Source organism: Euprymna scolopes, chromosome 2 (assembly GCF_053919585.1).
Source record: "Euprymna scolopes isolate OS-2025 chromosome 2, ASM5391958v1, whole genome shotgun sequence".
NCBI classification, from domain to species: Eukaryota; Metazoa; Mollusca; class Cephalopoda; order Sepiida; family Sepiolidae; genus Euprymna; species Euprymna scolopes.
The window spans coordinates 88356560-88500738 of NC_136483.1; the positions used below are offsets into that span (position 1 = coordinate 88356560).

At 34.0% G+C, this 144179-nt stretch overlaps 2 protein-coding genes across 2 annotated transcripts in view; one reads left to right on the top strand and one right to left on the bottom strand.

Moving 5' to 3' along the window:
• The first annotated feature begins 44722 nt into the window (after positions 1-44722).
• Positions 44723-119633, top strand: LOC145293259 (uncharacterized). The gene is made up of 12 exons (XM_080139857.1): positions 44723-44859; positions 51980-52175; positions 52715-52926; positions 69090-69182; positions 74242-74457; positions 76854-77110; positions 92403-92459; positions 98274-98892; positions 103170-103614; positions 113172-113302; positions 115326-115436; positions 119463-119633. Exons 2-12 carry the CDS (start codon positions 52100-52102, stop codon positions 119508-119510), a joined length of 2265 nt encoding a protein of 754 aa, XP_079995983.1. The 5' UTR covers positions 44723-44859; positions 51980-52099; the 3' UTR covers positions 119511-119633.
• A 1962-nt stretch (positions 119634-121595) lies between these two features.
• The window catches only part of LOC145293267 (GPI-anchor transamidase component PIGT-like), a 120118-nt gene continuing 97534 nt past the window's right edge, over positions 121596-144179 (bottom strand). Inside the window, exons 6-10 of the mRNA XM_080139865.1 lie at positions 141851-141945; positions 137098-137305; positions 135227-135379; positions 132036-132282; positions 121596-121916 (exon numbers count right to left, since the gene is read on the bottom strand). Coding sequence (XP_079995991.1) covers positions 121646-121916; positions 132036-132282; positions 135227-135379; positions 137098-137305; positions 141851-141945 — 974 coding nt within the window. The 3' untranslated portion in view covers positions 121596-121645. The remainder of the gene's footprint in view (positions 121917-132035; positions 132283-135226; positions 135380-137097; positions 137306-141850; positions 141946-144179) is intronic.

Below are 144179 nucleotides of genomic sequence, written 5' to 3' on the forward strand. Positions count from 1 at the left end.
TTCGCCTGTTTTTCTTATGTTTGAAATAGCATTTTTTGGTCAGCCACGGTTTAGATGAAAAGAGCATTTTTGTCGGTCAATCTTGCTTACCAGTGTGATAAATAACAATTTCGTCGATCGGTTCATGCTCAGGTTTAAAATATGTATGCACATATGTAGCCATCAATGTTTGTATAAATAAATTTAATATGTGTGTGTGTGTGTGTGTGTGTGTGTGTGTGTGTGTGTGTGTGTGTGTGTGTGTGTGTGTGTGTGTTCTTGGAATCTATTTTAACCTTAAAAACTATGTAATGTTCTTAAATCTAAGTTTTAGTCCTTCGTCGGGAAATTATTTTGTTAGTAAGTCATTTAATCTCCTGGGATCACTGGATCAACTTGTTTTATCGAACTCACAAGAGTCCCAAAATTTTCATCAGTTGTTTACCATGAAACTATTTCGGGGATTGAAAAACAAAACAGTATATTAAATCATGGCTCCCCAGTAGTGTTGACCAAACATCACCCTCCTTGAACACACACACACACACACACACACACACACACACACATATATATATATATATATATATATATATATATATATATATATATATATATATATACATATATATATATAATTATTTACTATAATAACTATTAAATATATATATATATATATATTTAATAATTATATATATGTATAAAGATATATATATATATATATATATATATATATATAATCAAATTAAAAATCATAATATCGTACGGATTTATTAAAATATATTTTTAATTCATATTCATATGTACGTAGACATCATATTTACTATGGAAAACTACTCTTGCAGAATAGAAGCTGGACATTACGTTTACTTTTGACATTCTTATAACTCTCATTCACTTTTAATTTTAGTGCCCTAATTTCTCTCTACCTGTGTGCAATAGTTTTGTCGATATTAACACCAACTTATTAATTACAGTTATCTAATAATAAAAGCGCTTCTTAAAAATATTTTGAGTAACTTTCAAGGGTGGTAATCGAAAATACAAGTATTTCTGGTAATTATCTTTGATGAGAGCAAAATCAACACAAGAATACGCACACAATAATGATGAAGTCTAGAAAAGGAAAAATTTCAATTGATTTCTAATTGTAAATTGAAAATTTGCCGACTAATAGACAAATTATAATTATTTTTTTTTTAATTAATTTATTTTCAGCGCTCTAAATAATCTTTAAAGGGCCGTTATTCTATGCGATTATTTGATTCGTAATTTAAAAATTACATTGGAATGTTAGATATATCAAGTAAATAAAGAATATTTATGAAGATTGAACTAAATATCGATGTCTTTTTAAAGAGATATATGGTATAATTATATTTATGATTCCCTCTTTTACTCTGTTATATTCCTATTGTTGCGGTTATCATCGGTGTTGCATTAACAAGAATAACAAAATTTTGGTAACTTTATTTTACTGTAAACATTTTGTCGACATTTCGTTGAACGGGAATGCTTTTTCTTTAACTGACTACCAGCTAGCAATTCTTGGAAAGAGAGCTTGAGGCGGAGAAATGGAAAGCAAGAGAGAGAAAAAGAGAAAGAGAGAGAGAGAGAGCTAAACAAAGCTAATGTAAAGCTAGCAGTTTTAATTTGAATACGAAACTGTTTAAGCGTTGCCTTAAGGAGAAGTGCTTTCCAACACCCTGGAAAACCTCGTCAGTATGCCCTGTATTTAAGAACTCAAGTGATAAGTCATCTCCCTCTCAGTACAGATCAATAAGTCTCCTGTGAGTCATGAGTAAGTTGCTAGAATCTATATTATGTTTTTCAGGGGCTGTTTTTCAGCTGACTACAACATTACCGTTTTCAAGTCCAATATAAACAAATTATAGTTGGGTCCTCCTCTTAATCAAATTTTACTCAATTTCCAACACTACCGATCATTACTGTGTTGTCTCGATGACCATTTGGATCTGAAGATTACAAACCCTTATGCCCGAGTGGCTTTCATGACTTGATAAGTCGTGATTCCCTTGTAAAACAAAATAAAAAAAAAAACGAAGACTAGCAACGTCCGTTTTATGCTCCCATACTTACGAAACTGTTGAAGCGCTGCCTCAAGGAGAAGTGCTTTTCGACTCCCTGGAAGACCTCATCAGTTTGCCCTGTATTTAAGAATTCAGGTGATAAGTCATCTCCCTCTCAGTACAGACCAATAAGTCTCCTGTGAGTCATGAGTAAGTTGCTGGAATCCATATTAAATAGAGAAATAGTCAACCTCAGCAAAAATAACCTTCTTAGTGACACGCAATATGGTTTCCGTTCTGCAAGATCTACCGCAGATGTGCTAACGGTTATATCTCATAGAATTAATGAATCTCTTGACAAAGGTTTCCTTTCTAGGGAAATTGCTCTTGACATATCAAAGGCCTTCGACAAGGTATGGCATAACGGCCTACTTCACAAGATTTCTACCTACGGTATAACTGGAAATATTCTCTTTATAATTAAATCGTTTCTCTCTGATAGGCTCATAAGAATAGTGGTTGATGGACAAAAATAAGAGGCCTGCAGTATTAATGCTGGAGTCCCTCAAGGGTCCATCCTGGGCCCAACTCTCTTCCTGATCTGCATCAAGGATCCTAAACACATACTTAAATCATTCGTTGACATCTATGCTGATGACACGACCATCTACGGTAACACATCAAAGGCTGTAAATGACAAAGCTCTCTCTGATTCTCTCTCCTCTGATCTCGAACGAGTGGTTCAGTGGGGGAAGACGTGGCTGGTTACCTTTAATGCATCTAAAACCAAACTCCTATCTTTACATCATCAACGCTCTGATCCCCATCTGGCATCAATTGAAATGGATGGCTCTCGTCTAGGAGAAACCCCATGTTTTGACAAGCTTCTGGGCTTGACCTTCACTCCTGATCTGAAATGGAACACGCACATCAAGTCTGTTGCCAAGATCGCTGGAAAGATGGTGGAATCCTTCTATCGCTCAAGAAGATATCCCACTACTGATGCAATTCTTTATCTATATAAAAGCCAAGTACGTCCAATGATGGAATACTGTTGCCATATCTGAGCAGGAGCTGCTAAAAACAGCCTATTCTGCCTCGACGGAGTACAAAATAGACTTCGTGGCTTAGTGGGGGATGCCTCTTTTCTCTTCCTTGCCACCTCTCTTCCACAAAAGAGACGTTGCAAGCTTATCCTTGTTTTATCGTTATTTCCATGACAGGTGCTCGTCTGGACTCCAATCTCTGGTCCCCCTCGCCAATCTTTTACGAAAAACACCCGTCTAGCCGAATCCACTGTCAAAAACTTTCCCCACTCTTTATCTATGCTTAAATCAAAACGTAGATTCCATGAACAAAGCTTCTTTCTTAGAACTGCACGCCTGTGGAACTCTGTTCCGTCTGCCTGCTTCAACCTGGACTACAACCTGGATATCTTCAAGTCCAACGTAAACAAATTCCTGATGAACCGCCCCCTTAAGTAGACACTTTATTAAATCTTCACACTAACGTACTGTACTTACAATAACCCTTATCCCTGAGTGGCTTCCGGGCCTTGATAAGTGGTGACCACCCTGTAAAAAAAAAACAATACGAAAACATCTTTACGTAATTTTAAATCGTAAATATGGTTCCATATTTGGACTTTTTGTGACTATTACACTATCTTCCTTCATTGATTTTAGGGTGTTGTTTTTTGTTTGATTTTTATTTTTGTTTTTTTAGTTTTTTGTTTGATTTTTATTTTTGTTTTTTTAGTTTTTTGTTTTCTTTTCTTTTTTTCTTTTTTTTTTTAACAATGAGAAAAAATACAAAGTTCTCTCATAAAGAGAGTCGGTATTAAATTAAATCTGTATCAATATTTTTTAGCACATCTTAAACAGCAATGTTTGGTTTCGTTGTTTGGTTTTACGGCATATCAACACTTTTGGGGGTTATTTAATGTCTAATGCAGTAGTTTTGGTGAAAATGTTTTCATGCTTCAAGTATTTTATATTTTCAAATAATTATTCATGGTTTGTTTTGCAGAGAAAAATTGTTATTGTTTTGGTATTTGCAAAACATGATTAAGTTTTGCAAAAGGAAACGCAAAAATAATAACATCAATGTCTGTTGAATTTAATTCAGGAAGATATTTTCAGACAGCCAGATCTGAAAACACCAAGAAAATTGCAAGTTAATTTTGAAATTACAAATTAAATTAATCGTATAGAATGTCAGCTTTCTGAACATAGAATTTGGGATGCTTAAAACGTACACTACATAAGAAAATATCCCTAAAAAGACTAAACCGAAGATGCCGAGGTGGTGTTACCAGAACTTGGATCTGAATCTGAATAAGTATCCAAAAACTAAACATTTTTTTTTTTCATTTTAGAAGGACGTCTTCACTTACAGCGGACCAGATACTACATTTGTTCTAAAAAAATTTTATATATATTTTCATTGAGTTAAAACTATACGGTTTGGATTTAATTTTAAACGCTTTTGCCATCTTTCAGCTTAGTTTTACTTTTTCAATCATATTTCTTTGCCCCTAAATTACCTAGCAATCTTTTTTAAGTCCACAACAGGGGGAAAAAATTTTTAGTTTTCGTCTTCAGGGTAGAATGATAAAATTGTCGCCCTAAAGAAAACAACACTACAGCTTTATTTTAAAAACTTTTAATAAAAAAAATCAATTCAAGTAAATTGATTATTATGTCGTAGAGCTGACATCTATTCAATGTAGCTGCCTTCAGCCTCAATCACCAAGTTCATAACTGGGAGCATGCCTTTTTCACAAGCGCTGGCGGAAGCTCGACGAATACTCGGTGGATGGCGGCGATCAGGCTGGCTTTGGTGCTGTGGGAGGTCATGTTGGTGATGTTCTCGACGTATGATCAAACGAGGTAGTTCAGCGGGTTCAGGTCGGGAGAGGATGAGAGAAAGGTACAAAGTCGTAGCACTCCTTCTGGAGCCAAGCTTGGGTCTCTTTGGGCTTGTAGGTAAGCGCCGAGTCCTTCTGTCACATCCGGGGTCTGTCAGTGGCCACCTGATTGCACCAGGGGATCACCACACCCTTTAGCACATCCAGGTATACTTTGGTATTGAATTTCAAGCCGACTTCGCAGATGTGAGGTGGCGTGATGTGGCCCTCACTTGAAACCATACCCAAGCATAACCGTAGCCGGAAACTTTCTTTTCGTTACTCTGGGCACGCCCTTGCGCGTTGAACCGTCCGAATTTGCATTTTGAGGCCGCTGGCAATGGTCCTTTTGTCATAACTTAAATCGGCAGAGAGTATGAGTTGTAAAGTGGCGCATCTCCGATCTCGCTCATTGAACATTGTGTCACTTTCAGACATGATAGAAGGCTCCTATCGATCTTGGGATTTGTACACAACTGGCACACTAGTAAATGGTCTGTAACAAACAAAAAAAGAAAAATGGTTTTCATCAAACGGAAATGAAATCATATCGTCTTCTCTAGGGCGACAATTCATCGTTCCATCCTGCAAAATACGTCCACTTCAAAAAAAGATAGGCTCCCTCTACTGGGCTAGAAAAGTTCTCGCGAGTTTGTTTGTTTGTTTGTTTGTTTGTTTGTTTGTTGTTGTTGTTTTTTTACAGACTTAGGGGAAATTTTCTTTAGAAATACGAGTTAAATGTAAAAAGAAAAAAAGTTACCTTAAGTTAAAAGAAAAAAATGGTGTTTACTTTTATACAATCGTATTTTATATAGTGTTTTTGTTTGTTTGTTTTAATAGTAAATGTTTACAAAAAACCAAAATGACAATCACGAGGCGTACCCTTCTAAAATTTATTTTCTTTCTGAAGAGGTTTATTGCTAGTTGCCTGACACGCCTCTGCCGAGAAATGCGGACGGTGTTGCCCAAGTATTTTTGCAGGCCAGAATGCACTGCACGTAGTACGCTGGAACTTTTTTCTCTTTTTACATATAACTCATATTTTATTTCTAAAAAAAAACTTGTTTATTTTTTAACAAATATTTTTAATTAAAATAAGAAACATCATGCCAGTCCATCTCAATTGAAATCGACTGCTTCTTGTTCTTAACATCCTAGAAAACTACTGTAAATTACAAAATATGATTCTGATTTAATTTTAATGAAACACTGAGAAGTGGAGTGATGTGGTCGATATATGGGCGGAAAGTGGGCTCGAGGCCCCGGGTTCAAGTTTTGTCTTGGTTAATGGGTCACATTTTTTTTTTTTTATAGTTTTGGTTCACCCAAAATAAGGGACATTGTCACCGAGTTGTAAGTGGCTACTGTGAATTAAGATCTATACCTACTGAGACATACTAAGTGGAAAGTTGTGCGGCGAGGTGTTTGTTAACATTACATTTAAATTTCTCCATTTTTATTAATAAGATTGAAAATGGTATAAATCCATATATCCTCCCTTCAGCTATGGATTAAATAGCAGGATATATTAGGCTGTTGGATGTGCAGCTAGTCTAGGGGAAGCAAAATTCTGAAGTAACACAAATATTTCGATGTTTCTCATGAGATTGTTTCCATTTGTCCTGGATTCTTCCTTGTCAATGGACTCAAGCAATGTCAATTCAGGGGTGTGGTTGGTGATTACGCAAACTTTGCTTGTCGTGCATACAATTTTATATGAGTTGTGATACTATGGATTATTCTCTCTACACACGTATCCAGGACTGTCGAGAAATAATGGGGAAGTGAAATAAGTTGAACGCGATAAAGAGACCGGCGAATCTATTGAACGAGGTGGTGCCCTGATAGTTGGTTGTTATTTTCTGCGTGGCCGGATAGCTATAAGCTGAGAAAAATAAAACGAACTCGGCTAATTCGGTATTCCACTGTGATGAAAAAAGAAGGCCGTACATTTAGTTGGTTGGTTGGTTGGTTTTGTTTTACGGCATATCAACCCTTTTCGGGTTATTTAATGCCGAGTACATTTAGTATTTCTTGTCAAGAATAAATATTTAAAGGAATGGCTATCGAGAGGAGTTCAATTCGAGGATAACGTTGAGAGAGTTCTAGAGTCAACAACTTGGCGCCGGACACAGAAGATTGTCAGAGGGGCAAAAACAACCGGAAAATAATCCACAGACATGTTTGAAGTCCTTAGCCACAACGATCTCACATACACACCACTGAGCAGGACTAATTTGTTTTTACCGTAGCGCGACAATTGAGACTATCATTGGGATAAAAAGTATATATATATCAAATATCTTTTTGCTTGGAAGTTCACCTTTTTTTTATTATCGCATCAATAGTTTTACAAGGTAGTTCACCACTTATTAAGGCATGGAGGTCAAGAACTTGTTTACATTGGACTTGAAAACAACTATGTTGCAATCAGCTGGAAAGAAGGTCGGTGGTATAGAGTTCCAGAGGCAGACAGCTCTAAAAAAGAAACTTTGTTCATGGAATTTGCGTTTAGATTTAGGCATAGATAGAGAATGGGGAAATTGTTGGCGGTGGTTGTAGCTAGACGAGTGTTTGTTTTGATGAGGGCATAGATTGAAGCGCAGTCGAGCATTTGTCATGAAAATAACGATACAACAGAGATAGACTGGTAACATTTTTTGTGTAAGAAAGAGGCTGTAAGGCGAAGCAAAGGACATTATTTTTTAGGTTTCGAGGCCGAGTTTTAATGTCAAGCTGGAAAGAGTGGCCTGTCCAGCTCCTTCCCAGATGTGGCACCAGTATTTCCATTTGGCTCTCATTAAGATAGTAGATTGCGTTGAGAGTTAGATAACTACCGAAGCGGTAGAATGATCCAACCATCTTTCCAGCGACCTTGGCAACAGATTTTTTTCCATTTCAGGTTGGGGGTGGATTTTAATTCTTTAAGAAAATAGTTGCACAGTATTTGAATACACTTATTTTGAATATAAATTTGAAAATTTTGAAAACTTTAAGTGTCAAGAAAATGATGAAATCATTTTAATGTCCTTTTGTTAATGTTACTAAAAATAGCCTCATTAGTCAGTCCGTAGTTTTTTGGGTTTTTTGTATTTTTTTTTTTCTTCATTTTGTTGTTATAGAGGAAGTCCTGGAGGAGAAATTTAAAAGTAAGAGCTGTACATTTTTGACGTGTGCGTTCGCCCCAGTTTCGAGCAGGAATATGAAATAAGAAAATAGTTGCAGACTATTTGAAGACACTTATTTTGAATATAAATTTGAAAATTTTGAAAACTTTAAGTGTCAGTAAAATGCTAAAATCATTTTAATTTCCTTTTGTTGATGTTGTAAGTCCGATATTTCGCTTAAAATGGCCTCATCAGGGTAGTTAGTCAGTCCGTAGGTTTTTTTTTTTTTTTTTTTTTTTTTTTTTTTTTTTGTTGTTATAGAGAGAGTTTCCTGCTCGAAACTGGGGCGAACGCACACGTCAAAAATGTACAGCTCGTACTTTTAAATTTCTTCTCCAGGACTTACCTCCTCTATAACAACAAAATGAAGAGAGAAAAAAAAAAGGAAAAATAGACTACGGACTGACTAACTGCCCTTATGAGGTTATTTTTAGCGAAATATCGGACTTACAACATCAACAAAAAGACATTAAAATGATTTTATCATTTTCCTGACACTTAAAGTTTTCACATTTTTCAAATTTCTATTTAATTCTTTAGTTTTTACTATATTAAACTTATAAAAGAGTATTAGTTTTAAAACAGAATTTTCACAATGCCCATAACAACATTGCTTGAAATAAATATTATTATCGATTATTCGTTCATCACTCGGTCCTTTTCTCTACAGGAATTTTCTCTTTCAGCTTTTTGTTTTACCATTCATTCAATCTGTTAGAAGTACCGAGTTGTAAATGGGTAGGCACGACAACTGCTGTAAGAGCTTAATTGTTGTTTGGCTTAGTCTACGACTTTTTTACGACTATTAATTAGCATATCAACATCGAGAATCGAAACCGCAACGAACATATTTCCTTTGCGTCAGTCTATCGGCTATTTGATATCAGGAAAACGTCGTTAAGCATTTTTTTTTTCTTTATATTCTATGTTAATAGTGATGTGGAGATCCTTACCAGAGCGCTCATTGTGTTACATTCGTAAGTCTATATATTTTCGTGTTATTTCTACAGCAGTTACATGGCATATCTATTACTTTTGTATATACATGCAAAATCTTGCGTGGTTCGGTTGGTTAAAGCAGGCAAATTCAAACTCGCGTATTCATACAAGAGCGATTAGCATATCGCTGCACATTCATATTTCTCAGCATTTTCCTATTTTTTGTCCGGAAACTTTGGCGCCAAATATAATCAGTTCTCGAATGAAATATCGTGAAGATAAGATATACTCTCGTTCTTTGCCAGAAAACGGCAAGATGAGATGGAACTCCAATAACTTAACATTTTGTCTTTATCCTAAGCCTGCCTGCCGAACAAACTTGCCTTGCGTGCTTATTTTTTTTTTTACATAGGCATCCACTTATCAAGGCCAGAGGCCACTCGAGGATAAGGGTAAAAGAGTGTACAGTAGTCAATTGGACAATATAGTAATCGTTAGTAGTAGAAATTCGGTAAATTTGTTAGCTTAAGAGGAACGGCTCATCAAGAAGTTGTTTACGTTGGACTTGAAGACAACTATATTGTAGTCAGCTGGAAAGCAGGAAAACGGAAGACAGTTCCACAGGCGTGCAGTTCTAAGAAAAAAGCTTTGATCATGCAATGTACGTTTAGGTTTAGGCACAGATAAAGAGTGGGTGGGGAATTATTGATAGTGTTTTCAGATAGACGAGTATTTCTTGTGAAATTTTGGCGAGGGGGGGGCATAGATTGCAGCTCAGTCGAGCAGTTGCCATGTTTCAGTTTTAATGAAACGTTAAATAAAGTTGATTGTATAATAGTGAAGATGTTAGTTTTATATGGAACATGGCGACCCTTTTGTGTTTTCATTAAAATATTTATACATGAATAGAAAAGGGGACTAAAGATAGCTGAGAGTTTTTAGTGTCTATATTTGGAGAGAAAGAGATAAGACACGAGAGAGACTAGTATTCTCTTAACTAATTAATTAACTATGTTATTAAGGATAAATGGGTAAATACAGCGAACAGGGGTTTCGCTATTAATGATTATCAAAGTTTTCCTTTCAGCAATTAAAGCATGATTGGCGTTCTGTCTCGATACACGTGACGTCATGTGTCATGTCCCTGGCGTATTTTTTGCTTTGCTATATTTTGACCTCTTTAACATCATATGACATTTCTTCTTGTTTATCTTCTGTGAGAACTCGTTTATTTTCCAAACATCGTGTCACTTCGATCTGAACTTGGTTCGACACTTTTCAAGATCAATACTAGCTGATGTATTCGCTATCCGGCATAGGGTCATCGATTATATAACATTTTTCTGCTTCAATTCAAACCATCTTAACCAGAGCATTATAAACACGGTTGACTCAACGAATTGGCGATCTCTCTTCTCCAACAAGAACCATGGCACACCATCCATCCACAATAGTTCGATTTACAAACATAATTCACGCACTAGAATTTACTTGTTCAGATTTAGGAAATCCAGTGTTTTGTGATACATGATGCAGCCAATGTATACCATCTGTTAAAATGTTTTTGATTGTCAGTGAGGGTATGACCCCAATGATTCCGACGATTTTACTTATAACTTACGGTTAGGACATTCAACCAATCAGAAGCTTCAAACGTTATTATAAAAAAAATATCGAATTTTGGATTCAATTCAGTTCACTGTCAACCTCTGTCTCGAAACGACTGAATCGTGACTGCATTGATTCTTCGCCGTCATCTTTTTTACCAAGAGATACTCAACACTCGAAATCGTGACTGCTGATTCTTCGCCGCCATCTTTGTTACTAAGAATTACGCAACACTCGAGATCGTGACGGCATTGATTCTTCGCCGATTTGATTTATTGCCGCCATTTTTGTTCATCATGATGTCTCAACACCTAACACGATCGTTTTCGATCTTAAGCAAGATACACAGCATCCCTCCAGTTTCTTCTCGTTGCAATCAAATCTCTCTTAATTGTCGGTTTCCAGTTCAAATTTGGTCTTCCTCCCCTTTTTGTTCAATCAGGAGTCCATTGGGGCATTTGGTTGGCAATTCTTTCTGAAGCCAATCTTAGAATATGTCCAAGCGAGCCTAGACATCGTTCACATATTAATGGCAATACTAGACATCGTTCACATATTAATGGCAATACTAGACATCGTTCACATATTAATGGCAATACTAGACATCGTTCACATATTAATGGCAATACTAGACATCGTTCACATATTAATGGCAATACTACCTGCTGGTTATTCCCGAGTTCTCTCTGGCTTCTTGGTTGATAATTTGATCGCGTCATTTGATACTTAGAATCCTATGTCGTTCGAAATCAAACGCATGTAATTTCTGTTGTACGAGCCTTTTTCAAGTCTCACACAAAACACACATTCATATTCCAAGCTGTCATATACATACGCGCACACAAACATACGCGCCCACGTCCACACATGTACACTTATTCACGTTCGCGTACATACACTCACATTCACGTATATATACACACACACTTACGTATACACATGTACTCACACACGCGAACACGAACACAGCACATGGACGACGTCACTTCCGCTTTCTAAGGAAATACACATGCGCAAAATACACTCTGGAAACGAGTATAAAAACAAGGCGATAAGCTGTTTCTAGTCCTCTTTAGAACAAACTCTCAACGAGAGAGGTTGGGCTAACAAGCCGCCGCCGCCGTTTCGGCGCGCGCGCACGCGTACCTCACGCCCACTTCCTACTATGTATGGGGCACGAGCTAAAGACAGTATGTATACATTCTCACTCTCTCTCTCTACATCTACTACTGGCCACTAAGAACACCTTCGCGTCGCTGACTACTAACTGATGACAACTCTAATATCCTCTCCTTTGTCTACACGCTGGACTACCATTCTCAATTTTCCTACAACATTTATTTCTCTTCCCACGCGCGAACAAACAATAGTGAACCGAACTTGAGATGAAAACATATTTCCTATTCTTGCTACAACACCAGTCCTGTAACGAACATGGGTTACATATGCGCGGACATGTTATAACTAAAATGTTCATTTCCTTCTACAGCAAATAAACGACATTTATCTTATCCATTAATTGAGTCTTTGTTTCCTTCAATTCCCATTCGTTTCATTATTCTTTTGTAACGGGATTGGGGTATTTATATATCCTAGTCCCCTACACTGTTATTATTTGGATTCATCGGACTACTCTTGTCATCATGAGTGTCATTTTCACAACATTTCGGTCGATTTAACCTCCGACCTTCTTCAGATTATCTTGTCGAACTCTGGAATGTTTCTGTTGAACTCGGGAATTTGAATGAAATTTTGAACGGAACCTTTTATCTACTTCACGTGTGGTATAACATGTTCTTGTTCCGTCAGCCATAACTGGATATAGGTCCTAAGTAATTCACAATTGTATTTTTCGGTAGCATTGAGAGTTTTTAATGCTTATATTTTGAGAGAAAGAGATCACACACTAAAAATACAATTGCGAATTACTTATGACCTATATCCAGTCATGGCTGATGGAACAAGAGCATGCTACCCCCCCATGAAGTAAATAAAGTGTTCCGTTCGAAATTCCGTCCAAATTCCCAAGTTCGACAGGAACATTCCCGAGTTCGACAAGATGTACATGAAGAAGATCTGAGGTTACATCGATCAAAACGTTGTGAAAATGACACTCAAGATGAAAACAGTAGTCCAATAAATCCAAATAATACGAATAACAAATCCGCATCTCAAGAATTCAGAAACCTAAATTCTCTTGGATGATTTTGAGATGCCAAGTTTCGCTTCTATGTTGCAGTGTTTCTGTTATAAAATCTTAATTTAGATCTGAATTTTTTTTTCTTCCAGGTTTTGCCGACCTGATTAAATGCTGATAATGCCTTATTTATCTTACACTGCAACCCATAGTCCATACTGCCTTCCTTGTCTATGGAGTTTCCTAAGTAGGTAAAGTTGTCAACTATAGCTATTAGCCTTGTATTTCTAGACGGTCATAAGACCTACATAAATTTAAACAAAGTATTTCAGCGTAGTTTATTCCCGGACAGCGTCGAGTATATCGGCTAGTTAATAAATAAACATAATACATAGCAATGTAAATATAATATAATTTTTAAGATTGCACTTTTAATCTTTCATTCGGCGTAGACGAGTACTTCCGCTATTGAAGTATGAATCAACACGTTGAGAAAGCGAGAGATATTTGTGCACTCGAAAGCAGGAGACAATTTTCCTCGTGATAATGATATTTCCTAATTTGTAAAAAAAAAAATATTTGAAAAAAAAAAATAGAAATATTTAGGCACAGATAATTTCAATTTTGTTCGTTTATCATGTTTTTTATTGTTTTTATTGTTTGTTTTTTTTTTTTTTCGTTCGATTCTGCATATCACGTGACAGACATGGTGAACAAAATTATGTTTTAGTTTTGTTTCCGATCTGCATGTCATGTGACAAATATGGCGGACAAAATTCTTTTTTGGTGATTTTCTGTTTATTTTTCGGTTTTCCTAGTTCATTGTAGTCTTGTCAACGGCAATCATGTGAAGCTGGAATAATCATTTGGCGTTATTTTTTGTTTTGGTTTTTTTTTGGGGGGGAGGGGCATTCTTTTATAATCGTTTGCGTATTTTTTTCTTTGCTTTTTTTTTTTTGGAGGGGGGGGGGCTTGTCCAATATTTCTTTTTTTTATTTTTTGTTTTTTTTATCTTTTCTCTTTTTCATTTCTTCACTTTCATATTCTTTTCCTAATTTTTCTTTTCTCTTTCTCCCATCTGTGTTATTTCTTTATATTTTTATAAGGATTACTTCAGCTTTGATGTCTTCTTCGTCCTTTTCTTTTTCTCCATATTATTCTGACCTTTCTATTTATTTTCTTTTAGTTTTTTTTTTTATTTATTTATTTACTCTTTGAATTTGTGATTCTTTGTTTTATGTCGTTCTTCCAGTTCTTTTTCCTCTTCCGCCATCTCCTTCTGCTTGTGATTTATTTTCCATTCATTTTTCATCTCTCTTTTCCTTTTCTTTTCTTCTTTCTTTTGTGTCTTCTTGTTTTGTGTCTTCTTATTTTCCTTTCTTCTCCTCTTTCTCTTCCATTTTCTCCTCTTCTGCATTTTTCGCCCCCATCCTATTCTCATCTTTCTTCCCTTTTTCCTCCTCCGCTTCCTTTTTCCCCCTCTTACTCTTTTGCTTCATCGTTTTCTTTTTTTCTCCTCCTCTCCTCTTTCTTTTTTCTCCTCCTTTTTATCATCGTATTTTATTCCTTCACCGTTTTCTCCTACTCTATTTCCGCTCCCTTTTTCTTTCCTTTTCTTTTACTCTTCCTTTCTTTTCTTCTTTTTTTTCTATTTTCTCCTCCTCCTCCTCTTCCTTTTTATCATATTACTTCATTATTTCTTCATCATGCTATTTCTCCTCCTCCTCCTCCTCCTCCTCCTCCTCCTCTTTTGTGACTTCCTTTTTTTCCTTCCCTTCTTTTTCTCCTCCTCCTCTTCTTTCTCCTCGTTCTGGTTCTCATTTTCTTCAATTACCCTGCATTGCTTCTCATTCAATAATTTTTCTTTTATAACTTTTTGAACTTTTTTTGTTTGTTTGTTTGTTTGTTTTGTTTTTGTTTTTTGTCTTTTTTCTCACCATTTTTTGTTTTCAATCTCTATTTTTTTTTCTTATTCTTCTGCAAAATGTTTTGGTCACTAATTAATTTTTTTTTATTTTTCTTTCATTTATTTTTTTTTTAATTTATTTGCCCCCGGGGTATAACTTGATAATGATCAATAAAATGACCAAAAAATAGATTGAAATTTATTTTTAAAAAAGTACTTTGCCGGTATAACTTTTTTGCCCGAAATCCGTTTTATTTTTTAATCATTTATCTTTTTTTTTTTTTTAGTTTAACGATTGGACAAAATCGCCATTTTCTTTTCCTTCTCTCATGTCATCATTATTATCTGCTTTTTTTTTTTTTTTCAGCCCCAATTCACTCGGCTTCTTCATTTGCGCCAAACGTTGCTTGTATGGTTTTGAGATTTGCAATTTTTTTTTTTTTAATAATAAACTATTACCACCACTATCGATGCAATTGCTACCACAACGTCATCGAAGAATCTTGAATTTTAATCAGAATTTTATTATATAACTAAATCTAAATAACCAGCGTTGTTCGGGAGTCGTGTTACAATATTTATGTAGAATATGAACCGTGCTACTTTTTAGATAGGTTTTCCAAGTTAAATTCAATTTTTATTGTATATTTTAATTATTAAATTATTAAGTAAAGTAGGAAATAATTTAGCTTTTGAAAGCTCATTGCTTCCTCATTTTAAGAACGGGTTTTTAAATAATAACGCTATTATTTCGGCACGGTCCGTATTCTACATACTTGCCCTTTTTACTTTCATTTTTGTTTCGCATTTTTTTAACTATGCAATATTTTTTTTTGTTTTTATATTCTAGCAAATTATTTTTAAATAGGATTTTGAAAGTTAAATATAATTATTAAGTTATTATTTTTATTTTGAAAAGCAAATACAATTATTACGTCATTATTTATTTATTTATTTATTTATTTATTTGATAGTTAAATACGATGGTCATTAAATTATTAATTAAATCAAATTCTGACAAAACTAAGTTTTTAGCGTGTTGCGGTTTTATAGATTTATAAAATCTTCAAAACCTTCAATTATTATGGGGATTTTTTTGCTAAAAAATTTTTACCCTAGAAATGACTTTCCATCGAACACTTTAAAATTTCTTTCACATTTCCAAGGATAACGAAATAATTCAAATTTTTTTTTTTTTTTTTAAGTATTAGCTAAAGCTAAAAGTAGTTTCCTTGTTTTCAAAGAAACGAAAGGCATTCTGGTGGATTTCATTTAGCAATAAGTTTTTTGATACTATTTTTAAAATTCGTCTTATTTTATGTTACTGCATTTTAGATTTTAAATATTCGAATTATAATAATTGAGAAAGTAGAAATGTGTAAGTCTCTCGATTCTTGACAAGGTTCAAAAGAGAGTCGCAAATCTGATAGGCCCTGAACTGGCATCTAAGCTTCAGCCTCTGTCCCATCGACGAAACGTTGCATCCCTCTGCCTGTTCTACAAGTATTTTAGTGGTGAATGCTCTGACGAACTGCAATCATTTGTGCCCTCACGACGTGAGCACCCTAGACAAACCTGACAGGCTGCTAAATCCCACCCCCACACTGTAGAGATCCCTAGATGTAAAAGATCTTTCTACTCCAATAGTTTCTTCCCCAGAACCGCTAGACTTTGGAATTCCATTCCAGGTCCCTGCTTCCCCAACAGTACTGACGTGCAGAAGTTCAAGTGTAACGTGAACCGACATCTTGCTGCCCAAATCCCTACATAGTACCCCAGTAGTTGTTGCCCCTTATAGTAGCCCCCGACACCAAAGTGGCAATTTGCCTTGTTTGGGGTGAAAATGTAATTTTTAAAAAAAGTCACTTAGAGTTGCGAAATACAGACTTAGACTCACAAGGCGTCGTTGTCTTATGGCACATCAAAATTTTTCTCGGGTTATTTAATGCATAATCCGGTCATTTTGGTAAAAGCTTATATGCTTCGATTTCTTTATATCTTCAAATATTTATCCATGGTATTTGAGTTGTTTGTTTTGTTGCTTTGTAGATTTATTTATGGTATTTAGTTTGGTTGCTTTGTTTATTTTTCGTTTGTTTGTTTTTGTTTTTGTTTTTGTTTTTACTTTTTTGCTTTACAGAACATGATTGAGTTTTGCAAAACATAGAGGAAAATAATAACATCAATGTTTGGTGCACTTTAAGTCAGGAAGCCGATATCTTCAGACAGCCTGATCTGGTAGCACCATCAGACACACAAGCAGTGATCATGCAATTACGTTAATATAGAGATAGTGTTTGTTGTCTTAGGTGCCTAGAATCGGAACTATGGGTTATAATGTGAAATATTTAAAAAGTAATAATAACTTTTCTTTAGATAATTATATAATTTCAATGAAATGCCTAGTGTTTATTCACTAATTTGCTGTAATGTTGTAAATCTGTCAACCAATCAGAGCTCGAAACTTTTTCAGCAGCAGAAGCCGAACTGGCCGTATATTAACGCACTAGAAGGCCATACTCACAGCTTTGTTTCCTGTTCATGGTGTTTTTGCAACTGGAATCTCTGCCCATCGATTCAGCGTCATTTTCACATGATTGCAAAGACCAACTAATCCTTGTCTACAGCGTTTCCTTTTCTGTTTTCGGGTTCATCATTTTGTACGGTTTGTCTTCTGCCCACCATAGTAACGGTCGAGGCAATAGTGGCAGCAGCGACATTCAACAATTCTCAGCGAAAGACGAGAGGACATTTCGACTAGGATAACCATCATCCTACGGTAACGATTTGTAGCAACCGCTACAAACAGGCAGACTACATCTCACAACTTCAAGATTTTGAAATTCATTTTCTCCTGGCTTGTCCAATCACAAGCCAGCTCTCTATCACGTGACAGAGTATATAAAAGGCGAAACCTGAAACCATTAACCCTTCTTTCTAGCTGGAGGTGGGGGACTTTGCCCCCCCCCTCCCAGGCCGATTGTGAGTACAAAACAAGCTTCTCTTCTAACTACTACTTGCTTCCCCTGAAACGAACCTTCTTTGTCATGCTAAAGAACTGTCCTCGTTGATACGTCTCACACACACTCATGACAACACGGCAACACGTTGAAGCCTTTGCCCTTTCTTTCTTTTAACCGGCTTCCTTTGTACCGACGGCTACTAGCTATAAACACGCCGGCGATATATTAATTCTATCTTTAAATACATGGAACGCTTTTCTCTCTATCAACGAACTCTTCGCGACTACTATTATAACACAAGCGCGCATGAACAATGACCTCATCATACTAACACGTTTTTCTCTTTTACTACTCATCTAACAAAGCCACGAAAGTAACAAATAAAGTTTATTAATATAGAATGAAACGTTCAGCTCGTCGTCCCCTCATTTCTATAGATTCATTAAATGGCGAACTCTTTTTTAAGTGACGCCTACTTGTTGTGTGGCCATTTCCGCTACAGATTTATGTTGATGTTTGCTGATCATTGCTTATTAACAATCACTGTTAAATCAATATCTCGTTTTGAATTGTTTAAAACGGACTACTGTTCTCATCTTGGGTGTTATCTTCACAACGTTTCAATAAGTATACTCTCCGACCTTCTTCAGGTGTATATTGTCGAACTCGGGAATCTTTATGCCGAACTCGGGAATCTGAACGGAAGTTCAGGAAATTGACTTTTGACGGCCTTGTAACTCTCGTTTCCCTTACCCCCCTCCTGTAGTCATCATATTCCATGAGCAACGTTTCTGTAAAAGGGGAAAGAATTGCTGTTTTCTGGGTTGGAATATATCTGTCTAACTATTATTGTTGGCTAGTTTTAGTCTGAATGAGAAACCCAGACTCATCAAACCCCATACCGCTACCTTCCAATAAAAGGATGCGCAGAGCGATTTTTTTTGTGGGTCGAAAAGCGGGAATTGCCAGTTAAGTTTGAGAGCCGGAACTGTTCACTTCACCCGCGCCACGTACTCCCGTTCACTGGCCATCGATAAAAAGAGAAGAGACAGTCGGTTGACGAAAAAAAAAAAGATCCCGTTGAGTTACTGTTGAAGCAGACTGTTTCTTGAAAGAAAAAGACATCGCATGTATGTTTTTAATTTTTTCTCCTGACTGTAACTGTAAAAATAACCTTTTTTCTTGTATTCAGAATCTATTTAATGATTAAATCCTTACAAAAGAAAATACAAGATTACGTCTGGAGTCAATTATTTCTCGCGTACAGAATTCACGATTATCTCGCAAATGGATGATACCAAATTGAAGTAATTTATTTCAGCAAACAGCAAGCAGGAAAAAGGTTGGCTAACCTAGCAGCTGTAAATATGGTCCGTAACGCGTGTACTCCCTGTAGACTCTAAGTTGTGTACTTTGTTTTTGCTTCTTGTTTTTTGGTGGGAATTTTTTTTTTGTTGTTGTTCTTTACCTACAAGCCACTATTAAGGCAGGAAAGACAGGAGTTCTGCATCAACCTTGTCATCGTAGAACCGACCAATACAACGCCATTGAACTTCCTTGGGTGTTACAAATTAGGAACCACTTAGGACTGCACTTGTATGAACACTAGGGTCTTCATCCGTGTTTTATTTGTTGCTGTGACAAGGAGTCACCCTGCGTTGAGAACGTTATGAACTTTGGTCACCACCACCGTCACGCAGGATTTCGTCCTGCTGCATTCTTTAGACAATCACGAACATTTGGTAAGCCTTGGGGGCCGTCACACAGAATTTTGATTCGATTGCATCTACTGAAGTACACCAGTTTGAACCTATTATATTATATACCTCTGGAGATTGTGTCAAGTTACGCGCATGGGTGAGTTAATGTTTTTCTCTGGTCATCGGTGAGGACCCTTGAAGGCGAATTGTGTTTTAAAGTAAAGAATAGTTAACGCTTTGTTAAGCGATCGGTTGATATGAATTGTGTTTTAAGGTGAAGAATGTTTGATGCCTCTAAATTGCTGAATGATTTCAGTCGTATATTAAAGAAATAAAATTGGTGTTTGTAGTTGCAATTTTTAAACTCGAGTCGTGTTAAAAAAAGGTAAGAAATTGAAGGAGGCTGAATTACAGAGGAGAATGAGTGATTAATTGGAAAGAGATGCTGTCGGTTTACGCGAATCGTATTTTAAAGTGGAGAATAGTTAACGTCTTGTTAAACTACCGATTGGTGAGTTGCATTGTGGTTGGTGATTAACATTTCTTTTATTTATTATTGTTTTACACAAGTGAATAGTTGGAATTTAAAGGTAATATTTTCTCCTTTCGTTGTTGTTGCTGTTGTTGTTGTTGTTGTTGCTGCTGCTGCTGCTGCTGCTACTGCTGCTGCTGTTGTTATTGCTTTGTTGTGATTAAATACGAAGAGAAAGAAAGTAAGAAATTTAAGGAAGCTGAATTTAATGAGTAATGTCTGTTGTTAATCAGTAATTGAAGAAATTGGGAAAGTGCTCAAGCAGAAACAGAGGTTGTTGATGAAGATCCGAGAGAGGAGGTCAGTGAAAGACAGATTGTTTTGGGGGTGTATGCAACGGCGGACGGAATAGTGTCGCGATTTATCGAGTGGAAACTTAGAGAATCTTCGATTTTCCTGAGGCAACTGCGGTTATCACTAGTAAAAGAATTCCCTAGTGAGAGGACCGATTTGGAAGTCGTGAGGGAGGGGGCTGTTAGAAGGTATGGGTGTTATGGAGTCAAGGGTCAGCTTCCGTAAGATAACAGTGGTATGAAGTTGTTTATGCATGATAACGAAGTTATGCATAACCCCGGTTCTAATTGCGATGCGGGTAGCGGCGATGTGATGCATGAGAAAGCGAGTGAGAAGGCTTGACAGTAAGAAACACCTCAAGGTGGCCTGCATCGATGACGAAGGTAGCTCTCTTCAAAGCTCACCTGAAGTCGAGATGACCCCAACCAGAGCAGATGTAGACTGATGACACCCAAGTGGAAGCAAGCACCAAGATACAGGAGATTAACTAATGAAACTGATATAATGGAATAACCTAACATTCCTTTATAGATTAAATGAACTATAGATATATTGATCCTTTCACGTGACTGAGACAGAAGGAAAAAAGCCAAGAACATAAGAAAATATGTCGAGTAACTCTTATGTCACATGCATTCGCTTGTAAATAAACCCTTTGTCTTTCATCCATAACCCCGTGTTTCTTTCAGTATTCTTATTTAAAGTGAGGATATAACAAATGGCGACAGGATTCGAATTCACAAAAAGGAAACTTTAAGCCAAAAAGATTTTGGAAAACGAAGAAATAAACTGCACGGAAAAATTCAACTACTGAAAAAAATAAAAGCTGACACACACAAAAAGTAAGTTATATTTTTTTAATTCAGTCTGTTACGGTCCTACTGGGAAAAAAAGAGAAATTGACATTTCACGAAGCATTGAAAAGAACAATTTTTCTCGGAAGGAAGAAAGTTGTCCATTTCAAATTTCTTTTGTTCCATAAGAAGAAAAATACGGCGGTAAGGAACGCTTGTATGCTGTTGGTTCGGTGTTAATTTCGTGAGTAAACCCCCTCTAAAACCTCGTCCACAAAAAATGTTTCTTTTTGTGGTTAAAAGAAAACTATTCAGCGAATTTATTTAATGCTTTGTGCAAGTACTGTTAACCTTTTGTTTTATTACTGTGTTTAAAAAGATAAAAATTCTTCAACATGGAACAATTAGCCGAGTTTACAAAAACTATACAATTAGCACTGGCGGCCCAACAAAGCCAGATGGAATTTTTACAAAAAGAACAGTTAAAACAAAATGAAGTATTAAAATCAATATTAATGAAGCAAGAAGAAAAAATGGATTGTCGATTCACTCCAGAAGGAATTGCAAATTCGCTGACAAAATTTTTATATGAACTAACTAATGGCTTAACGTTTCCAGCATACTGTGGTAGATACGAAAATATTTTTTCTAAACGATGTCAGGCCTGGTCGGATGAAGAAAAAATTATTTTACAGTTGTAAAAACTGGATTTCCATGAAAATACCAAGTATACCAATTTTATACTCCCAAAGAAACCCGAAGATATTTCTTTTAAAGAAACTATAGAAATTTTATCGAACATTTTCGGGAAGCGGGATAGCTTATTTTATACTCATTATAGGCGTTTAAATATTTTGAAACAAGATAATGAAGACTTTATCGCCTATGCTGTATGAGAGTAAATGCCCAATGCGAGTTATTTATGTTGAAAGACCTAAAAGAGGACATGTCTAAATGGTTGATATTTGTGCAAGGGTTTACATCCTCGAAGGAAAAAGAGATTCGTTCTAGGATATTATCCATTATGAACCATGACATAGAAATAACCTTACAGAAAGTTACTGAGGAATTCCAGAAACTGTTCAATTTAAAACAGGATAATACTAGTATCGAAGAGAAAAATGTTGACAAAATACAAAGGGTAAAGCAAGGTGACCACTATGTAAAAAAATAATGTAAGACGTGTGGAGGAAAGAATCACTTCACAAAAGAGTGCTATTTCAAAAGCAAAATATGCTATAAGTGTGGCGTAAGGGACACAAGTCAACAGTATGCAAAAAGGAGAAATACTGCAAGACCATTAATTCTAAAAAAGAGTCCATGTATGGTAAAAAAAGGAAATATATTGAAGCTAGAATTAATGGCCTGAAGTAAACTGTCTTTTGGATACTGTAGCTGGAAATCTTGTGAAGTATACCCTTATGCCATACCTTGTTGAAGGCCTTTGATATGTCAAGAGCAATTGCCCTAGAAAGGAAGCCTTTCTCAAGAGATTCATTAATCCTGTGAGATATAACCGTCAGCACATCTGCGGCAGAGCGGAAATCATATTGTGTGTCACTAAGAAGGTTGTTTCTGCTGAGGTGGTTGACTATTTCTCTATTTAATATGGATTCCAGCAACTTACTCATAACACACAGGAGACTTATTGGTCTGTACTGAGAGGGAGATGACTTATCACCTGAATTCTTAAATACAGGGCAAACTGATGAGATCTTCCAGGGAGTCGGAAAGCACTTCTCCTTTAGGCAGCGCTTAAATAGTTTCGTAAGTATGGGAGCGAGTTCTGGTTGAAGCTTTTTTAACACTATAATTGGGATGCCATCAGGGCCAGTTGCTTTACTGAAATCAAGGTTCGATTCCATCACCTGATAGCTGGATAGAGCTCGTTGAGCAACTCCTGCCCAGATGTAGTTACAGTACTCAATTTTATGGCGTACCTGGCTCTTATACAGATAGAGGATTGCATCGGTAGTAAGGTACCTGCTGGAGCGCTAGAGTGATCCAACCATTTCTCCAGCGATTTTAGCCACATATTTGATGTATGTCTTCGATTTCAGATCAGGAGTGAAGGCTCACACATTTGAGGTGATCAGTATTGACTATTACATATGCATATATACATTATATTACATATACATATACACAAGAAACAACTTTCGTATATACACAATTAAAAACTTCATGATTCGTATAAGTAATTTATACTTGTAATTTGTTTACTTAAAAGAAACAACATGGAAGAAAATTGGTTCTCCAAAGCTTCAAAATACAAAGAAAATTGCCATAGTTATGTCTGGAAATAGATTAAAATTTAAGGATGAATTTTATACTAATGTAACCCTGAATGAAAATACTGTAAAAACTAAAATGTATGTGATACCCGGAAAAATTCTAATCTATTCGGTATAGATTTGATGATACGTTTCAATTTATGGGAGAAACCAATAAACTCATTTTACAAAAGAGTAAATTTGACAGGATCAGAAAGTCCCAAACTGCCAGGAAGATTTATTGGAGATTCGATGAAGGATTTTATAAATATATTTTCTAAAGGCCTGGGTTGCTGCACTAAAACGAAAGTGAAATTTGAACTGAAAGATGAAGCGAAACCGGTGTTTAAACCCAAAAGGAAGGCTCCATATTCGGCATTAGAAACAAACGATAAAAAATTAAATAGACTCAAAGAAATCGGAGTAATAAAAAAGTGGACTACTCTGAATGGGCATTGCCTACGGTTTATGTGAAAAAAGAAAAAGAAAAAAATCAGGGTATGTGGGAATTTTTCGACGGGATTGCGTAAAGGATCATAACTATCCACTCCCTACCCCTGAGGAAATATTTTCTAAGTTAAATGGAGGGAAAATTTTCACAAAAATTGACTTATCAGAAGCATATTTGCAGGTCAAAGTCCACTAAGATTGTTCTAAATACCTGACAATGAATACTCATAAAGGATTATTTTCCCTAAAAGGATTGCCGTTTGGGTTGAATGTAGCACCAAATTTATTCCAACAAATTATGGATACCATACTAGCAGGTTTGGATTTTGCAATGGCTTATTTAGACGACATTTTGATAAGAAGCAAAAATGTTGAAGAACAAAAAAACATATTCGTAAGATATTCGAGAAAATATAAAACTACGGATTTAAAGTGGCTCTCGAAAAATGTAATTTTGGTATGGACAAGATTGAATATTTGGGACAAATAATGGATTGGAAAGGTAGAAGACCTAACCCAAATAGGACAGAAACAATTAGAGACATGCCTAGACCAGACGATGTAGTGAAGTTACAGTCATTCTTGGGTCTATAAAACTACTATAATTCTTATATCCCAAATATGCACGAATTAAGAGCACCATTAAATGAATTATTGAAGAAGAATAAAAAATGGCTCTGGACAAAAGAATGTGAGGAAGCATTCCAAAAAGTTAAATGATGTTTGTTATCGGATCTAGCATTACGAGTCGAAAAAGTATTTAATTGTAGCGGCAGTTGCGAGCGAATGCGGTTTAGGAGCAGTGCTTCTTCTCACGCCTTGAGGGTTTTATTACCCGCTGAAAGAAAGTACAGTCAGATCGAAAAAGAGGGTCTGGCGATTGTATGCCATGAGAAAGTTTCAAAGATTCATTCATGGAAGATCTTTCGTCTTTGAAACGGACCATAAACCATTACTATCGATTTTTGGTGCGAAAAAAGGGATTCCTACTCATACGACAAATACATTACAGAGATGGAGTATTATTTTGCTCAATTACGATTTCAAAATGAAACACCTAGCATCTAGTAAAATTGCACATGCAGATGGTTTGTCAAGATTGATCCCCAGTAAAACTGAATTTGGAGAAACTGTTATAGCAGCACTAAAATAAGAAGATGAACTAGCAGTTATATTAATAAATACTGTTAGGGAACTTCCTGTTATACTTGAGGAAATAAAGAAAGCAGCGAAAACAGATAAATATATTAACAAGATAAAAAAAACAAGTGGGACAAGACGAAAAGAATAGAAAAGGATTAAAAGTGTTTCCATTTTCTATGTGTGATGAAACTCTGATGTACGCAGACAGAGTGGTAATACCGTAAGTATTACAAAAGAAAATCCTAAAAGAATTCCACATGGGACATCCTGGAATCTCCAGAATGAAGGCCCTAATGAGAGGATTCACATACTAGCCTGGAATTGATCAGGACATTGAGAAAATGGTGAAATTATGTAAAGGTTTTCCAACTAGCCGCGAGATCTCCCCCCACACGGACGCAACCTTGGTCTAAAACAGATGTATCCTGGACACGTATCCATATCGATTACGCAGGACCTCTTAAGGGATATTATTACCTAGTAATCGTAGATAGTATGTCAAAATGGCCAGAAATTTTTAAATACAAACACCCTACAGCGGCAAACAATAAAAGCGCTGGATGAGGTATTTAGTCGGTTCGGAGTTCCGAAAACAATTGTTAGTGATAATGGCACTATGTTTACAGGTCATGAATTCAGGCACTACTCTGAGGCACTGGCCATTAAACACATACAACACCAACTTTTAACCCTCGATCAAATGGACAAGCGGAAAGATTTGTCGATACTTTTAAACGAGCTTTAAAAAAGAATAATAACATTGACACGGAAGAAAAAAAAGCATTCAAAAATTCTTAGCAATATATAGGATAACACCAAATACAAATACAAATGCTAAATTATCCCCAGCTGAAATTATGTTTGTCAGGAAGGTACGTTCGGTGTTCGACCGGTTAATTCCAAGAGATAATTGAAAAAAAAGTATCAAGGATAATGTAAGGTACAAGACTTACAATGACGGGGATAAAGTTTTCTTCAAAAATTATCGGGCATGGAAGAGTTTATGGGAAAAAGGCATAATCTCAAGAAGAATTGGGAGAATGGTTTACATTATAAAAGGCAGACTTTTTCCACAAAAAACATATTAACCAACTGAGACGCCGATACATAGAAACAGTCAGAAACCAGGAGTTACCAATGGAAGTGCTATATGACACAACTTCCAAACAAGGAAGTACCAGTAACTCAGAAATCTAGTCACTCTCCAAAAGTAAAAAATCGACAAATACAAATGGTGAGAAGAAGTGAAAGGAGAAGGAAAAGGAGCGAATTTTTTGGGACAAAGTTTAAAAAGGAAAAAATGGCAGAAGCAAAATGTTATGGAAGAATTTAGCTTGGGAGAAAGGTGATGTAATGGAATAACCTAATATCCTTTCATAGATGAAATAAAGTATAGATATATTAACCCTCTCACGTGACTGAGACAGAAGGAAAAAAGCCGGAAGAGAATAAGAAAATATGTCGAGTAACTCTTATGTCACATGTATTCCCTTGTAACTAATCCCCTTTGTCTTTCACCCATAACCCCGTGTTTCTTGCTGTATTCTTATTTAAAGTAAGGATATAACAGAAACAAATAAAATTGACTGTAATTTTCTTTATTATTTTTTTTATAGAAGAATGAACCGAGATTGTCCTATATGAACTTTAACCCCAGATAAGACCATGGGCCAAGGTGAGATAATTGAAATAAAAGAATAATAGGATTATAAACGGCGAATGGTTGTCTTTAGATAGGTTAATTGCATGCGTGTTTTTTTGTACCGGAAAAATAAAATGGTAGAACGACCTTAGGAAAAAAGAGAAGAACAAAAAAACGTTAACCCCAGAAGAAACCACGGTCGAAGGGGAGGTAATTGAGAAAATAAGAATATATATAAACTGTTGCATTTTTTTTCTTTTTTTTTTTTTTTTGCAGGGACCTTAACTGAACAACTGTATTCTAAGAACTTTTTGACGATCTATTATTGAACTAAACGTTTAACCCCAGATCAAATGGTCCAAGGGATAATATGAAAAAAAAAACTAAGTAGAAGGCGAGTAATCGCCCTTGATTAGAGCTGAACTCTTGCTTTCATAATGAACTATACAAGGACATATATAACCCTTTCTTGCATGGATATATAACTTTTGAATGATTAGTGCATGATGCATGAACTTTGATTCTTTTGCAGATGGACTGATAGTCGAAGAAATAGCCTGTATAAACCAACTATCGTTGCTAAGCGATGAGTTATCTGCCAGTGATTAAATAAGCTACGAGACTGGTTGTTCAGTGACGGGTGGGAAACATGTAGACGGATAAGACTCACCCATTTCCTTTGGAAGCTGTGTGAGCTAAAGAGGCGAATGTGACCAACCACCTGTGATGTTCAAAATTACATCAGTAACGAGTGAATTAGAGCTGAGCCTTTTATTATGTAAACAATCCCAGGCAAGATTCGGCTGCCTTGCCGGTCAAATTGTTAGTTGGAGACTTAACGACAGGAAAAAAAATGAGAAGTCTGATAATAATAACCTTAATAATAATATTGTTTTGTGGCGGAAACTGTTGTATTATGAATTGTAATGTTTTGTCTTCGGTATGATCTTGAGGTCAAGGCTTTCAGTTTTTGCCTGTATGGGAAAACTGGTAATGGAAAATTTAATTTCTATTGGGATAATAACTTGATTAATATGCACAAGTGATTTGTCCAATTAATCAATCAGGGTATCTCAGAGTATGACGTAATGAGGAGGGGTTAGCTCCATACCGCTACCTTCCACTAAAAAGATGCGCAGAGCAATTTTCGTGAGTTGAAAAGCAGTTAAGTTTGAGAGTCGGGACTGTCTACTTCACCCGTGTTGCAGCCCTCGTTCACTAACTGTCTGATAAAGAGAGAAGAGACAATCGGTTGACAAAAAAAAGGATTCCATTGAGTTACTGTCGAAAGACAGGAGTCTCGCATCGACCCTGTCATCGTGGAACCGACCAATACCACGCCATTGAATTTGGGGGGGTGTTCCGAATTAGGAACCACCTAGGACTACACTTGCATACTAATCAACTCTACGGTCTTCATCCGTGTTATACCTTGAGACGGTAATATAAAATTTGTTCAAATCAATAATGTTTTTTTTCAAGGGCCCATACTCGGTTTATTCGGTGTTTAACAGTTTCTAATTCATTATCAGTTGATGAGAGTTTGGATCCAAGTTATAAAATAATTTCTATTTGTTTATTTTAGCGTTAAATGGCCCAAGTAGGTTATGTAAAATTTCAGTTAAAAACGAATTTAGAATGGAAATATTAATAGGTGGATTTAAAATCCTATCTCTGTGAATACTGTAATATACTAAGACAAAATAATGTACTAAGATAAAATAATGTAATAATATGAAATAATGTACTAAGACAAAATAATGTACTGATAAAATAATATACTAAGATAAAATAATGTACTGAGACAAAATAATGTACTAAGACAAAATATATATAGTACATGATTAAGACAAAATAATGTACTAGAAAAACATTGTACTGAGAAAAATAATATACTAAGACACAATAATGTACTAAAACAAAATAATGTACTGAGAAAAATAATTTACTAAGACAAAATAATATGCTAAGACAAAATAATATACTAAAACAAAATAGATCTGAGACAAAATAATATACTAAGACAAAATAATGTACTAAGAAAAAATAATGTACTGAGACAAAATAATGTACTGAGAAAAAAAGTGTACTGAGAAAAATAATATATTAAGACACAGTAATGTACTAAAACAAAATAATATACTAAAACAAAATAATGTACTGGGAAAAAATGATTTACTAAGACAAAGTAATATGCTAAGACAAAATAGTACTGAGACAAAATAATGTACTTAGAAAAAATAATGTACTAAGACAAAATAATATACTAGGACAAAATAATGTACTAAGACAAAATAATGTACCAAGACAAAATAATGTACTAAGACAAAATAATATACTAGGACAAAATAATGTACTAAGACAAAATAATATACTAGGACAAAATAATGTACTGAGACAAAATAATGTACTAAGACAAAATAGTACTAAGACCAAATAATATACTAGGACAAAATAATATTGTGTCATCGTAAACATTTTCACAAAGTGCTAACATCTGACGCCAACAAATACGATAAATGCACATAACGAAATTATTAGTCGTTTTGGATTCTCGAAAACTTTAGTCATCGACAATGGAATCCAGTCCACTGGAAAATAATTTAAGGAAAACTGCAAATCATTGTCAGTTAAGCACGTGACAATGCCATCCAAGATTTAACGAAATAGCAGAAAATCTGTGGACACATTCAGCTCTGGGGTAGAATCAAGCCGTGGACACAGATGAAAGAAGTATTCAGAAAGATTTTACAGTTTACGGAATCACACCAACCCCGAATACGACATCACGTTTTATCACCAGCAGAGTTCATGTTCGATAGAAAAATACGTGTATTTAATAGGCTGTGTCGTATTCTGGTGAAGAAACCATCAATTAAAAAAAAAAACAGATTACTAAAGTTATAGACCAGGAGGAAAAATATTCTTCAAAATCTTTAGGGCTGAAAGAATGTTTTGGGAAGAGTGAATAGTAGCCAAAGGAATTGAGCAGGTCATATATGGCATAAAAGGAAACAAATTTTCACGCAAAAGACATTGAACTCGGTTGAGACCCAGTCATACTACAGATGACACGGAAAGTACCAAAAAGATGCCAATAGAAATATTATATGACTCATTTGAAATTCCTGCCATGATACGTCAGAATTCTCCAATGGAGGTATCCTCGAACTAAACGCCAGAAATACCAGTGGGTCAAAGGTCACCACAGCAAGGTTTGAGTAAAAAAAGACTCAGAAAAAAAGTAAATAGATCATGTTCACACCTTAAGAAGAGAATATATTAAAGCTAATTTTCACGGAAAACTTTTGCTCAAGGGCGGGGTAATGAATATAAGTACATCCGGGTCTTTCTTTCTGCAATATTGTGATTCGCTGACGAAATAATCGAAACGACCTCGCAAGGTGAAGAAAAAACTAACGAAGAATGTTATAAGGCTTTATCATTACAGAAAGTTTTTATTTTCTCTCCATTTTTTTTGTTTCTGTTTTTGTTTTTGTTAACTTATCGAGAAATGTAAAAAGACGTTTATTAAATTCTTACAGAAAGTAAGAACTTACCTTCTTTTTCTTGTGCGTAGAAAAGGTATCGTTTATGCAAATTGAAATAATATTTTTTGTCTCATAGATACTTCAAGTAAAAAACTGGAACAGATCGCAGAATTAACGAAAGTGCTTCAGGCCACTTTACGACAGCCATTTTAAGAATTCCAACACCAAAAACAATTCCAACGTCAACAGCCAGAAAGGTTTAAAAAAAAGTTATTCGAACAACAAGGTAAAGAAAATAAGTCACTTTTGGAAGAGGTGCCAGATTCATTACTGGAACTGAAGCAAGACCACTTATTACTTCAAACGATATGTAGCCCTTGCCCTGAATCATCTGTAAAAAAAAAAATTTTTTTTTTAAAAAACCTTTTACACCCTGTTCCAGCCTATTTCTTATTTTATTCCCATTTTCCCTTGGAATTAAAAAGGACTAACATCCTGCTTGCCATGGCCTAGTCGTAAAAGTCGCTTAAATACAATATTTTAATTAATGCTGATTTTGTATTTATTAATATATTATATTATACTGAGCCCAATATGAAATAATTTTCCTTACCTCAATTCTGGGGGGTGTTAGGATTATATATTTTCTTTGTAGAAGGGGTAATTAGCACATGTAAATGAAAGGAGGAGTAGAGATTGTATATATATATATATATATAGATCAGTTGGAACCGGTAGACGGTGGAACAGGTCGGTAATCCTGGCTCATGGACACAATTTACGAATTATGTTACGACCCTCTATTTCCTGTTTTCCTCTGGCCAACCTAATATGTTAACATTTTCTTTTGATGTGACTAACGTCGGAATTTAATTTTGGGAAGGCCAGAAGTAACAATGTGTCTCTTATTTTTTCGGTTCCCTATCTATTACCTGCTACCCTTTGGCCAACCTAATATGTTAAAATTTTCTTTTGATGTGACTAACGTCGAAATTCAAATTTTGGGAAGGCCAAAGACACTATTTTTTCTCCAATTAACAAAGAGTTACCAGGCACAACGAGCCGCGACGCTAATACAGCAACGTCGCAACATTGAAGAGCAGGTAAGAGAACTAACGTTATTTATTATTTTTTCTTCCTGTTTGTTGCTTTGTTGACTGGCGTTTGCAACGGTTCAGTTTTTTTTTTTTTTGTCTGTAGTGATAATTCGAGCCCTAGCCGCTTTAAAGTTCCCATCATTTAGCCACATCTTTTCTAACAATATACAGTAATGATTTAAAAGTTGTTTTTTTTTTTAATTACTCATTCGCCACCACAGAAAATAGAAACCAAAATGTTTAGCTTACGATTTACTTTTTCCTTTGGCGTTAATACCTGAGCTATGAAGATATGTGTGCTGCAAGACTAAAAATTAAAACATGAACCAATAGCTATTACGTTACGCATGCATATTCGTAATGTCGTCATTCGACCTTTATCTGGCAAATTCCATTTGCTTTTTAGTTTTCACACTTTTACAACGATTTTCTCCGCCTAAAGGTTTTGCGTGGGTTCGAATACCCTATATATTAAGTTTCATGTCTGTAGATCAAAAACTGACTGAGGAGTTTGGTAGGCAACACTTTTTAAGCAAATATATATACGCATACGTAAATATATATAGAAAGAGGTTTCTGTTTACTATAACCTTTTTATGCAAATATTACGCAAATATAAATCATGTAGAATATCTGCATGGATATAATTACACGTAATAGTTAACTAAAGATGATCGTCCCATAAGAAAACCGAAAAAACTTATATGGAATTAATTAAAATGAATGTTTAAATGAATATGCAAATTAGCTAGATCTGTCGCAGATGAATGCAATTCCACGACCCATATATAACAAAGTTGTATTTTCTTCTCTATATAAATAAAACAGTACATGTGTGTGTGTAAATATCTAACAGGTAAACTCTTAAACTACTGGTCACATAGCACTGAAATTCTCAGAAAATGATATTCATGCACCAAGGATTGTTTATAGCGAGTAAATTCTTTGTTTACATGCATGAATAACGCGTACAGACATCAGCAAATTAACATGCAAATTGTTCATGCAAACTAGCCGACATGTTTATATTTGTGCGCATGTGCAAATTCAATCATTCAAGTATTTTAATATTAAGCCTTTGTATTTGTGTAGTAATCGGGGAAACCTGCAAGTCATTCAGACGTGATTTCTCTTTATATTATGGTGTGAGTGGTGGAGGACGTGAGATTATCATCGCATACATTGCCAGAAGTTATGATAAAACAATATCTCTTCCTGTTTATTCGAATAGGGAGAGGGGTGATAGGTAGGGGGTGGTAACTTCCGGTGATTACATCATTCCTTTACAAATTATGGTGGGAGACAACTTGAGATTATCCTCACGTGGATTAGTGAGTGTTTAAATGAAACAATCCTCCCAGACATTATCTCCTCCTGTTTATTCGAGTAGCAGGACGTAACTTCTTGTGATGACGTCATTCCTCCTCAAATTATGGTGTTGTAGGGGACAACTTAAGATAATCATCATATGGCAACTGTTTAAATAATACAATCTTCTCAGACATCATCTACTCCCATTTAAAGTAGGGCGGTGATAGGTGGGGTGGTAACTTCCGGTGATGATGTCATTCTTCTTCAAATTATGATATGTGTGTGGGGGGGGGGGGTAACTTGAGATTATCATGACATGGATTGGCGACTATTTTAATTAGACTATCCCCCAGAGATTATCTCCCCTGTTTATTCGTGTAGGGGGTGATAGATGGGATGGTAACTTTCGATGATGATGTAATTCCTCTTCAAACTATGGTGACATGTGGGGACAACTTAAGATTAACATCACATGGATTGGTGACTGTTTTAATTAGACTATCCTCCCAGGCATTATCTCACCCTGTTTATTCGTGTAGAGTGTGATAGGTGGGATGGTAACTTTCGGTGATGATGTAATTTCTCTTCAAATTATGGTGGGAAGTAGGGGACAACTTGAGATTAACATCACATGGATTGGCGAGTGTTTATATGAGACAATCCCCTCAGATATTATCTCCTCCTATTTATTCGAGTATGGAGGGGGAAGTCAGGTAGGGAGGCGGTAACTTCAGGTGATGATGCCATTCCTTTTATAATTATTGTATACAACTACAGATTTTCATCACATGGATTGGCATGTGCTTAAATGAGACAATCCTCCCAGACTATATCCCCTCTTTTTTATTCGAGTAGGGGAGTAAGATGGGGGTTACTTCCGGTTATGACGTCATTCTTCATCAAATCATTGTGGGAAGTGAGGAATGACTTGAGATTATCAAGGTGCTCAATATCTTAGACAGAGCAAGTGTGTTTATGCGCAGTGTGTCCTGAAAGAAAGAAAGACTTTGTTTTTTGTTATTGTGTTGTTGGTATACATTACTCAATGCAAAATGGCCAATGCCCGGGCAACGCTGGGTAGCCCTGCTAGTTTGCAATAAATAGAAAATAGGTGTTTTGATATGATTATCAATACACAAAACAACCCAAATTTCTAGGAGTATAGATTTCATATTTCTTACATGAATTATAAACGTTTTACAAATTAACAATTGTACTGTGTAAACAGATATAGGTGTGAAAATTTCTCACCAACCATCTATATAAATCGATCTAAATAAATAAATTTCTCACCAACCATCTATATAAATCGATCTAAATAAATAAATTTCTCACCAACCATCTATATAAATCGATCTAAATAAATAAATTTCTCACCAACCATCTATATAAATCGATCTAAATAAATAAATTTCTCACCAACCATCTATATAAATCGATCTAAATAAATAAATTTCTCACCAACCATCTATATAAATCGATCTAAATAAATAAATTTCTCACCAACCATCTATATAAATCGATCTAAATAAATAAATTTCTCACCAACTATCTATATAAATCGATCTAAATAAATAAATTTCTCACCAACCATCTATATAAATCGATCTAAATAAATAAATTTCTCACCAACCATCTATATAAATCGATCTAAATAAATAAATTTCTCACCAACCATCTATATAAATCGATCTAAATAAATAAATTTCTCACCAACCATCTATATAAATCGATCTAAATAAATAAATTTCTCACCAACCATCTATATAAATCGATCTAAATAAATAAATTTCTCACCAACCATCTATATAAATCGATCTAAATAAATAAATTTCTCACCAACCATCTATATAAATCGATCTAAATAAATAAATTTCTCACCAACCATCTATATAAATCGATCTAAATAAATAAATTTCTCACCAACCATCTATATAAATCGATCTAAATAAATAAATTTCTCACCAACCATCTATATAAATCGATCTAAATAAATAAATTTCTCACCAACCATCTATATAAATCGATCTAAATAAATAAATTTCTCACCAACCATCTATATAAATCGATCTAAATAAATAAATTTCTCACCAACCATCTATATAAATCGATCTAAATAAATAAATGAGAAATTGTTCCCACCTATCCTAACTATATTAATCTCAAGGTGGGTTATTGGTCCCCCGACAAAAGGAGGGTGAACCTGTAAATTCACCCTTGTCCGTTCGTCCGTTTGTCTGTCCACAGTTTTCTCAATAACTACGCCTTGGAATTTTTGAAATTTTGCACAAACAGTAAATATTATATGAGTAAAAAGTAACAGAACGGATTTTCCGGGAAAACTCTTCTTGCACCCCTAGGGGTGTCTTTCGGGTTAAAATGGCTAAAATTGATTCTTTTGTGCTTATTAAAAAATTTAATTCTTTGGATTTTTATAAAACTTTCTAAAAAGTTAAACTAACTAATTTCTATATATATTTGTCTATACTTCACGATAACTCTTGGGTGTCGCCCAGGGGCTCTTTTAGGGCTAATAAAAACACTCCATTTTTGGGTCTATTTTATCATATTTGTCCAAAATTTTCTGTGTATGTCGATTAAGCAGTTTTGCATGGTGCTGAACTCAAATTTAAATATGTGAAGACCTTGGGGACTGAGGATTTTGGAGCTAAATGTGGTGGGGAGACAAATGCTGAACTTAGTCATTTTTTTTATGCCTCGTTCACTGTGCACTCGGAGGGACCATGCATGCTTCACGTGTTCTTATTCGATCCCATGACACAACATAAGATATTGAAATACCGTATGTATATAGTAATTTGAAAACGCTCACAAAAAGTTGTAGGTATTCCTAATTTGATGATATGCTGAGAATGTATGCTACACTTTGATCTTAGTCAAGAAACCATGAAATAGTTTTTATGACTAGACATTTTAAAATGAAGGAAAAAACGGATTTAATCTATTATTGTATCATCTTTTAATGGCGGTGATAGTGTAGTATTGGTTATCTTGTTATAAGACAATCCTCCCAGGAATTACATCCTCTTTTTTAAGGGGGTGTGGTTGACCCTTCCAAATATTATATCCTCCTTTGGTGAAAGGAGTAATCTAGTATTTGTTCTGTTGACAATATTCTTTTTTAAGGGGGAGTATTGTAGTATATTTTCTGTTGCTATGATACCATACTCACAGGCATTACCTTCTCCTTTTATGGGGAGATCCTACCAGGTGTTACCTCCTCTATTTTGAACGGATAATATACTATCTGTTCTGTTGTCATTATGCCATCCTATCAGGCATTACCTCCTCTTTTGCAAGAAATAGTGTAGTACATGTTTGTTCATCATCATACTATCCTCCTAGGCATTACCATCTTCTTTTAGAGGGAATCCTTGCAGGCTTTACTTTGTTCTTTAGAAGCTAGTGTAGTATCTGTTCATTTGTCATGATGCATGTCTCCCAGACATTATCTTCACTTTTTTTCAGGAGGTAGTATAATATATATTTGTTCTTCTGGACACCATCCTCCCAGGCTTATATTCTATTCTTTTTGGAAGGGGGATGGTAGTGTTGTATCTGTTCAGTTATGATATCATTATACATCAATTCAACATATACAGTATAATCGTGTATGCATTGACATACCGGGTCTCGGCAGATCACTGAAGTTAAGCAACGTTGAGCCTGGTTAGTACCAGATGGGTGACCATTTGGGAATTTCAGGTGCTGCATGAGCTCTCCGCATATATCTTGGCATTTGTTTCCAGTCGTCCTGAACATACACTCCACTTGCCACTGGTATTTAATAATTTCGTCTCAGGAGAGGTGTGGTTGGAGATTGCGCACATCCTGCCACAAAAATTTCACGTGCAGGCAACCCTACGTGGGTATTCATAGTCTGTCAAATACTGAAAGAGTCTTTTTTGATAATAATTTTTCGGAAAATATTCCAGATTTCATCCAATACCACTTTATTATAAGACAATTATTTCGGCCCAATCTGAGGATAAACATTTTCATGATATAAAAAAATATCATAAACACTTACGAAACGGTTTCATCAGTGTACATTCGTCACAATTAGGCTGAAGAATGTCAAAATATATTCATTATTTTTACTGTCGTTTTTACACATATCAAATTAATAAAGTACTAGCGGGACCTGTGGAAATTCCACAGGGGACTCATTCATATGTAATATATTGATGTTGGCATTCTGTAGATGTTCACTGTAAGTGGAGACGCTCTGATATTATTGTAGCTCTTTTGTTAAAACTGCAAAAGTATTTATCTAAACCAGCACGAACACCCGGCAAAGCCCGGTCGTAAAGTACGCTTAAATATGATATTTTAATTCTTCAAGATTTCATATATATTATCATAGAGTTAATGTTCTATAGATTTTTATACATTATAAACTTGCAATTTCAAAAATTAAAAATATATATCTATATGACTTGGGTTGAATCAAAACCGAAATAAAAACTTATGAAAAAAATATATGTATATATATATATATATATATATATATATATATATATATATATATATATATATATATATAACTTGAGTTCCTTCAGCCTTAATCGAAACCGAAACCAAAACTTATGAAGAATTCTTGGTGAAATTATTTATGACAAAAAAATGGAAGTACATAACAATTAAATGACCCGGATGTAATCAAGACACAGTAAATAACACACATGCTATCATATTAATATATAGATTACTTTAACACTATTCACTTAAAATTTCAAAATATATTATGAAAATTGATTTCTTTTCATTTTTTTATTCAAAATGTTCATACTCGATTACCAAAAACCACACGATGGGCATTCCATAAGTAATCCTTCCGATGCACTTATAGTTGTTTGATCTCACTGAAATTTTTGCTTGTGGAATGATTTATATCTCTATGGGTTATGTGCCAAATTACAGCTCTGAACTAATTGTGGTTTCTGATTTACAGGTGTTTGAACTGTTAAATGGAGCATGTTGCGTGTCATGCAGTTTTTGTATTTGAAAGAACGCACACCACTGGACACTTTTGATGCAATGAAATTAACGTATGGTAATGATTCCCAAAAATATGACCCTATAAAACGCTGGCATCGTGAATTCAAACATGGCCGGAAATCTGTGAAAACAGCTCCAAGACCTGGTCACTCCCACACACACACACACACACACACCCTTCTGCCGTTTCTGAGGCATCTGCCAGTTAAGTTGAGGCTGCCATTTTGGAAAATCAGCATGTGACTATTTGCCAAATACCCAAGAGGTCAAGATTAGCACAGGGTCTTCAGAAACTATAATTCATGTTCATTTGCATGTGCAGAAGGTATCTCCTAGATGGATTCCCATGTTGCTGGGACTTTTCCAAAAATGAGAACATGTTGAGTGTTCGAGGATGAATATGGAGATGTGCCAAGAAGACAGTTTGTTTTTTTTAAATACTGATTACACAGGATGAAACCTGGGTCTATCACTATGATCCAGAGACTAAAACACAGTCAGTGCAATGGAAACAAAGAAGGCAAGAGTATAACACTTCCCTGGCGAGATCCTGCTCACAGTTTTCTGGGAGCAGGACAGGGCAGTGATCACAGATTTCCTGACAAAGGTACCACAATTAGAGTCTTCACTTTTGAGGAAATTAAAAGAAGCTGTAAAAATCAAAAGGGAAGACAAGATCAGCATGTCGCCAGATCAGAAGCCTATGATGTGCGTATGCCTATGATGTGTGTGTGCCTATGATGTGTGTGTGCCTATGATGTGTGCCTATGATGTGCGTGTGCCTATGATGTGCGTGTGCCTATGATGTGCGTGTGCCTATGATGTGTGTGTGCCTATGATGAGCGTGTGCCTATGATGTGTGTGTGCCTATGATGTGTGTGTGCCTATGATGTGCGTGTGCCTATGATGAGCGTGTGCCTATGATGTGTGTGTGCCTATGATGTGTGTGTGCCTATGATGTGCGTGTGCCTATGATGTGTGTGTGCCTATGATGAGTGTGTGCCTATGATGTGCGTGTGCCTATGATGTGCGTGTGCCTATGATGTGTGTGTGCCTATGATGAGCGTGTGCCTATGATGTGTGTGTGCCTATGATGTGTGTGTGCCTATGATGTGCGTGTGCCTATGATGAGCGTGTGCCTATGATGTGTGTGTGCCTATGATGTGTGTGTGCCTATGATGTGCGTGTGCCTATGATGTGTGTGTGCCTATGATGAGTGTGTGCCTATGATGTGCGTGTGCCTATGATGTGCGTGTGCCTATGATGTGTGTGTGCCTATGATGAACGTGTGCCTATGATGTGTGTGTGCCTATGATGTGTGTGTGCCTATGATGAGCGTGTGCCTATGATGTGTGTGTGCCTATGATGTGCGTGTGCCTATAATGTGTGTGTGCCTATGATGAGTGTGTGCCTATGATGTGCGTGTGCCTATGATGTGCGTGTGCCTATGATGTGCGTGTGCCTATGATGTGTGTGTGCCTATGATGAGCGTGTGCCTATGATGTGTGTGTGCCTATGATGTGTGTGTGCCTATGATGTGCGTGTGCCTATGATGAGCGTGTGCCTATGATGTGTGTGTGCCTATGATGTGTGTGTGCCTATGATGTGCGTGTGCCTATGATGTGTGTGCGCCTATGAAATTATTTCCCATCCTAACGTTTCTTGACCTTTCACACTCTGACTTTCACCTTTTCTCAGCCTCAAAGTTGTTTTTGTAAGGAAAGCGTTTCCTAGATGACCACCTTTGATTTCCGAAGTCACATCATGATTGGAGGAATAACCTAGGGTCTTCTATGAAAACTGTCTCCAGGGCTATATTAAACGATGAGATAAATGCGTAACTCTGGATTGTTCCTACGCAGAAAAAGACTAATAACTGCGAAATTTCGTTGCTCTACTGCTATGAGACACAGGTTCCGGATACTACTTATTTAACATACCTTGTGCATCAAAATGTACCAAATGAATTAGCAATCCTGAAAGAATAATCGTTTTGGTTGATTCCATCAGTGGCCATCGTGCTTTGTCTAAATCTGATATGAAACGTAAAATTGAACATGAAAAACAATATTTAGAAATAAGCTAAAGAATTTGTTAGCCTCGATACGCCTGTTTACATCACCTTAAATATCCTAATGCCAATCGCCATATTCAAACAACCTCCTTATTCATCTGACTTTTCCCCACTTTTTTTTTATTTTTAATTATATTCCACCCAAACAAAGCAAATTGCCACTAAGATATAAGGGGCCACTGTGACTTAGGAGGAACACTCTAACTAGAGAGTTGAGCAGTGAAATGTCTGTTCGCATTACACTTAAGTTTCTACATGTTAGTACAGTCGGGGAAGCAGGATATAGGTAGGGAATTCCAAAGTCTAGTAGTTTGGGGGAAGAAATTTTCAGAATTAAAGCCTCTCTGGCACCGGAGGAATTTTACAGTGAAAGCATGGAATTTTGCTGCATGTCAGGTTAGTCAGAGATATTTATATTGAAGGGAAATCAATGCTACAAGTCTGTCGGAGCACATTCCATCAAAGTACTTGTAAAATAAGCACAGTTATGCTACATTGCAGGAATGGTACAGCAGTACAGGAGCTAGAGATTTTATTTCTTTCACCCAAGCTGAAAAGAATCATCAAAGTGGCCCATTCTGAAGGAACGTATGTAGAAGAGCATCAAGAGTGTTGTAATGGTGGAACTGAAGGGGGACATCTGAAGAATTCTTCCAGCAGGAAATAAAAGCCCAACAGAGAAAGGTTGGAAAGTTCATTTGACTTAAGGAGAGTTATGATGAAATGGGAAACCATGGTGGTGGTGGTGGTGGTGGTGATGGGGCTCATTCCACTAATTATAGTGTTACATAGCACCAATTAATTATAGTGTTACATAGCACCAAATCAAAGGTGTCAAATAGAAGGGTACATGACGGGAACCAGACATATAAAGGACAATGACGTTTACTTGTGATTTCATATTATTCTTAGGAGACACATATGAATGTGAAGAGATGTGTAACAGACAGTTCTTTTAAACATGGAGAAGGGAATTCGTTACTTATGATGGGGATAGACAGTTACACATTTAGAGGGTGTTTCATATAAGTTCTTTTTCAAAGACGATAGACAAAATCACATTACCTTTTCGGTGGATGACAAACAAAGGCAAAAGGCTTACTAATGACATGATGATATTTATTATTCCAGCTGGATGAGATGATCTGGGATTCGATTGCAGAATTACATTGTTTTGACTTCCTTTCTGGTTCACTTCCAAAAGGGGTTCGGCTAACTCACTCTTCCGACTCTAACTGTCAACTCAACTCCCCTCGGACTTCTTTCTTGCTTAACTCCTAACTTCTGAATATATTGTGATCTATCGTTTTTTGTGACGTCAGATACGTGCTCAACCACGTGAATGTTTTCTCACGTGGATTTAAATACACATGTCTCCAACACGTTTGGCAACACAAAGACATCCCTTAATTTGATTACCATTGTCCTAACTCTGATCTCTAGTTATATCATTGTTTCTAACATAATGAACAATACTCTGCATTCCTATCATGGTATCTAACTTGCAATATGCATGCTTCTCAACTCTTGAATACTGGGTTCAATTCTAGCCTTTTCCTTTAATAAATATTATTTTCAAATTTATTGACGTCATTTCTCTAATTACTGGGATCTGTCCCTTTCCATATACAACAAGACTCATGAAAAAAATTTCAAAGATTACCTGACGAACACATCCCATGAACCAAATGCAAGAAAGATAAAAACTACGGTAGTCAATGCCTCCTTAATAAAAACATTTAAAATAGTGAAAAGAAACTGAAATTTGGCGAACATCTATTAATTGATTTTTAATATTTATTGTTATAATTTCAGAATAATTGAAGATATCTGAATCTTTACAAAAGGCTTCAAATCCCCTTGCATAAAACTTAATTAAATTAAATATAACCCACATTACGAGTCCTTACACCGAGCAGCTGTGTTCTAAATTTTATCGTGATCAGTTAGGACTTAATCCGTACATGCAAATATATAAACATGTACACACACCAAGTTTCATATGAATAGAGATATATTATCTCATAATGAAAGTTGTAATAATAATAATAATAAGGCATAAAGATGTGGGCAGTATCATTAATAAGATACTCTGGATCGTTTATAGGCTGGACCAAAGAAGAGCTGAGCCATTTCGACCAAAAACTCAAGAAACTCATGAGTATGCACAAATGCACTACATCCAAAGGATGATACTGATCGACTCTATGTGAAAAGGAAATACGGAGGAAGAGAGCTGGTTTATGTAGAAGACTGTATAAATGACACAAAAAAACAAGAATTGGAAAAATACATAATACAGAACACCGAAAGAATAATTTCTGCAGCAAGAGACACTGAAAAAAAAAAAAACAAATAAGACAGAAATAGAAGAGATGAGGGATAAGAGAAAGAAAAATGGAAAGAAAAACAGCTACATAGACAATTCAAAAGGATGACAAAAGATGAGACTAATGAAAACATACAAAGCAAGAATCAACAAGACACAAAAAACAGCAAATGCCGACTCTGTGGACAAAGAGACGAAACAACAAATCACATAATAAGAGAATGCAGCAAACTATCCCAAAAGCAATATAAGAATAGACATAGACACGATCAAGTGGAGAAGGAATTATGCCGACAACTGAATTTTTAATACCCAAACAAATGGTACAAGCACAAACCGGCAGCAGTACTTGAAAATGAAAGTCACAAAATTCTATGAGACATGAATATACATATGTACAAACCTATCTAAGCAAGTAGATCGGATATCATGCTAGTTAAGAAGAAAGTAAAGTCTTACCAGATTGTAGAGTTTGTTGTTCCAGTAGAGTGAAGATCAAGGAAATGGAGAAGTGGAGCAAATACATTGAACTGGCAAGAGAGCTCCAAGGAATATGGAAGATGAAAACAGTAAGAAACACCACTAATAGTCGGAGCGCTAGGAACAATACCGAAAAACTTTGAAAAAAGAATGGGAGAGATTGGAATCAGAGGATGGATGATAAGATACAACAGATAGCAGTAATGAAAACAGCCAAAGTATTCAGGAAAACCCTTGAATGCAGAAACATGAGCTATAGGCGAAAACTGGACATACATAAAATGCTACTGATGTGAAACACAAAGGAGCATCACATGGCATCATGAAAAATAAAATTGTATCATTGTAAGTTAAGCCCCTGCATCCCTACCTTACCCTCCTTTCTGTGTGTGTGTGTGTGTGTGTGTGTGTGTGTGTGTGTGTGTGTGTGTGTGTGTGTGTGTGTGTGTGTGTGTGCATTACCAAAAACTGACGCCACACCAAATAAGGAGACTGGAAAGTCCGAGGAGAGAAAGCACTAGCCAGACCTCCGCTGGATGAGTGCAATGAGCACTGTGATCTTAGGGAGGCTTTTTTGCTACTAAATTTCATTGAAGACCAATGGTTGCAATCAACGAGAAATCAATGGTGAGCAGCTGTAATGATAATGCAAATTCATCTGCAATGGTTATCGAAAGAGGTGGAAAGTACTAGAAATCTGGGGAGACTTGCTGTCACTCAGACTTCAGAGAACGTCACAAGTTGTTCTCAAAGAGAAATCTTTGATCATGGGCTGTGTGACTACTCCTAGTGAATCAGTTTAACGTCCGTTTTACATGTTGCTATGAGTTATGTGATTTTTAGAAATTGACTTCCAAACTAGCCTATTACTGATGAGGTCATTTTTTCACTCTTATTCACCCCAAACAAGGCACAGTGCTAGGGGCTACTATTTGGGACCATATCTACAGGAACACACTGTAGAGAGTTGAGCAGTAAGATGTCTTTTCACATTGCATTTAAAACTTCTACATGTCAGTGCAGTCAAAAAAGTAGGAGACATATCTACAAAGCCACCATCATGGAGTACTGTTGCCACATGTGGGCGGATGTATCTACCATTACTATCTATTTCTTAGACATGGTCCAAAAACGAGTCTTCAACCAAATAGGTCCCACACTATCAACCAAACTCCAAACCCTGTCTCATCACTGCAATGTTGCATACCTGTAACTGTTTTACAAGTATTTTAATGGAGTGTGCTCTGACAAACTCATAGCACTTGTGCCCTCTTAACGTACATTCCAACCGGCTAACTTGAAAAGCAGCAAAATCCTACCTCTTCACTGTAGAAATCACTAGATGCCGGATAGTTTCTTCCCTTGAATTGTTAGACTTTAAAATCGCCTTTTTATTTATCTTACTTTCAAGTTCGTTTTTATCACATTTTCTTGGCATTCCCTTATGAACTAATCCTGCTACCTCAACTGCTCTATAAGTATATATAGAAATAAGTTGCATGGTGTCGTGCAAGGACTACAGGCACAGTTTTGTCAAGGTTAGTGCACCAACTTCAATGATATCTTTCAGAGAGGTATGAACCCGTATACTTTGCCCTCTAGCTTAATGAGTTTTTTTAAGCAACTAAGAACCAAGGATATCTGTTCTGATACTACATTTAGTATTTTTCTGTTCTCAGTCAGTGAAGCAGAAGTCCATCTGGACTGAGGCAATTTTTATTTTTGTTACAATCCAGAATTTCCCATTTTGGGGAGTTGGATTTTCTTCACATTAAAAACTGATCTTATGTCTAACTCTGTTTTCGTGTGTGTGTGTGTGTGTGTGTGTGTGTGTGTGTGTGTGTGTGTGTAAGTCATTCTCGTTGTTATTAAACTCAAGCAATGCTGGTTCAGATGTGCGGTCGTCCATTGTATAACTCTTGCTTCCCTATAAATTATCCACACATGCATCTTTATTATCTCTCAAATCTGAACAGTATATGAACACTAATAATAAAAGTGAGAAAAAAAAAAGAAAAGGATTTTCCTGTCGGGACCCGACGTATGAGGTTCAGGCAAGTTGCCTAAAATCCACACAGATGAGTAGTGAAGGCTTTGTGTAGGACATTCCCCACTTTTTAGAACACCTGCTAACCTCAGTTGGTGCAAGAAGACAGAGCAAACAGTAGACATCAGAATTTTCCTTCTCCTAGATGCATGTCTTAATGAAAACTGAGGGTACATCTCTCACAGCGGTTTTAACATGCCCCCAGATACTAACCTGAAATTTTCTACGTCCCGACGAAATACATACAGTGCCTAGTATTCCCAAATTGTCACCTATCTGGTACTGGCCAGGCTCATCGTTGCTTACCTTAGGTGATCGAATATAGCAGTATACATATATAAAAATGTGTGTGAGTTCAATATTAACCCTACCCCTCCTCCGAACCCTTGCACGGAGCACGCTTGAAAAGTTTACCCATTTTGGCTCTGATGAAATACCCATCAAATTAAAGGGAGATAACTACAAACAAACAAAAAAGAAAGGGAGATAATTGCAAACGGTGCTCTTCTTTTTCAGCGCCAATTTAACTGTGATGTCGTGCAGGTTTGTTTTCCCCTTTTTGTCGTTGTTTTCGTTTGTTTAGGTTCTATTTTAGATAGCTAAACTAATCAATAAACATTTTTTCTAACAACCTTTCCTAAGATCCTTGTTATTTTTTAAAATATTTTAGGGTAATTAGCAATAAAAAAAAAATCAACAATGTTTTTATACGTAATGTCATTTAACTTTAAAACTCATCCTGCAACAAAAAAATTAATATTTTTTTAAATGTCGTAATTTATTTGACGTATTAAAATGTTAATTTCTGATTATATTTTTTTAATTCATAACAAAAAATATTTTAACCTCAATCTGAAAAATGAATAAATCTTACTGTTAGACTTCATTTTAATTTACTAAGGCCAGTGAGTGAATCGGCCGAAACAGATCGGTGATCGAAAGACAATAATGCTTTTGCATTATATACAAGCAGGCTGTCCGGTCGTAAAATGCGCTTAAATATGATATTTGGATTAATGCAGATTTCGTATTTATTATTATATTATATTGGACCCAATATATCGTAACTATTTAAAAAGTAAAAAAAATAAATAAATAACTCGCGCGCCACTGCCAAGAATCAAAATCAAAACGATTTATTTTTTCCTTTGACGTTAATGCCTGAGCTATGAAGACATGTTGGTACTAGTGCACTTATTGATCCGTGCTAAAAATAATGTTATTATTTAGAAAGTCATTCTTAACATGAGGAGGGAAGATTGTTTTGTACCTAATCTGTGCTTTAACCTTACAATTTAATAAAAACAGATATCATAGAACTTTAATTAAACTTGAAAATACTATTTAAAAAATAGCGCGGATCAATAAGCGCATTAACACCAACACGTTTGATAAACATTAAAACATGAACCAATAGCTATTACGTTACGCATGCATATTCGTAATGCCGTCGTTCAACTTTCATCTGGCAAATTCCATTTTTTTTAATTTTGCACAGATTTTTCCCGCATGATTTTTGCATGGTTTCAAATATCCTATATATTAAGTTTCATGTCTGTAGACCAAAAACTGACAAAGGAGTTTGGTAGGCAACATTTTTTTAACAAATATATATATGCATATAAATATACACAGAAAGAGGTTTGTGTGTACATAACCCCTGACGGTAAGCAACGATAAAGCTGGCCAGTACACGATGGGTGACAATTTTGAGAATGCTAGGCACTATATATGTTTGAGACAGCACCTAGTATCACACTTGGCCGCCTTGACCCTGTGTTGCCATCAGAACCAAGTGTTTCTGGATGATATAGTGTGGTAGATGCAAGTCCACACACTTTAAACAAAGTCAAGCGCAAATCACAGCATCATCATCAGATAGTTGACAAACTAGTGATGGTTCTATTTACGTGCCTCCCCAGGAAGGCAGAGTTAGACACAAGATCGGTTTTTAATGTGGTGAAAATCAGGCTCCCTAAAATGGAGCACTCTGGATAAAAACAAACATAAAAATTGCACCAGTCTAGAAAGACTTCTCCTTCATTGAACAAGGAAAGAATAGGTTAAGTGTAGCATCAGAACAGATGGTACACTCTGATCTTAGCCCCAAAACCAGTGATGCTTGTGATCTTCATCGACAATAATGGATGACATAACCCCCCACCCTTTTCATTTGTGGTCACTCCTAACCAGAAAATATTTTTTAATGTAACCAAACAAGCAAATATCCTTTTTTAAATAATTGAATTAAATTATAATTCCAAATGCCATTCATGGTGAAATACCTTCAATTTTCACTTTATATTTTTTCCTTCATACTAATTTCTATCAAGCTTTAAATTTTTCCTAGTAAAAACCTGTTAATAAAAATAAACTAAAACTGCCTTTTTTTTCTGATATTTTTGTTTTACATCAACCATAAATTCTTTCATTTTCAAAAATTGAATGTATTTTTAATTTCATGATTACAATCCTTTTCCCATTTGTAACCTGTAAACCATATACTTGTTCCATAAACCATATAAAACTGTTTTTTTTCCATAAACCATATAAAATTGTTTTCCCCAATTTTTTATCGCACAATTTGTGAAAATGACTTTCATTAGAATTTGTTTGCCCTTGAAATTTTAGCATCACGTAGCGGCAGACTTGGACGTAATTTTGGAAAAGGGGGAGGTAACAACTGTTTGTAAATACGGAACAACTGTTTTTAGACTGTGTGGTCTTCCGTAGATGAAAAAATAACACATAACAACAAATTGCCGGAAGAAATTATTGTATTTTTAAAAAAATGTGCAGTTATTTATTAATTTTGGTATCGCTTCAAAGAATTTCCTATATAATAGTATATTAGCAATATTGTGCTCACTAAAAGAAAATTATTAATTTATTTTTCAAAGATTTAAAAGTAGTGTTTTTCATAAAAATAATAAATATATATATATATGTATATATATATATTCTAATCCGAAAAATAATAACATATTCGATGAATTTCACACTTCAAAACACGAAAGATGAAAAATAAAACACATTCAAAATTCGGATTTATAACCTTAAAATCTGATACGTGCACAAATGGTTTGTTTGTTTGTTTTTTTGTTTGATCTACAATCCTCACCCTCCCCACAATACAATATATTTTGTTCAGTTTCGGCTGATTATTTTAAGCATATTTAGCAAAAATATATATACATATAGATATCAATTATGTAAAAAAAAGTACACCAGTATAAAGTTCATTCTTCACTTAATAATCGGTGAAAATTTCGTATTGATTGGATGGTTACTTGATTTTTGGTTGATTTTTAAAGAAACTCCGTCAAAATATACTTACTCCCTCATTCTGTTTTGGCCATGCCTAGTTTTAAGCATATACGGCATAACCACGTTGACACACCGGTTCCCGCTGGATCACTAGAGTTAAGCAACGTTGAACCTGGTCAGTACTAAATGGGTGACCATTTGGGACTTTCAGGTGCTGTATGTGCTCTCCGCTTATCTCGGCATTGTTTCCAGTCATCCTGGTTTTCTCCTTGCCACTGGACTCAAACAGTGCCGATTCAGGAGAGGTGTGGGTGGGGGATTGTGCAACCCTTGCCTCACAATTACACGCGCAACTGCATCTACGGGGGGTATCCTTTGTCTTTCAAGACTGAATGAAAAGATTAAAAAAAAAAAAAAAAAAAAGTTTTAAGCAAAAACAACAGTACTTGTCATATTATAAAAAAACAAAAATTGCTACAAAACTTTTCCTGGTTTGCTTTAACTACTTATGTTTTTAACCAAAACAGAAAATCTTTAATATCAGGAACCAAATTTGACAGGACACTGATTACTGCAAACTTAGAGTCGGGTATTTATTTATTTTTTTTTTTTTTTTAACCTAGACTTAGGATTAGAGTTTGGGTTTGCAATAGAGTTTCAGTGCGCTTTTGTGGGTGTGCATGGAAAAAAGATTTCAACTAGAGGACAGGGTCAATAGATTCGAATTATATATATTCATGAAACATTAAAAGAAGTATATAGCAAATCAGTAGGTACCTCCAACGTGTGCCATAAATTTACCCTCCCCCATATGTAACACAATGTAACTGTCATTTAATATTATCATCCTACCTTTTGTACCATTAAAAAGAAGCTGCAAATAAACTGGTAATATTTTGTTTTAATTTTTTACAGCGTACGAAAATAATGAAAATGCGAGACTAAAATCGTGTTTACATGATGAACGTCTTAAAACAACGTTCCTATGTAGTGATCAGTTTGAAGCCATAAACATACCCATGTTTAAAAAAATCTGGCAAAAAATCAACTAATGGTCAGATTCTCATAAAATTTTCAATACTTATTCACTTTTAATTAAACTTACATACTCTAAGTAGGCTTCAGTAAATATATGAGGTGAAACATTATTTTAGGTTTCTACCCCCCTCCCCTATATTTCATGTTACGAAAACTAAACAAAATAAATTTAGGTCCATAAAAATTGCAACATTTTCTAAAGTGTTTAAATAATTAAAAAATACTTATATATATGTATGTGTGTGTATATATATATATATATACATGTATATATATATTCAACATTTTTCTCAATAATATGAATTATAATTAAATTACAATAAAAAAAACCAGAATTCTAAAAAAAATAATTCATTTTTAAAAGATTTAAATAGAATAAAATTCCAATATTCCATGATATGAAGTTTTAAATATAGATTTTTGAGTAAGTTTTTCCAATTTTTAAAAAATATTTTCATATAGTATAAAAAATGACTATTGGCACTTTTTTTATATTTTTATCTTTGAAAGTCCATGGATTAAGGAGTTTTCATTCCTATAATTCTTTGTTATAATTTGATAAATCAATAAATATTGTAATTTATTCAGTTTTATTTCCATCATCATCCATTTTTCTTTAAAATATTCACTGGTAGTCGAATGGAAAATAGTAAGACAAGCAAACACATGTAGAGACCTAGACGATCCATGTAGTTTATGCCTTCATGAAAAATTTGCAATCTTATACTTTAAAGAACCCCAACATGTATTAAACTGTAGGAGAGAAATAGCAAACAACTGCGTTCACAGGTTAAACTTTACTCTAGGATAGCGATACAAAATAATTTTAAAACTAACAATAACAATAGAAAATAAACAAATAAAATAAACATACATATACATAAATTATCGTGTGTGTGTGTATATATATATATATATATATATATATATATATATATATAAAATAAGAATTACTGTTAAGTTTACCAAAATGATCCAAGATGGCAGAACTAAAGTAAATTATGAATATTAAAGAATTGATATTTATAAAGTAATCTCAACCAGATGTAAAAGCTTGATAAAACCAAATAAGAGATAGAGTTGGATTTTACCGTCATTGGATATTTTACCCTTCACCAGACTGTTCATTCACGGGAAATCACTTTTTTATTCACCCTATTTCCTCTGCTTCACTTTTTGTTATCAAGTAAGATCTATAACTTACTTGTAGTTTCACTTAATACTTTTGCAAGCAAAATCCGATCCCGCATTTTGCTAAATCCTACCCTCTGATGAGAAGGAAAGTATTTCTTCGAAACTCCGCGGATTAAGGACTATCCACTTATTTAGTGTTTCCTTTTTAAAATTAAATATGTTTTTAACTCTTTTTCAAAGTGTTTTTTAACATGTTTTATTAACTACTTGTTCTTATATATATATATATATATATATATATATATATATATATATATATATATATATATATATAACCAGTATATATGCTCTAAAAGTGGAAACATAACTTCATTGAGCTTGTTTTTTGAAACAATTAGAAAGATATTATAAGGGCTATATACTTTAAAATATATATTTTTATATAAACTCAGAAATATATGTATCTATATAATTATAAAATTCTGTGGACTTTCTTGCATCTTGTCTTCGACAATTAGGTGATACCATCTTTTAAAAAAACGCATGACAAGTGAATTAGTGCAGTGGTGAGAAGCCTTGACTGTCGTTTGGGCGGTCAAGTTTTAATCCTGGTTTGAGGTAGTTGCCTGTCTATCCGCACTGATGAGCTGTGATACAGCGAAACAGTATTGTATGCAGATGACTATAATGCTCCCTATCTTGGGTTGAGCATATTGAGAAGTGATATACAAACTACCATTAGCGTATTAAGCGACGCTCTTTGTGTAAACAAATCGAGCTTCGATATTTGGACGATGTCAAAATATTGTTAATTCACTACCAGCTGAATAGCGTAGTGGTGAGAAGCTTTGACTGTCATTTGGGTGATCGGGTCTGGATCCTGGCTTGAGGTAGTTGCCTGTCTAGCCGCACTGATGAGCTGTGATACAGTGAAACAGTACTGTATGTAGATGACATATATATATATATATATATATATATATATATATATATATATATATATATATAGTGTGTGCATGTGCATATGGGTGTAGTTCAGAGGCTAAGGTATGAGAGCGGAGAGTTGTATGTTTTGGTTTTAGCTGATTGCACTCAAGTCATATTAGTCCTCGCACGAAAGCGCAGGACACAAAATGTTTTAAATAATAATAGAATCACAATAATAAAGTCTTTCACTAGCGAGGACTACTATTGACCGTAGCCAGTTATACACTCCTTTTGAAATTTTCATCTCTATTTTTCTCGTTATCTACTGAATATTTTTAATGAAAGCTATATGAAATATGTACCTTATTAAATTGTAAAGATTTTCTATTCTGAAAGAAGTTTAAAAAAATTTAATCTAAAAAAGTTATTTTAAAGTTTTTGTTAAAAAAATTAGGATTTTCTTATTATTCAGACATGTATGACAAAGAGGGAGTTGCAAAAAAGAGTTGTGGTATGAGGAGAATTACGAACTGAAGCAGAATATTCAGACCTGTAATAATACAAAGAGGGGGTTGCAAAAATGAGATGTGGTGTGAGGAGAAATACAATCTGAAATAGAGAGGTGGAGAGTTTTTATAAATACATACAAAAGCACATTCATCTTTTTTTAAATCCAAATTAATAAATTAAATAAAGTATAATCTTAAAAAGATACGATACAAGTTAGAAAAGCATTTCATCTAAAGCATGAAAATTGTTAAACAAAATGTTTTTACTACAGGTTTTAAAAATAAAGGTACAAGATTCAATTTGAAATTTATTTATCTTCAAAGTGCACTTTTATACATTTTACAAAGTAAGGTATTAAATTTTTATGCATTACTTTGTAAAATTTATAAACGGGCACTTTGAAGACAAATAAATTTCAAATTGAATCTTGTACCTTTATTTTTAAAGCCTATAATAAAAACATTTTGTTTAACAATTTTCATGCCTTGCATGAAATGCTTTTCTAACTTGTGTACATATATATATATATATATATATATATATATATATATATATATATATATATATTAGTTTTGATCTCACTACCATATATTATGTTCAATATAATAATCGATAGAGAATTGTCTCTATAATAATAAATACGTAATCTGCGTGAATTATATTATTATATTTAAGCGTATCTTGCAACCAGGCAACTTCGGGCGGCCTGCTAATATATAATAAATTTAAAAATTACTTGTTTCTGTAAAATTATTTGTTTGCATTTTCAATCTTGTTTTAAATTTAGGTAACACTTAAAGCAAATGAATGAAAAGAAGAAAATGAAATCTCCATCAATGTTAAAAATTTCTAAGAATTAAACGACAGATATCCACACAAAGGATTTTTTTTTCTTTGTGTGAGAAAAATGGTCAGCAAGGAAGAGTTTCAAGGTTGGATTTTGGATTATGCTTGCTATCATCGGATTTTTCCAATTATCCATGGTAAGTTTTTTTGTTTTGTTTTTTGGTTGTTTTTTTTTTCTTTTCCCACCTGAGGAAGGTGTGACACAAGGTTGAAAGGTGGGGAAGAGTCAAGCCAGCACCCCTAAAGGAGCAGTACTCTGGCCTATTAAAAATTGCCTGGGCAGCCTTATTAACATTCTTCAGTAGGGGGCACCTCAAGCAGTAAGCAAAAAACTAACTATGGTTAAAACAATCAAATGTTAAATTTAATACACTGCTGCCAGAAACTTGCTCCTCCAAATCTCAACGCTCTGCTATTGAAACTCAATACTCTACTGCCAAAACTCAACTCTAAAATATGATGCACTGCTGATATTTGCTACTCTGACATCCAAATCCAAAATCAACAGAGTCTCTGAAAAATCAAGCTTTTTATATCCAACCAGAAGCATTGTTAGGTGACAATCTCGCAAGCGTATAAAGAAAAAGGGCAATCATTTTTTTTTTTTTTCTTCATTTTTTATGTCTATATGCAACTCTACTGGGTTTTTTGTTTTTTGTTTTATTTTCTTTGCCAGCTGTCAGTCTTCATAATTCTGGCCATTTGGAGGATTTGCCTGTCCCTCATCTTCGACTGGCCTGTGCCACCATCAACTTCATTATCGAGAGTGAACAACTATCACAGTTTGATGTCGCCATTGAACTTGTACAACAGGTTAATCAGACCATTCCATCTTCAGTTGTTTGCCAAAAGACTTATTTGAGATTATTGACAGGACTCAAGATTAAGGTAATTCAAATGTTAACCTTTTTTTCTCTCTTGTAACTTTTTTTTTCTCAAATAGTTCTATTTTTGAAGGGCCTACTCCGAAAAAAATTATAAAGGTAACTATGGTTCTTATCATATAAAATTGGCCACATGGTTTTTATTCGTTTCGATTGTATTTTTGAATACGACTTACAAAAACCGTTTCATTTCTGAATAATAAATGACGATAGTGTGAGTTACAGGTTTAATGTAGGGGAGATAACTACAAACTCGATTTTTGCTAATTGTCCTTAACAATTGTTTTCATTAATAATTGATTTTTAACTGTATCGTTTTTCGTAATTTTGGATATTTTAATTACTGTGACATGACAATTAAGTAGATACCATTGGTTTCACTTGAAATTCAGTATTTCAACTTTTATTAATGAAAACAGTTTTCAAAGACAATTAATGAAAGTTGTGTTTTTAGTTATCTCCCCTAAAAAAAAAAAAAACTCGTGATTCAAATTAGCACCACAAAACTATCAGACAAAATATTGTTTTTCTCACTTTACGCATTAATTATTACTTTCTATTTTTTTGAGATGAGAATGTGTTATTTGGATTCTTAGAACTACTGTTCTTTTTCACTACGCTTCGGTTGGTGTAACCTTCAAGTATTTTTCAAATTTGGAAATGTTTCTTTCGAACTTAAAAATTTGGATAGAATTTCGAACGAAACCCTTTATTTACTTCACAGGGATAGCATGCGCTCATTCTGTCAGCCATAACTGGTAATAGGGCAGGTTATCTCAATATTCCATAAAAATCTTTCACGTAGTGCTTACAAGCACCAAGTGAAAGATTGTTTCCGCAATCTGCCCCACTATGGATAGAGATCCTAAGTAATTCACAATTGTATTTTTCAGTCACCCATACTGTGAATTGAACCGTCAATCTTCAGGAGAACATCACTTTTTATAATTGATTTTGATTGAAACTTTGTGGAAATGACACTCAAAATGAGAACAGTAGTCTGACGAATCCAAATAATACGAACAATTTAACTAGTTTTTAAATAATTGTTACTTTTTGTTTGAGTCGTCTTTTGACATATGCAGAATGCCATTAATGAAAACTAATTATGTGATTTTTTTTTTATATATAAAGTATTGGTTGAGTTGGTTGGGCCGTCTCTATCCAACAAGTTCACCACGTCCAGAACATTGGCTGGACAGGTACAGCCATTCAAATCTGCTTTTTTATGTCAGTAAACTTTTTATTTAAATGTCTATGTTGCTATTTGTTTACAAATTTAGAGCAATTATTTTTTTCTTTTTTCCATTAACCTTGGTTTGAAACTCAAAATAAAATATATTTTCTTGGTCTTTATACGATGGTATAAAAAGTTTTACTTATCCTACACTCCATCATCCTTATTGAATAAATGAATAAATCTCTATACATCAGTATATATTTTTATATTGTAACTTTCTTATTTTATTGATACTCATATATATACAGTGATGATCATATTTATTGGCACGGTAAAATAAAAGTTAAATTTTGTCTAATAAATTCTAAAAAAGGGATTAAATTAAAGAAAATAACAAAGTATATTATGTACTTTTAACTGGCCTTTCCGATGCAGCAATCAGATTTTAGAAAAAATAAATAACAAAGGAACAACAAACATAATTGCAAAAAACCCTTGTTCAAAATTATTGGCACGGCTTTGTTTTTCTTTTAGTATCAGTATAATATCAATCAATTTCCGGTTTACGTGCTTTCTGAACTTTTTTATAGCCATATTATGCTTGTTTAACGCTAATTCAGTGAATAATTTTTTTCAGATAATTTTTAGATAGCGATTTATTTAAACTATTATAAGTGACTAAATTATAATTTTCAATCGCCATGGTTAAAACTAAGGAACACAGCGAAGACGTCAGGAAGCTTGTTGTAGCATGCCATACCAATGGGGAGGGCTATGATAAGATTTCAAAGAAGCTAAATCTTCCCAAATCCACTGTTAGAGCCATAATAAACAAGTTCAAATCGCAAGGCCACGTTATGAGTTTAGAGGGTAGAGGGAGAAAAAGGATTCTTTCCCCAAGAGATGAACGGAAAATTGTTCGACAAGTAAAACAAAACCCAAGGATCTCTGTTGGGGAGATTGTTGATGAACAGAGCACCTCTGGAGTGAATGTATCTCGACATACAGTTGGTGGAGTTTTGAAGAGAGCTGGTTTAAAAGCATGTCGTCCGAGAAAGACTCCCTTATTGAAGCCTATGCACCTGAAAGCAAGGCTAGCCTTTGCAAAACGTCATATTGATAAAGATGTTGCATTCTGGAAACGTGTTCTATGGACTGACGAAACGAAAATAGAGTTATTTGGCCATAATAAAGTGTCTTATATTTACAGAAAATCTGGCGAAGCTTTCCTGCCTAAGAACACCATACTCACAGTGAAGCACGGTGGAGGCAGTTTGATGTTTTGGGGATCCTTTGCTGCCTCTGGACCAGGGCGACTTGTTAAGGTCACAGGTAGCATAAAAAAGGAAGATTATGTTAAAATATTGGATGAAAACCTGAAAGACTCTGCTAAAGAGCTCTCACTTGGTCGTCGTTGGTGGTTCATGCAAGATAATGACCCAAAGCATTCGGCTAAACTGACTAAGAAATGGCTTGAGGACAATCATATTAATGTTTTGGAGTGGCCATCACAAAGCCCAGACCTTAATCCAATTGAAAATTTATGGAGAACATTAAAATTGAGGGTAATGCAAAGGAAGCCTAAGAATCTTATTCAATTGGAGGATTATTGTCAGGAAGAGTGGGCTAAAATTACTACTGAAGAGTGCAACAACTTGGTTGTAAACTATGAAAAGCGACTGAGGAAGGTAATCAAGGCCAAAGGCTATACAATTGATTATTAAATAAATCGTGCCAATAATTTTGAACAAGGGTTTTTTGCAATTATGTTTGTTGTTCCTTTGTTATTTATTTTTTCTAAAATCCGATTGCTGCACCGGAAAGGCCAGTTAAAAATACATAATATACTTTGTTATTTTCTTTAATTTAATCCCTTTTTTAGAATTTATTAGACAAAATTTAACTTTTATTTTACCGTGCCAATAAATATGATCATCACTGTATATATATATATATATATATATATATATATATATATATATTAGTGGCCTGGCAAGAGACAACCAAGCAAAAAATCTGTAGCAAAATTCATCCCAAAACAGCAAAACTAAAGCTGGCTTGCTAGGACACTATATATATAAATGTATGCTAATTTTGGCATATTTTATTAGTTTGAAAATATGGGTTCTTTTTGACCAGTGGTCATAAAATTTTAACTAAAGAATAGTATTATAATTTTCTAAAAGCCTGCAAATGTTCATGTAGTTTCAGCCTATAGATATGAGCGTTTCGATATTTAATTTGGCTACGAGTATAGATATATTCATATATACACATACCACTTTTTGGGGGAATTTATAAGTTCGAAATCTCGGCAACAACTGTTCAGAATTTAACAAATGAAGGCTCAGTGGAAATCTAATGACCTGAAGTGTAGTAGGCTATGTGACATTTACCCTTAAGTTTGCACATTACTGTTTCAAGAAGTGGGGGATCACTTTTCTATATTAATTTAACATAAAATGTGCACTCATTTTATGGCCAACTTGACTATGAAGTGGATCTTCGTTTATGTTAAATTAATATAGAAAAGTGATCCCTATTTTATAATTCCTTCATATCTTGGAAACTACTCGTTTCCTGGGATTTTTACTGTTATTTTCATTTTCAGCGCCCTTGAAAACCTGTAATAGTAATAATTTTAAAGTATTTTTCATAGGTGGAAAGATAGTGCACCTTTATCAATCATAGTCATTTGTTTTCCTAGTTTTGCATATGAATTACAAAATATCTGATATTTGCCCAAAACGTCTGGCCTTGATGGAGGGGAGACAAAAACTTGCTGCTATGGTTTCAAATGATCTGAAATAACAGCAAGGAGAGACTTGATTCCAAATATTTCTCATATGTTATATCTCCCCTCTTTGGTTTTCATACATAAAGTAAATTTCAGTGTATAAGGATTATTTAATATTGGAGATATTCATAATCATATCCTATTTCCAAAAAGAGGGTGGATATAACATATGACAAATATTTGGCATCCAGTCTCCCCTTGCTGTTATTTTAGATCATTTGAAACCATAGCAACAAGTTTTTGTCTCCACTTCATTAAGACCAGAGGTTTTGGGGGAATATATATATATATATATATATATATATATATATAAAGAAAATCATTTTTAAACGATTTTAAGTGATTAATATGAAATTATTAGCATTACAAGGCTGACCTTGCAAGTTTGAATTATTGTGGAGTTATCTCCTTGTTTTTTAGGGGTTTCTGTTATTTTTCAAAATGGAGATGCAAGACAGTCCCTTTTTGCTTACTCATAAAATTTGATTTTTTTAGTTAAAAAAATATTCTGTATTTTTGCTATTTTATTTAGATTGGACTGTGGATTTGCATCAAATAAACTTTGGTCTATGCCTGAATATGGTTTAATTACAGGAAAGAAATGGTGTAGTGTAGTCGTTACAAGTGCACACTATGGGCTTGTCATACTAGATCGCTTTCATTAATACCTTCGGTAAAAGTATAAATCCATATATCTTCCTTCCAACTAGGGGAGATTAGACTTCAAAGCCTTGGTTGTGCAACCCCCTATATCTATGACAAATAGCACCCTACCTGAGAATTCTACCTTCAAACTCCTCGGCCTAACATTTGCGGGTAATATGAACTGGAACAAATACATAGAGGACATTGCAAAGGCTGCTGCAAAGAAGGTGGGTTCCCTTTATTGAGCTAGAAGACTACTCACACCTGAGAGTATCCTGTACCTTTACAAGGCCACCATTCTCCCATGCATGGAGTATTGTTGCCACATCTGGGCTGGTGCATCTACCACTAGTCTCTCCCTCTTAGATAAAGTCCAAAAATGAGTTGTCAATCTAATCGGTCCCACTTTATCAACTAAGCTCCAGCCCCTGTCTCATCGCCGCAATGTTGCATCACTGTGCCTGTTTTACAAATATTTTAATGGAATGTGTTCTGATGAACTTGTTTCACTTGTACCCCCTCGACATACATATCCCCGACAAACCTGCTTAGCAATAAGATCTCACCCTTTCACTGTTGTTGTCCCTAAATGCCAGAAAGCTTTCTATTCTAATAGTTTCTTCTCGAACAGCTAGACTTTGGAATTCCCTTGCTGCTGCCTGCTTCCCTAGATGTTCTGATATGCAGAAGTTTAAATGTAATGTAAACAAACGTGGCCCCAAATAGTAGCCCCTTATGTCCAAGTGGCAATATCTATAAATATAAAAGCGAAAATGTATGTATGCGTGTTTGCTTTTTCTGTATGTCTACAAAAGACTTTTTTCAGAGACGCAGTCGGTCGATTCACAACTTTTTAAAACTTTTTATATCACATATAAATCGTAATATCTCACAGTTAACAACGAAGCTCGCCTGTCTATTTAATTTGCTCGATTTCGGGAAGATAAATAGTCAACATTTGTCGCTCGCCACATGTGGGTTAGTCTTTTTCCTATAACATCTTGGGGGGAGGGAAAAAAAAAACGTTCAGCAGTAAATGAAGGTACTATCCCGCAGTCAAACTTGACCTCGTTAACTCATCAAAACGGGCACCTGCTAAATCCAAGTAATTTAATAAATTCAAACATGTTTCCGTTAGCATCTCGCGGTGGGGCAATGGTTAACGTCGCACGTTTTTTTTTTTTTTCACACTTTAATTTTACAACTTTGCCTCAACGGTTCGGGTTCGATCCTCATACTTACTTTTTTTCTTTTTCTTTTTTTAACCCCCCCCCACACACACACCTCCAAACACCCGGGCAACGCCGGGTACCCCTCGCTAGTGCTTTGTAAGGGGTAAACATGAGTAATTAAAAAAAAAAAAAATTTTTAAATACGCTAGGATGGAAAAAAAACCTCTGAAATAATGTTAGTCTTTTTTGGCTTATCCTGAATTAGATTTCTTGCAACTGGACTCTAGTCATACTGATTCAGAAGTGTGATTTGAATTATGCAACGGTTTCTTCACTATAAACTTTCTGTGCAGGCATATTTATTGGGGATATTCATTGTCTCTCAACACTGAGAGGCAACCTCACAAAATTCCAGATGGTGACCCAATTCATCTCACGAAGTCGGGATCTGTACTCCTATAAATTAGTTTGTTTTTTTTTTCTTGTGTGTGTTGATATTCATATTAAAAACCCTTTTTTCTATTTATTTAAAAAAGAAAATACAACTTTGTTACATATGGATCGTTGAATTGCATTCATCTGCAAAAATCTAGCTAATTTGCATATTCTTTTCAACATTCATTTTAATTAACTCCCTACTAGTTTTTTCGGTTTTCTTATAGGATGATCATCTTTAGTTAACAATTACATGTAATTATATTCATGCAGATATTCTACATGATTTATACTTGCGTAATATTGGCGTAAAAAGGTTATAGTAAACACAAGCCTCTTTCTATGTATATTTATGTATGCGTATATATATTTGTTTAAAAAATATTACCTACCAAACTCCTCTGTCAGTTTTCGTCGACAAACATGAAACTTAATATATAGGGTATTCAAACCCACACAAAACTTATGTTTTGGGTTTTAGCTGGAGGGAAGTGTGAAAATTTAAAAAATGGAATTTGCCAGGTGACGATCGAACAACGACATTATGAATATGCATGCATAACCTAATAGCTATTGGTTCATGTTTTAATTTTCAGCCTTGCAGCAAACATGTCTTCATAGCTCAGACATTAATGTCAAAGGATTCGGGCGGCCTGCTAGTAACAAATAAAACCATTGAAACGATTACAGGGAAACAATATGACAATTTTTTATTTAAAAAAAATAATATTAAGTTTATTCAATGGATGCATAATTCAGCATATGACAAAATATGTTTTAAATTTAAAAGTTCATGAAAATCAACCAACTAATTTAAAAAGCCAAAATTAATAGAATGCAACTTCCAACCCTGCATAACCGATATATCGGTGCGAGCAACATAGCCAAAAGACAACACGACCGATATTTTGGCCTTCTAATAATACGTTATAGAATAATTTTGCTACTAGCCTATTGTATTTTTTTGGTAATTATTGCTTAATTGGGTCAGGGTCTAAAAGATATAAAAAGGAGAAATGCTTTAATATTATCAAGGGAAGTAACTCATGTATTAACAGAGTACCTTCCCTTGAATCGACAAGATTTTATCCATTTGAGTAGTTGATTGTTTTATTGTAGCTTGTTCCTGGATTTTGTATCGTATGTCTGTGTGTTTCTCGCCTATACGTAACTTTTAAAAATAAAATTAAACTTGTATTACGAGGGGCGTGCAATAAGTAATGCCCCTGACCCACTTCCAGTTGTCTGATCTATCTGAAATTTTGCATGTGCAATGATTTATATCTCTACGGGTTATGTGGCAAATTACAGTTCTGAACTAATTGTGGTTTCTGTTTTACAGGTGTTTGAACTGAGTCAGGTGTGAAATGGAGCCTGTTGAATGTCGAGCAGTGATCCGGTTTTTGTATTTGAAAGGACGCACACCACAGGAGACTTTTGATGAAATAAAAGAAACTTATTGTGATAATGCCCCATCATATGACCTTGTAAAACGCTGGCATCGTGAATTCAAACATGGCCGGAAGTCTGTGGAAACAGCTCCCAGGCCTGGTCGCCCACCTTCTACCATTGATGAGGCATCTGTCCATCAAGTTGAGGCTGCCATTTTGGAAGATCGGCGCATTACTATCCGCCAAATAGCCCAAGATGTCAAGATTAGTACAGGGTCTGTGAAAACTATCATTCATGACCATTTGCATATGCATAAAGTGTCTGCCAAATGGATTCCCAGATTGCTCACACCATTCCAGGAGCGAGAATGCGTCAAGTGCTCGAGGATGAATTTGGAGATGTGCCAAGAAGATGAGTCAAAGTTTTTCAAAAGACTGATTACACAGGATCAAACCTGAGTCCATCACTATGATCCAAAGACCAAAGCCTAGTCAATGCAGTGGAAGCACTTGGACTCACCACCTCCAAAGGCGGCAAGAGTGCAGCCCTCCGCTGGCAAGGCCATGCTCACAGTCTTCTGGGACCAGGATGGAGTAGTGATGACAGATTTCCTGGCAAAGGGTACCACAATTACAGGAGCCTATTATGCTTCACTTTTGAGGAAATTAAGGGAAGCTATCAAAATCAAGAGGCGGGGCAAGATCAGCCAAGGTACCCTCCTCCTGCAGGACAACGCTCTGGTCCACAACTCGCATGTTGCCAGATCAGAAGCACGGACGTGTGATTATGAAATCCTTCCCCATCCTCCCTACTCTCCTGACCTTGTGCCCTCTGACTTTCACCTCTTCCCAGACATGAAGTTGTTTTTGAAAGGAAAACGTTTCCCAGATGATGCAGCCTTGATTTCTGAAGTCACGTCGTGGTTGGAGGACCAACCTGGGTGTTCTAAAAAAACGGTCTCCAGAGCTGCATCAAACAATGGGAGAAATACATAACTCTGGGTTGTTCCTATGAAGAGAAAGACTAATAACTGTGCTAAGTTTCATTGCTCTACTGCTATGGGAAGTGGGTCAGGGGCATTACTTATTGCACACCCCTCATATTATCATATACTTTGAATCGAATATTTATTAGAATCAAAAATACAATTAAGGAAAAGTAAAACGAATTTTTTAATTATTTTTATTTATTTATTTTGTAAACGTGACTATTTAGGATTATTTTTCTCTCAGCCTTCCTCCCACTCAGAAGACAGGTAAATAATGGGTGGGCCTTTTTTTGTTCGTGTTGTTGAATGCTGACAAAGTTATATCGAAATTATTTTTCAATCGAAACTTTGTTTAATATTTATTAAATGTTTTTAAATTTATGATATTTGATCCCCGTTTTAATTTTTTTTTTTTTTCTAGGTTTAAAAATTATTAACAGTATAAATTAAATGTTTATAATTCTTAAATTAAAAACTTTAGTATGACAAATAGATTTATGATTTTTCCAAAAACATAATAAATCTTAATAAAGAAAAAAAAAAAAAATTTTCGATTTTAAATGAAGGTTACAGAAAGGTGTTTTCATTACATTTAATGGAATTGATTTGTTAATTTTGTTTGCGTTTATTATTTCTTGGCATTGTTTTTTTTTTTTTTTTTTTGTCGAAAAATGTTTAAAATCAATTATTACAAATTAAAATCAAGATAAATTATCTAATTGTTGAACAACATCTTATATTAGTAACTTATCTATACTCCGATAAATTTGGGTGTTTTTTCTTTGTGTGTGTGTATTGATATTCATGTTAAAAACCCTTTTTTTTCTCTTAATTTAAAAAGAAAATACACCTTTCTTATATATGGGTCGTGGAATTGCATTAATCTTCAAAAGATTTAGCTAATTTGCATATTCTTTTAAACAATAATTTTAATTAATTCCATATTAGTTTTTTCGGGTGTTTTTATGGGATGATTATCTTTAGTTAACTATTATGTGTAATTATATTCATGCAGATATTCTACATGATTTATATTTGCATAATAAGATTATAGTATACACAAACTTCTTTCTATATATATTTATGCATGTGTGTATATATATATATATATATATATATATATATATATATATATATATTTGTTTAAAAAAATTTGCCTACCAAACTCCTCTGTCAGTTTTTGGTCTGTGGACATGAAATTTAATATATAGGATATTCGAACCCATGCAAAACTTTAAATTTAGGTTTTAGGTCGGGAAAATCGGTGCAAAAGTTTGAAATTTTAAAAAAATGGAATTTGCCAAGTGAAGGTCGAATGATGGCATTATGAGTATGCATGCATAACATAATAGCTATTAGTTCATGTTTTCATTTTTAGCCTTCCAGCAGAGATGTCTTTATAGCTCAGACGTTAACGTCAAAGGAAAAAGTAAATCATAAGCTAAACCTTATGGATTCGATTTGTGTTGGCGCAACAGTTATTTTTATTTATTTTTTTTTTAACTTTTTAAATCATTACTATATATGGGGTCCAATATAATCTATATATATAAAAGCGAAAATGTATGTATGTTCGCTTTTTCTGTATGTCAACAAAAGGCTTTTTTCAGAGAAGCGGTCGCTCGTTTAACAACTTTTTAAAACTTTTTATATCACATATAAATCATAATATCTCACAGTTAACAACGAAGCTCGCCTGTCTATTTAATTTGCTCGATTTCGGGAAGATAAATATTCAATATTTGTCATTCGCCGGATGTGGGTTAGTCTTTTTCCTATAAGATCTTGGGGGCGAGGAAAAAAAAACGTTCAGCAGTAAATGAATACTATCCCGCAGTCAAACTGAACTCATTAAAACGAGCACCTGTAAAATCCAAGTAATTAAATAAATTCGAATTTGTTCCCGTAAGCATGTCGCGGTGGGTCAATGGTTAACGTTGCACTTTTCTTTTTTTTTCACACTTTAATTTACAACTTTGCCTCAACGGTTCGGGTTCGATCCTCATACTTACTTTTTTTTTTCCCCCACACACACACACACCTCCAAACACCCGGCAACGCCGGATACCCCTGGCTAGTATAATAATAAATACGAAATCTGCATTAATCAAAATATCATATTTAAGCGTATTTAAGACCGGGCAATGCCGGACGACCTGCTAGTAATATTAAAGATGTAGTCGAAGCTTGAAGGGGAAATAATTCTACTCAATCAGTTTGAAAAGTTATTGCCCTTTGATTATTTTCTTTTTTTTTTTTTTTTTTTTTTCAAGACTCAATCCTAACAACATGAAAATTCTAATTCTAGCAACATGAAACCGTGGCCATCATTCAAAGAAATTTCATCAGAGTTAACAATTTGGATAAAAGTTTTTGTTTTTTTTATGTTTGTAAAACAAAAGAATTTAAATTAAAGAAAAAGAAAGTTTGAAAGAAAAAATTCCCTTTCATTTTTCTACATTTTTTTTTCTCTCTGGTTAAAAACATTTGAGACTAAAATTAAAATTTCATAGTGGCTATCACAAAGAAAAATGATCTGCAATATAATTTGATCTCTGAAAGAAGTAAACATTATACCGATGTGGTAGGAGCAACTAGTTTAATGAAAAAAATACATTTTTAATATGTGTGTTAATTATTTTTAAACTTTTTAAAGGAGAACAATGAGTCAAAATGGTGAATTTGAAACCATTTAATAAATTATTAAATACACCTTCAATTGAAAGGTGAACTGTTTTCTTAACTTTGTCAGCATTAAGCATTAAGACATACTGCTGGAAGGAAGGTCAAAGAGAAAAATAATTCGGAATGTTTACAATTAAAAAGTATATAGAGAATTATCTATCTCTGGAAGACCGAACGTTGGTAAAATACAGATAGCAGCCCTCAAAAAAGAGACAACGTCTATCCCTATAAGAACTCTCAGATATAAATTAAAATCATAACAAAAGTAAGTGTTCGACCCCCCCCTCCAAGAAAGGCACTTTAATCTCTTCAAACTAACTAATGTAGAATATTTAAAAAGATGACATAAAATAAAGAGTGACAGTATGTTTATTACATCATTACAGGGACATGCACTTGTGTGTTCACTACACCAGTCATGATTGTTATACTCATGCCGGTCCAAATTCTTGTCTGATTCAGTCAGTCCTGCTACAAAAGAATTCTCCCTCCGAAATTAAAAACTACAAGGCAGCTTATAAACAAATAATGATGTTTATATTTTTAGATATTACAAGTGATACTTGCCTAATCACAGACTTGTCTGATCAGACCGAAGCACACAGGTCCCTTTGACACAGTCCTTCAGCCAAGGGACCCAACCTGCTGAGAAGTGCACTGGTTCAATTGCCCGGCAGCTCTCTGGAAAATCAACTGCCTATCTCAAATGTTCGACTCTAACTCCTACTCTTAATCCTCCTCTGACTGCCATCTCCTAGAATCTCTACCTTCTACCTCTAACTGATTTCGAGCATTTGTTAGTGGTCACAATTTAAGTACTCAGAGGTTGACCATTCTGAGACATCTATCAGGGATAACATCGAGACAGTCTCCATTCATGGGGCTTATCTGCAGATAATCTCGAACATTGTTTTTAGTCGCGTGCAAGCGACTCTATAAGTCACTCCGTCGGTCCATCTGTCCGTAACACTTTTGTGCTTGGCCTTTTTGGTTAAGATCAAAAGTCTGCTGTTGCTGTTAATAGATGCTGTTCTTAGCTTTTTAAGCTTTTATTGGCCTTTTGGCCATGATCAAAGTGTAGTATCTGTTCTTACTACATGCTGTACTTATGTTTGTAACGTTTTAATATAAAGTGGGGAATCACTTTTCTGTGTTAATTTAATGTAAAATGATCACCCACTTTACAACCAGTCAGTCTCAAAGCCATTCAAGTCATTCTCCAGATCATTCAAGTTGTTTTTGAAGGATTCCAGTTATTTTTTAAGCATTCAAGTCATCCTAAAGTCATTTTAAGTCATTTACTTTTTATTTATTTAAGTCATTTCAGCCTATTTTTCGTTCATTTTAGTTTATCTTTAAGAATTTCATGTCAATCCTACATTCACGCATTCATTCATTATACGAGAGCACGCGACTAATGGCTATCGGCCTTGTTCTCACAAAGGTCAATTCCAGTGTGACTTTCCCATTCAATGAAGTACTTGTTCTTTCAAATAAAGAAAATATCTGTTGGATGGTCTGACTCTGGTGAGAGATATTTTCAGTTCTTTGTGTCCCCTCCCCTAACTCTGTATTTTGGCCAAGCATCTATCACTAAAATCTGCACTGTGGATATGCACCTGCAAAACATGCTGTGCAGCACATGATTACAGGTGAATTATCCTTATACGTTTGAAATTCGTTTATTTTAAAAGCCATCTTACACCCAATCAATTATGTTGAGTTGCAATCTATTATTTTTCAGAGGATTTACTGGTTACTTTTGTATAAAACATCACCAATGCAAGGAAAATAACTAAGATTATTTTTTTTTATTTTTAGAAAAGAATTAGAGATGTTGAAACCAATGCACCTTTGAGGAATTGTACATTTTATTAATATGAAAATGCTACAATGATTGCTTTTTTGCTTTTTTATGTAACAAAGTTAATGCATTAAAAAAATGTTCAGGTTTTTTAACATTGAAAAATAAAACTGCAATTTTTTTTATTAATATGTTAAAAATTTTATAACACTAAAAAACAACAGTCGTTACAGCTTCATTAAAAATTAGCAGGTGGTGCTTGACCTTGCCCAGTCATAAAATATACTTAAATATATTTTTATTCATACAGATTTCATATTTGTTATTACAGAACCAATTCTGTATTATATATATATATATATATATATATATATATATATATATATATATATATATATATATATATATATATATATATATATAATACTGATTTCCAAAGTTTTTTTTATTTTTAAATGACTTGGGTGTCATCGGCTAGAATCAAAACAAATAAATTAAATATGAAGATCAAAGTGTAGTATGTGTTCTTACTACATGCTGTACTTATGTTTGTAGCTTTTTGATATAAAGTGGAGGATCACTTTTCTGTATTATTAGCATTCCAGCCGCATTCCCTACCGTTTGCGCTATTAGCAAATAGATGAGAAAGATGTAAAATTAAACCACTTCAAGCTATGAATGAACTTGCACAAAAGCAATAGAAATATGTCGGCAAGTTAAATATTTTGTGTTCCAACGAGCTGACATATTCTTATACACATTATTCATCCATTCAAACAAAGATTTTCCTCGATATAAACCATACTTGGTGTATGATTACTATATCCTGTTAATTTATGTGTTATGTGGCCAGTAGTTTGAGAGTTTATTGATTAAATATTTTCGCGCACACACACACATTTACTGTTTTATTTATATAGATTAAAATTCTTCTGCAACTATCATCAGATTTTCTTTCTTTTTTATGATGTAAAAAAACAACATTTTTTTATTAATGTTATAAACTTTGTTACATTTAAAAAAAAAAAAAAAAAGACAGTTTCAACAGTTTTTTTAAATAAAAATTCCAATTTCTCTGCAACTATCATCGCATTTTCAAGGTTTTTTGTTTTGTTTTGTTTGTTTGTTGTTTTTTTTTTGTTTTTTGTTTTTTCCATTTTAAAAACCTTCACATTTATTAATCAAAACGTATAGTTCCTCTAAAATAAAACGTATAGTTCCTCTAAGTTGCATTGGTTTTATTGTCCCAAATTTTCTTTTGAAAAATTATGAATGTTAGAGTTATGTCCCTTGCATCAATGACATTTTATTAAAAGTACCAGTTATTGTTCTTTTAAATTGTGTATCGATGGAAGAAAGAATGTGCATGCTTGATGCATCTCTGGATAATATATTCATGTTGACATGAAATGTACACAAGTAGTGTATAGTTCTCATGAAGACTTCGTCACATGATTTCATTTTCTCTTTTTCCAGTTGTGCCAATTTACCAGTTGACTGTTAACGATCTGCTATTTTTTAACCAATGGCGTCTTTATTTATTTTTTTGTGTTGCTGCAGAATAGTGGATTTGGAAACAAACGCATTTCAGGTGAAAACATTACTACGTGCTTATTGTGTTGCAATTAGTATGATTTCCAAAAATTACGAAAAATGATCTGATAGAAAAATAGTTTTAAAATCCAGGGGAGATAACTGCACTCGATCATTTTTACAGAACTGATTTATCTCCCTTGCTTTAAATTAAAATATGGCATTTCAAAATACAAAATGTTGGATTGTTAGTGTGGATGATTTTTTTTGTTTGTTTGTTTGTTTTTGTAAAAACTAAATCTAACACATCTTCTACTGGATCATTTTTCGTAATTATATGAATTTATATTAATTTCGGCATCACATGTAAGTATGTAACAATGTTAAATCATTCGTTGACATCTATGCTGATGACACGACCATCTACAGCAACACATCAAAGGCTGTAAATGACAAAGTTCTCTCTGATTCTCTCTCCTCTGATCTTGAGCGCATGGTTCAGTGGGGGAAAACGTGGCTGGTTACCTTTAATGCATCTAAAACCCAACTCCTATCTTTACATCATCAACGCTCTGATCCCCATCTGGCATCAATTGAAATGGATGGCTCTCGTCTAGGAGAAGCCCCATGTTTTTACAAGCTTCTGGGCTTGACCTTTACTTCTGATTTGAAATGGAACACGTACATCAAGTCTGTTGCCAAGGTCGCTGGAAATATGTTAGGATCCTTCTACCGCTCCAGAAGATATCTCACCCCTGATGCAATTCTCTATCTATATAAAAGCCAAGTATGTCCGAGGATGGAATACTGCTGCTATATCTGAGCAGGAGCTGCTAAAAACAGCCTATCCTGCCTTGATAGAGTACAAAATAGACTTCGTGGCTTAGTGGGGGGGGGCTCTTTTCTCTCCCCTGCAACCTCTCTCCCACAGAAGAGACATTGTGAGCCTATCTTTGTTTTATCGTTATTTCCATGGTAGGTGCTCCAATCTCTGGTCCCCTCTCGCTAATCTTTTACGAAAAACACCCGTCTAGCTGAAACTACTGTCAAAAATTTTCCCCACTCTTTATCTATGCCTAAATCAAAACGCGGATTCCATGAACAAAGCTTCTTTCTTAGAACTGCATGCTTGTAGAACTCTGTTCCGTCTGCCTGCTTCCCTCCTGACTTCAACCTGGATGTCTTCAAGTCTAACGTAAACAAATTCCTGATGAACCGCCCTCTTAAGTAGACACTTTATTAAATCTCCACACTAACGTACTGTACATGCAATAACCCTTATCCCTGAGTGGCTTCTGGGCCTTGATAAGTGGTGACCACCTTGTAAAAAAAAAAAAAGTTTTCACCAGAAATGTGTTTGTTTCAAAATCCACTATTTTGCACAAGCACCTTTTTTCTCTTCTCGTCTTTCCTTTAACAAATCTTAAAACAAATTGTTTAAAGATTAAATAGACATTTTATTTTTAGAATTTCTGACCTGTCCAATTCCTGTTAGATTTGGTGTCTCAATGCAGTTTCTTTATCAATATTTTGCAGGCATTATTCCACACACTTCAAGATGATCCAGGTTTAGCTCTTGTCAAATTAAACACCTACTTTCCACGTACCACAACAAAATCCACAAATCTGGTAAGTAAAAAATTATTTTATTTGGATTTCTATTCTCATCTTGATTATTAGTTTCACAACATTCCAGCCAATGTAACCTTTTGACCTTGGCAATGTTTATCAAACTTGGGAACCAAACTCTTTATTTGATGTGGGAGGGGAGAGTAGATTGTTCCCATCTCATCAGCCATAACTGAATAAAAATGGTATGTTATTCTTAGATATTGTCTGTAGTAAGGATTGAACCTTCAACCTTGAAGACTGTCATTTATAATTGATTTTTAATTAACATCAGTAACAGTTGTGCGAGGAGTCCAAATGGACATTTTCTAGTATGAATTTCGAGAGCTTTCAACTTCATCGTCTCTTTTTTCTTTTTTCTTTTTTGTGTGTTTCAACTTGAGTGTCACCACTTATCAAGGTCCAAAGGCCATTTGAGGATAAGGGTTAATGAATGTAAGGTGGTAGTGTAGTAATCGTTCATAATGTAAATTGGGTAGAATTTGATTATTTATGGGGACGGCACAACAAGAACTTGTTTACATTGGATTTGAAGGTGACCATGTTGTATTCAACTTGGAAGCAGGCCAGCGGAACTGTGTTCCACAGATGGGCAGTTCTGGAAAAGAAGCTTTGTTCATGGAATCTGCATTTAGATTTAGACACAGTTAGAGAGTGGAGGAAGTTGTTTATAGTGGTTGTAATTAGTCGAGTGTTTTTAGTGAAAATTTGGGCAAGGGGGAATGATAGATTGGAGTTCAGTCAAGCACCTTCCATGGACATAACAATAGAGCAGAGACAGACTCGCAATGTCTCTTCTGCCAAGATGTGGGGGTAGAGTCTAGCTGTATTGCTATGATGAGTTGAAAGGTTAAAATTGGTGGATTTATTGAGAAAGTCGATTAAAACCATTTTAAAGGCAATTTAATATACACCCTCTCCCACCTACCGCACCTCCTCATATTGAGCTTGGTTGATTGTGGGTTTGTTTGCTTGAATCATTAAGGATGCAAGCATGAGGAGGCCAGGTTGCAATATGAGACAACATTCACTTATATTATCTACTTTATTGGACGCATCTTGTATGCACCGCTTCTTACAAGAGACTGGCTTGAAACTGTCCGCGTGTCTGAACATGTGACATCATCTCTGTCATATCATTCGACACCTGAATTTTTAGCATGTTTTCTGTCAAAAGCTAACCTTTAATCGCCACTTTATTCAAGCTACCTGCAGCTGTGTACATTTCTGTTTGCTGCCAGGTTATTCTGACAAAAATTCCTACTAGCTAACTCAATCGCTACCCACTGGCATAGGGTCGTAATATATAACAAGAGGTTATATCAAACGTAACGTTGTGTGAATAACAATCAAGATGAGAACAGTAGTCTTAATAATGTGATTGCTGTATATGTGTTTAAATGCTAAATGAGAGAACGCACCTCCACGAGTAATATTGGCATTATCAACAGCTTCATTTTCCCAAGATTTTAGTTCATACAAGGTCACCAGTTTGAACTCTGCTGACCTTTCCATATCCTGTTTACACATAAGATTAGATTAACCCAAACCAATATTTTTTAAGTAATATTTAAGACATCACTCAATAAGTCCCGGGCTTGACATATAGCTGGTTCCACTAATAAAATATCCATATGATTTTTATCAAGTACTAACCTTCAAATGCCACATGTCAAATTTGAACCCCATTGGATTATTAGTTTACAAATTACAGTTACAGTGAAAAAATCTGAATTTCATGTGTTAATAAAGCTTTCTGACGTGAATAAATACTGTTCAAGTGAAGCAATGTGTTATTTAGACTTTGCTTTATCGAAACCAACAGTTAGATGAGATGATGTATTGACTTTAAAAATGGTCGTATGGACACAAATGATTCAAATTTGGCGGTTGTCTCAAAAACTCATTTTTTTTTTTATCATATATTGAAGTCGCATGAGATAGTAAAGGAGTTGAAGATAAGAAGTGTATTCCCCGTTTTGCATGAACATTTGTTGATGAGAAATGTTTCCAAAGTGAGTGCTGCATTTGTTCACAATCAATCTGAAACAATTCGAGGTGTTGTTTGCAACTGTTTCAATGCCACAAAAAAGAGTTTTCGCATCAACATGTGAAAATGGATGAAACGTGCATCCACTAATTCGCTCGAGGAATCAAACCAGCAGCCAGCTGAGTAGACAGCAGCAGATGAAAGCCATCCAAAGTGAATAAAGGCATAAACATGAATAGGCAAGGTTTTAGCTTCCTTATTTTGGGATGCGCAAGATATTTTATTTGTGTGATTACCTCGAGAAAAGAAACACCATCAATAGTGAATACTGTATAGAATTACAAGGTGCCTTCTATAAGTTTCCAGACTATTTTTTCTTGTGGGCACTTTTATTGATAGTACACGCATGAAACTCTAGTCCCCCTTCAAAGTAATCTCCCCCGGCTGCAATGTACTTGTTGTACCATTCCAACAACATCTGGAAAGCCCTATTGAAGTCGTCTTGTGTGAGCGTGTCAATTACTCTCGTTACAGCCTTTTTCATCTCCTCAATTGTCTCATAACAACAGCCTCTAAGGTTTTCCTTGAGCTTAGGGAATAACCAAAAATCACGGAGCAAGGTCTGGACTATATAAGAAGGGTAAGATACTGTCTTATGCCCACCTTGGTCAAATAGTCTATGAAAAGGATGAAGCACCCTTGGGACAAACTTCATGCAAATCTTCTGCATCCTTAGTTCTTCTGTGTGTACAGTTCCCACACTGACATCAAACTGTGTACTTATAGACATACAACAGTCCTTATCCATGGAAGTCTTTACTTGGCTAATCAACTCTGCTGTTCTGGCTTTCTTACTCCTCCTACACCTCTCATCATAATGTGGAATGGCTGACCCACTCAAATAAGACTGATGACAAGAGGAGATTCTGTCATGATTTTGCCACTGCCTATGACCTCACTCAGATTGTTCACGAACCCACCCATGTGCTCAATACTACCGGTCAGTATGCAAGCCTTCTAGACCTTTTCCTCACAACTTCCCTTGAGCTATGTTCATGTTCCGTTCTATCTCCTCTGAGATCCTCCGACCACTCCGTTGTAGCAGTTAAGATAAAAATGAAATGTAATAAGTCTTCAGACGTACCTCTCCACCATACTGTATATCGATACTCTATGGCTGACTGGGATAGCTTCCGTACATTCATATCTGATCTACATCTGCATTCCATGTTTAAAAAGGATGTGTCTTCCATAGTATCAGACCTGACCGAATGGTTAATTGTAGGCATAGACTGATTCATACCATCAAAAAAAATTTCAACAAAAATCTAGCAGCCAGCCGTTGTTCTCCCCAGAATGTGCTGCTGCCATCGCACACAGAAATCACTTTTTCCATAGCTACCAACGTAATAGATGTACTGAGACTACAGCTGCTTTCAGGACTGCCAGCAACCACTGTAAAAGAGTAATAAAAAATGCAACAGAGCTATATGCTCAGTCCGTTAAATCCAAAGTAGCTGAGCAGCAGCTTGGTTTCCACCAGTTTTGGCAAATAGCAAACAGGATCCTGAACAAAAGCGTGTGCTCTATCCCAACCATCATCAATGGACCTGAGGTAATCTCGTCAGCATCAGACAAAGCCAAACTCTTTGCCAAGAACTTTGCAACTAATTCTACTCTATGCGACCAAGGCCATCAATCCTCCGTGTTTCCTCCTGTATCAGAAAACATGCTATGTGATAGAGAAATATCTGTTCATGATGTTGCCAAGCTAATCAAAAACCTTGATTCCAGTAAAGCAACTGGCCCTGACAGCATTCCAATTATAGTACTGAAAAAGTTTCAACCAGAACTAGCTCCCATACTTACCAAGCTGTTTAAGCATTGTCTTAAGGAGAATTGCTTCCCAACATGCTGGAACACCTCATCAGTATGCCCTGTATTTAAGAATTCAAATGATCGATCATCTCTCTCTCAGTACAGACCAATAAGTCACCTGTGCGTCATGAGTAAATTTCTGGAATCTGTGTTAAATAGAGAAATAGTTAACCACCTCAGAAAAAATAATCTTCTTAGTGACATGCTAGAACTACAGCAGATATGCTAACAGTTATACCTCATAGGATTAGCGAATCTTTTTATATATATATATATATATATATATATATATATATATATATATATATATACACATACTTTGTCTCGGCAGCCGTGTCAAACGCATATCTTATTTTTCTTTTATTAATATTATTGGAATTTTTTCCCCTTTTCCTTGTACATATTTGTGAATTATTCCACGGATTTCGGCCTTTTGGATTATTTTGGACTATCTTCCAATTATGTGATTTCCTTGGATTTTACTTGTGCAAATGGAAACTCATTTAACTTTCTTGGAGTTATATTTTTGGATTTTATCGTCATTGGATTATTTACCTTTCACCTATCCATTCACGTGAAATCACCTTTTCCTTCACCATATTCCCTTTGCTTCACTTTTTGTTATCAAGTAAGATCTTTGACTTACTTGAAGTTTCATCAAATACTTTTGTATGCAAAATCCGATCCCGCATTTTGCTAATTCCTACCCTCTGATGAGAAGAAAAGTATTTCTTTGAAATTCCACTTTTCAAATTAAATATGTTTTTAACTCTTTTTCAACATGTTTTATTAACTATTTGCTCTTATATATGTGTGTGTGTGTGTGTGTATATATATATATATATATATATATATATATATATATATATATATATATATATCCCCCCCCTTTTTTTCCTTTTCAATAAAAAAAGAAACAGTATTTTTCTTATGGATGTATATTGATCTCTGATGGGTTGTTTGGTCAATCTATACCATGCAACGAAATGCATGTAAGACATACCATACAGCCAATAAAATAATATGAATGTTATATAAATATATTTGTGATATTGGAATTGTTTACTGATGATATATATGCTCTGAAAGTGTAAATCCATTTTATTGAACTTAAATAAATGTGGCAATTTTTTTTTTAAATAACTTTATTGATTATATACATTAAAATTTTACTATCTTTTTTATTTTCAGAATGAAGGTCAAACTTCGTCAAAATTTAACAAAAATCACAAGAATTTCCGTTGCTTTTTTTTCTCTTTGGTTTCGAATGATAACCAACTCCGTGCTTATCTCCGAGAGGATTACAATGACGAATTTGGTCCAAAGTTCATGGAATCCATAAAGAAACTCTGCGAGCGTTTTTTGCAGAAAATTGAATCACAGCTTCTGCCACCAATGATTGAAAAGGTACAATGCAATTGTTCTTTTGTCTTATTTTAGCACCCACTTGCTTTTTAATGACAGCTGGTACGAGTGGCTGGTTACTAGAACTGTTATTTTTAAAATGTCATTCTCCTAGTGGACTAGTTGTTTTGCAAAGGATTTAAAGTAATGCTTCCCAACATGGGGTATGTGCCCTACAGAACTTCAGTTTGATTTTTAAGTTGAACATAAGTGATGAGGTATGGGCCTAAATTTTTTATTTTTATTTTGGCGGAGTATTCCAATCTTTCAATTTATCATTCTAAAACTGAATTAATCAACATTTAGTTCCATAGAGCTTTATATATATATATATATATATATATATATATATTATCAACAACAAAATATATGTTCAAATATGCATTAGTGTCAGGATTTAAATTTATTACAAATATTTTTAACAATTTTGTACAGCTTCAATTTAAATGCAAATTGTAAAACCAACTTTCTGACCTAAAAAAACGAATTGGCAATTTTCCTCTACAAAACAACTTAACTAGAAACCATGAAGAAATGTTTGAAAATATAAAGAACTAAAGAAGCATATAAACTTTTACAAAAATGATTGAACCTGAAAGGGGTTTATATGCCATGAAACAACACAAACCAAGTATCATGAATAACTATTTTAAGATATAAAAACACGAGGCATAAAAACTTTTACCGAGATGACTGTGTATAGTTGTGTGTGTGTGTGTGTGTGTGTGTGTGTGTGTGTGTGTGTGTGTATATATATATATATATATATATATATATATATATTATATATATCAATGTATATTATTAAACCTTATCCTTGAGGTCCTGGATATGACCTAAAATTATATCCGATGGTGAGGCCTCACCTCGCGGGCCTTGGGGAGTGTGGAGCCACCCTTTAATTGCTATTGCTCCCAGGTCCACTCTGACCCGGAGTGGTAGTACCTGTTAGGGTCCCAACTATGGGTTAAATAGAATATGACTTAAAAAACAAATATACTCCATTAAAAATCGTTCCTCAAAATAACTAGATTCGGCATTAAATAACCTGAAAAACGTTGATATGCCGTAAAACACAAACAACCAACCAACTTATCCTCGAGTGGCCTCTTAGCCTTGATGTAAAAGTATGTATGTATATATATATATATATGTGTGTGTGTGTGTGTGTGTGTGTGTGTGTTGGTGTAAAAATAATATCGTTTTTTTATCAGATAAATATATGTAAAAAAACGACATTATTTTTGCACCAACCTAACATATATATATATATATATGCATGCATGTCTGTTTATACATATGATTATTTATATATACATGTATGTATATGGGAATGCATGTGTTATATATGTATGGTGCATGTGGCTAGATATGGATATGTATGCATATATGTGGGTGTCAATTGGAGGTGTATGCATATATATCTGTACACTTGTGCACATAATTTTTTATGTAGAAGTTAGTATTATTATGTGGTTAAAATATAAATATTATTTTATTGTCATTATTATTATTATTACGCACAGATTGGCCTTCAGGCCAAAACCACATTTAAGTATCTGCTCTGATACTGCACTTAACCTTTTTTTTGTCCTCAGTTAGTGAATGAGAATTCCTTCAGGACTGAGACAATTTTGATTCTTATTTTTATATTAATTAATATTTTTATATTTATTTTTGTCCCTATCCAGTGTGCCATTTTTGTAAAAGGGTGGAACAGAATTTACTCCACAGTAAAAGCCGACATTGTCTCTTAACTCTGCGCTGGTGGGGAGGTTTATTATTATTTAAAACTATCACCTTTGTTATTAATACTTTATTGTACTATCATCATGATAACTTTTAATAAAATTATTTTTATTGTTCAACAATTTTGTTTCAATTTCCAACCATTCATTATAGATATTAAAATCAGTTGTGTTTTGCCATTTGAATTAAACGCTAATACATTGCAAATTTTTTAAAATAATAATAAAATACAGCAGTCTTCTTCCACAAATGGCTAAAATAATTCACATGAACTCTTTTGAACATTGTTGCAAGGAATGAACGCTGTCCATACTACAAATTTCCATTTTTTTTCATCTTTCATTTACATTTCGATACTTTTTTGTGATCAACAGCTGAGGACCCTTGAGATATAAAAAATAAAATATTAAATACAAAAAGTAACCGCGCTTTCGTGCTTAAAAAAAACAACCCATAACCTTTAAATGAAATATATATATATATATATATATATATATATATATATCCATATATATATATATATATATATATATATCCATTTATTATCCATTTATCTAGTGTTTCCTTTTCAAATTAAATATGTTTTTAACTCATTTCAAAGTGTTTTTTAACATATTTTATTATTTTCCCTGCCTCTTTCTCCCTTTTAGATCCTGGCGTGTACAGAGTGTGAAAAGTTCTCTCAAATCTCACCAGCTACAGAAATGTTATTGGACTTTGTGCAAGAGAAAAAACTTTCCTCTCAATCAGAAATCATCAACCAAAAAGAAAATCCCAGCCAACAAAGTGGTCACAGGATTTCTTCCCACGTCTTCACTCAGCAGGAATTATTTGAAATGCTTACGGTATTTTGCCCCATCTACACTCAAGATTGGCTGGCCTGCGACCACAGCTTAAACCTTTCCAGGTATCCGGAGTAACTCTTCACATTAAACTTGAAGCTTATAATAAGCAATTTTTCAAATTTTATTAAGGAATCGAGGGAAATTTGGGCATATCAAAAAAAATACTTTTTAAGTAAAAATACTATGACATACGTACATGTCATGTCGAAATTTGTAAAAATTACGGAAAATAATCAAGTATAAAAATGATTATAAGAAAAAATAAAATGTATCAAATAATGCTGTTTTAGCGGTTTAGTCTATTCAATATGACAAACTGGCTTATCTCTCTTGTTTTCACCTCATTCTTTTCACTATTTCAAATTAGAACATGCTGGATCAATAATAAGTGGGGGTTTTTTGTGTGTTTGTTTGTTTGTTTTTTTGGGGTTTTTTTCTAGCAAATCTACTCTATCACGTTTTTGTAATTTTTACTAATTTCGACATGACACATAATTTCGTTAGTGTTTTTACTTAAAATGTATTATTTTTATTTTTTTATTTTTTTAGCTATCTACTTGTAATGCACAAGCACTATATATATTTTTAATGCACTTGCGACTCTCTATAACAGGTTCCGCCCATCAATCTGTAGGTCTTGTCACATTTTAAGTTTAAACCAGCATCCATATCACTAAGCATGCAGATTGAAATTTATGAGATGGATATAAAACATGACAGTACTTATACGAAGCATGGCAAAGATGCAATAATAATTACTGGGGAAAATCTTGTCAAGTAATTTGTTAAATATAAACTATACATAATATTAGGAAACATCTTACAATCATTGATTTATTTCTATAAAATCAGATGCAAAAACTAAAATGTTTATACTTTTTACGCTAAAGTTAAAATTTATTTAAATAAATTAACATTTATATTTACTTCAATAATTTTAAATAGAAGAATTCCAATGGTAAAAAGTAAAAAAAATTTTTTTTTTTTTTAAATTTAATTCAGGTGTTATCCAATGTCTAGCCGTATTAGCATTGACTATGATTGACAGAATGCCAAAAACACACTTGCACCCCCCCCCTCCATTCAGAAAACAAATACATACACTATACAGGCCTGTATTAATGATCGCTTTGATATGACAGTATTTAAGTAGCCTATAAGAGCTTCCGCCCAACTCTGACTGCCTCACACCCAGAGGCAGACTCAAATTGCATACTGGAATATATGTACTTTTGACTGGTAATCTTAATAGTTGAAATTTCTGATTGTAAAAAAAATCTAAATATTAAAATTCCTATCGTCGATTTGTGTGCGCAAATTTTGAAAATGCCAGTGTCCAAATTAATTTCAAATATCCAGTGTTCTTGATTTTTGGATAGAAATCTATACCGGTCAATGAAATAGAGGACATAACTCACTTTGCTTTATTATCACGAAAAGATGAATATCTGGATGCAAAGCAGAACAACGATTTTTCGCCATATCAAATATATACTTTATTAGATGAAACTATTGATGAAACTAGCACAGTAGAGAGAGCCCACCTTCTTTGCAGCAGCCTTGGCAATGCTCTCATTGTATCTATTCCAGTTCATGTTCTCTGTAAACGTTAGGCCAAGGAGTTTAAAAGACATACTTTTAGGCAACGTGTTCTTGGCTATTGCTATTGGTGGTAGAGAAGGTTTCTTGTAATTATTGAAGGAAACAAGCTTAATCTTGGCAGCATTGAATGTGACCATCCATTTTTGTCCGCATTCCAATACAGATTGGAGGTCATCCTCTAATGTATCTGCCGTTTCCTTAGATATGTATTCATTTGTTTTCTCCTCGTGCCTCTTATAGAAAATGGTGTCATCAGCAAATATACCCATCTCCGAAACAATTTTATCAGGGAGGTCATTTATGAATATCAGGAATAATAAAGGTCCAAGGATAGACCCCTGAGGTACTCCCACATTTATATCATATTGTTTAAATGTACGACCGTCAAGGATAACTTGGATTTTTCTCTTACTTAAGAAGGATTATGTTTCTAAATCTTTTAAATGCAGATTGATAATTTCGATTACTTTTTATTTAATTCAATTTTCACTCCAAATAAGGCACAGTGCCACTTTGAAGTAGGGGGTTACTATCGAGGACATAAGTTGCAGGGATGTTATGAAAGGAGATGAGTAGCAAGATGTCTGTTCACATTAGACTTGAACTTCTGCATGTCAGTACAGTTAGGAAAGCAGAATCCTGGGAGGGAGTTCCAAAGTCTAGCAGTTCTGGGGAAGAAATTATTGGAGTAAAAGGCTTTCTTACACCTAGGGATCTCTACTATGAAGGGGTGGGATTTAACTGCTTGTCAGGGGTATTTACATTGAGGGGGGTACAAGTGCTTGTGGTTCGTCAGAGCAGTCATCATTAAAGTACTTGTAGAACAGGCAGAGGGATGCAACATTTTGCTAATGGGACAGAGGCTGAAGCCTAGATGACAGTTCAGGACCTATCAGGTTGGCGACTCTCTTTTGAACCTTGTCCAGGAGTGAGAAACAAGCAACAGATGTACCAGCCCAAATGTGACAACAGTACTCCATACATGGGTGAATGGTGGCCTTATAGAGGTACAGGATACTTTTAGGCCTTAGTAGTTTTCTGGCACAGTAGAGAGAGCCCACCTTCTTCGCAGCAGCCTTGGCAATGCTCTCAATGTATCTATTCCAGTTCATGTTCCCTGTGAACGTTAGGCCGAGGAGTTTAAAGGAAGTACTTTCGGGTAATGTGCCTTTGGCCATTGCTGTTGGTGGTAGAGAAGGTTTCTTGTAATTATTGAAGGAAACAAGCTTAATCTTGGCAGCATTGAATGTGACCATCCATTTTTGTCCCCATTCCACTACAGATTGGAGGTCTTCATTTAGTGTTTCTGCCATTTCCTTAGATATGTGTTCATTTGTTTTCCTCTTGTGTCTGTTATAGAGTTGTGTCATCAGCAAATATACCCATCTCTGAAACAATTTTATCAGGGAGGTCATTTATGAATATCAGGAATAATAAAGGTTCAAGGATAGACCCCTGAGGTAATCCCAGAATGCGATTTCTACCTGTGCTCCATACTGTATAAACACACCTTTTGTTATTTCACGTTGCATTTGATTTTGTTTTGTTTTGTTTTGTTTTGACGAACATAGGGCAGAAAGAGGTTTTTACAATTTTAATTGCCGACACAACCTCTACTATCCCAAACCTTATTTATTGGTTTTTAATTTGTTCAGTTTCATTTGTTCCTTTTGTCTCACATGTAAATTATTTACTTCTATAATTTTATATATGGGAAAGAGAGAGAAAGGAAAGGGATGTGTGTAAGTGTCAGATATTAGAATGAAGCGATACGTAACGGAAAAGAGTGCAGTCTTTGTACAAACTTTTTCCCTATATTAAAAACAAATCTGTATGAAATATGAATATCATGTTTAATGTTATAATGTTCATTATTGACAATAGAGCTTAAATAATCTGAAAATAAAACCATGAAAAATATTTAAAAAAGCATTTTTTTGTTTTGTTTTTTTTTAGTATAAACTTAAGAACACACACACACAGAATAACAAGCACCTATACATAATTGCCCCTATTTAATTTATTCAGTTGTAAAAAGTGTACATTTTTACCAAGTTTCATTTTTTTCTCATACATGTTAGAAACCCCTAACTTTACGATTTGTGTGGTCAAAAGTAATTCAGACACACTCAGGCATAACTATTAAAAAGTGTTTATGTTTATAGCTTATATGTTTATATATATATATATATATATATATATACAAGCAGTTCTGGCTGGCTTTGCTCAGGCCCTATGTACTGTTCATAACTTTATATGTATATGTATATATTAAAAAGTGTGAATATGTATGGTAATGCCTTTCTATATAATAGGCTTTCTTAACTACCATAAGGAAAAGTTGGTACAGATCGCAGACGGCAAATTTTTTTGTTAAATTTGACCCCAATTTTGACCTCTTAACATTTATTGTTTTGGGCTCAAATTAAATTAAAATGTTTGATACATGTTCAAGTAACCTATATTTAAAATTTCAAGTGTTTAGATCCAAAATTAGCGGAGGAGTTTGGTAGAGTCTACAAATGTCAACTCTGTAAACTTTGACCTCTTGCAAACCAATTTTTGGCCCAAAACTTGCTGCATGTCTGAATACCCTTTATGTAAAATTTCAAATGTTTAGACACAAAATTGGCTTAATAGTTTGCTAGACACCACAAAGGTCAAATCTTTTGAACTTTGACCCCTTGGAAGCCAAATTTTCAACAAAAAAATGATTAAAAAGCTTGTCCTATGTCTGAATACACTTTATGTAAAATTTCAAATGTTTAGACTAAAAATTGGCTGAGTAATTTGGTAGAGACTGCAGCGGTCAATTTTTTTAAAAACTTTGACCCCAATTATGACCTCTTAAGATTTATTGTTTTGGGCTTAATTAAAATGTTAGATCCATATCCAAGTAACCTACATCTAAAATTTCAAGTGTTTGGACCCAAAATTGATGGAGGAGTTTGGTAGAGTTCTCAAAGGGCAAATCATTGAACTCTGACCCCTTAGCAGCCAAATTTCTGGTCGAAAACCAATTATAAGATTTTCCCATATCTCAATGCCTCTTATGCCAAATCTCAAGTCTGTAGACCGAAAATTGACAGAGTTATTTGGTAGGGAAGTGTACACAGACACACACACACACACACATTTTCACTTTTATAGATTTAACTACTTGAGGCAATGATTACATATGAATAAATAACAAGGTTCTCATTTAAATAGCTCAATAGTGCGATACTAGAGCTATAAATATTTTTTATTTAAAAATACTATGTTAAAAGGAATCGATGCACAAGTATTTACTCATTTTCAGAAAGTTTGTCTTTTATTTGTAAGACCTTGCATACAATTGTTTCAAACCCCCCCCCCCTCCTCCTCCTCGGTGTTAGCACATAAGAATGTAACCGTTCATCAAAGTATAATTTGCACAACTTGAGCTTCATCAGCGCATAGAAAAAAAAATATTTCAAAAGTTTTCACAATCCACAAATAGAACTTTTCTTGTTAATGTTGCATGATGGCGTACTAAAAAGGGGTCTGTTGTGTAATGTGTACCATAGCACCATATGTCGATATGTACTTGTGACAAAGGGTTCATCATTATGTGTGTATACGTATTACTAAATGTCTATGGTTGCTTCTTCGCTATCTGAACCCTAAGTTATGTTGTGTTGCAGTCTATTTATGTTCTAATGCTATGATCGTCTAAATGTTCAATGCGGGTGTGTGTGTGTCATACATGTGTTTTGAACATACTTTAGTTTCATGCGTCGTTGATCTTGTCCACCTGGAATTCATCTTGTTCTTGGAGGGGAGGCTGGAAACTGTTTAGGCGAATATTCGTTCACTTCCAAGAACGATGGTTGGTTTTATATAGTTTTTATTCACTTTCCAGGTGCCAATCACAGAAGAATAGAAAGTGAATATCTTTGCTTGCGTGATTAACTCTAAGTTTCCATTCTAAGACATGTCAGCCCCCTCTCCGGTGAAGGGGGGGGGGCGACCTGTTAAACCGTCCGCTCTTCTCAACGTTCAAATTCCAACTCCTATGATCTCCAGCTAACCTGATCACGTAACTGGTGCGATCCTTCTACCGCTCCAGAAGATATCTCACTACTGATGCAATTCTCTATCTATATAAAAGCCAAGTACGTCCAAGGATGAAGTACTGCTGCCACATCTGGGCAGGAGCTGCTAAAAACAGCCTATCCTGCCTTGACAGAGTACAAAATAGACTTCGTGGCTTAGTGGGGGATGCCCTTTTCTCTACCCTGCAACCTCTCTCCCACAGAAGAGACGTTGTAAGCCTATCCTTGTTTTATCGTTATTTCCATGGCAGGTGCTCGTCTGAACTCCAATCTTTGGTCCCCCCTCGCCAATCTTTCACAAAAAACACCCGTCTAGCTGAATCCACTGTGAAAAATTTCCCCCACTCTATATCTGTGCCTAAATCAAAACGCGGATTTCATGAACAAAGCTTCTTTCTTAGTACTGCACGCCTGTGGAACTCTGTTCCGTCTGCCTGCTTCCCACCAGACTACAACTTGGATATCTTCAAGTCCAACGTTAACAAATTCCTAATGAACCGCCCCCTTAAGTAAACACTTCATCAAATCTCCACACTAACGTAATGTACTTACAATAACCCTTATCCCTGAGTGGCTTCCGAGCCTTGATAAGTGGTGATCACTGTGTAAAAAAAAAAAAAAAAAAAATCATACGTAGATCCTGTCATCTAATCAGATGCTTCCGGTAAACTTGTCTATGATCTAGCTTTGTCATATAGTTGGATAAATACAGAAATAGATAACTAGATCGAGAGATATATCGACAATACATACATAGATAAATAGATAGATCGATAGACAGATAAATAACTAAAAAATACTTTCTTGTGTTCGACCTATTACATAACATTAATACAGTAGGTATTCATTTTTTTTCTTTTTTATGAGTAAATACTTGTGTGTCTACTCCTTTAACATGGTATCTGTAAAGAAATATATATATATATATATATATATATATAATCACTTGTTGCAAATGTAAATTGCACTTATGTGCTTACATTACTTTCCATAACATGAACAGCTCTATTGTTATTTTGCAGTACACAATCAGATAGCACAATAGAAAAAGCCCACGTCCTCCTCTCCGTGTTAAAAATAGCTTTCTAAATAACATTATCATTTCAGCACCATCTGTAATCTGCACACGTACATATTTTTAATTGAAACTGCCATAACAATGATTGTTTCCAAGTATAAGTATATGTTTATTTCCCTAATCTGTTCCTGCTTGCTAAAGTTTTACACATTGGCCATTGTTTTTGGTAAAAACAAAAACACTTTTCGTTTGGCGTGTTAAAAATTGATCAGTGTTTTCATGCAAAAGAAAGACAACTTTTTTCATTTGGCATCTTAAAAATAGACCAGTGTTTTTATGCCCCCAAAAAAGACACCATCTTTTTGCTTGGCATCTTTAAAATTGGCCAGTTTTTATGCAAAAAAAAAAAGAAAAATTTTTCGTTTACCGTCTTCCATTTATGTAACCTGCCTGAAATATGCTGATGATAACACATTCCATATTCCACATAAGTACTTAAATCTGTTTCTAAATTGTAATATATACTTAAATAACTTTATACTGGTGGCCTATCTTTTGTTCATTGAGTTCTTGCAGTTAGGGTTAACAGTTTTTGTTTTTATATTTTATATTTTTTTTGTTTACACGTTTCCAACTTTTATTCTTATAATGACTGTTGTTATGTTCACATTTTCATCTTTTGGCATTCTCCGATTGTCTTTTGTCTGAGTTGGTAACCTGGAAATTTTGAAGCTATTTAGACTCATTTCTAGAAGAGGGGAAATATAGTACTACTTTTTTTTTTTTTTTCCACTTAATACACAGTGACCCCCCTCCCCTTACCCGCTCCCAAAAATGCCACTCCTTGAATTGGTAATAAAATTCATACATCTTTCCAGATACTTACACAGTATGGAGAACTGGTGAGTATCACAGTTTCAAATAAATTAATGTGAAAACTCTCTGATATACTTGTGTATCAGACAAAAAATATGTATCTACACCAAAAATTAAAAAATATTATTGAATAGAATTTTAATTAAAAATAAAACTCAGTTTTATTTTACTAGCAAAAGTACCCGTCGTTGACTGGGTTCAAAAACGGCCTACAGAAAATTGACTCTGATTTATGAAAGTATGATAGGTTATGAAAAGGAAGGGTTGTAAATTTGGGTTGAAATTGAGGGTATCAAAACCAAAGAAAAATATGATGAAAGTAAAAATAAAATAGATAAACCCCATAATTTATTATACCATACCTGTTCACACTGAAACACCTATCACAATATTCTATGGATCTATATTAAAAAACCTTGTTAAACTTTGTGACATATTTCCATTCTATGGAGGTCAGGCGCGAACGCAGACACACAATTTTATTATACCATCCCTATTTAAGTTAAAACATACTTATCAAAGTATTATTATGTATATCTATATAAAAAAAACACTTGTAAAGGTTTTTTTTTTTTAATTTTTAAATTTTTTATTTCCATACTTTGTGAACTAGGCGCGTATGCAGACCCCACAATTTTAATGAATCATCATTATGCCAAATCAAACATACCCAGTCCTGTGTCTTGATACATCTTCTATCATTATATGTGATCAGTTTTCTATAATAGTCAACCATATAGGAGTCTATTCGTGACCAGACACACACACATAGACATTCAGCTTTATATTATAGATATAGATATATTCTTCAAAACTCCATGGATTAAGGTTTTTCTTGTTTTATTTGTCGAATAATTAAAATTTTGTAAATCTTCCTTATAGGTTAATAAGGTTTTTGGAAAATTTGAATAAATTTTCAATATCAAGATTTTTATTTTTTATATATATGTGTGTGTGTGTGTGTGTGTGTGTGTGTGTGTGTGTGTGTGTGTGTGTGTGTGTGTGTGTGTGTGTGTGTGTGTGTGTGTGTGTGTGTCTAAGTCCTTGAGAAAATATTTGCTTTGTTTTATTTTCTTTTTTTCATTATATAAAATCAAAAGTTAGGAATTTTCAGATAAAACGTTTAGTATTTTTTCAATCAAAACTAACACAAACTGCTTGGAATCCAAACTGATTTCTATAAATAAATGCACGTTTTCTGTGGGTAAAAAACAAAAATAAGTACATGCTTCTAAAATTGAGTAGCGACTTTTTTTTTTTTTTTTTTTTTTTTTTTTTGTTGCTGATCAGATTGGATTCCAAATTCTAACCAATAAAAAGATAATGGTTTCATCCAAAAATTCTTAACTTTAATTTCATAAATAAAAAAAGATATTTTTTTTATATTTGAAAAAAAAATTATATATTTTAAAAAGATATTAAATAACATAAATAAATAAGAACTCCCCTCTTTTATTTTCCAAGGACTTAAAAATGTGTGTCTGTACATATATATTTAGTGTGTGTTGCTTTTATGAACAACTGGATGTGATATTACGTTGGATTTTAAATGTGGGTAAAATTCAGCATTCTGAATTTGCACAAAAAATAAAAATTGCCTCTATCTAAAAAATAGATACTACACCTTGATCCCAGCACAAAGTCTTAAGTATGTATTTTTTTTTGTTTTATTTTACTTCAGTCGAAGTTCTCAGAAATCAAGGGGCCCACGACCTGTGGCTAACACTTGAAGTCTATATGAGATATATGGATATTCGAATGTTCCATTTAAGTTTTTTTTTTTTTTTCTCAAACACTGAGTTAATAAAGAAGTTGAAGACATAATTTTCCTTTCCCCAATGAACCATTTTCATATATTGTATTATATATTTTATTTTGGTCTCTTGGTCTTACTGAATTCCAGGACAAGAATTTATCTAGTCTGGTGGAGTATCCAGTTTCGTGCTGTTACTTGAGGTAACATCACTTGGAGAAGGTGCACCATTCCTCGTAAAAGCTAATATGGGTTAGCCGTAGCGAGGAGATCTTATTTGGGCTGCGAATACGATGTGATTTTGAATATTTGGTCAGGGTTTACTTCTAGGGAAAAGTATTTTCATGCCAGGTGTTCTGACAAACCCCTGTACAGAGAGGCCTTAGACACTCGAGGACAGTGTCTAGTAGGCATTGTGTGTGTGTGTGTGTGTGTGTGTGTGTGTGTGTGTGTGTGTGTGTGTGTGTGTGTGTGTGTGTGCGCGCGCGTGCACATTTAATCGTTTGTTTCCATACACTTTTTTTTTCCAAACAGAATAAAATTTGTCATTTTGTACATTTGTCGTTTTTTTTATTATTTTACTCATTTGAAATCTGTTAATGGTTTTACTATTAAGTCAATGCAATCAAAAGCAAAATATAGTTTGTCTATTTCACTCAATATTTCCACATTTAGATTAGGAAAATAATCAAGATACTAACCAAAGTTATATTAACTGTCATTTAGTTTTTGTTTTGTGAACACTAGAACAAATAAACTGCCTTGCATTACTTCCAATTTGTTTTAATGTACATATGTCTGTTTGTGTATGTATCTGTAAACACACACACACACACGTGTGTGTATATATACATATATATATATATATATATATTTCTGTAGAAATATATTTTCTTATAATATATATCAATCCTTATTTAAGAAGCTCAATGTAATTACAGAGCAATATAGAGAATAAATGAGAAAAATTTATATTCCAAAATTCATGATGTTGACCATTTTATAATTTATTCCTTTAATTCAGTTGACTTATACAATTCTTGACAGTATCTGTTTCGTAGTGCAAAATACATTCACTTAATCATTATATCAATCAGTGAATCTATTATGCCCTTAACTCATCAGAAGAAATAGCAACAATCAATCCGTCAAAAGGAAATGAAGTGTGATTTGACATGATTAAAATCCGAAAATTGAAAGAGAAGCTGCAAATACCTTTATATTTTCCATTACGCCATATTGAATTTTTTTCAAATGAGCAGCGGGTGAGATACATTTACGACAGTGCTCAACTCAAAGAAGAGAGATGTAAATATATATTCCAAATATCAAGTTAACATACGCAATTCTTGACAGCATCTTTTTTGTAGCACTACAAAAGAGGTACTGTCAAGAATTGTGTATGTCAACTTATTTAAATGAATAAATAGTAAGATGGTCAACATCTTGAAATTTTGAATATAGACTTGTGTTGCTTATTTGTTATATGCTCTGTAGTTACATTGAGCTTCATGAATTAAAGGATTGGTATAAATAAAAGGTGAAATATAATTGAAGAAACATATTTTCATATAAATATATACTGACAGTCTACGCCCCCCCCCCCCCCCGCTCTCAAACAGATATTCAAACAGCTACCTGATCCGACCCTCAATACAATATACAATAAAACCCCCATCAGTGTAAACTGATGGCCCCCAAACCTATATTCTCTTCACACATCCTCAAAAATACACAACACCTTCACACCTCAACAAAACAAAACATTCGACAAACTTACACGCAAAATATGCCAACGCATCACCATCAGCAACACTTTCATGCAACATCCAACTCAAACTTCCCACTTCTCGCCTGCGATAATCCCAGTGTTGTCTACTTATTATACCGCACCAGATGCACAAACGGCAACTATGTTGGCGAAACAGGCAAGGAGTTCCACCTACATCTTAATGATAAACAAACTATTAGAGGCAAATTGACACAGTAGCCATTTATTACAATCTTCCAATCCATACGATAGGCAACTACAATCCCTGCAGCCTCCAATTTTAGAACACAGCAAGAGATAAGCTTCTGGGATTGACCTTTACTCCTGACCTGAAATGAAACACATACATTGTCTGTTGCCAAGGTCGCTGGAAAATGGTAGGATCCTTCTACCGCTTCAGAAGATATCTCAGTACTGATGCAATTCTCTATCTATATAAAAGCCAAGTATGTCCAAGGATGAAGTACTGCTGCCACATCTGGGCAGGAGCTGCTAAAAACAGCCTATTCTGCCTTGACAGAGTACAAAATAGACTTTGTGGCTTAGTGGAGGATGCCCTTTTCTCTTCCCTACAACCTCTCTCCCACAGAAGAGACGTTGCGAGACTGTCTTTGTTTTATCGTTATTTCCATGGCAAGTGCTCGTCTGAGCTCCAATCTCTGGTCTCTCCCCTCGCCAATCTTTCACGATAAACACCCGTCTAGCTGAAAGCACTGTCAAAAATTTTTCCCACTCTTTAACTGTGTCAAAACCAAAACGTAGATTTCATGAACAAAGTTTCTTTCTTAGAAGTGCACGCCTGTGGAACTCTCTTCCTGTTTCCCACCTGACTACAACTTGGATGTCTTCAAGTTCAACATAAACAAATTCCTGATGAACCACCCCCTTAAGTAAGACACTTTATCAAATCTCCAATACTAACGATTACTATGATACTATCCCATTGATTACTGTACACGCAATAACCCTTATCCCCGAGTGTCTTCCGGGCCTTGATAAGTGGTGACTTCCATGTAAAAAAAATTCATTATACGAGGTGCCTTTAATAAGTTTCCAGACTTTTTTTTGTACAAGCATTTAAAATTATAGTAGACTTTTGAAAATTCAGTATGTTATTGTTATACATCTGAGATGACTGACGAATTTTTATGATTTCAGGTTCAAATGAACAGATACAGCAGGGATTGGAATACACCCTACTAAAGCTTTGTCACAGCTGGTTAATTTTAGAAATGCAATCTGAACGTGAGGACGCTTTAGAAGAACGATATGCAATAAAATTCTGTTTTAAACTCGGAAAAAATGCCACAGAAATGTATGGAATGCTTCAGACTACTTTTGGATCATCTTGCATGAATCGAGCATCAGTTTTTGAGTGGCATAAGAGATTCAAGGAAAGCAGGGAGTCTGTCAGGGATGATGAGAGGTGTGGGAAAAGTAAGGAAGTCAGAACACCAGAGTTGATTGGCCAAATAAAGAATTTCATGGATAAGGACCGTCGTGTGTCTATAGAGACAATAAGTGCACAGTTTGATGTCAGTGTGGGAACTGTACACACAATTATTCGTGAGGAACTAAAGATGTGGAAGATTTACACAAAGTTTGTCCCAAGGATACTTCGAGAAGATCACAGACTATTTGAACAAGATGGGCATCAAGACAGTTCCTCACCCTCCCTATAGTTCATACCTTGCTCCCTGTGACTTTTGCTTATTCCCTAAGCTCAAGGAAACCCTTAGAGATTGTCATTATGAGACAATTAAGGAGATGAAAGAGGCTGTGATGAGGGTCATTGGCACCCTCGTCACAAGAAGACTTCCATGGGGCCTTCCAGAAGTTGGAGCAGTACAACAGATGCTTTACAGCAGGAAGAAATTACTTCGAAGGGAACTAGAGTTTCATGTGTGTATTATCAATAAAAGTGGCCATACGAAAAAAGTTTGGAAACTTATTGAAAACACCTCCATATCTAAAAAGAGAAAGATTTGGATATATATATGTATATATATATATATATATATATAGTCATCCACATACAGTACTGTTTTGCTGTATCACAGCTTATCAGAGTGGCTAGACAGGCAATTACCTCAAGCCAGGATCGAAACCCGACCGCCCATACGACAGTCAAGGCTTCTAACCATTATGCTAATCGGCGGCTGATGTGCAAGTAGCGAATTAACGATGTTATATATATATATATATATATATATATATATATATATATATATATATTGCTTGCAAAACACAATGGTATTAGATTTATTTTGGTAACTTAGTTCGTCACTAAATTATGACTTTTCAAAGTTTGTTGGAAATTAGAAAAATTTTGCTTTTCTGCCCTATTGGTTCGGATGTCAATTTTCAAAGTGTATAGCTAAAAATGCAGGCTTGAAACAAGTGAAAATTTTGTACAAATTTAATGTTATCTCGCAGTAAATTAATCATGGCTAGCAAGACCCATGAAAATTCCACAAAATGGGAAATTTATTTAGTCAACAAATACGTTTTGTGAAAACTGATATTTTTCTGAATAGTGCAGAAAATTAGTTTTTTGCTAAAAAAAAAAAAAAAAAAAGAACAATAACATAAGCAAACATAAGTTTAACATTTCTTTGAAAATAGTGGCCATTGTATTTTAAATATAGAATGATCCAAATGTGACAAATTAATAAGTACTAATAAATACTCAGAAAGTAATATTGTTCTATATAGTATTTGTATTGAACTATGTAGCACAATATTACTTTCTGAGTATAAATAATAAAATCACATTGTAAGAGACAATATTTAATTTGATCCTTCAGTCCAGCATTTCTTGACAGACAATGTTCTTTTTTGTTTTTTGTTTGCCCTGTTTCTTTCGAATGTTCCCTTTTTTATGTAACGTTTCACTGACTTCTTTCTTTGAACAATTGCTTCAAATCAAAATTACTACAAGTTCCTTCCTTACACCATTACAACAATGATCATATATTATTATAATTCAAAAATGAGGTTGCATCAAAGGGAGGTCACTGTCATATATTTGTCCAGGGTTGTCAAATTGGCTTTTGTGAAGCCAAATTCTGCAAATTTGGCCTTTTTCTTTTTTTAAAGCAGTTTGACCTTCAGAAATTTTATTTAGCCTTTTTCAAATTGTAACGTACAAACTAAGGAAACAACAAGCAGAATATTATAAAGATGGAAGCAATAATTATTAAATCAAACCAACCTAAACATTGGGCAACATCCCATTACCCCCAAAGAGACATACAAAAATAACTATTTATTTCAACAGCTAACACATTGAATCTTCTTGATATGATTCCTAAGAAATTATAGATCAAGCTAGAATTTTCTTTTAAATTCAGATTTGGACCAATGGAAACACAACATGGTAGTAGGGTAAACATTTCAATGCTTGTTCAGAAATTTGTCTATGTTTAAAAATTAGACATCCCCTGTATTTAAAAAAAAAAAAAATTAAAAAATCTGTATGATGTACATATCGTGACGTAAAGAAACTATTGTACACTAAAAATCACTTAGCAACTGTCACCATGGTTTATTTGCTGCCCACCACAGCAAGATGTGACACAAGGTTTAGAAGGTGGGGATGTCAAGCCAGTGCTCCTAAATTAAATTCCTGTAAAAAAACAAAAACTGAGGCATGTGCATGCGAGTATTGTGTCTTTTCTAAACAATTCAGTTCTTGTAAGTAAAAAAGAATACTTGAGCTGAGATCCAAACTTAAAGACAGTGAGTCAAGTACAATAACCATTAGACCAGCTTGCCACGATCTTTAAAAACTGTTTTCCAGCCTACTTATTCTTAACATAATTAATCTGTCATGAGAAAGATTCACGCATGCGCATTTGTGAAACAATTGACAAACAGATAAAAATCTGATGAGCCCCCACCACGTACCAATTTTTCAATTTTAACCCCTGAGAAGCTCTTCTGTCCAGATAAAAACTGCTTAAAAAGTTTTCCACATGTCTGAATACTCTATATACCAAATTTCTAGTCTGTAGATCCAAAATTTGTTGAGTATATAGGTTGAGAATTTTCCTCACGCACACACATTCTCACTTTTATAGATATATAGATTACAAAAGAAATTAATCTGTAAAACCACTCATATACAAGATATATGTAATGTTTCAGTATAAAAAAAAATGACCCAGCCACACATGACATGCACCCGACCCATCGTAAGCCTCTTTCTGAGATTTGATTTTCTTTTCCTTTTTTTTTTTTTCCTTTTTTCCTTCAGCCAAGATTTATTTGACAGTTCCGACAGTCAAGAATTGTTGCATCCACAAAATTCACGGTAACTAAAACAACTTTCCACATTTTCAGTATTCTTTACATAACTTGTTTTTGTGTGCGTGTGTGTGCGCTATCTCTACTGTTATATAAAAGCCATTTTGTGTATGTGAGTGAGTTCCTTGTGGGTTCCGAGCCTATCTTTTGCAAATTTCACATAAAGCTAATTTATATGTCTGGCAGTGTTCTTAGATATGTTTTGTACAGAAATTCATCTGATATATATTGAATATCGAAAAATCCAATCTTAAAAATAGTCTTTCTTCTCCTATAGATAAAAAACGAATAATTTTTACAAGGGAATTTTTTACATTACTCCGGCCAAGAGAAATAAAAAAAATCTCAGCAAATCCTTTTCGAATAGATAAAAAAGAATAATTTTTCAACCCACAGGTGTACTTCACCATTTTATTTTAATTTTTTCTTATTCATGAGTTCAATCTACGATTAAAGAATACATACCATTTAAAATCACTGCAAATCATTTCTTTGTGTGCATATTTTAAAACTAAACATTGATCAGATGTGACTTTTCCAGGGCATTCATCATCAAGCCCAAATAATTAGCTGACATGATATTGTAAACAAACACAGACGGAATTTGATGAACGACATTATCATTATTATTTTATTATTTTTTTTGCTAATTAGTTCACCGGGCAAATTATTTCTTGTAATATATAATAATCAATAGAGGATAGATAAGTAGTACGCCTGTGAGAGGATCACAAAATAAGTCTGGGTGTGGTGTTGCAATACGCACCAACAAAACCATGATAAAATGACAGCAAACAAATATAAAAGTAGTGAGACTCAGAAAAAATATCTGGCCATCATGAGTGGCAAGGAAATGGTTCAAGATCTTCTCACATCAATAAGGACATCAGATCGAAAGTGTTGATTCCAAATTTGTATTTTTTGTTTTTTTTCTTTTGTTTTGATTTGTTTTTTATAGAAATTGATCCAGACAAGGTATGAAGCCAATTGATATAAGAAGCTAAAAAAAATACCACTTCACTGTCAAAAACTAGCCAACAATAAGTGTTATATATATATATATATATATATATATATATATTTATATATATATATATATATATTTATATATATATAATCTGACTCGGTAAACAGCAGTGGTTCCCTCTTTGTCAAAAACATCACTTATGGAATATGAGGACTAAAGGAATAAATAAGGAAAGCGGGAGTTACGAGGCTGCCGAAAGTAAACTTAAGATCCATTTTCTGCTCTTTACTGTTTCTTAAACCAACCATTTAATTATTATGTTATTGAAACATACATTTTTTTTTTTTTTTTTTTAATTTTTCAACCCCAAACAAGGCACAGTGCCATTTTGAAGTAGGGGGCTACTATCGGGGACATAAGTATTTTGATAGAGATCACATATTTAAGATAACTTTGCAGATAAAAATCAGAAAAGAGGAAGAATAAAGTCCTGTGATTTTTTTTTTTTTTTTTTATATATATATATATATTCAATTTTCACTCCAAACAAGGAGGCTACTATCAGGGACATACGTTGCAGGGATATTATGAAGGGAGATGAGTACTAAGATGTTTGTTCATATTACACTTGAACTTCTGCATGTCAGTACAGTTGAGAATGTAGAATCCTGGAAAGGAGTTCCAAAGTCTAGCAGTTCTGGGGAAGAAACTATTGGAGTAGAAGGGTTTCTTACACCTAGAGATCTCTACTGTGAAGGGATGGGATTTAACTGCTTGTCGGGCTTGTCAGGAGTATTCACATCGAGGGGATACAAGTGCTTGTAGTTCGTCAGAACATTCATCATTAAAGTACTTGTAGAACAGGCAGAGGGATGCAACATTTTGTCGATGGGACAGAGGCTGTAGCCTAGATGACAGTTCAGGACTTATCAGGTTGGCGACTCTCTTTTGAAGCTTGTCCAGGAGTGAGAGACAAGTAGCAGATGCACCAGCCCAAATGTGACAACAGTACTCCATACATGGGCGAATGGTGGCCTTATAGAGGTACAGGATACTTTCAGGCGTAAGTAGTTTTCTAGCATGGTAGAGAGCCACCTTCCTCGCAGCAGCCTATTGCAACATGAAGGTATAAAAGTTTATTAGAGAGAGCCGACATTCTTCGCAGAAGCCTTGGCAAAGCTCTCAATGTATCTATTCCAGTTCATGTTCCCTGTAAACATTAGGCCGAGGAGTTTAAAGGAAATACTTTGGAGTAATGTGTTCTTGATAACTTTGCTTTTTAATTGTGAATTGTTACAAGCGTAAAGGAAAAGTGTTACATAATTACAAATGCTTGAAGTTGATAGATCAACTGAGCCACAAATGAAAAGTCAGATAAGCATTGATGAAATGCAGCCTTATTTTATGCTTGGACAAAGTATTACTACTGCTATATTTATCCTCACTCAAATGCAAGAGAAGTATCTTGGTAAGAAGAAGAACCTGTATTTTGCTTTTGTGGATTTGGAGAAAGCTTCTGACAGAGTGCCAATGGATTTTGTCTGGTGGGCTTTGCGTAAACTAGAAACAAATGAGTAGTTAGTAAAGGTTGTTCAAGCAATATACAAAAGCTCAAAGTTTAGAATAAAAAACATATTTAGCTCAAAGTTTAGAATAAAAAACATATTTAGTATCAGCTTTATTGTTAAAGTAAAAGTATATTGCATTTTTTTTTTTATACAACCCGTATTGAACAATGCTTCTGATATGCAAATGAAAATTAACAAAGAATGGTGTATGATTTAGTATTCGTCTATGGAGACTTACTCGAGGGAATGCTATGGAAAGTAAAGGCCTGAGAGCAAATGTTACCAAGATAAAAGTAATGATCAGTCGTTGGAGTATTGTTTGTAAAAAAGGAGTTAGGTGCAATTTGATTCCCCCCCCCCTAATACTTATAATAGGTACGGGCAAATGCTCAAAATGTTTGTACATTTTGACCCCTGCCTTTACTTAAAAAATCACCAAATAACCAATTTTAATGAAATTTTCAGTATTTATCAAATGATGATCACGGAATATAATGAATTATTTTTATTTAAATCCAAGTGAAAATGTATTATTTTGTTTGAATAAAAAATACTTTCACTAAAGTTATGGTTTTCAGTAGTAAATAAAAAACACAAGAATTTATTTTTGCTTTTTTTATATAAATAAAGCATCGTAACTTGTAACAATAAAAATAAAATAAAATAATTTTTATAGGAACATTACAAAAAAAGACCCTAAATCCGTATTAATGAATTCCATATGACTCAAAGAAAAATGAATTTCTCGAACTACCGGTATTACTATTGGGTTAAGTATTGCTTATTTAATATTTTCACACAAAAAAATTATAATTGCAAAAAATATTTTTACTTTTTTTTTTAAATTACGGGTTTCGCATAATTTTTATATGCAAGATTTTAATAATTTCCTTACTCGCAAGAATGTGAAACTTTCGGCGTAACATTTTTTTTTATATAATATTGAACAATAATTATAAAAAAAATTAATTTAAAAATAGGAACATAGAAAAATAATTAAATTAAAAAATGCAAAAATTAATGCAAACATTCAAAAAAGGAATGTATGGATGCGCGACTGGGACAAAAAAAAAAAGAACTTCCTACCTTTTAATTACATGACGTCATTTTCACAGTCTTTCGACTGCTTGAAATTTTGGGCCTTCGTAATTTTCATGTTTACAAAACTTTAGTTTGTTGCATTTTGCGAACGCCAGAATCATTCGGTTTTGGGCTAATTAATTTATATTTTGTACAAACAAGATGTTTTTTTTTTTAATTCAGTATCTTAGGACTTTACTAATTATCTTTGAAATAGACCCAGAAAACTAATATTTATCTTTTAAAGGATTTTTTACGATGAATTTATTTAACTTCAAAATTTAGCTGAATTTGGTAGCTCGCCGTGAAAACATTTTCATAACTTTTTTTTTTCACGTGTACAAATATTTTTTTCCTTTTGGAAATTAAGTTTAGTCTTTTGTCTTTCAAATACAATCAAAAAGTAGTCCGAAACCTACAAAAAATTATGATAAATTGGCTTTCAAAACTATGTCCCCCTATTTTTATTCCACCATTTTTGCCCGTACCTAACTTATAAAGATCGGGTACACAAGAAGTGCGTTGGAATTACTAGTAGGTTGTAAGAAGATAATCAGTTTGTGAGCAGAGAAGTGTAAGACAATGTGAAGAAAATATATTTTGATGTTGAAGCTGTTGATGTTGTTGAGAAGTTTTGTTACCTTGATAATACCATTGGCACACATAGTGAGACAGGTGGGCTAGTGTGATTGAACGAGCTAAAAGTGTATGGAGTAAGTTCGGAAACACTTCTACCATTACTAACCAGCAGAGCATTACCACTGTGAATCAAGGAAAGAATTTATCAAGCTTGTGTACACAGTGTGATGATGCATGGAAGTGAAACCTGACCAGTGAGGGTTGAGGGCATGCGTTGCATGGAGAGAAATGAGATGAAAATGATATAATTGATGTGTTTTAAAGACAAGTTTAAATCTGATGACCTCAGAGGAAGATTAAATGTGAATGGTACAGTGGGGGTGCAGAAAAAGAGACTTCAGTGGGATGGCCACGTTGGAAGAATGGTGAGAGTTTTTGGGTTAGTACATGTAGAACAGTTCGGGTAGCAGACTCAGTTCACAGGGGAAGATAAAAAACAAACATGGGAGGAAGTCATAAGAGTGGACGTTGAAATTTTAAATATTGAATTTCAAGGCAAACCAATGTTCTCTATTTAATTGTCATGTTACAGTAAATAATATATCCGAAAATTACGAAAAATGATAAGGTAGAGAAAATTATTAAAGATATTTTTTTTTTTTTTTTTTTTTTTTTACGAAAATTAGCGAAAATAAAATGTTTGGCTAAAAAAAACACCAGTGAGTTCCAAAGGGAGGTAAATAGTGTGTCACTATTGTTAATTTTTTGATAAATGATTGTGCATTAACAATAATAACATATACTTGGAGTGGAACGGGCAGTCTATCAACTAGACGGGGTTGGGAGGGTCCTACTAATCACTTTTTGTTTTTTCTTCCCCCGTCCTTGACACAAATGAATTATTGTACCATTTTATTGTTATCTTTTTTGTTTTTACACGTCAATAAAAAATGTTTTAAAAACTGGGAGTTATGTAGGACGTCCCCAATATGAAAGGGTGAATGCGGTATTATGGTGAAAGAAGATACTAGCTGGGAGAAACTTTTGACTTTGTTTAGTTCTGGAGTGACAAGAATGACCAACGACCCCCACAATCTTCCCTTTTGAGTTGGCCATGTGGCTAAGTTTTTTGTTCATCGTTGATTTTGACTGTATTTTTTAACATGAATAAAAGATTTAATATCTCAAAGTGTAGTATCTGTTCCGGCAGATACTGCAAGCAAAGACCATATGTGGGGGCAACCCCACATATAAGACCTTGGTCAATGTAGGGGAAACCCTTCATACCAATTGTCACTATCCAGCTCCCCTACTCCCCAGGGAGTTGGTCCCCATTTCCCCTTCACTCCTCACTTTAAAAATCGGCCTTGTGAAATTGACACAAAACGTCAGTAGATATCATTAGTACTTTTTCTTTTTATTATCAAATTTTTTGTTTTCCGAATGGAATTGAGAAGAAGAGGAATAAATAAAGACCTGACTAGAGAGAGTTTAGTTTGAAAGTCAATTTCTAAAAGCCGTTCACCACATGTCAGCATGTAAAACAGACGTTCAATTGATGATGTTGTTGTTGATGATAATGATGATGATATATCAGATCACATACAACTTTTCTTTTTTTTTCCAGAAATAAATCCCCTTCTGCCATCATTTCTAACAGTCAGGAATTACATGCCCGTCCAGTGGTGTTGTCAGCAGGAACACAAGAACAGATGATACCAGAACAGCGAACACCAGAAATGCAACCTCAAATTGACCATCTGCAGCAACAGCAGCAACCTGAAACGGTCGATTCTTTTTTAGTATTACAAGAAAAGGCAGATGTGAAATGTCCCGAAGAATGCTCGCCAATCGTCCCATCCCAGTCAACACAAGAACATCTACTCAGGCCGGCAAAACTTAGAGGACGAGACCAACACTCCCTGATGGAAACAGAAGTTGGCGTACCACAATGCGAAAATTTTGAAGATGAGATGGAACCGGCGCAATCACTACCAAATTCAAATAATCGGCCTGCTATATTACAAGATGTGGTACAACTCTCGCAGACGCATCTGGAACAGCCTTGTTTATTACAGGCAGCATCTCAAAATGAGGTGCCACCAGGACAGGAAACGAACGAAAAAAACTTCCTGGCACATTCGGAAATTGCTGAAAGAACTTTGGGAAGATCAGGTTCAAAAGAAAAGATGCCATTAGACAAACGGACGCAAAACAAATCGTGTGAACACGAATCAAGTTCTCAGGTTTGAACGACTAATAATTTAATGTTCTTCACTTGTAAAAGGTATTTTTATAATAATTTATTACATTTTGAATAGTATCGGAATGACGAGTGATGTTGACGTTTGTAGGACCATCGGCTTTGGTTGGTCAGTTTATACTTTGCGAGTCACACTCTGCTGCATGCTTCATAAGTAAATAAACCTTCAAGATGAACACCTTCAATTTTTTTTTGCAGCTTGCTTAACTTTGTAAAAACGTTGGGTGCTTCTACAGTATAATAATGAAAAAAGAAATAATTGAATCTGAATTAAAACAAATCGTACCTACGTAATTGTCATGTCGCAAATAGTAACATATTCAAAAATTACAGAAAACGATGAGATAGAAAAATGATTATTCATGAAAAACAACATTTGTAAAATCTAACAATTTTGTTTCAAAATCTACCGATTTGAATTGGAGAGTTAACAGGGGAGGTGATTAAGTTTTCAATTTCTCACAAATTCAATCAGTTTTTTTTTTTTATTTAAAAAAAAAATCAAACCGTTAAAAAAGTTATTAAAAAAAATTCACACATTATGTATATATGTTATGTTTATTTTTGCTTTCTGAATAAATTCTGTCTGCTACACATTGTGGTTCAACTGAGTTACTTCCCCTTGTGCTTACGTCATGTGACCCAATATGTCCACTCCAGCATCTAACCTTATTGAACTGTTTTTACCCTTATCAGGACAGTTTTTCATGAATAATTAGTTTTCTACCTTATCGTTTTCTGTAATTTTTGAATATGTTACTATTTGTGACATGGCAATTATGTAGATACTATTTGTTTTAATTAAAATTCAATATTTTTTTTTTTTGTTATTATAATATAAAAGCATCAATCTACGTCCTGCATGTGTCTGGCAGATGGAGTATGTCATTGTCCAATTCTCTTTTCTAATAGACTATTTGGTGTCAGTTGTTTTGTTCTATATGTAGTTAAACGGACACTGAATACAATTTGACGCTTGTTTAGAACTCCTCCCCACAAAAAAAAAAACAAAAATGAAGACAAATCTGTATGATGGACATACCCATAACAGAATGAAAATATCATATACCAAAAATCACGTAAATTCATCTAATAGTTTTATTTTTATAAAGAAAATCATTTTCAAGCAAATTTGAGTTTTTCCCATGTCCCCCGCCCTCCCCATGTTAAGAATGGCATTTTAAAATCGCGCAACTTTGAATTATTCAGAGTTATCTCGCTTGTTCCTTCAGACTATTTTCAAGATGACGTCGCGATATTGTCGCTGTTTGTTTAGCCACAAAATTTGATTTACTTATTTAAAAATAAAAAAAACTACTTGTATTGTGTAGCCGGTGAGTGTATATAAAAAATATCTATTTTCTGATTCCCTTTAATGTTGTGATATATATATACAGTGCATCGTCTAGTGGTTAAAATGTTCTACTGTTGTATGTATGTAAAATGTTCGTTACGTGGGCGGGTGCTTCTTCACAAATACACATAGTTAACAAGCGTGACATATAAACTTTTATAGACCTCTCTTACAATCAAACGATAACAATATGCTTGCTTATCTCAGAACAAAAGAACCACATACCTTCTTATTTGTCCAAACCCTGAAAGAACACTATAACAATATTATATTTTATTATTATTATTATTTATATTGGTTTTATTCATTTTTTTTTGTATTCCCTTATTGGAGTTTGGAATGCTGAGTCTTTTTCTACATTTTCACTGGTTCCCCTTCTGCTTCCAACCAGGTCAGCTATGTGTCTGTTCGCTAACATGTTTCTCACCAACTCATTAGCTTGATCTCTCCTAACTATTACATGTATCTGCATCAGCAAAGCAGATCAAATCACGTGTTGTTAGCAGAATCCTTGTTTACTCAGGGTTCGTACAAACTTGAAAAGTCCTTAAATTTTGAATTTTGCCTTAAAAAGGCCTTATTTTTTTTTTAATATTTCCTTGATATATACTTGACAATATGGAAAATGTTTTGAAAATTTCTTGAAAAAGTCTTGAAAATTGTATTCTTTATGTCCAGTAAAAACTTTTGTCGAAATATTAAAAATAAAATCAAAATGAATACTTAAAAAAAATTTTTAAATATTAATAAAAATACCATTAAAATATTTTTTAAATATTGAAAATTAAAATTGAAATAAATTGTTCTGAAATTGCATTATATTATTGTGGATACAAGAATTATGTCTCTTCGTCACAAAACGACCTCAGGTAGTTTTGTGATAAAGATTAAAATTTCTGTCTGTTTTTGTTCTTATTTCTAATTTAATTTTATAATTTTTTATTCGGGGGGGGGGGCGATTTTCATAAATAAAATTGCCCCCCAACATTGCGTGAACAAGGTTGTCCAATAGCGACATCCCCCCCCTTCCCCTTAAAAAATTGTAATAATTTAAAATTAGGCCAGCCAGGCTCCCAAAAAAATGAACAAGATGGCAGCCATCTTGGTTGAGATTTAAAAGCCGTAATTAGTTAAATGAAAAGCATTTCAAACTACTTAAAAGCAAAATAAATGGTGTAGGTAGGTTGCAAAGTAACTGTTATTGGCTATGGTAACATTTATTTGTTGTATATTTGATTTTTTTACCATTTTTTTTTTTTTATTCAAATTGCTGTGGATTGTAAAACAAATTCCAAATTTTGCTTTGGAAACTTGAATCTTTCTGGAGAAAGCCTTGAAAAACTTTGAAAAGTCCTTGAAAATGGACATTGAAAATCTGTATGAACCCTATTTTTTAACTAACCAAATTCCAATCTACTTTAAAATTCCTAAATCGACTTTGTTTATTTTATTTCTGAGCTAAATTCCTGACTAAACATTCCAAGCTGTAAATCCACATTTTCCAAAATCTAATTGCTTTATTTTTCTAATAATAATAATCGACCAGATTACTCGGCGTTGCCCCGGCATGCTACTATAGTAATATACTTGATCAATTTCTGTGATTTTTGGTGTACAATATATTTTTTCCATCACAGGTATGTACATCATACAGATTTTACTTTATTTTTATTTTTTCATTGGGAAGGAAGGGAAGGGGTTTGGACAAGTACCTACAATTCCAAAATCAACGATATTTAATTTAATTTATCTAAAGTATACAAGTGTTCCACCTTTCTTTGACTAAGAGAATCTCATATCACATATTTCTTCACTCAGACTGACCAATCAGATCTGCTTCATAAAATCTCCAGTTTTTGCTTAATGGCTGGAACAATCACATGTTCACAAGATGGTTCTTACATTTTTGAACGATTATAGTTGTAGTCTACACCTAAAAATTGAAGAAAAAAATGAGTTATCCATGAACGGCTATTGAAAAATAGACAGCTGGTAAACACTCGGGCGATGGCTTTATTTTTTAAAAATTAAAATGAATAAAAGTATTTGGATCAGACCCGACCAAAGGTATTACTATTTCATGGATATACACCTATATTATAAAATATTGTAGTTTAGATATGAGTGAGTTTAAAACATGAAATTAAATTTCAGTACTTGGACAATTTAATCAACATATTAAAAAATGAAAATATAAAAGAAAGTTATATTGTACGTGTCCGTTTTGGACTGAAGATCTCTGAAAAAAATTTCACTTAATTTGATCGAGTAGTTTTGTTTTTTTTTTTTTTTTTTTTTTACAGTGGAAAAACACATTTTTATGACAGCGCAATCAAGGTAGCCATGTTTGGATTTTTAGAACACTTCACGGAGAGATAACTCGGTCTAAAGCACTGACACCCTCCCCCTCCCCGTGTTAAATCATAGCTTTTCTTCCTAAAAATCGAAACATGACTACCTTTTGATTGGTATCATAACAAATTGTTTTTTCACTGTAAAAAATAAAAAAGAACGACTTCATCAAAATAAGTAAAAAAAATTTTTTCGGATGCATACAATATACGTAACTTTTTTTTGATATTTTAATTTTTTAATGTCTTGATTAAACTGTGCAAGTACCTAAATTGGCGATAAAATGGCATGTTTAGTATATGGAATATTGGATAAGCATGACAACAAACTAATAAAAATAACAACACAGACACATTTAAAGAAAACCAATATTTTGGTCATATCAAATAATTTAATCTTTTTGTGTAGAAGTTATATTACATATATAATCAGTATTTACTTTGACAGTGCTCAATATGTGTGTAAAGCTGAGTAGTATATAACAGAACAGAAACAGGCAAAGATGCATGTTTCTCATATTCGTACAAGTCAGAATTCTTGTATCATTTTTGCAGATTCCAGGTATTAAACCATTGAAGATGACTCATGTTTCCTCCCCTCTCCCTGAAAACGATGATGCACTACCAAATATCACCTCCACACCAATTAGTTGTCAGTCCACCAGGCAGCAAGAAGACAACAGACCAAGAGAAACTTGTAACCTCCCTCTCTTCACGAGCCCCGATCTATTATCCAGCCAGGGATCCTTCCTCGATCAACCCGCATACATCCAACCCTGGCCCATGTCCAAGCCAAAACAGCCATCTTATAAACTTCTGCGATCTAAGGTTTTCCGCAGCTGTAATGCTTACAATCGACAATATCCGGTGACGAAGATGGAAACGACCAGCAATGAGTTTGCTCCTTTGACTAAAGGGACCCGACTGCTTGAAAAAAATTCTTCAAAACATTCCTTAATGCAATCAAAAGAAGATTTGGCTCCGTCATCTTATCCGCAAAGTAAGTTGATGTTTTTATCCATTCTTTTTTTCTTTTTTTAAGGGAGGGGGGGGGGGCATGATAAGCCTAAGGCATGCTAAAACAGATTATAGCATTAGGTACACTACGTGCAAATCTGATCAATCTATTATGTTCAGTTATCCATTGATATCATTGAAAAAGGTACGGATCACCAATCCCACCCTTCCAGCTATGGGTAAATATAATGACTTGTGTTCAACTAACTGTATATAATAGGAATCATTATTATTTCTCAAGGAAAGCAATATCACTTGCGCATAAGACCACACAAGTTTCAGGAGATTTCAAACACTTACATTTGATAAGGAGGTTTTACCTCAAAATATCAGTTGATATTGAATCAAGTAAGATTTACTGTTACATATGGCAGTCTGGATACTCCATCAAACTAGATAAATTATTGTTCTGGAATCCAGTAGGACCAAGAGACCAAAATGAAAGATATACTACAACGCATGAAAACGGTTAATTGGGGAGAGGAAAAGTATGTTCTCAATTTCTTTACTAACTCAGTGTTTGAGAGATAAAGAACTTAAATAGAACATTCGAATATCTATGTATCTATATATATATATATACAGTTCAAGTGTTAGCCCCAGGTCGTGGGCCTCTTCATTTCTGAGAACTTTGACTGAAGTAAAATAAAACAAAAAAGTCATACTTATGTATGTATAATATATTCACGCCGTGTATCGCCATAGTAGTATATATACAAACAATGTGCGTCTTTAAATATATATATGTATATATATATATATATATATGAATATGATTTTCAGAATGTGAGAGATTGTATATAATAAATTCCACAGCCAAACAACGTCGCAGCTCACAAGAGCCATGACAGTCAATGAACCGGAAGTCCAATGATGAGCCCAAATGAGGGCGAAACTCGAGTCTTGGACTTCCAGTTCATTGACTGTCATGGCTCTTGTGAGCTGCGACATTGTTTGGCTGTGGAATTTATTATATATATATATATATATAAAGTCGTGTAGTGTTGTGTATTCCATATAAATGTGTCAATGAGTGTGTGTGTGGGTGGGTGTTCAGCACATGCCCATAAACGGTTCCATAAAACATTACTCTTCGGTAAATGAATGACTAAACTCAGTTTGAATATGCGCTCATTGACAGCAATAAATTCTTGCACGCTTGACACACAGATCAAGGAGACATAACTTGTATTGCACACTTCTTTTGTTCACCAACTTGAATTCTGTAATAGAGATAATTTAATGCAAAGAAACACCATGACAACTTCTAATTATATTATAAACTTATCTTTTATTCCAATTCTGTGGTGCTTGGAGTCGCAATGCTATTTTATTAGATTTTACATTTCCGTTGTAATACCCTTATGCCAAACGAGTCTCTTGGTAACTAAAACGCAACCCCGTCTTTAATCCAGCCGTTAACTGAATATAACCAAAATATTTCTATTTACGTCATCTTATGTTTGCAAAAGGTCAACTTTTGTTATTGCAACCTATTTTCCATTTGCTTCAAATGTTTAACTCATCTTTATTTAACTGTTCATAATTTGTTTCAAGTATCTAATTTGTTCCGATTATTATTGTTACAGCCATCCCCTTATCTGTCAAATATTTCGTTTGCATCCATCCAACCAAACCATACAAACTACATAGCTAAATTATCTAATATAGTCGATTCTTATTGTATGGACCCAATTTTAATAATATTTAAAAAAAAAAAAAATTTAAAAGATAAAATTTTAAAAAATAGAATCACTTTGTTTCACTTCGCCGTCAGTATATTTCCACTTCTTGAAGTGTGATAACTTTCTTTGACTTCTCTATATAAGAATTATATTTTTTTTTAGAGTTTTTGAGATAAGCATCGGATCATTTAAATTTTCCAAACTAATATTCTAATCATAGTTGTTATTTTCACAGTATTTCGACTGATATCAGTTTCTTGTGCAATTGTATCCAATTAATCCTTGACAATAGAAATACTGTCAGTGACTATAACATAGTCATTTTTCAAGTTTAATGTAAACAAGTTCTTGTTGGTCTGTCTGCTTAAATCTTAAGTAATTAAACCCTGCCCAAGTCCCACCATTACTGATCATCATGGTGTTGTCTCACTGGTCACATGACACTCTTTTAACCTTTTAATGACACTCTTTTAACCATTTAACCTTTTTATCATGACACTCTTTTAACCATTTAACCTTAAGTGGACTTTGGACGTTGATAAGAGGTGTTACTAACACCACACCCTAAGTAAAAACAAAATTTGGATTTTTAAGCAACATTTTTAATCATTGCATCATAGCCGATAATAACTAAGAAGTATATAATAATCAACACCTTAAATGCAGGGAACAAAATTCCTTCCCCTTTTATTTTATTTTATCTCTCTTATACTCGCTTTTTTATTACGCTTAAGCATTTTCTGTCCTTTTCTTTTCGTTTTTCGTATCACTTCAGTTTCTCTCATTTTGCATGGCCATGTCTGCTAAAGCGGATTTAATTTTTTAATTGTTAATTTTATTAACAATTTGAAAGTTATTTTAGAGCAGAATTTTAAGCTCATGTTCTATAATTATAAAAAATATTAAATATATCAATTCATATGTTTATTAATAAACAGATCCACCGGACCTATATATAATAAACATTTTTAACCCGACCCATTATATAAACAAAGGAAAATTGCTCCAGGAAAATGCCTAATTCGGATCATTACATTGTGATGTGGATTACTCAAAATACAGTTTCGATCATTTTACCACACTGCTTTCAAAGACATTCACTTCGGATTTTACCATGCAATTTGCATGTGAATATTTATATCCTTTTCATTAATTTCTCTTACTTTATGACATTTTAATAATTAAGCAACATTTAATTGTGACTTTCCATGTCTCACTGACTTTAGTAAGTAAAGTGTAACCCATTATAACTATTTGCTAATATTTTCTCCTCTGAAGAGATGGCAGACATCAAAATCCTATAGGATAAGGAGTTAAAATATTTCTAATGTATTTTTTGTCTTACATAGAATAATTCTTTGTCTTACATAGAATAATAACAATCTTTTGATCTGAAATTCAAACATATCACATCATAAATTTTTTAATTCATTGAATGACTAAAAACTTGATTTATTTGCTCTATCTTGTATATCGAGCAATTCTTATTTAGGTGGAATAATACTTATAGAATATTACTGCCAGTAATATCTTGTAAATCTTATAATCACAGGTTTCCATACCAGCTGATTGTTGGATAATTTTATTCTGAAGTTTGAGGTAATTGCCTGTCTAGCCGCACTGATGAGCTGTGATACAGCAAAACAGTACTGTATATGGATGACTATATATATATATATATATATATATATATATATATATATATATATATATATATAGTAATTTATAAAATATATATGGCGATTAAGCTACACTGAATATTCTGCATTTCCCTGACGAATCCTATAGTGGATGAAATGCAGAATATTCTATTCAGTGTAGCTTAATCGCCATATATATTTTATAAATTACTAACTAGCTCTACCTATGTATTGAGCACTTTTGAAGTAAATACTTAAAGTTTACGCATAAATCTATACTTTCGTATATTAGGTTTATGTGAGTAAATGAAGTAGTTATATATATATATATATATATATATATATATATAGTCATCCAAATAATAATCATACTTACATACACTAGTGTTTCATGCTTACACAATTATCAGTGTAGGTCAACAATTCCTGCCGGTCATGAGATTCAAACCCAGTCACAAAGCCACCTTTTGCTCCATTTGCTGAGCCTCAACCTCAGGGCCACCAAACAACTGCCATGGGAATAAACGAAATCAAGAACTATGAAACACTGAATTCGGGCAAGTATAATGACAATCTAGAGTGTTCGCACGAGTGGAATTCATGAACATTGTATAGACGCTAGTTGACTTGTTGAATAGTATTCTGGGCAACGCCGGAATTATTACTGGTTGTGCACACACACATACGGAGTTGGATGCACACACGTATACGGAGTTGGATGCACACATGCATATAGAGTTGGATGCACACATGCATACGGAGTTGGATGCACGCATGCATACGGAGTTGGATGCACACATGCATATGGAGTTGGATGCACGCATGCATACGGAGTTGGATGCACGCATGCATACGGAGTTGGATGCACACATGCATACGGAGTTGGATGCACACATGCATACGGAGTTGGATGCACACACACACATACGGAGTTGGATGCACACATGCATACGGAGTTGGATGCACGCATGCATACGGAGTTGGATGCACACATGCATACGGAGTTGGATGCACACACACATACGGAGTTGGATGCACGCATGCATACGGAGTTGGATGCACGCATGCATACAGAGTTGGATGCACGCATGCATACAGAGTTGGATGCACACATGCATACGGAGTTGGATGCACACACACATACGGAGTTGGATGCACACACGTGTACGGAGTTGGATGCACACATACACATACGGAGTTGGATGCACACATGCATACGGAGTTGGATGCACACACACATACGGAGTTGGATGCACACATGCAAATATTGTGGAAATCTTCAAACCAAGAAATGTCATCAAAAGTCATAGCGATTGAAAGACGGGTGCAGAAGCTTTGAAATCAACATTCTTCAACCAACAAGTTTTGAAAACAGTCATATTGAAATTTGGCCTTGGACGAATTTAATAAGAGCCAGTGGAAAAACGAAATTCCTATCTAAAGTTTTTGTAAATAAAAACAAATGCCAGCTAAGGAAGAGGTCAGTTAGAGAGAAGGGCACCGAGACGACCAGTTGTCATTTTGTGTCACCCACAACACTCCACCTCACCCGATCTCTCTCTCTCTCTCTCTCTCCCTAGTACATTAAGAAAGAATTGGACAGAAAATAAATTTTCATTCCTTTTTATAAACTTACGTCAAGTGTTTTTTTGTGAAACAACTAATTGTCTTATATACATTCGTTCAGAACTTGAAACTCTATATAACAGATTAAATAGACAATACGGTTAAAAACTAAAGAACTACAGTATAACTTAACATGCTGTCTTAGTTATAAGTATGCAGGCAGTGCCCAGCCTTAAATATTCTTAAATATAATAATTATTCATTTATGCCTACAGACACTAGTGTTTCATGCTTATGCAATTATCAGTGTAGGGGGTGACAATTCTTGCCGGTCATGAGATTCGAACCCAGTCATGAAGCCACCTTTTGCTCCATTTGCTGAGCCTCTACCTCAGGGCCACTATATATATATATATACTCACACGAAAGTACAGGACACAAACTGTTTTAAGTTTTATGTCTATCTAATCTAATAGACGCTTTCGCTTGTGAGGCCTATAATTGTCAGTCTTTTAAACTTGTTTTTACATGTTTTAAATTGTATCTTGGTTTTTCTTGTTGTGTAGTAAATATTTTTTAATGCAACCTATATAAAAAAAGAGAGAGAAAGACATGTATATACAAATAGAGTAAAAAAAAAAAAAAAAAGACAACTATTTATGTTTCTATTAAATATACTTAATCATTGTTTGTTACATTATTTGAGAAAAAATTTAAATACTGATAAAACAGACGGGAGAGTTAAAAACTGTTTTATTAGTGCTTTGGAGGCCTCTTTGTGTAGACTGGTGATTTTTTAAACCAAGATATTTCAGGTGCAAACATTATTAGCTAATTATGAGTCATCTCAAAATTTTTAAAAAATTACTGAAAATGAACGAATAGAAAAATAATTACAGGAAAACCATAGGGTGGTTGTGTAGATTAGGAATCTTTTAAACTAACGCATTTCAGGTGATAACATTATTACATACTTGCATGTCATGATGTAATCAGTATAAATTTGCAAAATTATGGAAAATAAATAAATAGAAAAATAATTACAAGAAAATATAGGATGCTTGTGTACATTAGGGATAATTTAAGCTAACACATTTCAGGTGAAAACATTATGTACTATGTGTATAGTCGGAATTAATATAAATTCTAAAAATTATGGAAAATGAATCAATAAAAAATAATTACAAGAAAATATAGGGTGGTTATGTAGATTATGGGTCATTTAAACTAACACATTTCAGGTGAAAACATTATTACATACTTACATGCCATGTCAAAATTAGTATAAAGGCCAAAACTATGGAAATTGAATCAATAGAAAAATAATTTCTTTTTTAAGGGGAGAGTTAGAAACTTGGTTTTAGTAATGCTTCGGATGCCTCCTAAATTCAGGACTTTCAGTAGCGCTCTGGAGGCCTCATGACTTTTATTTTTTTCACTGCTCACTTATGAAATTATTTTTGTTTCTTCAGTATATTTTGCTTGAAAGTGGTACATAAAACAAATGAGTTCCAAGATAAATGGGAGATAAAGAAATAAGTTTTAACAGAAATATGTTAAACACACATTTTTAATACTGCTTTGTTATTTATGGAAACAAACTCTAGAGCAATAAATCTATATATATAAAAGCGAAAATGTATGTATGTATGTTTGTGTGTATGTTTGGATGTCTGCTAAAAACTTTCGACAGACGCAACGAAAATTCACAAACTCGGTATCACATCGAAGCTCCATCCTTTGCTCGAAAAATATCGAAAAATTGGCCAAAAACATTAACTTTTTCACCCCGAAATCAACAATTTTCGACAGGAGGGGGTCAACAAAAACAGTCTCTCGTGACAATGACCGATTCAAACGCATGCGTCAGATGACGTCGTAACCTGATTTACTTTAAATAGTTGAAAAACTGAACAAATTCCATGTATGTCGCGTTAGCCCAGTTGGTTAAGGCCTTGGTTCATTATCTAAACGTTTTGGGTTCGAATCGTAGTGTGAGATTGTTTTTTTTTTTTTTTTCGATTTTTTAAATTTAAATATTGAACCAGTGTTTCGTTTTTCTGCTTTTTTTTTTTTTTTTTTTTTACTTCACTTATTATTAGCGACACCCAAAAACACCTGGGTACCCACCGATTTTTTATATTTTAATATCGAAACAGGCTTATTTAAGCCATTTTTCACGTGTTCGTTTTTCTGTTTTCATCGTTCGTTTGCTTTACGTTAGTTTTTTTTTTTTCCCGCTTAAGTGTTAACGTTGTTTTCTTTTGTACTTCGCTTATAACAAACAAACCTACGTCGTCGTCGTAACGCTCGACGACTTCCGGGCGCGCACCTGTCAATTTGGTTCTTAAATAAATTCAAACATCTTTCACTAACTCATTTTAACTGGCCGATTTTATTTTCAAACTTCGCTTCAGGGCTTCTAGTTCGACCCCCCCCCCCCCGGGTTCTTTTTGATTTAACACCACACACACTTCCAAACACCCGAGCATCGCCGGGTACTCCCCGCTAGTCTATAATATAAATCTCACTGTACGTAGGTGTGCATGTCTGCCTAAAACTTTTAACAGAGGTGACAGATTTTCACGAGATTCGTATCGTTTTAAAGATCGACCTTTTGGATGACAAATATTGAAAAATTGGTCAAAAACATTAATTCCTTCACCCTCAACTGGGCACTTTTCTGCAGGGAGGAGTCGCTTTTTTCGCCGATATTTTTGAAAGTCATCCCCTCTTTTCGATTGACTAGCCTTAATTTAAACCTTTGTCACTTCTGGTTTGGTGATGGATGCAACAGCAAAGACGTCACGTTTTTTGTTTTGTTTTTTTTTTCACATTCTTTTCCTCCTTCGCGGTACGGGTTGGAACCTGCCTGCCTACTACCATTTTTTTTTTTTTTTTTTGCTCAACACACACCTCCAAACACCCGGGCAACGCCAGGCACCCAGGCTAGTTATTAATAAAGTAGGACACTCTCTAGATCGCATATTCGACATAAAATAGTGCTCAATTCTATAAATGTAACAGGTGCGTGCAATAATGCAGTAGGCCACTTGGAACATGGTAGATGCTGAATCCAAATGTACTCAATAGTCTAAATACACAGCTGATATGTGTTAAAATATAACTTTACTCTTATTAAGTCTTATGTTCAATTGAACAGTGCTCAACAACTTAGATAGAATATATATGAAAGCTGTGAGAGATAGTATGAAAATAGAAATAAAGAAGAGAGATGGAAAAACAGTAAATAGAATTGGATATGTTTTTCTTTACTTTTTGTATGTGTTTGTATTAAATTATAATTATTTGTCATTACAAAAAACTTTACTTTTTCACCCAATTAGAATATTGAAAGAAAAAATAATTTCAACTCGTTACAGACATGCAAAAGCATATTCATTTTTTTTTTTTATTCAAACGCAACCAGCGCTTCTAAAGGAACAAAAATCTTACCGTCATTTTTTTTTTAAATTTAAACAAAAAAATTAAGTAAAATATAATCTTAAAAAAATGAGATGCAAGTTAGATAAGCATCTCTTGCAAGCTATGAAAATGATTAAACAAAATGTTCTTTTTGTATAGACTATAAAAATGAAGTAACAAGATTTAAATTTATCGATTTTCAAAGTGCTCTTTTATAAATTTTACAAAGTAAAAAATAAAAATTTAATTTAAATTGAATCTAAAAATTACCTTGGATTTATTTTTTATTATGTACATCTTGTTGCACTTTTTAAAAGCATTTAGTTGAAAATTATATACGGAAATGGCACTAACTCTTTGCGGGTTTAGCCAGCTTCCTCCAAAGGAGGAAGTTCCATGGGAGTATGAAATTCACAAGTGTTCCCCAGTCGCATGTATATCTCCGTTAGGGGAGATGACGATGTTAGATTTTTGCAACTCTTGACAGGATGTGTCAACATCCTCCTACATACAGCGCCTGGTCATTACTAAAATTGGTTACCCATTTTAGTAATGAACAGGTTTAACATTGCTTAACTTCGGTGATTTAACAAGAACCAATGTGTCAACATGATTATCCCGAAAATTATATATTTAATTGCTAAATAATTTTTCCTGTGAAAATAATTCCTACCCAGACAAAATATTTTCTGAAAGGAATTAAATTCATCTGAAAATTAAACTCCTGCAGAGACATAATAAATAGTATCTGGCCTGGGAAGGACGAGGTATACAAGGAATGAATTGGAAACTGACAGACAACTTTTATATCTTATATATAACTTGTGCTACCTACTTGACATTGCCCTGTAGTGTTTTTACTTATAATTTTTTTTGTTTTTTAAGAGTATGCCATATTTTTTAACTCTATTACTAAATATGAAATTGCAATTTTTTTTTAAGATAGCATACATTTGAAAATAATTCCTACCCAGATAAAATATTTTCTGAAAGGAATTAAATCGAATTACATTTTATTCTTCTTAACATGTTGCAATGATCCGCAATAAAAAAATAATGAACCAGAATCAAATATTGATTTTTTTAGAAAGATAGCTTCCAGTGATAAAGAGATTGAATTTACTTTATATATTAGAATATAATAAAAAAATATTTTGATAACAAACTTTAACATTGCCCTATCTATTAACAATTAACTATTTTTTATTTTGTTTTTTTTTTAGTTGATAAAGACTCTGACCCATTTCCTAATTCTTGGCCCACATCTAGCAGTTTGTCCCTCTCAAGTAACCTGAGCAGCATCTCATCTGGAAGTTGTGGTATCGTGAGTCCATCTGATTCAAATTCTGCCGAGGTAATAATCTTCTTGAAGTGTTGATGACGTGTTTCTTTAAGACATTTCTTATTAATAACCTTCCATTTATTCACAGTTTGGACATCGCATGTTTTGCGTTCACTGGTAATACACTTCCAAAATGGGTACTAATTTAACAAAAAATAAAATAAAAGTACAGAAAAAAACAAACCTTTATGGTGTACATACCCATCATGGAATGAAAATGTTATATTCCAAAAATCATATAAATTGATCAAGTAGTGTTTTTTTAACTAAGAATATAAAAATTTATGATTTTTGGTGATTTTAATACAAAATGTATTCATTATAAGGCTGATTTTGATCTCAGTAGTTTGAATTGAGTTGACTCCCTCTTATTTATGCTGGCTCAAAAAACATGCCCGATCAAAAATCCTATGTATCTTCATCATAAGTTTTCATTTTCTTAGTTAAAAAAAAAATACTCAATCAATTTATATTTTTGGAATATGACATCTTTGTTCCATAGCAAGTATGTACATCATAAATGTTTTCCTGTATGTTTTTTTAAGTGTAATGCTAAATAAGCACCCCAAATTGTTATTCGATTCAGTCAATGCTGCAGCAAAGGAATTTTCCTTCAGAGAAAAAAAAAACAAAATAAACACCTTCAGTTTAAAAACAATAACAGACGTTTATTTTTCTTTGGAGGTTTTTGAGAATAAACAGCAAAAACTTATGAAATAAGATTTTTGCCTGACCAAACCAGAATATAAATCCAATCAACACAATCCTTTAGCTTAGAATCTCAAGGGTTCACCTTGCCCAGATAGCCATACTGGGCCAATTGACCACTTGTCCTCAGCAAAAAGCGTGTATCTTGCCCAGAGGGCCGGTTCTAACTGCCTTCCATTCCCATCTTTCTGAATCTTTTCAACTTTGAACTAGAAATCTAAGATTCTGTCAGTGGTCACCATTTGACCATTGTCCATTGTCAGAAGCTGACTACTTGAGCTATCAACTCGAGATAATAGCTAGAGTGTGTCCATTCAAAGATCTTATCTGCAGATAATCTTGGACATTACTTTTCTCAAGTGTGTTGCCCTCAGTCAAAACTTTGCTTAATAAGGTATTTATTTTATTGCAACAACATTTGCAGGCAACATGAACTGGAACAAATACATAGAGGACATTGCAAAGGCTGCTGCAAAGAAGGTGGGTTCCCTCTATCGAGCTAAAAGACTACTCACACCTGAGAGTATCCTGTACCTTTACAAGGCCACCATTCTCCCATGCATGGAGTATTGTTGCCACATCTGGGCTGGTGCATCTACCACTAGTCTCTCCCTCTTAGATAAAGTCCAAAAATGAGTTGTCAATCTAATCGGTCCCACTTTATCAACTAAGCTCCAGCCCCTGTCTCATCGTCGCAATGTTGCATCACTGTGCCTGTTTTACAAATATTTTAATGGAATGTGTTCTGATGAACTTGTTTCACTTGTACCCCCTCGACATACATATCCCCGACAAACCTGCTTAGCAATAAGATCTCACCCCTTTCACTATTGTTGTCCCTAAATGGCTGAAAGCTTTCTATTCTAATAGAATGGACAGCTAGACTTTGGAATTCCCTTCCTGCTGCCTGCTTCCCTGGTTGTACTGATATGCAGTAGTTTAAATGTAAGGTAAACAAATATCTTGGTAATCTTTCCTAGGCATGGACCCAAATAGTAGCCAGTTACGTCGAAATGGCGATATACTTTGTAAGGGGTGAACATGAGCAAACAAAAACAAACATCTTTTGAGTGACCAGACTCCAGCGATAGTTTCAATTCTTTGTGCCTCCACTTCTTCCTTTGGTCGAACATCTATCACATGCACAACTAAAACGTGCAGCGTAGTGCATGTTTACATATCTACAAATTAAATACGACGATCCATGGACAAAAGTTTTCAATTCTCTTTGATTCTTTCATTAAAATCTTTGAATGATTAAGAACCAAAAAAAAAAACATTTACTTTTAACCATTTTATTGATTGATTTTCATTTTTTCCCCTGCAGCTGTTTTTTATGTCTACACCAGAGGAGGCGATTGATCGGAACTACAATTTTATTAACAAGCATTTAATTAAAGGAATTAATGCTTGTATCATCAAATTGTACAGAAATCAGGTAAGGAAAGAAATTTTGAATCCATGAATCCAACGTGTGTAAGATAGCTGAGAACATGTTTTTTTTTGTTTTTTTTTTTTACAGTGACAATATTTGACTTTATACTTTTTTTTTACAGTGACAATATTTGACTTTATATTTTTTTTTTACAGTGACAATATTTGACTTTATATTTTTTTTACAGTGACAATATTTGACTTTATATTTTTTTTACAGTGACAATATTTGACTTTATACTTTTTTTTTACAGTGACAATATTTGACTTTATATTTTTTTTACAGTGACAATATTTGACTTTATATTTTTTTTACAGTGACAATATTTGACTTTATATTTTTTTTACAGTGACAATATTTGACTTTATATTTTTTTTACAGTGACAATATTTGACTTTATATTTTTTTTACAGTGACAATATTTGACTTTATATTTTTTTTACAGTGACAATATTTGACTTTATATTTTTTTTACAGTGACAATATTTGACTTTATATTTTTTTTACGGTGACAATATTTGACTTTATATTTTTTTTACGGTGACAATATTTGACTTTATATTTTTTTTACAGTGACAATATTTGACTTTATATTTTTTTTTACAGTGACAATATTTGACTTTATATTTTTTTTACAGTGACAATATTTGACTTTATATTTTTTTTACAGTGACAATATTTGACTTTATATTTTTTTTACAGTGACAATATTTGACTTTATATTTTTTTTACAGTGACAATATTTGACTTTATATTTTTTTTACAGTGACAATATTTGACTTTATATTTTTTTTACATTTCAAAATTATCAATGGCCGCATATAATTACACAACAAATGAAGACGCACAGTTATCTTTACTATAAAGACTGAAATTTAGAAATAGAACCAGTTTTTTGTGCATTCATTATTTTTGCAGACTGTTATCCTTATTTCCATAGTTGTTGTTTCACCATGTTTCGACCAACTCATCCTTTGGCCTTCTTCAGGTGGTTAACCACGACAGGATAGGAATGCTTCGGGGCCCGTAGCATAGTGGATAAAGGCGTTGAGTCTCTACGGTTCCAGGTAAGCATTGTCTGAAGAAAACGGTTTCAATTCTACCCAAAGAAGGTCAGAGGATTAGTTGGCCAAAATGTGGTAAGACAACAACTATAGAAAGCAGTAATTACTGGGGATAAAGTTAAAAAAACTCAGCCTTCCTATCCTGTTGCAGTTAACCACCTGAAGAAGGCCAGAGGATGAGTTGGCTGAAACGTGGTGAGACAACAAATATGAAGATGAGGATAACAGTTTGCAAAAAGGGATAAATGAACAAATTATGGAGCTTCGTCTCAAAGAATTACAAAATCCAAATAAAAATAAATAAAAAAGCAGAACCATTTTTAATTAAAATCTGGAATAATACTCGTTCACATAAACAAATCTTCATGAAATAAGATGTAAATTGTTATCGATCATCGTTCTCTTCACAGGAACTGATTTTTCAATAAGGTTTGTTGTGGTATGCATTGTGCATTCAAAGCCATAAATTAATGAAAATAGAGTTTATATATATATATATACAAGCATAAATTTTATTTAAAAAAAGAACAGTGTTTTTACAGACAATAGCTTGTGGTGAAAAATGCATAGGACCATATGTGTACGTGTGTACATGCATTGTTGATATCTGCCTATCGGGTGTGAACTGAGATTAAATATTTTGTTTAAAGTTGTTACTGAGGTAATTCATGATTGTAGAGTTTGTTCACGTTTTTGAAATGTTTGGCTTACCTCGATAAAGCTGGATAGCACGCGAAATTCATTTCATTACCGAATTCGTTTACACATGTAAAACACACTTGGTACGCATAGAGAACGTTGTCCCTAGTCGTATACCACTCAAGGGAAAATGGAAGGAGAGAGAGAAAGGTGATATCGCCATGTAACAGCTGAAACATACAAGGGCGATAATCGTATGTGCCTCAAAACTGAAAGTGTTGTGCATTGTGTTCGCTATGCACGAAACTCAGACTATGTCTCCACAAGTTTTTGTTATATTATAACCGCTCTTTTTAAAAAGTTGAAACCTATTATAAATTGAATTGTATTATAAATTGAATTCAAATCGTTTGAATTTCGTTAATCAATATCAAAATGGAATCAGAATAATTTAACCAATTTTTATTGATTTTTTTTTCCAAAGTCACTCAATATGAAGAAATACATTATTTTTTTATTATAACAGGAATTTTATTTGATTTTATATTTTACAATTTCAACTGAGCTTCAATCTATGCACAAACATTCACAACACTCTACTAGCTACAACCACTATCAACTTTGTCTTACACTTTATCTGTGCTCAAAACTAAACAAAAATTCTATGAGCAAAGTTTCTTTCCTAGAACTACCCGTCTGTAGAACACAATATGATGGGACTGCTTCCTAGCTGACTATAGCATGATCATTTTCAAGTCCAATATAAACAAGTTCTTGTTGAGTCGTCCTCTTAAATAATTAAATCGTCTCCAATTTCTACCATTACCAATCATCACGGTGTTGTCTCACTGGTTGCCTGCCCCTCATTAACCCTTTTTTCTCCCCCAAGTGGCAGTAACCCCTAATGAAAAAGAAGAGTCCCATCAAAGTACATAGCAAATGAAGCGGTACACCGTTATATTTCTTGGATCTGCAAATAAACGTTTATTTTTTTTCAGTGATCGGCTATATGTCAATTATTTAGTTTGTGTAAACTTTAACTTAGAATACACTTATAACTTCCCTCCCGCTTTCTTAAAGGATTCAATTACGTGTTTGCCAAAAATGAAAAGATAAAGTTTTTCTTTTAAATTTAATTTCATCTGATATCAATGTTATGTCGAACTAAAAGACATTTTCTTGGCCTTTGAATTTGGATCAAATGTGGTATCTGTTCTGTCCAATGATAGTACAATAATATTGTGGCGTTTATATTTGTGCCAGATGTCCATCCGATGAAAATATATCAAAATCCTGCAAAAGTTTTGGAAAATGATAACCAAATATTTTCTGAAACTACAGTAACCAGAGTATTTAGATGAGGATGTTTCAGTTTAAACAAAAGTGATTCTATAATATTGTGCGGTCAGACATTTATAGAATGGAAATACTTTTTTTATGCAACAGATGAAAGATAGAATTGTGGAATTTTCACAGGCCGCGTTAATAACTTATAATAGCTTTCTTCTTCAAGCTTTCAGCTAATGTTAGTCACCAATTATAAACATGTTCGTCTTCAAATCGAAAATTTTTTTTCATGTTGAACAGAAAGAGACAGACAGATACGCATTAGTTATCTCACATATAAAGTTATCCAAGTTGAATTTTCAAACTCCAAAATCAAACTTTCCTTCTATCAAGTGTTATGTCTTCTGATACGTTATTGTTTTAATGATTTTTAAAAAGTGAGCAGAGGATGAAGTATAATATTTAATTGATTTATTCAACAATTCAACAATATATAGAGCAAAATGGTGAAGTAGGAACCGTTTAATGTGTGATAATTAAAGTCCTTGATGCAAGACCTATTTGTTTATATCCAAAAACTGTCATAGCAGATTTGCTTTTTTTTTTTTTTTTTTTTCAAGGGCAATAACTCTCCCTTCAGTCTATGGAAAATAACTATTTTTTTTCTTTAGGTTGTACCTAACAATGAGCCAATTTCATTTGTTATTGTTGTACCAAGTTATTGACAATATTGACAACATACTTTGCTACAAGTTATTTTGTTTAAAAAATGACTGATAATATAAATCATTTTTTGATCACAAAAATAAAAAAAAAATTTTTAATTAGCAAGGGAAATAACTCGTCTTTAATCAAAGCATATAAGAGTTGTTCCCCTAACAACTAAAATTTTATTTATTATTTGTATGTTTGAAAATGTACAAACAAAAAAATTAAGCACTTAAACTGACATCATTGCATCCTGGACAATGTGGGATTAGGATTAATGGATTATAATATTATTTTAATCTTAAATGATCTTGTGTTTTTTTTTTTGTAGCAATTGGACGTTGTCGAAGATGGTCAGGTCTACATGATTTACATATGAATCTCAGTCAACACGGACGAGGGAAAAAGAACCATCTTTTCTTTGCCTCGTTTTATTTATTATCAATGAACAAGAAAAACAAAAAAATGGTAATTAAAATGTTTTTTAAACATTGTTTTTAAATTTGCTTTAATTTATTATTTTAATCATTGGAATACCTGTCGCATGACGGATGCATAATACTGAGAAACTATTTATTAATTTTGAAGATCTCCCTCGTTTTCACTATCTTCTCGATTCAAACCAAAAAAAAAAGAAATGGAATTGAAGACAAAAAAAATATACGCGTATAAAAGGGTTAATAGAATGCTAATTTTTGTAGTTGGTCTGAAGAATTTCTTAATGGAATGAAACACAGACTTTCCCATATATACCATAAGTATATTTTATACCACTATTAAGTTCTACTCATAATGAAGTAAATAAAGAAACCAAAATGTATTTTATATATATATAGGCAGCATGTTTTCTTTGATGCATGGTTCATTAAACAAGTGATAATTTCTGTTTTTTTATTTTTTGGATCCATTCTTTCAAGTTGGCGTTCCAATGATCTAATGTTCTGTTTGAGCGTGACCAGGAACTTGCCATATCTTCAAACGTTTTTACTCTCATGAGTTACATAATGAAAACTGATGAATTTATTGAGAAAGTCAATTAAAACCATTTCAAAAGCATTTTAGTATATCTTCTTCCCACTCCCTCGTATTGATGGTGGGTTTGTTTGCTTGAACAAGTAAGGCATCGATGATCGAGAGGCGCAGGTTGTAATTTGGGTCAGCAAGGATGGCAGTGTTAATTAAATCTTTTTTGAGGGGGAGGGGTGTACCATGTGCTACTAGATGTTGTTGAATAAAGCTGTGAGAGGGAAGACACATGAGGTGGCAAGAAATATTAGCATAACTAGAATTAGTATACGTATGATTTGTGAAGACACATTCTCCCATTGGACATTTGAAGACATATACGACCTTACTGAATTATGTCGCTATAATGAAAATATCCAAAAATTATGAAAAACGATAAGGTAGAAAATTATTAATGAAAACAGTTTTCGAAGACAACGAAAATCAAGTTTTGCTAAATTAGCCAAAGATTTTCAGGAAAGATTTACCTCCCTTTTGTTACAAAAACTTTTTTTTGTTTTTTTTTGTTTTTTTGCAAAACTCAATTTTTGCTAATTATCTTCAGAAATTATTTTCACTAATAATTAAGTTTGTATCTTATCGTTTCTTGTTATTTTTGGATATGTTCATTACTGTGAAATGACAATTCAGTAGGTACCATTGGTTTCACTTGAAATTTAATATTTCAGTCTTCAAAACTAAATGAATAAACATGGATAGATAACTCTTGTCTGCTTCAGTGATCTTGTTTTATGCCAAAGCGATCAGATAATACTGTGAAGCAGCAATAACATTAAAACTATTATTTATCACTGTGTGTGTATATATATATATATATCATTAGTTAATATTCTAAACCCAGAAAATGTGTTTAATTTGCACTCATATTTTATGAAATATGTCTTACACATGTTTCATTGAATAGCAGTGGGCCACCAAACCCCTCACCAGTGTCAAATGTATATTCCTCAGAAAACAGTGAGAAAGTTTGTGTTTTTCTTTTCCTTGGAATGAAAAAGTATTTGGTAAGAAAGTAATGAAGATATTTAAAGTTCACAGAAACATAAGGAAAAAAAAAAAAAAAAAAAAACACTTATTGCAATGTTTATAGCCACTCATCCCCCGCCCCCCCCCCAAAAAAAATCTAAGCACACAAGGGGAATCCATCTTATTGAAACCTAATGGAAGAATTGGATGATACTAAAACAAAATGAAAATCAGAAAGACAAAACATCCAAATGGAAATAATCTTAACAAATATTGTTTTGTACATTTTTGTTTTTATTAAAAAAAGTTTAACAAGAAAAAAAAAAATGTTTTTTCTTATAAAAATATTTTCTAAAAAAAATGATTTAGTAAGAAAAAACAAAAAAAATTTTATAAAATAAAAAAAAAAAATTTTTATAAAAAAAAAACAAAAAAAAACAATCTGAATGAATGAAAAACTGGTACAAATCTACAGAATGAAAAATAAGTTAGCATTTTTTTGATTTTTCTTTTGTTTCCATTTCATGAAGATTTAGCTTTCGTTTTCCTTGGCCACAATCTGAAAAGAAAAGTCTTTATCTTATGGAAGATTCCTGTCTTAAGATCGGGGTCTCTGGCGACAAGACGTCGAGTGGTCAAGTTGTGAATCGAACCAAATGCTATGGCCATCACCGTACACGCAAGACAGATGACGTTGTATGGCATGCTGAAATCCGGGGTCGGTAATGACAACAATAGACTCTCCGTGTGAAGGCGCACCAAAAATTGTTTGTTGTCCGTCTCATCAACAAAACTAAACATCGGTGAAAAAGGAAAAAAAGAATGGTTATTTTATCAGTGAAATAAAATAAAAATATTTTTATAAAAAACAAAACATTTGATTTTATTCTTACTTTTGTTCTTGAATGCTATTTTCACAATGTTTCAATTATCTCTGACCTTCTTCACTTGGGAATCTGCATGAAATTTAGAAAAGAACTCTTTATTTAATCCACAACGGTAGCATGTTCTTGTTCCATCAGACAGGATGGGGTAGAAATCCTAAATAATTCACAATTGTATTCTTAGTATCGCCCTGCACTGAGGATTGAACCTTCAACTTTCAGAAGACTGTCACTTATAATAGCAATACACATGAAAAAATTGAAATAGCTTGAAATATTTCAATATTGGTATGCATAGAAAGAGCTTGATGAGCTAAGAAAGAATCTTTTTAAATTTTTAAAATCTGATTAAAATTAAGGAAGTTATGGCTATTTTTGTGCCTCACACGTTTGGATATTTTCCCCTCTTTAAGACCATATGCGTTTCGTCACATTTTTTACACTACTTTTTCAGTAAAAATGTCATATCTTTGTTAAAACACAAGACTAAGAAATGAAATTTACCATATAAGTGTATTTTTGTACAAGGAATCAGAATATGCAACTGAAAATCTCCCAAAGTTTATGGTTTCCAAATAATCTGCAGTAAATGTGCATAAATATGCAGCAATTCCTTAAAAATGCCATGTATCCATAAACAGAAAAGAAGTTGGAGAACTCAAAGTTGAATTGTAATGTGCTTTATGTACAAAAAACTTAAATCTAAACATAAGACCATTTAAAAATGAATATATTGCAATATTTCTTTGGTATTATTGTAGATTAACACCTTCTGTTTAACCCCACTCAACTCCTTCTGACCACCCCTCCAAAATGTGATTCTACCTTTTTAGGAAATTATGTATAAAATGCCATGAAAAACTTTAATGAAAGATAAACAAATTATTTTAGAATTGAATGTAAAATAATTTCCTATTACAGGTCATTCTAGCATTTTAGGGCAGTTAACTGTTTTTTTTTCTATGGGAAAATATGCATGCTTTTTTTTTTTTTTTTTTTTTTTTTTTTTAAGATGATTATGTGTAGTTTTAAGAGGGTTTCTATGCAATGAGAATATGGGGAGGGTTGCCATTCGGACTTTGAATTAATTGTAGGGCTAAGGAAAATTATGTGTGAACATACTGAAAACTTCACAGAGACAAAGCTAACAAAAACAATATTAGAGGGGGGGAGCGGTTAGTTTCACAAAAATTTAATGTAAAATAATTCATCATTTCCTGGCCATTCGAGCATTTTAGGACAGTTAACCAATTTATTTTTATGTGTATTTTTCTTTAAGGAAGGATCTATTTTTTGTTTGTTTGTTTTAGATGCTTGTATGTGGCTTACAGAGGTATTTTGTTGGGGGTGGGGGGGCTTGCCACTCGAACTTAGTGTTATTGTTAGGGTTAAAGAGTGCTTTAGGAGGAGACTTGCCACACATAATTTGTATTAGAGGTGAAGTTAAGAGAGCTTTTTTTCAAAGAGAGCGTTCAAAAATTTGTTGATTTCTATTTTCGCGGTTGAAGGTGTTAATTCCATAGGCCGTTTATACTACGCTGGAGCAGGTTGTAAAAATATCTTTCGCTTAATAAGTAGAAAAAAAAAATAACGAAATAAAAAGCTTCCTAACTGTAGTTTGATGTGTTTTCTAACTGCTTTTAAAATTTCAAGAATATTGATATAGATTTTGAGGGTTTGTATTACTATACACATAGATTCAAAAAAGTTGTCAAAAAAACAAATATATAACAAATAAATGTTATCAAAAGCAAGTTACTTTTCTACCTAACTGGATAATTTTTTAGTGTTTTTATTTAATGTAACATGTTTATTCAGCTTGAAAACAGTGTTTACCGATGTTTTGGAAAATTTAAAATGGCGCCCGGCCGCCCGACTCTCTTGAAACGGTAAGTTTGGGGAAAAGAATTAAAAATAAAAAAAGTAGACAAAATACTGCTAGAAACTCGCTTAATATATGTTACCGTGACGACATGACGTAGGCTGACATATATTCGGTGAGTTTTTAACAGTATTTTGTATAGTTTTTTTTTATTTTGAACTCCTTTTCTCAAACTTACCGTGTCAAAGAGAGTCGGGCCGGGCGCCATTTTTAATTTTCCAATACATCGGTAAACACTGTATGTTTTTCGAGCTGAATAAACATGTTACATTGAATAAAAACACAAAAAATATATCCAGTTTGGTAGAAAAGTAACTTATCTTGCCTTTGATAACATTTATTTGTTATATATTTGTTTTTTGACAACTTTTTCAAATCTATGTATAAACGAGATTTTGATACTTATTTTGATTTTGAAAAAAAAACATTTGCGGATGTTCGCAGTAAAACATTGTTTTAATTCGTTGTTCAAAACTAATCTATATAAATAAAATGAACTCATTTTTTCCCGTGGGATTTTGACCTTAATAGGATTAAAAATCAAGATATTTCATGCAAATACATTATGCACAAACGGCAGAACAATATCTGAGGTTTGTTATAGGCTTATTAGTTCTCAAATTCCTCGATAATCTTAGATTTCTATACTTTTTCTGCTGAGAAGTCACGGCCAAAATCGGTTAAGATCAATGGAAGTGGTAAAATATTTTCTCTCTAAAAAATTCCTCCTCCCCCTGCCACCACTTAACACCGTTTGGAGATCGTTCACAAGGAACAGTTGAGAAGAGAACACCGGTTTGGCTTCGTAGTTCTATCATGTGAAGTTATTTAAAATCACAAAACAAAGCTGCAGTGCTCTGTGGCGTAGTGGTTAGGGTGCTGGACAATTCACATTATATTTTCACGTTCGCGCCGACCTACCATAGTGGTTTTTTTTTTTTTTCCTAAACAACTGGAATGGACTTGTCTTGGTGGCCGAACTGTTAACGTTGCAGATGGTTTTTTTTTTGGTTTTTTTTCACACTTTATTTTCCTACTTTTACTCATGACTCCGGGTTTGATCCTTCCTACTTACCTACCATAACATTTTTTAACCCCCCCCCCCCCCCGTCCCAGAAAAAAACACTCGGGCAACGCCGGGTACCCCCGCTAGTTTAAAGAATAAAAGTGCATGCAAGCTATATATCTACAAAAGTTTTTGTTTTTTTAACCATGTTTTTAAATTTGACGAGCAATGTGAGAAATTGCAACAGATTCATAATGCCGAATTGGTTGGGATTGTTGTTATTATACATTCTGAAAACCGAATAGTTCTAAACTAATGTTATTCTGATAACAAAATAGCTCTCATTAAACATATAAGAACATTTATATTCATATTTTCATGTTTTTCTTAATTCGTTCTTGAATAAAAATTAAAGAACGCCTGTTGTTTACACTGTGCTGTGCTATGGCTGATTCTACAGGCTGGAGCTGCTGCTGCTGCTGCTTCTAGTAATACTAACTTCATTTGACCAAATTCGAGAAATAGAAACAATTTTTTTTTCGGGTAGGTCCTTTTAAATTATCAATTACCGCGGTCCTACTCAACATAAAATAATACTTTTAATTGATAAAGATAGTAAAAAGATTGATTTACTTACAACTGGGTGTCCGAAGAATTTTTTTTTCAAAATGTTCAATACTCATCATATTAAAGTCTTATTTTTAACACGACAAAAAAAGAAATGGTCAAAAATATTTTGGACACTTGACAGTATTAAAATTAACACCTCTTCTAATTAGTTCCCAAATTTCATGACGAAATTCTTCATACAATCACGGTACGGACCTTTAGAAAACGGGGGGGTCATTACAAAACCTTACCGAAAACGCCATTTTATGACGTTCACATTTTTATCACTTTATTTGCTTAAAACTCTTAAAATATATAATGTACATTCATATTCATTAATTCATTTGAAAGTATATTCATTTCCAAACAAAACAATAGTAATTTGAAGACTTGAAGTGCTTTGGTTTAAAAAATATGGCTATTTTAGTAGAACTACCTTGAAATCTGTGATTATCCAAAGCGTTTTTTCGTCCGTGTGTATTACTACTTATAACTGAATTTTACCAAGTACTTTGTTATACCCCAAGTTTAAATTCTTCTAAAGGTTGAATGTTCGATCCTCAGTGCGAACGACCCTCAAAAATATAATTACAAATTACTTAGGACTTCTACCCAGTCATGGTTCATGGAACGAGAGCATGCTACCCCCATGGATTAAATAAAGAATTCTGTTTGGAACTCCATGCAGATTCTCAAATTCAACAGAAAAATTCCAGAGTTTAACAACATACACCTGAAGAAGGTCAGCAGTTACATCGCCTGAAATATTGTAAAAATAACACTCAAGATGAGAATACTAATTCGAATTATCAATCCTCATCTCAAAAATGCAAAAATATAAAAACATATTTATTCCAAATTGAACTCAAAAGTGAAGTGATTGGATTCAAACGCTACCTGTGGTGACACATTTTTACTAGCAATTAGGTCAGGTCTGCAACTGAACTGAGATTAATAAATATTCTCCTCTTGCAGATTTATTTTTACTCTGGTGTCAGTAGAGACTTCTATGATTGGCGATTCTCAGTCAAATTAGTTTTTTTTTTGGTAGATTAGCAAGATTATGTCTTTGTTTAAGGATGAGAATTTCAAAACAAAATGGTTTTTAGAGAGAAGGGGGAGGCTAACGCTTTTGCCATCATTGTGAGTGACAGAGTATAGCACTTCTCACCCACTGAATATTTTGGCTACAAGAAACTATTCTGTTTGATATATATTTTCAATTTTAAAAGAATGTACAAGTTTCAATATCTTTATTGCAAATACTTTACTAAAAAGATTGACAAAAAAAAATAATAATAATTACAGCCACAAACTGTAGATAAAGAAAGCTATTATATAAAACATCATAAACTTTGAGCAAACATAAACCTTAAAATTAATGACTGTAACTGATGTTTGAAATAATTGTTTTATTGCATAGGTTGAACGGGTGATTTTTTTTTTTTTTTTTTTTTTTTTTTTACTCATTTTCGCTATTCACCCCAAATTGCCACCAAGACATAAGGAGTTAGGGACTATGTCTACAGGAATACTAAGTAGTGAGTTGGGCAGCAAGATGGATGTTCACTTTACACTTAAATTTCTGCATGTTAGAACAATCGCGGAAGCAGGATACAAAGAGGAAATACCAATGTTTAGCAGTTTGAAGAAAGAAGATTCTTCGGTATTGGGAACCTCTAAGGAGAAGGCATGCGATTTTGCTGCTTTTCAGATTAGTCAGGAGTATTTATGTCAAAGGGGCACCAGAGCTACAAGTTTGTTGGAGCACATTCTATTAAAGTACTTGTAAACAAGCTCAGGGATGCAATATTGCGTCGATGATACCTTAGATTGGAGATTCTTTTTGAATGTTAGGCTGAGGAGTTTGAAAGATGAACTCTTAAAGTTTTATTCATAGCAAAAGAAAATTAAGTTTTTGTCCAGAATTCTCGCTATATTAAAAAAATGTATAGAGAAAAAATACTCATGACAAAACAAAAATATTATATTCCAAAAATCATGTAAATCGATCAAGTAGTTTTATTCTTAAATAAGAAAATCAAATTTTATGAGTATCCAAAACGTGACTGTCTTGCCAGACATTTTGAAAGCGTTGAGAAACAAAGGGAGATTACTCGAAAATTCACATTTACTAGATTTATGCTGTAATTTTTACGAATTCCCAGTAATCACTTCAAAAATTATTTTCTTTATAAAAATAAAACTATTTGATTAATTTACGTGATTTTTGGAATATGATATTTTCATTTCATCATGGATATAAATGTCAGATTTTTTTTTATTTTTATTTATTTTTTTTTTTTTTAATATGGAGGAAATCTGGACAAGAACAAAAAAATTTTTTTTTTCTTTTCTTAAATTAATCACAATGATTTTCTTTTAAATGACTGGAAATAAAAGAAAATCAAAGTACATTTTCTTTCTTTTTATAATTATGCTAGCTGTCCTGACCCAACATTGCCTGGGTATATCTATAATTTTTTTTTTTTTTTTTTTTACATTGCCTGTGAAAATTGAGTAACTAAAGGTCATTAATTCTTAAAAATTTGTCATGTCTTACAAAATGTTGAAAATTAATCTGTGATCTATAACTATAAATGCAAAAGACATTCTTCTCATTATATTATAGATAACCACAATAAACATTATTTGTAACGTTATTTGAATTAAGCATTCCTTTTATTAATAGTAATATTCGTATTTGTATATTATTATTTGGATTATTTTTATTAATAAAACTTATAATATTACAATCAGAAAAGTATAAAATGAAATTGTTACTGGCACAAGGATGAATTTAAATTAGTCAGGGAATGAACGCAATGGAAGGAAATTGTTAATAGTAATATTTATATTAATACTAGCGAGGGGTACCCGGCGTTGCCCGGGTGTTTGGAGGTGTGTGTGTGTTTTGGGGGTGAGGGGGGCAGATCAAAACAACCCTGTTTAAAAAAAAAAAAAACGTTGGCCGGGTGTTTGGAGGTGTAAAAGAAAAAAAAAGTTTTAGTAGCAAGGTAGGCTCGAACTCAAAGTCGTGACGCGAAGGTGGAAACGAAAGGGAAAAAAAACCCAGACACCTAACCATCTCGGCCACGAGGGAGAGAGGAAGTGAAAGCTGTCTTAAGTTAATGTTTATAAAATGAAATTGACAGGTGCGAGAAAGTTAAGTTTTGTGCTGCAAGCTAGTTTCTGTTTTTCCGCCCCATCATTTGCTTTTTTATACTGAAAAGCGTAACGAAGACTTGGCAATCGAAAAAAAATCTCGAAAATAGCACGTAAAATCGAGCAAATTAAAGATAGCCGGGACCCCCGTTCTTAACTCGTAAATATTATGATTTAGACATCATATAAAAAGTTTTAAGAAGGAGTGAGCCGACTGAGAAGCCCGGCGAAAAAAGCCTTAGGCGGACATACACAAAAATGCGCGCACGCACACTTTCGCTTTTATATATATACTAGCGAGGGGGGGGGTACCCGGCGTTGCCCGGGTGTTTGTAGGTGTGTGTATGGGGGGGGGGATAAGTAATAACCCTGAAACGATGTTAAAAAAATCGGAAAAACCAAAAAAAACAGCGAACAAAAAAAAAAAAAACGCTGTGTGTATAGGGGGGGAGTAAACTAAAGAATAAGCGAAGTAACAAAAATAAAGAAACGTTGCCCGCGTATCTAAAGATGTAAAAAAAAATAGTTTTGGTCGTGATGCTGGATTGAACCCAGGAGCCTTGACACGGAGGTGAAACAAACTCCAACCACTTAACTGTCAAGGCCAAGAGTAAGAGGAATTGATTATAGTGTTAAAATAAGGCTTATAAAGCGAGTGAAAGAGGTTTGATTGACAGATAGCCACTAAATGAGGTCATCGTGGCAACGTTAGGAGATGACGTAGCAGTATTTTATTTTTTTTGTTTTAAAAAAGTTTTGGTAGGTGAGTATGAGGATCGAACCCTTGAGGCAAAGTTGGAAATTAAAATGTTAAAAAAATATGGGCAACGCTAACCACTGGGCCACCGCGACATGCAAAGGAACATGTTTGAATTTATTTATTTTACTATTGACAGGTGGCAGCAACTCTGCTGCTTCTATTTGACCTAATTATTGAGGTCAAATAGAACAGTGAACTTGGGTTTGACTGGTTTTTTCCCCAACATATGTTGGGGAGGGGGAAACCAGCTCCCCATTTTCCAGACTGATTAGTAACTGTCTGATATAAGAGGACTTTGTCCCCACATTGATCAAAGCTGATTGCTTCTGGACGTTTCCCGGCGCGATGCCGGGAACTGTGTTAGCTTTGAATTACTTTCGCTTTTTATACGAAAAAGCCTAATCAACACGCGAGAAGCCAAAATAGCAATAATTTTGTAAAAGTCGATGTAAATAAATCTATACGCTACACGCTTTCCTAAATCCTAGATATTATTATATAGGACCTATATAAACAGTTGTAAGCGATCGTAACGAACCCGGGAGCGTGTGCGAAAGAAGCCTTTGCGAGACATACACAAAATGGTCACACACATTTTGCCTTTTATATATATATATAGATGCATGATTTATTATAATAAGCTGTCGTATGAATCTGAAGACAATGTAAATAAAATTATCACTATTATTATTAATCACTAGCAGGCCACCCGGCATTACCTGGTCGTAAAATATGCTTAAATATGATATTTTAATTTATGCAAATTTTGTATTGATTATTATATTGTACCCAATATATAGTAGTAATTTCAAAAGTAAAAAAAAAAAAGAATGACTTTGTTGCCATCACCTGAAATCAAAACTAAAACATTCAAAGCTCCAGGCAAAATCATTATTTAGTGCTTCAAGCCTTTGTTGTTACCGTCTGAGCATCCATGGATGAGAAAGGCTAAAAATTAAGCAACTTCAAGCTAAAAATGTATATGTACGCATGCTCAAAAGATAGAGGATTTACTCCTGCCAAGGTCAACTTTTTTTTTTTTCTATTTTGTCCCTTTTGCAGCCACTATTACAGGCTAAAAGCCAAATCGAAAGTGTTTCAGAGGTACAAATATCCTAAATATCAAGTATCAAGTCTGTAGACCAAACATTCAGAGAGGAGTTTGATAGAGACGTTTTGCACACACACCAACAAGGTTACTTTTATATAAATATAAAAACATGTTCGTGTACTAGAACGTTTTCATTTTAAATCTTATGCAATTATGCACAGTATAGAAACTATGCATAAAAGAATTAAGTGTAATAATTAAATGAAGCCAATCATCTAATAAGAAACCATAAAAAATGAATAATTAATGAACACTCATTTTTCAAAGGAATATGCAAATTCGTTAACCTTCATGAAGTCGCTCACATATCCATAACCGAGTATATTAAGTTCGTTTTAATAATTTTTTTATAGAAAATATCTTAATATCAATGTCAAAGGAAGAAAAAAAAGGTATATATTATGAAAAATGTACATTCACAAAATTTAGGTTAAAACAGGATTGTAAGAACAATAGTAAAACTACTTACACCTGAAAGTATCCTGTACCTCTATAAGGCCACTATTTGCCCATGTATGGAGTACTGTTGTCGCATTTGGGCTGGTGCATCTGCTGCTAGTCTCTCGCTCCTGGATAGAGATCAAAAGAGAGTTGCCAACCTGATAGGTCCTCTGTCCCATCGACGAAATGTTGCATCTCTCTGCCTGATCTACAAGTCTCTTAATGGTGAATGATCCGACGAACTACAAACCCTTGTACCCCTTCAACGTAAATACCCTTGACAAGCAGCAAAATCCAACCCTACACAGAGATATTTAGATGTAAGAAAGCCTTCTAATCTAATGGTTTCTTCTCCAGAACTGCTAGACTCCCGGGTTCCTGCTTTTTTAACTGTACTGACATGCAGAAGTTCAAGTGTAATATGAACAGACATTTTGCTGCTTAACTCCCTACATATTATCCCTGCAACTTATGTCCTCAATAGTAGCCCCCTACATCAAAGTGACACTATGCCTTGTTAGGGGTGAAAATGGAATTTTAAAAAAAAAGTGTATAGGATAGAGTTATTGCCCTTGATTGTTAAAAGGCAGAGTATTCTCCCTTACCATATTTGTAATAATTTTAAATCACATTTGAAAGAACTTTTGTACATTCAATTCGAATCCATCTTTTTTGTTTATGTAATTATTTAGAGCAGAAGGACGCCATTTTAGTATCCATTAGCGACATTATGTTTTTGATAAATTAATCATGAGACTTGTTTAGTTTTATAAAGAGAATTTCTAGTTTGACAGGAAATTATATCAGAGTTGTCAATGTTAATTGTAGCGCCATACATAATTATGTTTTTGGTGTAATTTCTAAGATCAAGTAAGTCTACTTTGCAAATGGAAAGAATTTTTTTTCACAAGATAAAGCTATCATTACCACTTTACTTAGCACCAGAACACACCAGGAAAATAAATATTAAAAAAAGAAAGAAAAAAAAAATTTTTTTTGTAATACACAGTTTGTGATTTTGAAAATAATTGGGTTTTTTTATTATAACACTCACCTGTCCATCAAGACGGATGATGCCTGTCCAGGTGATGTATAGTTGGTGGCCACCGGCAGAGAGACAGAAAGTACAGCAGAGTTAATGTAGAATCCATGGTTGGCATCAGGTGGATATTCGGTCCATTTTAAAAAGGCACGATCAAATTCAAACGACAAAGAACTGACAGAATTTGGCGGTAATTCTATGATAACCTCCAAAGTGTATGGCTGCACGCGGTCTTTACCCTGGACATAATTGATAGCCTCTGCAAATAAAAAAAAAAAAAGATATTGGATTGTAACCATTGCAATATCAAAGAGGACTTCAAAATCTCAGGTGAACATACATAAAAGAAAAAAATTAAAAGAAACCAAAATCAAAAAGGCATGAACTTTAGTTTTCCTCTAGCAAAAACATGTTTATAACCATGTCACCCCTCTCGCTCGATAACAATCGCCATCCCCCAACACTGTTTTCATGATCTTATTCTCTTTCATCTTTTATTCTGGCCATGTCGTCGTCTCTCATATTGCAACTGCAGAGGGAGAGTGTAGTGGCTCACAAAAAAAAAAAAAAAAAAAAAAAAAAACTTAAAATGCAAACTCAAGAGAAACAGAAAACGGCAACACATTCTGGAGATATTAATTGTGCAGTATGTGTGTGCATGTGTGTGATTATTTGTCAGGCGTGAGCTATGATCCTGCTGGGATTGTTTACTGCTAGGGTGACCGAGGTCAATAGACAATACTGTCGAGATGAAACTGCCGAAAGGTATTTTCTAGAATCTGGGAACACAAATATCTCTCCGATCTGAGAAAAGATCAAAGAGAAAGAAAAGTTATTGATTTATAAATTCTGCGAGACATTATTGACCTTAAAAACACCAACATCCATATCTTAGTTGTCTATCAAGGCCACTTTGTTGTTGGTCGACGTCAGCTCATCTAGATTTGCTACAGGCCACAACCTGGCATCGATTGTCCCAAACTCAAGACTGTCCAGAAACTGTAAACTGTCACAAAACTCACTGTAACTTATAAAACTGTAATAGCTAATCAAGAACCTTGATTCTAGTAACGCAACTGGTCCTGACGGTATTCCAATTATAGTGTTAAAAAAGCTACAACCAGAACTTGCCCCCATACTTTCAAAACTGTTTAAGCGTTGCCTTAAGGAGAAGTGCTTTCCAACACCCTGGAAAACCTCATCAGTATGCTCTGTATTTAAGAATTCAGGTGATAAGTCATTTCCCTCTCAATACAGACCAATGTCTCCTGTGTGTCATGAGTAAATTGTTGGAATCCATATTAAATAGAGAAATAGTCAACCACCTTAGCAGAAATAACCTTCTTAGTGACACACAATATGGTTTCCGTTTTGCTAGATCTACAGCAAACGTGCTAACGGTTATATCTCATAGGATTAGCGAATCTCTCGACAAAGGCTTAATTTCTAGGGCAATTGCTCTTGACATATCAAAGACCTTCGATAAGGTATGGCATAAAGGCCTACTTCACAAGATTTCCAGCTACGGTACGAAAATGTTTTCTCAATCATTAAATCATTTCTCTCTGATAGGCTCATAAGGGTAGTGGTTGATGGGCAGAAATCAGAGGCCCACAGTATTAATGCTGGAGTCCCTCAGGGGTTCATCCTGGGCCCAACTCTCTTCTTGATCTACATCAATGATCTCCCAAAACACATACGTTGACATCTATGCTGATAACACGACTATCTATGGCAACCCATCAAAGGCCGTAAATGACAATGTTCTCTCTGATTCTCTCTCCTCAGATCTTGAGCGCGTGGTACAGTGGGGGAAGAGGTGGCTGGTTACCTTTAATGCATCTAAGACCAAGCTCCTATCATTACATCATCAACGCTCTGATCCCCATCTGGCATCAATTGAAATGGATGGCTCTCGTCTAGGGAAGGCCCCATGTTTTGATAAGCTTCTGGGTTTGACCTTTACTCCTGATCTGAAATGGAACACATACATCAAGTCTGTGGCCAAGGTCGCTGGGAAAATGGTGGGATTCTTCTACCGCTCCAGAAGATATCTCACTAACAATGCAATTCTCTATCTATATAAAAGCCAAGTACATCCAAGGATGAAGTACTGCTACCACATCTGGGCAGGAGCTGCTACAAACAGCCTATCCTGCCTTGACAGAGTACAAAATAGACTTTGTGGCTTAGTGGGGGATGCCCTTTTCTCTTCCCTGCAACCTCTCTCCCACAGAAGAGACATTGCGAGCCTGTCTCTGTTTTATCGTTATTTCCATGGAAAGTGCTCGTCTGAGCTCCATTCTCTGGTCCCCCCCCTCGCCAATCTTTCACGAAAAACACCCGACTAACTGAAACCACTGTCAATAATTTTCCCCACTCTTTATCCATGCCTAAATCAAAACATAGATTCCATGAACAAAGCTTCTTTCTTAGAACTGCACGCCTGTGGAACTCTCTGCCACTTACCTGTTTCCCTCCCAACTTCAACTTGGATGTCTTCAAGTCCAACACAAACAAATTCCTGATGAACCACCCCCTTAAGTAATGACACTTTATCAAATCTCCAATACTAACTATTACTACGATACTATCCCATTGATTACTGTACACACAATAACCCTTATCCCCGAGTGGCTTCGGGCCATGTAAAAAAAAAAAAACCTAACTCTAAATATATCGACCTCTATATTCAGATTTTTGTTCTAGTCACAGCCACACTTGATTAACAATCTTATTTTTTTACTGCCTTTTGCGTGCTTTGGCGAGCAATTTCCTTCTCATTGTCTTTCTATTAACTTCAATTCCTATAATATTTGTTCTGTTGATCAATTTATTTCTTTTTTTTTTTTCACTTATTAAGACTTTTTAGAAGAAAAGTTATTGATTTATAAATTCTGCGAGACATTATTGACCTTAAAAACACCAACATCCATATCTTAGTTGTCTATCAAGGCCACTTTGTTGTTGGTCGACGTCAGCTCATCTAGATTTGCTACAGGCCACAACCTGGCATCGATTGTCCCAAACTCAAGACTGTCCAGAAACTGTAAACTGTCACAAAACTCACTGTAACTTATAAAACTGTAATAGCTAATCAAGAACTTGATTCTAGTAAAGCAACTGGTCCTGACGGTATTCCAATTATAGTGTTAAAAAAGCTACAACCAGAACTCATAATATCACATAGTTGTTCAACTTACTTGGTTTGATGACGACTCCGTTGCTCAAGATTTTGACAGTGTTGAAATAAACTCTCATGAACCATGGCAGGGATTCAAGATAAATTACCTTCACTTTCTGCGGCAGTTTGTTATACAAATAACATGTGATTCCGCCGTTTTCTAGTCCGTAACCTACAATTTAAAAATGAGGGCAAAAAATGTGAGCTACAATAGAAGACGGAATAAGGCAATGGAAAAAATAGGTTTGATGAAAAAGTCATTTTAAGATTTGAGATTAGATGAAAAAATGAATAAAAAATAAAAAATAGTACCACCAATAAGATTTGATCGTAAATTAAACTTGTTTAAATTCAGTAAAATTTAATAGAGTTAAATCCTCCTCCCCAATCTACCCCTTTCGCACTGCTAAAAATTGAACAATGTAAATTTAATTATTTTGAGGTTTGACAGACGATTACAGTCATGGTATTGACATGAATGATAATCCAATGCAACAAGAATATTCAACTGTGGTTTTTATCAGGGCAGCAAATTTTTTGCGAGCAAGTACCAAGTTATCACCCAGAACCCAGAAATAACCAAAGTTGGGGGCATCACAAAAAAGAGGCGAAAAAGGAGAACACCTCTCTCCATTTTCTTGTTCATTTTAATAGAAGTTTTATACAGCCAACCTCAACTTGGAAGAATGCTATTTGAGATAATGTGTACTAGTAATGAGGTATTGGTCGTGTACAGCAGCAATCTTTGCTTTGTACAACCTCTACATTCGAATGGACGACTAATGCCATGGTTCATGCAATGCATTGTTTAAGCAATCAAATAAATAAAATAATTGAATCATGAAACTTTTGATGTGTTTTTTTTTCTTTTTCTTTTTTTACTGTTGACAAATTCAGGTGCTGGGAACATGACGAGACAATAAAAAAATGTCAGTCAGCAAGGAGACCACAAGGAGATGAGTAGCAATTCATTTAATAGAATCCTCCTTCTTGCAGTACCATCATCAATTCATTCATTCATATGAATCAGATGGTTATATGGTACGCATTCGTTTCCCAAAATTCTTTCTAGAAAGACATTGGTTACTTATGGGAGAGACAAACTGGATTCGAACTTGATAGTCAGTCCGTATCGTTAACCAATTAGTAACCGTCACCTCCCTGCCTTTATTATCTCCTCTCATCTGTACGGCTGAGCAACTTGTGCAGTGTAGAGAAAGTATTCCAGTTCACGCATTTCATATAAAACACATTATGGCAGGATTCGTTCTCCAAACACCAAGGTGTTCTGGATACGCACAAAGGGTGAGTATTTGTGCCATTTTGTAATGCAGTCAAACTGGACATCTACTGCACATTTCAAAGAGTAATCTTTTTAGAGAACTGCAGCAAGGTAAACGATTAATATCACATAGCACACATCATGCACGAATACAGTCATCATTCTCCTGGGAAAAGAGTAGATTGCGTTTTGTGCCAGGCATATACTATGGTCATCTGATAATTAAGACGATCATCACGCAGGTAAAATAGTAATCTGTCTTCAACAGACGCTTTACAATAGGTAGAGATGGATAGACAGAGGATTACTAGACTCAGCTCACATTTTTGATGGCCTTATGCCTAACTTGTAAATAGAATTATATTTTTATTTTATTTGCGAATCAATAACTCAAAGTATAGCATCTGTTCTCTTTCCAGAGATGAAATCTTTCTCAACTGAGGTAATATTTTATTTTCCATCCAGATTACTTTGGGAGGAGGAGGGGGGGGGGAATAAATTGCAAAAAGGTTGATATGCCATAAAACAAAACATTCAAAAGCATATCAGAACAACAGAAATTGTTGCAAAAATTTTTTTTTTTAAAAAGAAAAAAACAAAAATCTTACCCGTGATATAACGATGCGCATAAACTGGTGGCGGTTTTATCGGACCATATCTGGGTTGTTGGTTGTGCTGGACTCCAATGCTGAGAAAATTTCCGCCCCTCGTGTGTTTACCGACACTATATTGGCCATAGGAGAACTGTTCATCTTTTTGAGTGAAGTTAAGAATTTGGTCGGGCTGAGGCGACAGTGAACATTGGTGATTGGCTGACTGCAGTCGAGGGAAGAAAAATTTTTCAAAATCAATTGTGATACCATAGCGCACGTGCATGTTGTTGACAAAATAAAATGATATACGTACATGAATGCATACACAACATAAATGCAAGTTTGGGTTGTCATAATACAAGAATTTTAAATTCGATACTGTATTAGAAAGAGTACTGCTACCATCCTTTTTACAATTAGTTATTCTGAGTATAACGATAATAATTCTAGCCTCAATAAGTATCAGTGTAATTGGGCCATTTTCCGTATAAATTACAAGACAGTTATCAAGCTTGTAACTACTTATTGCATTGTTTGCTTAAAGTAACAAACGTTTTATTACATTTTAGGGTTGTTAGTAAACACTTTTGAATGATGTTGTAAAAGGTTTGATACTCCAGTGCATCCAACAAAAATAGGAAATTTAGAATTTTGGCCAATATATATTTTCACAAGTATTTTATCACACACATAAGCCAAATACGAGATGAACAGGCATGATTACAAGATGGAGCAAAGATGCATGCATCCAAAGTGAAACTGTTGCCTGGTTCACAAGAATTCATTGAAACAATGATCATCAAAAAATCTAATATATAAACGACTATATGTCTGTCTGTCTGTGGTCTCCATATTTTCAAACTCTATCTCCTTTAAAACTAAAAGTCACAGAGCGGCGCTTGGGGCCTCAAATGATTGGATTTTTTACAGACCATTCTTTTATGGATCTGTAGTCGGTTAAAATAGTTTTTAAGGGGTCAAAATTGAAAAAAATCATTAAACATTTTGTACATTCATCTTAGTTTATTTTTAATTTTTAATTGATATATATGTGTGTCATGTTGGTACAGTGGTAAAGTCACCAGATTTGAATGCTACAGATTTGATTTCGATTCTAGCTGACGGCACCTAAATACGTTTTTTTTTTTTACTTTTGAAATCACGACGATAATAATATATACAAAATATGGACAAATTAAAATATATTTTATGCCCGGGTATTTTATGGAATCTTTTTATTTTGTTTAAATAGAAAGTGTTCTAGACAAGGCATGAAGCTATTTGATGTAAAGAGCTAAAAAAAAAAATAAATAAATAAATAAATACTTCAAGGTCAAAAACTAGCCAATCATAAATGTTATATCGATAGCTTCCAATCCAGAAAACAATAATTCTTGCCTGTTTGGCATTGCTCATCAAATCCAGGAACTAAAGATAAAATATGGCAAGCGAGAGTTACGAGGTTGCCGAAACTAAACTCAAGATTCACTTTCTATTCTCCTAGTAATTACTAATATTAAACTTCTAAAACAGGATTATGCTTAAAGCAATATAATAATTAACACATCTATCCAGCCATGGCTGATAAAACATCTGGGCAGGAGCTGCTCAGCACGCCCTATCCAGCCTTAGAGTTCAAAACCATATTCAAAACCTAGTATGCGATATCCTTTTATCTTCACTGCAACCGCTTTCCCACAGAAGAAACATTGCAAGCCTGTCTCTGCTCTATCATTATTTTCCTTGCATGTGTTTGTCTGAGCTCTAATTCTATGGTCCCTCTTTCACAAAAAAAAAAAAAACACTCAACTAGCTACAACCGATTTCCCCCACTATGTGTACCTAAATCTAACCGCAGATTCCATGAACAAAGCTTCTTTCTCAGAACTGCCCACCTGTGGAACACTGTTCTGCTAGCCTGCTTCTCGACTGAATACAACATGGTAACTTTCAAATCCAATGTAAACAAGTTTTTGTTGAGCCGTCCCCATAAATAATCAAATTCTACCCAACTTACACCATTAGCGATTACTACACTACCACCTTACATTCATCAACCCTTATCCTCCAGTGGCCTTCAGGCCTTGATAAGCAAATAAAAAAAACAAGAACAATCCATCCCAGTGGATCAAATGTAAAGAGTTTAGTTTTTAAAAAATACACCCGAAGAAGTTTAGAGCTTTCTTCAGTGAAAATAATCAAGATGAGAATAATTTTTCAGATGAGGATTAATTAGTTACATCATTCGAACCACCATCATATATATGAGGCACGTTCTAAAAGTAATGCCTCCTATTTTTCATTATTTAATGGATCAGAGGGGATTGCAAATTGCATTTTAACGATTGAACTTATGCATTCATAAACTGAAAGTTTCATCTCTCTGTTGCAAATAGTGCGAGATTCTAAAAAAAGCAACCCCTGTCATAGACATGCATCAGAAGCAGAGATGCATTGAATTTTTTAGGTAAAAAAAATTGAACTGATCAACATTCACCGATGCCTGTAACAAAGTTGTTGCAGTTAATGTCAGCATAGTTAGGAGATGGGTTTGTTGATTTAAGAGCGGCAATAGAGATGGGAGTGACAAAGCATTGCTCCAGACTTTTATAACCGAAGCATTATAAGTCTGGCAAAAGTGCATCGAAAATAGTGGTGACTATATAGGATAAATCAATTCTGAAGCAGAAAAGGGCATTTGTTTAAATGGGACCACTCCCATCTCTGTAGCTCTTCAATGTTTTAGTTTTTCGGTTAAAAAAATAGGAGGCTTTACTTTTAGAATGGCTCTTAAATATATTGAAAATAGTTTGAATAATTTAAAGTATGAATCTTTAGGGATGTGTTTCTCATCGGCTTTAGGTGTTTTGTAATGGAAGAAGTATTTTTTCGAAAAAGGTTTGGGCACATGATGAGGCAATAAAAAACATGTGTGAGAGCAAGGCTATGAGCAGCAATTCATTTAGTGGAACTCTCCTTCTTGCAGCATCATCATCATTCACTCATATGAATCAGATGGTTATATGGCACGCATTCATTTCCCAAAATTCTTTCTAGAAAGACATTGGTTACTTATGGGAGAGACAAACTGGATTCGAACTTGGTTGTCAGTCAGTGTCGTTAACCATAACTTTATAATCAAATGTGAGAATACGAGAGACATTATACAGTAAAAAAAATATATATATAACAAGTTCAGAAGGCATATATTCACAAAAGAGATATTTTATATACGTTTAAAATTAAAGTTTACAGCAATAGGAAAAACATAGAATATTTGTGAATATTTTTAGAGTTTTTGTAAAAGCAAGGGAAATTAATTATCTGAGACATTGAAGAAGACTGAATCGATTAATTAAGAGCCAAGAGTTACACGAGTCAGAAAAATCATAATCAAAATTCCCTGCTCAATTAAATAAATAAATTATAATTCATTCAAAGTTGCTTATAAGAGTCAATATTCATTTGCTTTTATATTAGAAAAGTAGTTCAGTGAGGAAAATTAGAAATATTTCAATGAATAAAGTTTATACAGATTAGCAGACGATAATGAGTCAATGAGTTGTGTGTTTCTGTGTGTTTATTAATGGTTGCATGTGTATGAGTGAAGAGAGATGAGCACCCAACAGAGGGGAGCCGAGCAACACAGATCTGTGGTTTCAGGTCAACTGGGTTCTACTGGTTTACAGAAGAAAAATCTGGCTTTTTAAAGGATTTGGGTGGCTCCCAGAAAGAGCATTTCAAATAAATTTAGAAAGTTTTCTAATTAGTCTAAAATATATTTGTTTTTATTCAGGATAGTGTATGCACAGACGATGTGTGCATGCACAAATCAGTCCGTGCATTTTGATTTTAGATGTCAATGTGTAAACATTGGCTGCGACAGATCTTCATCTCAAAATCTCTAAAAACATACAAGTTAGTTTGCTTTTTTTTTTATTTGTCACTTTATGATTCATATAATCCTATATTTTTACACTTTTTAAAAAATATTTTTGCTGTTACCACCTCAAGTGGTAGCCATATATAAACAATCTTTTTCAATTCAGTTTAACTAAAGATCAATACCAGAATCAATAGTAACTTTTGGCGCTTTTGCTGTTTTAGCAGAGATATTTAAAAAAAAAACAAAAAAAAAAGATAAAGAAAAATCTCTATGATATACATTCCCGTTATAGAATCAAGTTCTCATTACAAAAAAATTTGCTTAATTTGATCAAATAGGTTTTTGTTTTCTTTACAGAGGAAAATCAACTTTTAGTGAGACCTATCTCACGATGCAGCCATCTTGGCAATTCAGATACAAAAAGGAGGATGCCAGGGGAGATAACTCCATCTAATTCTTCAAGTTTGCCAACATTTGGCAAGATTTTTTTACAATTTTGAATAATTTTTTTCTGTCTTTTTCTTCTTTCAAAAAATCGTTTAAAAATTTATTCATAAAATTATTAGAACTTCCTGTGCACTTAACTTAAACTTAAAATATTAAATGGAGTATTCTCCCCCTGGTGCTCTCGTTTTTGTAGCTGAAATTGCCAAGATGGCTGCATGACGAGGGATCTCACTAAAATTTGATTTTCACCTGTAAAAAAAAAACTACTTGATCAAATTAAGCAATTCTTTGTGTTTTTTATGAGACATTTATTCCATAACAGCCACATACATCATAGAGATTTTTCATTCTGTTCGTTTTTTAGTATCTTTTCTAAACTGCATAAGCACCTAAATTTTTACTCATTGCTATTGTGTTCAGTTAATATTTTCTTACCTGAGTGCAGGTCATGTCGATGTAGATGTTACTCAGGTAGGCCAAGGGACATTGGTTTCTCAAGGAACGACCAAACAACTTTCGCAGTGACCAATCTAAAAGAGAAAATATGTTAGATTTTATTTATATATTAGATTCTCCCAGGAGTCAACACAGTTCGCCTAAATAAAAAGTCAGACCATGCACACACACCCCTCTCTCTCTGGTTTGATGAATGTCATTATCTACTGTGCACGGTTATCTTCCGCTTTGTTTGAATGGAAGATGTCACAAAATGATGAAGTCATCCACTCTGCACAGAGAGAAGTAAAATAACAAGCACATTCCAGAAAAGTTTAGTATAGGAGAGAAAAGAGATTAATGGAAAAAGCAGATATACCAAAAGCAATACAAATGAACTTGTCGTGAGATTTTTAATATTTCGTTTTTATCATTAAAAGATTTTCTCAAAAAAATGTTTTTTCTTTTTTTTTTAATTTACAAGTAAAATAATCTAAAATATTAATATAAAATGTTAATGTTTAATTTGATTTTTAAAAGATAGGGTAAATGTAGATAATTTTCTTCAAACCAATTATCTAGAGGATGTTTTGAAATAAAGTCAAAATATTGATGAATATATAATTTCGGTTTTTCCTTTTTTCCATCATGTTGAAATATTATTTCCATAATTTTCATCATATATATATATATATATATATATAATCATCAAGTCATGATAGTGCCACAAATCTTCTTGAACAGGGGTCACCAAACTGCAGTCCGTGAGCTGAATCCAGCCTGCAAGGTGATAAAACATATGGAACACAAAACTTGGTGATAAAATTTCAATTTGAATATTATGTTTGGAATACTAGGAGATGCTTGCGGAGACCTGACTGTTTTGTTCTTTAAATTAGCATTTCATTTCTCCCAGCTCTCTTCTACCTTTGGTGAGCCGTAACTTCACCAGTGACCCCTAAATCGTCTGCTTTTCTTGTGTTTCAACAGGATTGTGATTACATTTCTAATTCATTTTTTTCATTTTCAGATTCTGTTTTCTTCACCTTTCATCAAGGTTACTAAAAAAAAAAAAAAGATTAAAAAATCTCACTAACCTTTTTTGCTGCTTAGTTTGTAAGATTCGGATATATCCGAATTATGTCTGCTTTTTGCTGTGGTCGTTTTCTTTGATAACTTTATAGTACCTATTTACAATGCCTCCCCACGGGACAGAGTTAGACACCAGGGTCGTTTTTTAACGTGGAGAAAAGGTACAAAAATAAAAATTGTCTCAGTCGTGAAGGATTTCTCCTCCACTGAAAGAGAACGAGAAATGGAAGTGCCGCATCTGAAGAACAGATACTACACTTTGATCTTGGTTGGTTGCTTTTGTTCATTGCACATGTACCACCCATAATTAACATGAAATGCTAAACTTAGTTTTTCATCTTTTTCCCCAGAGCTTCTGTTCTTGTTATTGAATAGAATTATTATGTGGCCCGCATTCCTCATTCTTTCAATTATCTGGCCTGCAGTAAAAAAAAAGTTTGGTAGCCGCTGTTCTTGAGTGTCATGCCATCTCACTATCCTCCATCATATCAGATATGTTTTCATAGTTGCATTATATATCTTCTGCTAGTTGCTTGTGGCAAGTCCTGTGTGGTCTTCCAATTGCATCCCTATTTAATGTAACCATGATCAATTGAAGATACACCTACATATCTATCTGCTCTTAATGATGATCATTGTTCTAACCATCTAGGGAGTTTTGGAAATGCTGTGAACTGCTGGAGAAGCTGAAATATCAAAATAATTTTTTAAAAAGCCTTTTTTTCTTCTAAAATAAAACTCAACCAAAGATGACTTGTTACTGCATAATTAGTCCTTTATTTGGGTTCGACATAAATCAGACAACAAGGAAATAGAGAAACTTTCACTTATTTTGGTTTAAGACATCTTTTCGGTTTCCTTCTCTTCTTGTGTTATGCCTACCCTTTTAACGTTATCAGACAACATGTCCTTCGACAATTATAAATATAACCAAACAAAAAAAATAACTATTATTTAAAACTAGTTGACATAGCTGACATTGAATATATGCATAAAAAAGTTTTGCATGTAAACTAACAAACTGTAGAGATGAATGGAAAAGGCGGATACATGAAAAACACCACAATCAAGCAAATTAATAGTGAGATATGTAATGTTTAGTTTTTGTTAAAAGGTTGTTTAGTTCCCCCACACAACAAGAAGTTAGACACCAGGGTCAGAAAGTCGGATTGAGAAGTCAGCACCCCAGAGGTGGAGCACTCTGACCTGTAAAAAAGGGCTGGCCAGCCCTGTCAGC

What these genes read in the sequence shown, in the direction of transcription:
- LOC145293259 (XM_080139857.1), top strand. Translation starts at nt 52,100, where the DNA reads ATGGTCAGCAAGGAAGAGTTTCAAGGTTGGATTTTGGATTATGCTTGC. An exon ending in CAACAAAATCCACAAATCTG is followed by an intron (nt 69,183 to 74,241) that starts GTAAGTAAAAAA and finishes TTTTATTTTCAG; the next exon opens with AATGAAGGTCAAACTTCGTC. An exon ending in TCAAATTGTACAGAAATCAG is followed by an intron (nt 115,437 to 119,462) that starts GTAAGGAAAGAA and finishes TTTTTTTTGTAG; the next exon opens with CAATTGGACGTTGTCGAAGA.